The sequence below is a fragment of the Oncorhynchus clarkii genome, chromosome 20 (assembly GCF_045791955.1).
Source record: "Oncorhynchus clarkii lewisi isolate Uvic-CL-2024 chromosome 20, UVic_Ocla_1.0, whole genome shotgun sequence".
Lineage (NCBI taxonomy): Eukaryota > Metazoa > Chordata > Actinopteri > Salmoniformes > Salmonidae > Oncorhynchus > Oncorhynchus clarkii.
The window spans coordinates 44,424,875-44,560,458 of NC_092166.1; the positions used below are offsets into that span (position 1 = coordinate 44,424,875).

The 135,584-nt window shown below is 43.3% G+C and overlaps 7 protein-coding genes across 14 annotated transcripts in view; 3 read left to right on the forward strand and 4 right to left on the reverse strand.

Moving 5' to 3' along the window:
• LOC139377446 (rho GTPase-activating protein 44-like) overlaps nucleotides 1-19,310 on the reverse strand; it is a 111,526-nt gene extending 92,216 nt beyond the window's left edge. Inside the window, exon 1 of the mRNA XM_071120477.1 lies at nucleotides 19,247-19,310. Coding sequence (XP_070976578.1) covers nucleotides 19,247-19,299 — 53 coding nt within the window. The 5' untranslated portion in view covers nucleotides 19,300-19,310. The remainder of the gene's footprint in view (nucleotides 1-19,246) is intronic.
• An 8,740-nt stretch (nucleotides 19,311-28,050) lies between these two features.
• Nucleotides 28,051-41,840, forward strand: LOC139376398 (syntaxin-4-like). The gene is made up of 11 exons (XM_071118943.1): nucleotides 28,051-28,280; nucleotides 28,631-28,735; nucleotides 29,099-29,198; nucleotides 33,223-33,297; nucleotides 33,423-33,493; nucleotides 33,589-33,697; nucleotides 33,874-33,947; nucleotides 39,869-40,006; nucleotides 40,289-40,399; nucleotides 40,490-40,576; nucleotides 40,717-41,840. The coding sequence occupies exons 1-10, from the start codon at nucleotides 28,251-28,253 to the stop codon at nucleotides 40,565-40,567; spliced, it is 891 nt and encodes a 296-aa protein (XP_070975044.1). The 5' UTR covers nucleotides 28,051-28,250; the 3' UTR covers nucleotides 40,568-40,576; nucleotides 40,717-41,840.
• Nucleotides 41,841-42,850: 1,010 nt separating this feature from the next.
• LOC139376399 (helicase SRCAP-like) lies at nucleotides 42,851-72,940 on the reverse strand. Of its 2 annotated transcripts, none has more exons than XM_071118945.1 (32): nucleotides 72,725-72,940; nucleotides 70,901-70,975; nucleotides 67,626-70,759; nucleotides 65,247-65,501; nucleotides 64,896-65,081; nucleotides 64,384-64,723; nucleotides 62,282-62,466; nucleotides 62,032-62,110; nucleotides 61,819-61,908; nucleotides 61,447-61,623; nucleotides 61,000-61,211; nucleotides 59,314-59,491; nucleotides 59,070-59,206; nucleotides 58,498-58,667; nucleotides 58,001-58,193; nucleotides 57,651-57,787; nucleotides 57,197-57,383; nucleotides 56,763-57,090; nucleotides 56,306-56,527; nucleotides 55,970-56,134; nucleotides 55,643-55,792; nucleotides 55,007-55,513; nucleotides 54,782-54,924; nucleotides 53,191-53,501; nucleotides 52,767-52,969; nucleotides 50,487-50,656; nucleotides 50,046-50,242; nucleotides 49,803-49,917; nucleotides 49,583-49,708; nucleotides 49,090-49,272; nucleotides 48,907-48,990; nucleotides 42,851-48,773 (listed from the first exon to the last, which is right to left on the reverse strand). In XM_071118945.1, exons 3-32 carry the CDS (start codon nucleotides 70,503-70,505, stop codon nucleotides 44,382-44,384), a joined length of 12,702 nt encoding a protein of 4,233 aa, XP_070975046.1. In that variant the 5' UTR covers nucleotides 70,506-70,759; nucleotides 70,901-70,975; nucleotides 72,725-72,940; the 3' UTR covers nucleotides 42,851-44,381. The 2 variants fall into 2 exon arrangements, with proteins under 2 accessions (XP_070975046.1, XP_070975045.1); XM_071118944.1 differs by having other exon boundaries at nucleotides 55,643-55,804.
• Nucleotides 72,941-73,932: 992 nt separating this feature from the next.
• LOC139376400 (autism susceptibility gene 2 protein homolog) lies at nucleotides 73,933-95,274 on the reverse strand. 6 transcript variants are annotated; one of them, XM_071118950.1, is made up of 17 exons: nucleotides 93,439-95,274; nucleotides 91,715-91,879; nucleotides 81,795-81,830; nucleotides 81,648-81,677; nucleotides 81,488-81,536; nucleotides 80,961-81,321; nucleotides 80,552-80,772; nucleotides 79,995-80,314; nucleotides 79,848-79,889; nucleotides 79,595-79,693; nucleotides 79,425-79,508; nucleotides 79,156-79,194; nucleotides 78,592-78,663; nucleotides 78,200-78,356; nucleotides 77,621-77,704; nucleotides 77,332-77,521; nucleotides 73,933-77,138 (listed from the first exon to the last, which is right to left on the reverse strand). In XM_071118950.1, exons 1-17 carry the CDS (start codon nucleotides 93,745-93,747, stop codon nucleotides 75,569-75,571), a joined length of 3,828 nt encoding a protein of 1,275 aa, XP_070975051.1. In that variant the 5' UTR covers nucleotides 93,748-95,274; the 3' UTR covers nucleotides 73,933-75,568. The 6 variants fall into 6 exon arrangements, with proteins under 6 accessions (XP_070975051.1, XP_070975049.1, XP_070975050.1 ...); XM_071118948.1 differs by having other exon boundaries at nucleotides 79,595-79,681; nucleotides 80,961-81,339; XM_071118949.1 differs by having other exon boundaries at nucleotides 79,425-79,493; nucleotides 80,961-81,339.
• An 11,731-nt stretch (nucleotides 95,275-107,005) lies between these two features.
• On the forward strand, nucleotides 107,006-114,466 carry LOC139376402 (charged multivesicular body protein 2a). Its single transcript, XM_071118955.1, has 6 exons — nucleotides 107,006-107,227; nucleotides 107,759-107,926; nucleotides 108,044-108,223; nucleotides 108,413-108,543; nucleotides 112,491-112,552; nucleotides 112,705-114,466. The coding sequence occupies exons 2-6, from the start codon at nucleotides 107,759-107,761 to the stop codon at nucleotides 112,824-112,826; spliced, it is 663 nt and encodes a 220-aa protein (XP_070975056.1). The 5' UTR covers nucleotides 107,006-107,227; the 3' UTR covers nucleotides 112,827-114,466.
• A 374-nt stretch (nucleotides 114,467-114,840) lies between these two features.
• Nucleotides 114,841-122,509, reverse strand: LOC139376401 (male-specific lethal 1-like 1). 2 transcript variants are annotated; one of them, XM_071118954.1, is made up of 10 exons: nucleotides 122,222-122,509; nucleotides 120,709-121,487; nucleotides 120,411-120,607; nucleotides 119,995-120,323; nucleotides 119,789-119,853; nucleotides 119,576-119,643; nucleotides 119,260-119,384; nucleotides 119,012-119,084; nucleotides 118,514-118,575; nucleotides 114,846-117,343 (listed from the first exon to the last, which is right to left on the reverse strand). In XM_071118954.1, coding segments are annotated over exons 2-10 (1,581 nt in total). In that variant the 5' UTR covers nucleotides 121,369-121,487; nucleotides 122,222-122,509; the 3' UTR covers nucleotides 114,846-117,341. The 2 variants fall into 2 exon arrangements, with proteins under 2 accessions (XP_070975054.1, XP_070975055.1); XM_071118953.1 differs by lacking the exon at nucleotides 118,514-118,575 and having other exon boundaries at nucleotides 114,841-117,343; nucleotides 122,222-122,337.
• Nucleotides 122,510-128,492: 5,983 nt separating this feature from the next.
• Nucleotides 128,493-129,063, forward strand: LOC139375764 (gastric inhibitory polypeptide-like). The gene is made up of 3 exons (XM_071117590.1): nucleotides 128,493-128,578; nucleotides 128,695-128,832; nucleotides 128,961-129,063. Exons 1-3 carry the CDS (start codon nucleotides 128,493-128,495, stop codon nucleotides 129,061-129,063), a joined length of 327 nt encoding a protein of 108 aa, XP_070973691.1.
• Nucleotides 129,064-135,584: the final 6,521 nt, after the last annotated feature.

The window sequence follows — 135,584 nt, forward strand, 5'->3', positions numbered from 1 at the left end:
TCATCCCTAGTGTCATCATTGTAAATACGAATTTGTTCTTAACTGACTTTCCTAGTTAAATAAAGGTCAAATAAAATAAATAAAAAAGTGTTGTGATAGTGTAACTCCCACCAGAGAGCTAAGGCTTCATCCCCCTTAGCCAGCCTTTTGTAGTGGACTCCCCTTCCCAGAATGCCACATTTCACACTGATATCTTTACTCTCTGTCTCTCGCGCTCTCCCTCCAACTTTCTCTGCCTCTCGATCTCTCTCTCTCTCCCTCTCTCTCTACAGGCCACTATCAAGACAGTCATTCCAGCCGCAAGGGAACAGCTCAGTAGCCCTTACCTTTGAGGCACTCTACACTGGGTCACTGACAGGCATCAATTTAACACTCAAGAGTGATGCTGGTCTGAGATAGCCATAAGTAAAAGTTCTAAGGGAAGCCACTTCCAAAATACTGCAACTACCAGACAGTGTTTAGACCTACCTCAGGGTTCTCAGAGATAAAGCAGCAGTGGTGAATATAGAATGTCAACAAAATAGAGACAGGTTGACATATCATGGTTTCGTAATAGCAATCTACTGCCTCTGCATAATTGCTATATTTAAGTAAAGTCATTTTTATTCTGCCGCACATCCACTCACTGTATTACACAACCATTCATGGCTGACCTGGGTCACACTACAGTTCAGCTCCTCAGAGGCTGTGCCAGTTCTAGGCCTATGCCAGTCCTGTGCCTGCTCCAGTCCTCCTCTCTCCTCCATAGACCTACCCAGTACCCCACAGCTCACCCCTGGCCCCTGTCTCACCCAGCGGCTGGCATGGGTGACACCTGAGCCGCAGAGGTTTGACTTGCCATTAAAGTTTAACAGGCAGGTATAGTAGTGTAGGTTACATGGTCGCATTGGCCACACCCTCTGACAGCTGGGTGAGGAGAGGAGGTTTGGCATCCTGATCCCATATGGATCAAGTGCCCTGGGGGAGTTGATAAAGCAAACTCCAGTCAAAGGTAGGAAGAATGGTTTTAGTGGTTATTTAGCAATCTATAATACACACACACACACATACAATACGTACTAAATCTAGACGGACGTAGACATACAGTTAGATATGTACACGCTCCTGCACCCCAATTAGGCTGATTTTTAATTGAACCTTTATTTAACTAGGCAAGTCAGTTAAGAACAAATTCTTATTTACAATGACGGCCTTGGAACAGTGGGTTAACTGCCTTGTTCAGGGGCAGAATGACAGATTTTTACCTTGTCAGCTCGGGGATTCGATGTAGCAACCTTTCGGTTACTGGCCCAAACGCTCTAACCACCTGCCGCCCCTGATAGAAATCCTCATTATTTAGTTGAATGATTTTCAATTTGAGTGTCATTATTTCTATTTAGCCTACACTTTCTCGTTCTGAAACATGAGTGGGACGGGGGTGGCTTCGTGACAATGACCACAAAAGTATCCTCTCACCGATTTGACAGCTCTAATGCAGTTATACCTCCGACACAGCCAAAGAACTGTGTCGGCTATCGCGGGTTAACACTCGGACTGATTCAATCTAGGCCTTACTTTGTTCTTTATACAGGTGACCCAATTGTACTGTGACTCCCCAGAAATGTCTGTAACCCCCACGTATGCAATAGTCTCAAAACAATCCGTCACAGTCACAGTCACAATCAGTCACAGTAACAATGGTCACAATCAGTCACAGTCACAATGGTCACAATCAGTCACAGTCACAATGGTCACAATCAGTCACAGTCACAATGGTCACAATCATTCACAGTCACAATGGTCCCCATTTTCAAAAGCGGAGTGGATGCGGATCCGACATCTCTTCCCAACAGCTAGAGGTCCGAAACTTCTGCGCATTTGCGGGATTCTCTGCTCTACTCATTTGGCTGCCCAGAGAACTAGCTACTCTGGAGAATGGTCCTCGTTTAATAAAGTTAAATCAAAGCTGAATCAATGTCAGGGGCGGTTACCTCCACATCCGTAGCCTCAGCCTTCATAAAAAGCTCTGTAAAAGGAAAAATAAACCAATGACTATCTACCCAGGCAGCCTGCTCCGCTGGACAATTTCCCTGTTTCCGAGAAGATTAGGCTCAGTGAATGTCACTCCACGGGGGGTATAGTGTGTCGGGCAAAGGCCACCATTACAGCGAATGAAAAAACGACCTTGGAGGATGGATATGTGGAGGGAAAGGAGCATGAAAGAAGAAGAATCTTGCCCATTAGAACGTGGGGAATGATTTGGGGAATGATTTGAGAGGAGCATAAAGCTAATGTGAATATAATGAGGAGGGCCTCTCTCTCCCCGACATCAGCCTAATTTATAATTCCATCCATTATTCCTCACTGTTACACTGCTGGATTGGTGAGGGCGGGAGAAGGAGTTTTTTTTTACCATGCAAGCACCATTGCTTTATGATGTTTCTGAACTGCAATGAGATAAGAACAGAGGGAGCAGACACTGTTGATTACTTGTAAAACCTCATCAGTGTAATTGCTTTGTAATTGTACTGTACTGCGTTTCATTTTTTTTTTGTTATAACACAAAGTTGAATAAAGACCCCTCCTTCTATATTCTGTAGCAATGTAATATTACCATAGTAATAACAATGCTTCTGCATTACATTAAGAACATAATGTAAAACGTTACCTTCGACTAATCTAATAACAGAAGAGAGTGAAAACACTCCTAGGAACTAGAGATCCCATTAATGCTTTAGAAATGTTTATGTTCCCATTTGAATGAGGTGATGACGACAGGAGGACCATGATGTGATGTATTTTCTTCTGGACTTCGTCTGACAGCTTTGGCAGCAGTCGAAACTCCAGTATAGCGTATGTGACAACTCTGAGTTAGATGTCAACGTACTGGAAAGAGCATGTGGTCACAGAGTGGGATTCATATTTACTCCCAATCCCAACAGGCAACAATTAGCCTAGCGTCTATTTTTACAACAGGTAATTTCCATGAAAAAGGACCCATGAGCACCAACATGTGAAGTTTATAGGAGCATATAAAATGTGGTGTCAAACGCAAGCTTAGAGTCTATATTTTGTGGAAATGAAGGCATAGATACGTTTTCCTACCCTTTTCCATCCTGGAATAAGCAAAGGTTTTGATTTCTGGTCAAACAGATGGAAAGGGGGTCTTAAAAAACATCTACTAGAAAAAGTATTAAAAGGTAAAGGCCCCTGCCAAATAATATCAACATTTATATTTAGTTTTGCATAAATTACTTGCCTTCTGTAGGTTTAAAAGTCAACTGCCCCTCAGAACCAATTTCTCTGGTTTATAACAGCCTACAGGTAAGTGACATCGATATGAGTCAGAAACATTAATTTGAGTGTCAAAATTGCCTACAAAGTGTAAATAGCATAACTTTGGTTATAAAACCAGTCTCGTCCAAAACTGAGTTTTGTTAGTGAGTTCATATGGATTACTTACATGCCCATGTTTGCCAATGATGCCAAATTGACAACACGCCCCCAGCTGCCATGTGGACATTTGTTGCCAAGTCTGCATATGGGTGCAACGCACACACATTTCGCTCGGCAAATAGGAGTGAAAATGGGCATCCATAAAGTTGGTGAAAACTTCCAATGCAATTCAACAATATGACCAGGAATGGTACATCCAACACGTACAACATTATTTGATCATGCTAGCGAGGCTAGCTATGATACCACTGATGAGGTGGAAAGTTAAGTTCCTCGGCGTACACATCACTGACAAACTGAAATGGTCACACACAGAGACAGGATGGTGAAGGTGCAACAACGCCTCTTCAACCTCAGGAGGCTGAAGAAATTTGTCTTGTCACCTAAAACCGTTTACAGATGCACAATTGAGAGCATCCTGTCAGGCTGTATCACCGCCTTGTACTGCAACTGCACCGCCCCACAACCGCAGGGCTCTCCAGAGGGTGGTGCGGTCTACATAACGCATCACAGGGCAAACTACCTGCCCTCCAGGACACCTACAGCACCCAATATCACAGGAAGGCCAAAAAGATCATCAAGGACAATAACCACCCGAGCCACTGCCTGTACATCCCACTACCATCCAGAAGGCGAGGTAAGTACAGGGGCATCAAAGCTGGGACAGAGAGACTGAAAAACAGCTACTATCTCAAGGCCATCAGACAGTTAAACAGCCATCACTGGCACAGAGAGGCTGCTGCCTACATACAGACTTGAAATCATTGATTGGCCACTTTAATAAATGGAACACTAGTCACTTTAATAATGGCACTTTAATAATGTTTACATATCTTGCATTACTCATCTCATTTGTATATACTGTATTCTATACTATCTATTGCATCTTAGTCTATGCCACTCTGTCATTGCTCATCCATATATTTATATTTATTCCATTCCATATTCCATTAGGTATTTGTTGTGGAATTGTTAGATATTACTTGTTAGATATTGCTGCACTGTCGGAACTAGAAGCACAAACATTTCGCTACACTTGTAATAACATCTACTAACCATGTGTATGTTACCAATACAATTTGATTTGATTTGATGAAAGGGGAATGATACTGTAGCTAGTGAAAGACATCTAGCTAACGTGTAATGTGATGTAGCGTGTCAGAGAAAGATGTGCATATCGCACTTTAGCTAGCTAGCTACCAATAGGCTAACTGCAACCTATGGCATTTAGGTTCAATACAGAGCAGGCACTTAATTGGATACTAGCTTGTTAGATAATCATAGGATGTAGCCAGCTTGGAGATGCATTATTTTAGTATGAATAATCATTATTTTAATATGTTGGTAACCTGCTGTATAAAAGTTATAATGCCCTTGAAACCGGTGTTTGGATGATATTGGTACATCGTCTCGGGCCTAACAACACCCATGCCAATATATCCTCCAAACACCGGCTTTGAGCGTATTATCACTTAATTATATTTTATTTCATTCACAGGTAGCCTGTGATGTGTACAAAATCTGGTGGATTTGTTGTTCAGCAGGGTTGTGGGAACCCCATATCAGGAGCTGTTACAGGAGGCTGAGGCAGTGGCCAGACTCCAGTCCCGCTTCAGATTAATGGAGGGCACTTGAATCAGGTTGGTCACATTTGATCTGGTCGATGGTAAAAAATACTATCTGTCCTGGAATTCAACAAACCACTACTTTTGCTAATTTATGAGAAATAAAAAACTGAAATACCACATTTACATAAGCATTCAGACCCTTTACTCAGTACTTTGTTGAAGCACCTTTGGCCGCGATTATCACCTCAAGTCTTCCTGGGTATGATTCTAAAAGCTTGGCACATCTATATTTAGGGAGTTTCTCCCATTCTTCTCTGCAGATCCTCTCAAGCTCTGTCAGGTTCGATGGGGAGCGTTGCTGCACAGCTATTTTCAGGTCTCTCCAAAGATTTTAGATCAGGTTTAAGTCAGGGCTCTGGCTGGGCCACTCAAGGACATTCGGAGACCTCTCCCGAAGCCACTCCTGCAATGTCTTGGATGTGTGCTTAGGGTCGTTGTCCAGTTGGAAGGTGAATCTTCGCCCCAGTCTGAGGTCCTGAGAGCTCTGGAGCAGGTTTTCATCAAGGATCTCTCTGTACTTTGCTCCATTCATCTTTGCCTCAATCCTGACTAATCCTCCCAGTCCCTGCCGCTGAAAAACATCCCCACAGCATGATTCTGCAAACACCAAGCTTTACCGTAGGGATGGTGCCAGGTTTCCTGCAGATGTGACGCTTGGCATTCATGCCAAAGAGTTCAATCTTGGTTTCATCAGACCAGAGAATCTTGTTTCTCATGGTCTGAGAGTCTTTAAGTGTTTTTTGGCAAACTCCAAGTGGGCTGTCATGTGCCTTTTACTGAGGAGTGGCTTCAGTCTGGCCACTCTACCATAAAGGCCCAATTGTTGGATTGCTACAGAGATGGTTGTCCTTCTGGAAGGTTCTCCCATCTCCACAGAGGAACTCTAGAGCTCTGTCAGAGTGACCGTCAGGTTATTGGTCACCTCCCTGACTAAGGCCCTTCTCCTCCGATAGCTCAGCTTGGCCGGGTGGCCAGCTCTAGGAAGAGTCTTGGTGGTTCCAAGCTTCTTCCATTTAAGAATGATGGAGGCCATTGTGTTCTTGTGGACCTTTAATGCTGCAGAAATGTTTTATTATCCTTCCACATATCTGTGCTTCGACACAGTCCTGTCTCGGAGCTCTACGGACAATTCCTTCGACCTCATGGCTTGGTTTTTGTTCTGACATGCATTGTTAACTGTGGGACCTTAAATAGACAGGTGTGTGCCTTTCCAAATCATGTCCAACCAATCAAGTTGTAGAAACATGTCAAGGATGATCCATGGGAACAGGATGCACCTGAGCTCAATTTCGAGTCTCATAGCAAATGGTCTTAATACGTATCTAAATAAGGTATTTCTGTTTTGAATCTTTATACATGTGCAAACATTTCTAAAAACCTGTTTTCGCTTAGTCATTATGGGGTGTTGTGTGTAGATTGCTGAGTATTTCTTCTTTTAAAATGTTTTTTATTTTAGAATAAGGCTGTAAAAGTCAAGGGGTCTGAATACCTTCCAAAGGCACTGTATATGTGTGTTTTGTATGTTGTAAGGAGGTGCACCCTTCCTTCCACTGTGCCAATAGATTACTGCTGGGGCCGAGTGAGTAATGCCAACCAGTCAGTGCCATGCTGGCATGTGTCCCTTGTGAATTAGCTGCGAATCAGGATCTCTGATTAGCTATGTTCAACCGTGCATTTACTATTGGCTTCCATGACTGTATGGTGACAGTCTTTCTCTCTCTCCCTCCCTCTGTGATATAGGAGCTGGGTCGGATATAGGAGTATTCGTCAAAACAGGTCAAGGAACTCCTGTCTTATTTGCACATCGTTATATAAGCAGAACACTGCTATGTGTTATGTGAAGTTCGGTTCATTCTACATGGAACTGTTACACTTGAAAGTGATCGAAGCACTTTGTTATTTTACATAAGCTCGGCAATTGGTGCATCACTGTTATCGTCACTTTTTTTATATTACTCTGTAGGCTAGTGACCGATGCAAAGCTACTTCCTGGAGGAAGCTTTGACTCGGTCAGTAGACTAGAGAGTGGTGTGAGAAGAGTGCCATCCTCCTGCATCTCACATCTGCCTGTAGTTATTGAACTCTGCCTGCTGGGCAATCTAACAGAGGACATAAGGAGAGAGGAGACAAGGCAACACTAGCCAGTTATAGAATATTGTGTTGTAGGACAGCTGACCCGACTCAAGACCGGGCATTCAACTTGGGAGTTGATACTGTTTCCACGGTAACATGCATTTACATAGCATGATGAAACGTTGAAACTAAGTTGCAAGCTGCTTTCGTAGCAAGGTGTTTAAAACGAGTGTCTTCAGCTGTGCCACCATGTTCAGTACGTTTCCCATGTTTGTTCTTTTGTATCTGTTCCATATTAAACTCACCTTCTGCACCTGCTTTCTGACTATACGTTACAACGTCTTCTCGTACATGTTGACGAAATACTAATGTTTCAGTGTCCGGGAATTTTACAGTGCATTCAGAAAGTATTCAGACACCGTCACTTTTTTCCACATTTTGTTACGTTACAGCCTTAAAATTGATTCAATAAATGTTTTTCCTCATCAATCAACACACAATAACCCATAATGACATTGGGAAAACAGTTTTTTTTTAAATAGCTTATTTACACAAGTATTCATACTCAAAATTGAGTTTAGGTGCTTGATTGGAGTCCACCTGTGGTAAACTTAATTGATGGGACATGATTTGAAAAGGCACACACCTGTCTATACAAGATCCCACAGTTGACAGTGCATGTCAGAGCAAAAACCAAGCCATGAGGTCGAAGGAATTGTCCGTAGAGTTCCGAGACAGGATTATGTCAAGGCACAGATATGGGGAAGGATAATATAACATTTCTGCAGCATTGAAGGTCCACAAGAAGACCGTGGCCTCCATCATTCTTAAATGGAAGAAGTTTGGAACCACCAAGACTCTTCCTAGAGCTGGCCGCCCGGCCAAACTGAGAAATCAGACGAGAAGGGTCATTCATCTGTGAATTCGATGGTCACTCTGACAGAGCTCCAGAGTTCCTCTGTGGAGATGGGAGAGCCTTCCAGAAGGACAACCATCTCTGCAGCAATGCACCAATCAGGCCTTTGCGGTAGAGTGGCCAGACGGAAGCCACACCTCAGTAATAGGCACATCACAGTCCGCTTGGAGTTCTCTAGTCTGATGAAACCAAGATGGAACTCTTTGGCCTGAATGCCGAATGTCACGTCTGGAGGAAACCAGGCACCACTCTATCTCCTGGCCAATACCATCCCTACGGTGAAGCATGGTGGTGGCAGCTTCATGCTGTGGGGATGTTTTTCAGAGGCAGGGACTGGGGGACTAGTCAGGATCAAGGGAAAGATGAATGGAGAAAAGTACACTAGAGATCCTTGATGAAAACCTGTTCCAGAGCACTCAGGACCTCAGACTGGGGCGAAGGTTCACCTTCCAACTGGACAATGACCCAAAGCACACATCCAAGACAATACAGGAGTAGCTTCGGGACAAGTCTCTGAATGTCCTTAAGTGGCCCAGCCAGTGCCCAGACTTAAACCTGATCGAAAATATCTGGAGAGAGCTGAAAATAGCTGTGCAGTGTCGCTCCCCATCCTACCTGACAGAGCTTGAGAGGATCTGCAGAGAATAATGAGAGAAAGTCACTAAATACAGGTGTGCCAAGCTTGTAGCGTCATACCCAAGAAGATTTGAGGCTTTAATCGCTGCCAAAGTGGCTTCAACAAAGTACTGAGTAAAGGGTCTGAATGCTTATGTAAATGTGATATTTCCGTTTATTGTTTTTATAAATGTGCACACATTTCTAAAAAACTGTTTTTGCTTTGTCATTATGGGGTATTGTGTGTAGATTGATCAGGAAAAAATCTATTTAATACATTTTAGAATAAGGCTGTAACATAACAAAATGTGTAAAAAATCAAGGGGTCTGAATACTTTCCGAATGCACTGTAAAACCCACTGACTCTGAAACATTAGTATTTCGTCAACATGTATGAAAAGATGTTGTGTGTAGAGTAAGTTTTATGTTTACTTAAGAGTGTGTCCAGAGATAAAGTCATGCAAGTTGGGATTTCAATCAGTTTTTGTAGAGTTCTATGCTGACCTTTTTTTTAAATGACAAGGAACAAGTGTGCGCCTACGTTGAAAAATGTAGGCCCGTACAAAGAAATTTTAGGGCACAATTAAAAATATTTGAGATATTAAAGCTATAATCCCTACTTTTTCTAGGCACACTGCGGGTAAAATTGTCAAGTCTTGTTTTGTAATGTTGAAATCCCAGAGTTTGGCAGTGGAGAGAAGCGGGCATGCAGGAAAGGTGTGGAGGGTTGGGAGGCCACTCACTGGCACTGCCAGAGTAAGGAATCCCTGACTCAGCTTCACTCAATCACCCAGGTTGCCCTGGTGATGGAAGGATGTCATAGAATTTACCATGCCCATATAATGCCCATTGGCCATCTCTCTGACTTACTCCACATCATTGGTTCCTTTCCCTCCCTGCCCCCACCCTCTTCCAGCTCCTATGACAGATCACTCTTTGAGGATTTGCTGCATCATTATGACAAGCTCTATCTTTCTTTGGTCTTTCATGGAGAAAAACATGGCATCTAATCAAAGTATGAGCCAAAATGACATAAAGGGCAGCCATTTTGAGGCTATCATTGCTGTCTGTCATCGTTGATAAACACAGGCCAAACAGCTAGGAGAAACACACTGTTCCAGACCATTGGCTTCCTCCAGTCCACCTCCCATCCTCTGATTTAGAAGATGCTGTCATCGGGAAGAGCAAAGAATGGTCGGGTGTGGCGTCTGCATGGTCCTAAGGGGCTCCGACTCATATCCCTCAGCAGCGCCTGCATGTCTCCCAGCGTCCCACTACAGTGGTTGCAGCAACGCTCAGCTGCAGACAGCAACGTCTCTGACCGAGAGCCTCTACAGTTTACAGAGAGAACAGGGCTGATGACGTCCCACAGGAACACACTCAGAAGCTCTTACAATCGAACTGTCTCATTTTTTTGACTGAGACTACCGTCTAAAATTGCCCTATGCCATTTCAGTAGTATAGCTACCTGAATTTTCCCTGACCACGTGACCTGACCAAGAACAACTCATGGCGCTAACCCTATCTACAGGATCTCATTATGGACCACTTGTAAGTTGCAAGTCCTGTTTGATCATGATCAGGGGAGCACACAGAAAACAAGTTCATTCCATCTCTCTGAGAGGCACATTTCTGAACCATATCTCGAGAGGCAATACCATCCTCCTATCTTCTCTTCCTTAATTTCTGTCACTTTCACGGCATGCATGTAACAGCTCTGAAAGGTTGTGGCCTGTTTTCTGTGAAGCAATCAGGATCCACAAAAAGGGTCGACTGCAGGGGAAAAGGACTGCTGTCAGAGTTATATGTAAAAATGGAGAGAATGAGGAAGAGAGAGGAACGTGAAGAGAGAGGCAATTCCATGGTAACAGAATGACACTGAGACTTAAAAAATCTATCATCTTCAAATGTATGCCAAACAAAAACCATTGATTGCAAAGTTAACAAACTCTATGCACAAGGACAACTTTCAACAATTTCCACAGAAAATTGTACAAAAACGCATTTACACTGAAAAAAATATAAACGCGACATGCACCTTTCATTTTCTCATAATTACAGTGGAGCCCAGAGATGGGGCCCGTCTCTAATTGCTTGTAGGAATCTATTACTGCCCTATCGCCATGATTAACGAGGATGTACACATACACACTCATCGTGTGTGAAGAAGGTGATGACAGTACCTTCAACACTTCACACTATAAAAGGTAATGTCACCTCTGTCACCTCCCATTAACTGGTCCACTACTGAACCCCCTGTAGCAATACACCACTCACTGCATCTTGTTTGACCTCAGAACTTGTTTGACCTCAGAACATTAGCAACCCCCTGCTAATGGCTAGGCTTTAGCTCAGAGTGTTAACACAATAGTGTGCAAACAACCTGGGTTTAAACCCAGTCTGTCATACCTAAAAGATTGAATTTGGCATGCACAAAAACATTTTGTCATTGCATTAGGCATCTGAGACACCACAGAATACTGATTACGTTCCAAGTAAAGGGCTATCAATTTATAAGCCCTGAAAATGACATACACTGCACTGCAGAATTAAGTCAAGTATTCGCACAATGTCTGACAAATGGGGTTCATTAACTTTTAACGGAATGGTCCAGCAGTCGGGGAGGAGGAAAAACAGATGAACGTAATTTATGTTCACCCCTTTATGGAGTAATTTGTCCTAACCTGAAAACATGTAGAAAGACACTCTCATTAAGACCCAGCAGTTGGGTGGCGGTGGTCTTCAAACCAAGACCAGGTTAATGGTATTGAGGGTTGACAGGGTCAAGAAAACAATGCCTCTCATATGTGTACAAGGACACAGTAGTGCTTGCCACATGGGGACATCCATGCAGTGGTTAAAGAAGTCCGGGATTGACAGCGAATCCCTGGTGGATTCTATACCCTGACGGACATGCCTGCCTGCGTTTACATGCCTGCCCTTGTATCAGCATAGAGTAAACGCTGAAACAAAGCTAAGAAAACACTCAAACTACGAGACGAACCCCAATCGTTGCCCCTGGTGAGACATTAACTGGTTAGATAGCACATGCACAGAGCATTGTCACAGACACATAGGCTTACTGCAGCAGTCACCAACCTTTTCAAGCCAAAGATCACATCCCAAGTCCAAACGTAAAACCAAGATCTACCACTTGCAAATAATGATGACAAAACAAGGCCACAATGTAGTTCCACTTTGACATTCTTTATTTTCTTACCTGTCAGTCACATGCAACGTTTTCATTTAATTGCACAAATAGTATAATCAGAAATGCAACTATCATTCAACATTTTATAACAGTCATATTACATGTTTCAATATTTCCACAGGTCTATTACTCATTCACCATTCATATGGTGAATGACAAAATGACAATACTCAAGTAAGTGCAACTAGCATTCAAAATATTATGACAACAGTCACATCATTCAATTGTTCAAAAATATGTTCACACAAATCACAGCCCTACCACCATTCATTACCTCAATAATCAGTCAATTACAGGCCCAAGCCAATCATGTACAGTACTGTTTCACTTTCCCTTTTGAACAACATACAACACAGATCATATCCTTTTGTAAACAATATAGCCTACAAACAGATTTCAAACTGCCAATACTCACTCACTCTGATGGCTGTGGATGATATCACCTCCCCACACACACGCATTCAATGTGATGGCTGTGATTGCACACTATCAGCAGGTGCTCTATAGTCTGTCTCATAGTTTGACACAGCAAGTCTAACACTGTCTGTAAGATGTCTATTAGTTAGACAAGACCTGATTTTTTGACTTGATTCTTTTCATCTGTGAAAAGGCCATCTCACAGAGATATGTTGATCCAAAGTAGGCCTTCGCCTTAAGTGCGCAGGATGAGCTGTCGGTTTGGTAGAAAGCGACTGCTGTGCTTTCAATACAGACTTGAGCTCGTCAACTTTCTTTGAGCGAAGTGTGCTCTTTAGCGGGTAGTTTTTTTTATTTTACTTGGAGTGAATGGTGTTCGTGGTGCCGCTCCACGTTACCCCTTTTTGCGAGGGCTACAGCCTGGTGAAAAATCAGGCAAATCCTTTTGTCCTTAACTACGGTGAACAGAAAATCGTGTTCCCATTCTTCATGACATGATAAATGTTTTGCTTTTTCCGTTGTGCCTCCGCCATCGTTTCGTTAGATTGCGTATCGTTAGCTTGATAGCTCGTGAGCGTTACAAGTGCCTGAGCTAATCAGGGACATAATTTGTCAGACGTTAAAACCTAGAAACGGTATTTGATTGGCCAGATAGACCCCTGCCCCGCCCCTCCACCCCCATCACTTCACACATGGAGCATTTCATTTGAAATTAAATTTATAAATAATAATTAATACATTTAAACATTTAGACGTTTATGATTTTTTTTCTATGATTTTGAAAACTCCTCGCGATCGACTTTGAATGCTTCCAAGATTGACTTGTCGAGCGATCAAAAGGGCTGGTGACTCCTGGCTTACTGTAAGTACAGCAGCTAGAGAAATAAACTCTGGATCTGTCTTCAATGAGACTTCAGGTATCCTTGGGATTCCACATGCAATGTTTGGCAGCCATGTCCCATCATTCTCTTCCCTGTCTTATGGGACACTGGCACTGCCTGCTACCTCAGGGTATGTAATGTCACCTATCCTCACACAAGGCCTTGAACAGGGTTTACCATCCCCAGCATGGCACTCAAACCTTCACAGCCAAGGTCCAAAGAAAAGCCATACACGCTGCCCTAAGTTACAAGCATAGTTTGTTGTTTGCCATTGAACAAACCCGTTCATCAATCAAATAATGGTTCCAGGCACGGTTATACATCATTCCAACTTCGTTTTGAAATGGATAACAGTAAAAGCACAAGATGGATACCCCAAAATAATGAAGACATTAGTGGCGTGCCTGCTTTTTTCCCTGAGAATAACATGCAATTTACGCCAATGTCTTCAATCATCAGCAATAACAGGGCAGAATGACAGTCAGTCAGTAATGGTAAGGCCAGAAATGCAATGTATGAAGGCAAATAATGCCCCTTGGGTCTGATAGTCGAAACAAATCATAAAGTAAAAAAAAAAAAGACAATTTCTCACTGTTGCTGAGGATTAGGAACCCATTTTCTGACATCCTTATTTCCTGGAAAACAGGGAATGGGGATAACATAACAGTTTCCCCCATTTCCTTTTGCTCTTTTATCAGTGCCCACATTCTTTCACTTCCGCTGCTGACCCAGCAGCATGGCCGAAAGTTCCAAAACACAAATCTCTTTTTCACGTTTTTGAGATGAAAACATCCTTTCCTAAAGAGATCCCGGCACTTCCCGCTAACATAAGTTTCCCCCAATCAAGACCTGACCTCTCACAGAAAGTCCAATCAACACAAAAACTGTGAATGAGAAGATTTTTTAAAAACAGCCAGAGGAATTAAAGCAGTTGTCTTTGTGACTTGCCTGTTGCCTTCCTCACCACAGCCCAGACAGTCACACATTTTCACACAGACACATTTTTATACAACACCATTACACAGGACCACGCTAAAATAGTACAACATATAATTGAAAAAGCCTTTGCGGTAATGCATCTTCTTCCCCATAGCTTATTGGGTGAGCCAGCGTAAGCCAGGCGGCTGCCAAGGTCACAGAGACATCCCCATTTACATGGATGCCCAGCAGTCAGGAGCCCTGCTGGTGCCTCCACCCTCTAATTGTGACTAATTGCTCCTACAGTTCTGCTTCTTAGGGTACAGGTTATAACTCAGTACTGGGGTGTTACGCCTCAGTGGGCTAGTGCTCCATGCATCAGCTTCAGCTCTCAAAGTATACATGTACACACGCACACTTGTGCATTCATGGACACACACACACACACACACACACACACACACACACACACACACACAGCTGGATGGGATGACATGTTGATGAGGTCACTAGAGTGTGGTGATATTAACACACCACACCTGGCCACACCCACAGGGCAGAGGAACATGCATGTTTTGACTCTCTTACAAAGATACTAAATGAGATCGCATTACTTCAATCAACAAGTGTGCCTTGTTAAAAGTTCATTTGTGGAATTTCTTTCCTTCTTAATGCATTTGAGCCAATCAGTTGTGTTGTGTTAAGGTAGGGGTGGTATACAGAAGATAGCCCTATTTGGTAAAAAAGCCAAGTCCATATTATGGCAAGAACAGCTCACATAAGCAAAGAGAAATGACAGTCCATCATTACTTTAAGACATGAAGGTCAGTCAATCTGGAAAATGTCCATAACTTTGTAAGTTTCTTCAAGTGCTGTCGCAAAAACCATCAAGAGCTATGATGAAACTGGCTCTCATGAGGATCGCCACAGGAAAGGAAGACCCAGAGTTACCTCTGCGGCAGAAATTGCATCCCAAATAAATGCTTCAGAGTTCAAGTAACAGACACATCTCAACATCAACTGTTCAGAGGAGACAGCGTGAATAATGCCTTCATGCCTTGCTGCAAATAAACCACTACTAAAGGACACCAATAAGAAGAAGAAACTTGCTTGGGCCAAGAAACACGAGCAATAGACATTAGGCCGGTGGAAATCTGTCCTTTGGTCTGGAGTCCAAATTTGAGATTTTTGGTTCCAACTGCCTTGTCTTTGTGAGACACAGAGTAGATGAACGGATGATCTCTGCATGTGTAGTTCCCACCGCAAAGCATGGAGGAGGTGTGATGGTGCTTTGCTGGTGACACTGTCTGTTATTTATTTAGAATTGAAGGCCACTTAACCAGCATGGCTAGCACAGCATTATGCTGCGATATGTCATCCCATCTGGTTTGTGCTTAGTGGCACTAACAATTGTTTTTCAACACCTCCAGGCTGTGTAAGGGCTGCATCAGATGACCTGGCCTCCACAATCACCCAACCTCAACCCAATTGAGATGGTTTGGGATGAGTTGGACCGTAAAGTGAAGGAAACGCAGCCAACAAGTGCTCAGCATATGTGGGAACTCCTTCAAGACTGTTGGAAAAGCATTCCAGGTGAAGCTGGTTGAGAGAATGCCAAGAGTGTGCAAAGCTGTCATCAAGGCAAAGGGTGGCTACTTTGAAGGATCTAAAATATAATATATTAGTCGGTTACTACATGATTCCATATGTGTTATTTAATCGTTTTGATGTCTTCACTATTATTCTACAATGTAGAAAATAGTCAAAATAAAGAAAAACGATTGGATGAGTAGGTGTGTCCAAACTTCTGACTGGTACTGTAGATTCAGATTGCATTCAATGGTCACAAAGGAATCCTTCCAAGGCTTTTTAATAGTGACTCATCCTTTCTAAATGCCCAGATGATAGTAGTCGGAGAATATGGTCTAAGACTCCTCCTTCGTTCCAGTACTACAACCAGGTAGTCTAGCAGTTAAGCACGTTGGACCAGTAACCAAAACGTTGCGGGTTCAAATCCTATAGCCGGCAAGGTGGAAAAGTCTGCTGTTCTGCCCTTGAGCAGGACAGTTAACCCCCAACAACTATCATGTTTTAAGGTATGACCCAAGTGCAGGCAGTGTTGAAGAAACAAATGTTTATTCATTAAGTAGGGGCAGGCAAACGATAGGTCAAGGCAGGCAGGGGTCAATAATCCAGAGGGGGTGAAAGGCACCAGAACACCATGCGGGCTCAGGGTCAGGTCAGGCAGGAAAGGTCAGAACCGGGACTATATCAAAGACAGGAGCAAGGTAAACCGTTGGTAGGTTTGAATGAACAAAACTAACTCGCACAGACAGACAGAAAACACAGGTATAAGTACACAGGGGATAATGGGGAAGATGGGCGACACCTGGAGGGGGGTAGAGACAAGCACAAAGACAGGTGAAACAGATAAGGGCATGACAACAACAACTACTCCCCGGGTGCCGATGATGTGTATCAAGCCAGCCCCCCACACAGAAGATGCATTTCGGTTGAATGCATTCAGTTGTGCAACTGACTAGGTATCCCTTTTCCCTTAAACTGCTTCCATCACAGTTTCCTATTCCCTCTGCCTGCGAAGTCCACTCTGTTGAGAGGTTATACCTTTTGCATTGATCAGCGTCTGTATCAGTGTCTGACTAACTGACTCAGCGAAGCCTTAAAGAGCAAGTCAGCAAGCAGGCTATGCTATAAGGATGTTATGACATAGAATATCCTGTAGGTGTGCCAGCGTCATCCGTTAACATTATCTCAGACTCAGGCAAGAAAAACAAAGTGGTTGTAACATACTTTTACCACCGCAGGGCTGTATTAGAGTCAACACTGACAATGCGGAAGTCATTAACCTGAGAACGAAAACGAGTTAATCTGGTTGTGGTGCATACATCATTGTCTTTGATCTGACTAGCAGGTCCTGTTTGCCAATTTTGATTACCTGAAGAATAAAGAGTCGAGTCGAAACAAACACAACATTGATTGTGCATTGGGTTATGCATCAGTGACAGAGAAAAGCTCCTCAGTCATGCGACAAAGACACAATGTTGACATGACTTTTATACTAAACAAAAATATAAAACACGACATGCAACAATTTCTAAGATTTTACTGAGTTACAGTTCAAAAATGAAATCCGTCAATTGAAATAAGTTCATTAGGCCCTAATCTATGGATTTCACATGACTGGATAGATTTCACATCTGTTGAGCACAGATACCTTAAAAAAAGAAGGTAGGGGCATGGATCAGAAAACCAGCCAGTATCTGGTGCGACCACCATCTGCCTCATGCAGAGTGACACATCTCCTTCTCATAGAGTTGACCAGGCTGTTGATTTTGGCCTGTTGTCCCACTTCTCTTCAATGGCTGTGCAAAGTTCCTGGATATTGGCAGGAACTGGAACACGCTGTCAAACACGTCAATCCAGAGCACCCCAAACATGCTCAATGAGTGATATTTCTGGTGAGTATGCAGACCATGAAAGAACTGGGACATTTTCAGATTCCAGGAATTGTGTACAGATCCTTGCAACATGGGGCCGTGTATTATCATGCTGAAACATGAGGTAATGGCGGCGGATGAATGGCACGGCAATGGGCCTCAGGATCTCGTCTCTGTATTTCTGTGCATTTAAATTGCCATCGATAAAATGCTATTGTGTTCATTGATGGTAGCTTATACCTGCCAATACCCCAATCCCTCCGCCAACATTGGGGCGCTCCGTTCACAACGTTGACATCAGCAAACCACTAGCCCACACAACGCTATTCACATGGTTGTGAGGCCGTTTGGACGTAGTGCCAAATTCTCTAAAACAACGATTGAGGCGGATTATGGTGTAGAAATGACCATTCAATTATCTGATAAGAGCTTTGGTGGACATTCCTGCAGTCAGCATGCAAATTGCACGCTCCCTCAAAACTTGAAACATCTGTGGCATTGTGTTGTGTGACAAAACTGCACATTTTAGAGTGGCCTTTATTGGCCCTGGCACAAGGTGCACCTGTGTAATGATTATGCTGTTTAATCAGCTTCTTGATATTCCACACTTGTGGAGGTGGATGGATTATCTTGGCAAAGGAGAAATGCTCACTAACAGGGATGTAAACAAATGTGTGCACAAAATATTAGAGAAATAAGCTTTTTGTGTGCATGTAAAATTTCTGGCATCTTTTATTTCAGATCATGAAACATGGGACCTGCACCTTACATGTTGTGTTTATATTTTTGGTTAGTGTAGTTACCGTATAAGGTATGGGTGGGTCCCATTCTCTCTTGCTGTATCCCTGTCTGTCACAACCCAATTTGGCCTCACTAATACCACTACCCCAGAGACATAAAAACCACTAGTGCTCTTGGCTCTGCTGTTACCGTAGTAACAGAGACACACAGATCTTGGATTTCATTTCACTGAATAGGGGGCACATTCTTGCCCCACAAATATTCAAATTAGGAGAAAACACCAGTTCAGACTATCTGATATTGCAGGCCTTCTGTCAAGACATAGTAGACAGAACAGGCAAATGGCATGCAACCCGTGTCTACATTCTAAGGTGAGCCTTGTGTTTTCAAATTCTATGCAATTTCGACATGTATTTTCTATTGTTGGATAGCACTCTTGAATGTAGTGAATAAATGTGGTTAATAGGAATTGTTGTACAACATAGTTTCAACATCAATGACTCTTCCTTTGATTAGCGAATAGGCTATATGAGATTTTGTTTGGACTTTACCTTTAAATTGCATACGCATTATGCTATTCCATTACAGTAAAGCATTGAATAATTTGCTTTGGCGATGTCCAGGTGTCCAACATCAGTTGGGAATAGTACCCAAGCAGAGAATGCCTCGCATTCGCGTCGTGTCACATTCGCACACTCCCCGATTGTGCGTGCGAACCATGGTCAACCGCGCTACCACTGTTACATCAATTAAGGCCTTATAAAGAAAACTTCTAAAACCAGCAGTGGTGCATACAGATGTCATCTGCAACATGAACATGCAAACTTCACGTAAGATTCAATCATTTTCGACATAGAAGCCGGATGGAGCATATATAGGCAGCCTTTTCTGCCTCATCGAAGTACGTCCAAGATTGCACAACTAAATTGGTCTCTTAATAAATGTGCCCTTACCTGCCCACTGTTTGGTTGGCGAGCTGTCGCATTCTATTGAATTGCTTCTTCATCTTCTATTTTTCTGCGTTAACACCGATGGATAGAGCGACTCCACATTTCTCATTGACAAAACAGTCCGGTTCTCCAACGAGAATTACAAGACAGCCCACCTTTTAACAATCCTTTTTTATCATAGCCTATAAGGAACGCATCGCAAATCAAGAGTAATAGGGAAGACAATTTCAACGCATTTTATGGTCCCTGTCACGCAGTCCACTGCTCAGAGATGCTGTACCAATTTCTCCGGGCAGAGTGACAGCTCACGACACGACGCTGCGCAGTAGCGCAGTATGGGGAATGTAGTTCCACCGACCAAACGTTGAGCCTACAAAGAGACCATCATGAATTCTACACGATACAGTGTTTAAAACAAAGTGTATACACTTTTTTTCAACCTGACAAAATATCTAGCTAACACCCTTGTTCAGTTTAAAAGCAATTCCATTGCTCTATAGGTAGGTTACATTGAAAAACAAGAATTGAGTGGGCATTCACTGTTCGTATGGGCCAAGGTCTACTTGCAGACCCCAAGTACCAAAATATACTTTTTGCATTTCAGTATAGACAATTTAATCTACTTACAATATCAGGTGAAATATGCATCTAATACAACATGTCAGATAATGTCTAAGGAACGTGGTTTGATACCTGGTAGGTCACACACAGACCCTGGCACATGTCCCTAAAATGTCCTTATGTTGAACAATTTGGTTTGTTGATAGTACAATAAAGCAGTCAGATAGTATAACTAGTTTAGGTAGGCCTAGTCTGCAGAAAAAAACATATTCTGTGGTTTACTAAGGAAAACAGCATCATCTTGTGGCTATTAAAGCAGAGTACCACACATATTCTTTACTCATTGGTATAATTTGTGCTTAGCATTGGCTGCAAAAGTCTGTGATAGCTTTTTACAGCAACACATACACTTTCTGTTCTCAAGGAAAAATATCCAAAGGAATATGCTGTCATCAAAGACAGAAATTACTTTGGGTGCTATGCAGTTATTTATTATTAGGCTACCATATCTGGGAACTTCCCAAGTATATGCATTGTAATGCAAAACATTACTACACTGAGAACATGCGTTTAAAGTGATAATACTGTGACTTGTCAAACAACACATAATTTATTTATTAAATTAATGAGAATATAATACCTATACAAGCCATGTTGTGTTTTCTTAGCCTAGAAATCTTGATGTTGGTTTTGATTTAATCTGATCTGATGGGTGCATGCGTGCTTAGTCCCCTCCAGTACTCCCTGTTCACCCACGACTGCGTGGCCACGCATGACTCCAACAGCATCATTAAGTTTGCCTACGACACGTCGGTGGTAAGCCTGTTCACAGACGACGATGAGACAGCCTATAGGGAGGAGGTCAGAGACCTGGCAGTGTGGTGTCAGGACAACAACCTCTCCCTCAACGTGAGCAAGACAAAGGAGCTGATCGTGGACTACAGGAAAAGAAGGGCCGAACATGCCTCCATTTACATCAACGAGACTGTAGTCGAGCGGGTCAAGAGTTTCAGATCTAATTGATTTATTAAAGCCCTTTTTTTTATATCAGTAGATGTCACAAAGTGCTTATACAGAAACTCAGACTAAAACCCCAAAGAGAAAGCAAAGCAGATGAAGAAGCACGGAGGCTAGGAAAAACTACCTAGAAAGACAGGAACCTAGGAAGAAACCTAGAGAGGAACCAGGCTCTGAAGGGTGGCCAGTCCTCTTCTGGCTGTGCCGGGGGGAAATTATAAGAGTACATGGCCATTAAGACCAGATTGTTCTTCAAGTTCCTTGGTGTCCACATCACTAGGGACCTATCATGGTCCAAACACACCAACACAGTCGTAAAGAGGGCATGACAACAACGCCTATTCCCCCCCAGGAGGCCGAAAAGATTTAGCATGGGACCTTAGATCCTCAAAAAGTTCTACAGCTACGCCATCGAGAGCATCACCACTTGGTATGGCAACTGCTCGTCATCCGACTGCAAGGCGCTACAGAGGGTAGTGCGTACGGCCCAGTACATCACTGGGTCCGAGCTTCCTACAATCCAGGACTTCTATACGAGGCAGCGTCAGAGGTACGCATTAAAAATTCTCAAAGACTCCAGCCACCCAAGCCATAGACTGTTCTCTCTGCTACCGCACGGCAAGCACTACCGGAGCGCCAAGTCTGGGACCAAAAGGCTCCATAACAGCTTCTACCCTAAAGCCATAAGACTGCTGAACAGTTAATCAAATGGCTACCAAGACTATTTGCATTGACCCCCTTATTTATGTTTGTATTTATCTCTTGCACAAGCTCAATGTACATTCACTGGATTCTAACGACACACACATACAGTGGGGCAAAAAAGTATTTAGTCAGCCACCAATTGTGCAAGTTCTCCCATTTAAAAATATGAGAGAGGCCTGTAATTTTCATCATAGGTACACTTCAACTATGACAAACAAAATTAGAAAAAAATATAGAAAATCACATTGTAGGATTTTTTATGAATTTATTTGCAAATTATGGTGGAAAATAAGTATTTGGTCACCTACAAACAAGCAAGATTTCTGGCTCTCACAGACCTGTAACTTCTTCTTTAAGAGGCTCCTCTGTCCTCCACTCGTTACCTGTATTAATGGCACCTGTTTGAACTTGTTATCAGTATAAAAGACACCTGTCCACAACCTCAAAACAGTCACAATCCAAACTCCACTATGGCCAAGACCAAAGAGCTGTCAAAGGACACCAGAAAAATATATAGACCTGCACATGGTTGAGAAGACTGAATCTGCAATAGGTAAGCAGCTTGGTTTGAAGAAATCAACTGTGGGAGCAATTATTAGGAAATGGAAGACATACAAGACCACTAATAATCTCCCTCAATCTGGGGCTCCACGCAAAATCTCACCTCGTGGAGTCAAAATGATCACAAGAACGGTGAGCAAAAATCCCAGAACCACACAGGGGGACCTAGTGAATGACCTGCAGAAAGCTGGGACCAAAGTAACAAAGCCTACCATCAGTAACACACTACGTCGCCAGGGACTCAAATCCTGCAGTGCCAGACGTGTCCCCCTGCTTAAGCCAGTGCATGTCCAGGCCCGTCTGAAGTTTGCTAGAGAGCATTTGGATGATCCAGAAGAAGATTGGGAGAATGTCATATGGTCAGATGAAACCAAAATATATATAAATATTTTGGTAAAAACTCAACTCGTCGTGTTTGGAGGACAAATAATGCTGAGTTGCATCCAGAGAACACCATACCTACTGTGAAGCATGGGGGTGGAAACATCATGCTTTGGGGCTGTTTTTCTGCAAAGGGACCAGGACGACTGATCCGTGTAAAGGAAAGAATGAATGGGGCCATGTATCGTGAGATTTTGAGTGAAAACCTCCTTCCATCAGCAAGGGCATTGAAGATGAAACGTGGCTGGGTCTTTCAGCATGACAATGATCCTAAACACACCGCCCGGGCAACGAAGGAGTGGCTTCGTAAGAAGCACTTCAAGGTCCTGGAGTGGCCTAGCCAGTCTCCAGATCTCAACCCCATAGAAAATCTATGGAGGGAGTTGAAAGTCTGTGTTGCCCAGCAACAGCCCCAGAACATCACTGCTCTAGAGGAGATCTGCATGGAGGAATGGGCCAAAATACCAGCAACAGTGTGTGAAAACCTTGTGAATACTTACAGAAAATGTTTGACCTCTGTCATTGCCAACAAAGGGTATATAACAAAGTATTGAGATAAACTTTTTTTATTGACCAAATACTTATTTTCCACCATAATTTGCAAATAAATTCATAGAAAATCCTACAATGTGATTTTCTGGATTTTTTTTCTCATTTTATCTGTCATAGTTAAAGTGTACCTATGATGAAAATGACAGGCCTCTCTCATCTTTTTAAGTGGGAGAACTTGCACAATTGGTGGCTGACTAAATACTTTTTTGCCCCACTGTACATACTACGCACACACACATGCATATTACCCCCCCCCTCCCCACCCCACACACACATTCCTTCACACTCTTCACATATGCTGCTACTCTCTGTTCACTATCTGTCTATAGTCACTTTACCCCTACCTCCATGTACATATTACCTTGATTATCTTGACTAACCCGTACCCCTGCACATTGACTCAGTACCGGTACCCATTATACAGTTGAAGTCGGAAGCTAACATACACCTTAGGCAAATACATTTAAACTCAGTTTTTCACAATTCCTGACATTTAATCCTAATAAAAAATGATCTGTCTTAGGTCAGTTAGGATCACCACTTTATTTTAAGAATGTGAAATGTCAGAATAATAGTAGAGAGAATGATTTATTTCAGCTTTTATTTCTTTCATCACATTCCCAGTGGGTCAGAAGTTTACATACACTCAATTAGTATTTGGTAGCATTGCCTTTCAATTGTTTAACTTGGGTCAAACGTTTCAGGTAGCCTTCCACAAGTTTCCCACAATAATTTGGGTGAATTTTGTCCCATTACTCCTGACAGAGCTGGTGTAACTGAGTCACGTTTGTAGGCCTCCTTGCTCACACACGCTTTTTCAGTTCTGCCCACAAATTTTCTATAGGATTGAGGTCAGGGCTTTGTGATGGCCACTCCAAAACTTTGACTTTGTTGTCCTTAAGCCATTTTGCCACAACTTTGGAAGTATGCTTGGGGTCATTGTCCATTTGGAAGACCCATTTGCCACCAAGCTTTAACTTCCTGACTGATGCCTTGAGATGTTGCTTCAATATATCCACATAATTTTCTTTTCTCATGATGACATCTATTTTGTGAAGTGCACCAGTCCCTCCTGCAGCAAAGCACCCCCACAACATGATGCTGCCACCCACGTGCTTCACGGTTGGGATGGTGTTCTTCGGCTTGCAAGCCTCCCCCTTTTTCCTCCAAACATAACAATGGTCATTATGGACAAACAGTTCTATTTTTGTTTTATCAGACCAGAGGACATTTCTCCAAAAAGCACAATCTTTGTCCCCATGTGCACTTGCAAACAGTAGTCTGGCTTTTTCATGGCAGTTTTGGAGCAGTGGCTTCTTCCTTGCTGAGCAGCCTTTCAGGTTATGTTGATATAGGACTCGTTTTACTGTGGATATAGATATTTTTGTACCTGTGTCCTCCAGCTTCTTCACAAGGTCCTTTGCCGTTGTTCTGGGATTGATTTGCACTTTTCACACCAAAGTATGTTCATCTCTAGGAGACAGAACGCGTCTCCTTCCTGAGCGGTATGATGGCTGCGTGGTCCAATGGTGTTTATACCTGCGTACTATTGTTTGTACAGATGAAAGTGGTACCTTCAGGCGTTTGGAAATTGCTCTCAAGGATGAACCAGAATTGTGGAGTTCTTTTGGCTGATTTCTTTTGATTTTCCCATGATGTCAAGCAAAGAGGCACGGAGTTTGAAGGTAGGCCTTGAAATACATCCACATGTACACCTCCAATTGACTCAAATTAAGTCAATTAGCCTATCAGAAGCTTCTAAAGCTATGACATCCTTTTCTGGAATTTCCCAAGCTGTTTAAAGGCACAGTCAACTTAGTGTATGTAAACTTCTGACACACTGGAATTGTGATACAGTGAATTATAAATGAAATAATCTGTCTGTCAACAATTGTTGGAAAAATGACTTGTGTCATGTACAAAGTAGATGTCCTAACCGACTTGTCAAAACTATAGTTTGTTAACAAGAAATTTGTGGAGTGGTTAAAAAACAAGTTTTAATGACTCCAAACTAAGTGTATGTAAACTTCCGACTTCAACTGTATATAGCCTCCTTATTGTTATTTTATTGTGCTGCTATTTTACCTTTAGTTTATTTAGCTTACTTTGTTTTACACATTAAGGTTGTGTTCAGCACGTGACAAATTACATTTGATTTGACTTGGATGATCAGTGTCTTGTATCTATCCTTGCATTGAAAATGTTTTCCCTTCTGCTAGGCTCAGAGCTTTTATATAGTACAACTTCCGATCCCCTCCGTTTGTGGATCTGGAGTCCTCTTCATAGATTTACCAGGCTCAAATAAATACAGTTTAGCACAAAGGCATTTCACTTGCTGTAAAGTCCGGAATGTGTTCCGAAGGACAGATTCCAGGTGAAGCCATTTTGAAAGATTGAAGATTGAAATTAATTTTGGGCTGCATGTTAGTCATGTTACAAAAAGTAGGTAATGGACTTTCAGATTTTGTTGTGGGGTACAACAATTAACCCATTTAATCACACATTTTAATAAGCCTTTGAAATAATCTATCAATATTCTTTTTTACATTTTCATGGAAAAGTAGGTGAAAAAGTGTGTTTTATGGACGGTCACAATTGTGATAATGTGATGTATACTGAACTAACATATTTCTCCTATGCAGTCATGAAAATTCTTATATATCCCAGCCCAGTTATTAACACATTTAAAACTCTGTCACTAGCAGTCCCCAGCATTGCTACTAGAATGCCCCATCACATTCTAGTGTGACTATTTTACATATCAAAAACCCCTATACAACACCGATATGAATACTGGGAGCAAAGACAAAAAAAAAATATCTACGTATTTCAACATTGTTACTTTATTGTAACGTATTGAAACATCAATATTGTAACTTTATTGTAACATTTGAACTTGTACTTTAGTGCAATATTCATTGTAACATTGTAATTGTGACATTTTAGTGCAACATTCACTAACAACTGTATAGCAGTCGTGTCATTCATTCACATTGAACATAAAGGTAACATTTAGGATCGAGGTAGCCTGTAGAACATGCATTCAAGTAGAAGCCTACAAAAAAATATAGATATATATTATACACATACATACATACATTATAGAGATAGGCTTCAGAACCAAGTGCACGATTAGTTTGTGCATCACTATTTTGAACTTCGATCAGTCAGACCTACTGTCATACAGTATGTCTTCAATCAATTGATCCTCTTTTCCAAAAACATTTCAGTCATTTTGATTGTCTTCTTCCATTTGTCGACTTTTCTTTTCTTCCTAGAAGTCTGTTGAACTGCTTCTCCTCACCCTTTATTGAGGGCTTTTTCAGCCCTTTTTCATTCGCTCTCCTTTTCTACTGTCTGTGGTATATCTTGAAGCACTCAATGTGCAGTGGCGCTTTGCATTTCTCACATGCATAGGTAGTGCATTTGTCACAATGACAACATCTATGGAACCGGTGCATCATGATGATTGGCCAGTGGGAAGCTTTGTCATATCTTGCCTGATCTTCAACAGTAGTAGCAGTAGAGATCTCCTCCCGTGGCTCAGTGGTTACGTGCCAAACTTTTGCATAAGAGACTGTGCCACTATCCATGAGAGGGTTGATGGTCCCTCCCATAACATCTCTGTAAAATAAATGGCTGTTTACAAGTGCACTGTTGAGAGACCATGAAAAGATGGGCCACCGCCACTTCTTAGACCTTATATATGTAGACCTTTAATATGGTATCTTGAAATCTGTAGGTTGTGAAGTTCAACACCACCCATTTTCTCATTTTATCAGTTGATGCATTTTGGTTGTGGGACTTTGTCAAAAGGCACATTGCTCCTTGTTCCTCTCTTGACAGAGGTCTCACTGTATTTATCCTCTATGTTTGTTGCCACTGTGACAATATTATTGTCTTTCTAACGGACCAGCAACTTGTCTCCTTTGGTCAGAACCTCAGAGGTTCCCCGAGGTAACTTCATGAAGTCCTTCTGGGGCTTGAATTGGACATCAAACAGACGATTTTGCCTCATCATTCCAGAGCTCCCATATCCTCTTTTTATCATTTCATCGAGGAGTGCAAGCGAAGTGAAGAGGTTGTTATGAAGGAACTTGCAACCTTGAGGCACCTGAGATTGCTCTGCAACACCAAGAACGACACTGGGTCCATGACCCAACCCAGTCTCAGGGAGAAGGGTGTGGGGTGGTGAGGGGTAGGTCATAATCACTGATAACGTTGTTCCTGTCATGATCAGTTTGCATAGGTTCAGCATATACATTCAACAGCCTGGCTGGCAAATTACCTGTCTCCCCCTTATAGTCCATATCTGACCCATCGCTATCACAATCTCTGAGGGATAAGTGCAATGTTGCACGCCTTGTCTGAGCAACATATCTAGAACTTGACTCAAAGTAAAACTAAAAGAAAGAACAGAGCAGAAAGTTAGGTAGAACAAGAACTATATATGTGTATATGTATGTGCACTGTGTTATCCTGCCTGTCACTATTGTTGCCGTTAACATGTTTACTCATTCTATGACCACACTGAACAAAGTTGAGTAATTGCAAATTAATATATGAATAGTAGACACCTTAAAGATGATGTGTACCAAAAATATTTGTCCTATCTTTATGTTAACATACATAACTTAACCTTTTTGGGGGGAGCTTTGATGCAGCCATCATCGTCTCATGGTGCAACCAGGAAGTAAACAGCTCTGGTCATGTGAAAATTTACAAAATGTACAAACATGTGGCACTGCACATATTTCATTGAGACCCTTTATTATTTTAATATTCGCTAGAAATGCATCAATATATCATTCAGTAAACGTTTTAGAGGCTTATAACTGGGAACGTTTTTTTTTGTCACTATTGTGATTGATGGGATTAAATAGGTTAAAATTAAGCGCAAATGAATTATAAATATGATCGTGTTTACAGCAGAGGGCAACATTACGCAGTGGCTAGTTCGAAAGTATAAAAAAGCCCACGCATGCGCCGTCAATTACCTATATTAAACTACAGTACGATAGGTGGCGTGTGTTCTAATGGTAACTATTTTTCTCTGAAATACTAGCTGAAGAGGAAGTAGCAGCAAATGTTTTATATCTGTGGTAGCAGTTTACTTGTTGAATGACAAACTTGTGTGTTTTATTGCTCATGTGATTAAACAAATATTTACCTTGATATAGGATATCGTAATAGTATCTTCGTTAATACATTGCATTTGGACTGAGAGGAAATGCGGGACCGAACTAAGGAACTTGGCAATGTGAGTGTAAAAAGAAAAACAGGCTAGCTAACTTATACTAACCAATATCAATGAATATAGACGTTTATGCATGGTCAAATGCAGAATTTGTAGCTATTTCATAGGGTATTCTTTCTGTTAGTGCTAGCTACATTGATTTAAATTGGGGAACCTAGCTAGTTTTTTGTACTCCTCGGATATCTAGCTAAGTTAGCATAATTAAGATAGTCTAGAACCAAGGATGGGCCAGTGGCTAAAAGTGTATTGAAAGTTCAATGCCGCACTCAATATGTGTTGCATGTTGGATTTACCTGTTAATGACGTGATGAATGTGTCCATTCTTTCCCTATTCTCTCTCCCTCACACACCAGACCGCAGAGGCGTCAGACGAGGATGAAGAGGGCAGGGCCCTTATGGTCAAACCGGGGATTTCTACAGTGAAGGAAGAGAAGGAGAATGATGCTTTTTTCAAGAAGGTGAAATCATGCAAATTGATTCAGGTGTTGAGACATCTGTTTGCATTTTTATGGTGACTTGATGTCAGTTTCAATGTTATGCTACTCTGCAGTACTTTTATCTTGGCTTGTGGATGCCAAGCACAGGAACAGTTTGTTGTGCCAACATAAACTATCATTCTAATGTGATCTGGCCGAAATAATGCCAAGTCAAAATCAGTAGCTTTTCTGTATGCCCAATGTACATGTTATGCGAACACAGTCATCTCGTCAGTGACACACAGGGTGATGCGGAATTTGTCTCCTGGTCTTAGTGCCCCAAAAAAACTAGTTCACAGTTTAGCTTCTATTAAATTTACCAGCCTGTTTATCCCTTCTCATCAGGTCCTAGAGATTCGAGGGGTAATGGAGATGCTTAAAAAGGTGGTCTCTGACCTTGAGAACAAACAGAGGACAGTGTTGGGTGTGGCACTGCCAGAGGACGGTCAGTAGAGCAACACTAACACACAAATATATACATAATATGCTGTATGTAAATATATGGCATGGTGGTAATATATGTAGGAGTTATTATATGATATGCATAGAATATTGCATTTCCACGGTAACAGAATGAGGGTGGGTATGATTTGTGGAACGGTCCAACAGGAATCTGTTCTCAAAACTTTGTAAATAACAAGGTTGCCAACGCATACAAAGTTGTATAGCGGCAGAATAAGATACCGGGTAGGGAGTGGGCAATTTCATTAAGTTTGTCACTCAACACGTTTATTCCGAAAAATGTCTGTCTGCACTCTGTTAGCCTATGGACAAACATTAAGAATAATCTATGTGGTGGGTTGATGCCTATTCGGCAGCTAATTAGCTAGGTGAATTGATCATTCTACTTTGTATGTGTTGTTTGTTGGCAACCTTGTACTTTACAACGTTTTTGGAACAGATTCCTGTTGGAACGTTCCACAAATTATACCCACCCACAGAATGACACTGAGACTCAGATTTTTTTACTTTAAATGTATACCAAACAAAAAACATTGATTGTAAAGTTAAACAAACCATACAACTCAATGCACAAGGACTACTTTGAACAATTTCCACTGGGAATTTAACAAAAACACATTTACTCAAAAAACAGTGCAGATGTTAAGTTTGGTAACAGGTAAATCTGTGATGGAAACAGGAAGTTTTGGTGCAATTTTATAAATGGCAACAGGTTATTTTGTCCGTTCGACAAATGGATCTTTTTATATTGGTAAAATGAATTATGCGAGAAATGGCAGAAACACCATTTTATGCGCAAATATTGATATAATAACCATCCTATTGGAGTCACGAGATGACATGGTGCATGGTTCACCCACTATGACCTGGGAAAGCATGCAATTTATTAGGCTACAGGTGAAATAAATGATGAAATTCACAGTGGTGAAAGTGCACTGTGATTAGCTTGATGCTCTTTTCCAATAGATTTCAAGGGTCTTATTCTGGTGACATGGTGATTTGATGCTTGACTGCCGTTTTGACAAAAATAATCTCATGTAGACTAACCTACCCGCACTGTATCTGCGAGCTGGCTAGAGCGCACGCAGCAAGACCGGAGTAGGCACATTTGCTTTTTGTGACATAACTATCGGTAGAATTGAAAATGTGATGGAAACACATTGAACTTTAGATTTTTATTCGGTACATGAAAACTTAATTGAAAATTGACATTTTGTGTGCGCTATGTCATCACATACAGATTTGTATCCGCAACAAGTCAGTTTGGTGGAAACGCACCATTGGTGGGGAAATGCGCATATTTTATTTATGCTGATTTTAGAAAATTCGCATGACAATCTGTCGCCAATTGGATAGAAATTGGATAGAAGGGAAAAAAAAGTTTGGTCCAAATCAGATGTTAGGCACTACTGTATTTATTTAATATTATGTGAATCCTATAAATTAAAATAGCCAATTTGGGTGCTATCAATTAGCTTAAATTAGCTCAGAGTTTAAATTATATTTCAATAAAATATTGTTGCAGGAATGCTAATCTTATCTGTTTTCTAACTACAGAAATGATATCGGAACAATCTGAGATGGTGGGTGTCATGGCTTGATGATATGACATGGAACAACCCTACCGAATGGCGCAGCGATCTAAGGCACTGCATTTCAGCGCTAGAGATGTCACTACAGACCCTGGTTCGATCCCAGGCTGTATCACAACTGGCCGTGATTGGGAGTCCCATAGGGTGGCGCACAATTGACCCAGCGTCGTCCAGGTTAGGGGAGGGTTAGGCCGGGGTAGTCCGTCATTGTAAAATAAGAAATTGTTCGTAACTGATTTGCCTAGTTAAATAAAATACTATGAATTCTCACTGTAGCTAATTCAGTTGCAGTCATTGTTACATATTTTTTTGGGGTCGATCTGGTAACAGAATGCCACGTTTTTAATAGCTTAATAAATCATAAACCAAATTCTTATCAGTTAAAACATTTTATACAACAGGTGGTTTGAATTTCCCATTGTTAGTCTATCCTGCCCATGATATACTAAACAACATTCATAAAAAGTGCCATCATTTGTCATTACCTAGCATCACACTACTATTACTTTTACAGATCCAGTGTCTCATCGGCTCAGTCATGCAATTTAGAAACTTGATCTCCACTGTAAAAAGCATCAAGACATTATCTCTGACATTTGCAACATTGTTGCAATACAGACAGGCAGATTTTCAGCATAATTTGTATGGATACACAAAAAAATTTAAAGAAATGAACAAGTAAAACGAAACGCAGTTAGTTTGCAGTCTTTCCAGCCGACATGCTGACCAGACTGGACACGTCGCGTGCGTGAGCGTCCCAAAATACATTTTGAAATCTGTTATTCAATTATTTCACCCACACTGCTCGCCCGCGCCAACAAGCGTCTGCGTTGCCAAGGGCTAAAATAGAAGTCCTTTCTATTTCTGACGCAGATCACGCTGAAAGTCATGCCTCTCCCATCTCCTCATTGGTTTATAGAAGCAGGTACCCGTGGGTGATTGAAAGACAAACTGTTTTGCCGGTAGTCGTGGTAGTACTATGAACGTTTAGATGCGATCACTATATAAGTTCAACGATGAAAAAGCCTGGAAGGAGGAGAGATGACTAGAAACGATTCGGTTGGCCGTTTTATGTGTGGATTAATTTGTCGGAGTAGAGGACCTTGTTGTTCAGGTAGAATAACAACTCAATGTTTATCCCAGGACAAATTAGCTAGCAACAGCAAGCTAGCTAAATAGGACAAATTAGCTAGCAAGTGCAAGCTAACTAGCTAAATTGCCATACATGTTTAATGCTTTTTGATATTTTTTTTATGCTTTTTTGATATTTTAACCTGCGTGTCGTGATTGCGTTTGGTGTAGGGGGACAAAATACATTTATGCACGGTAGCGCGTGATGGCGCTCGCGCGCTGCTGGTTTGGGTTCCTTTGTTAGCTGTATTGGCTAGCTAGCAACGGTAAGAGCCTCCACAGCAACCATTTTTGTTTGCCATAGTTCCATAACTTTGGAGGTTGCTATCAACCAGCACTTGGGTAGATTCGCGTTACATGGCAGTCAATACAAATCAAACTAACGACCAGAGAATGCCGCTAATTGCACTTTACAAGCAGTGTTAGTGAATGTAACCTCACGTTTTGTTGGAAAATGTATGGTTTGGGAAAGAATCTTGTTTGTTCATGCTGCTAAACTGTTGTATAACAGCAGAAATACACCTGAGTGGCTTTGCCTCCTGATAAAAAAATGTCATAACACATGGCCTCATGTATTACTGCTTATAACTAATTGGTAGGTGTACCTTTTTTACTTCTGTGAACTTTAATTTAATTAGAAAATATATCAGTGATCGATGGGTTTTTTGGTAACGGAAAGACAAGACAGTAGGCAATATTTCTTAAACCTACAGAAGGCAGATCAGTTTGCAAAACTAAATATAAATGTTGATATTAGTTGGTAGGGGACTTCAACATTATTGTGCTTTGATGTATTTCTAATACCTTCTAAGAGTTTTTCTGATAGATAGATGTAAGACCCCTTTTCCATCTGTTTGACCAGAAATCAAAGCCTTTGCTTATTCAGCATTTTTAGGATGGGAAAATGGTTGAAATATGTAGAAAGCATTAACTTCTCAGAAATATAGACTCTTAGCTTTCATTTTACACCAAATTTGATCTGCCGCTATGAGCTTCAAATGCTATTGCTCATGGAGCTTTTTACATGGAAATACCCTTATGTAATGTGAGCTGTCGCGAAATTGATCACTGAACCTCCATGTCTTGTCAGAAGGGACACATTGTACTAAAAAGTGTCTCTGTTTGAAGGGCATTTTTCCTTTTTGGTGATAAAGCAGTTATTGCTAAGCGTACTATTAGGTACCATTTAAGGTACCATTATCAGCCCTACAGGCTGAGGGATTTGTTACTCTGCATGTTGACAGTAAATAAAAGGTGAGGTCGTAACGTTTCTTTGTTGTTCAGGTATGAAAAGGGAACTCCAAACCCTTCGGGAAGAGATCAAAACAATGGCAATGCAGATACAGAAGAAACTGAACAGTGAGTATTCTAAACTGAAATTATATGGTGAGATATTGACTAATGACACAGGTGATTCGGTGGCCCCAGTGGATATACCTGAATACAGAAATATCCAACCGATTGTTATTTATTTATTTTTACAGCCATTGAACCCAAAAAAGGGGATGATGATGGGAAATACGTTCCCATAAACCTAAGGATGCAGAGAGCACAAGTGAGGCTTCTATATAATTAATAAAGTCTTGATTGTAAATCCAATATACTGTAGGCTGACATTAATTTAACACTTCCATCTCTCTCTTTCTCTAGCATGGTGTCTTGTCTCGAGAGTTTGTGGAGTTGATGGACCACTGTAACACCATCCAGGCTTCCTACAGAGATCGCAACGTGGAGAGGATACAAAGGCAGCTCAGAATAAGTAAGGCTGAATGTCATCTGTTACTGTTATCATACTGCTGATCAGAAAGTGATTTCAACACCATGGATTTTTATCTTTTGAATTCAAGACTACAATGTAGAAGTTCATCTACAAAGGTGATTTCATGTGCAAATGAAATATACCCAAAAGCATCAACTGTTGTTATATCCCTCCAGCGGGCACCAATGTTACAGATGAGGAGTTGGACGGTATGCTTGAAAGTGGACAGACTGATGTTTTCACACAGAATGTGAGTATGACTGACTGACTGACTTAAATGAACCACAATTCATGATTCACTATGAAACCACCTGCTGGCAATCCCACAACATTATTCTCTTCCTTTTTTTGTTGGGTAATTTTCTGTTAACTATGACTTTTCAGGCTCTGTGTTTTTCTGATATAGCAGAATGACCAAAAAACATAGAAATGACATTGTCTAGTTAAGCTCTTTAGTGTTTGGGACAAAGACAAATGCATATACAGTGCCTTCAGAAAGTATTCAACCCCCTTTGTGTTTTTCCACATGTTACAGCTTGAATTTAAAATTGATTGAATTGAGATTTTGTATCACTGATATACACACAATTCCCCATAATGCCAGTGGAATTTTATTATTAGAAATGTTTACAAATTATTTATTTTTTTAAACTGAAACGTCTTAAGTCAATAAGTATTCAGCCCCTTTTTTTATGGCAAGCTTAAATAATTTGTGAAAATGTGCTTAACAAGTCACATAATAAGTTGCATGGACTTTTGAATGACTTGCCCATCTCTGTACCCTACACATACAATTATCTGTAAGGTCACTCAGACACTGAATAACCCTTTGAGAATGGTGAAGTTATTAATTACGCTTTGGATAGTGATGAGAAGTTTGGCTGTTTTTACTGACTCAGATATTTTAAACTTGTTCAGTCAAAAGGACAAATCTTTAGACTGATTATGTTAATTTGAGTCAGTAATGCCCAGAGCATGCAGAACCCACTACTGGCAAACAATGGAACTGAAAACTCAAGAGTCTTACAACCGTCTCGTTCACCATGGGGAGCTTATTGGAGCTGTCATTTGTGACAGACTTGTAAACGTGTGCTTTAAACAATGTAGCCTGCATTTGTTTGATTGCTAGGTAAAACAAATAAGATGCATTGATAAGTTTGTAACGAGGTCTAGTTGTGGCTGTAACCGGATGAGATTGTGAACGACTCTTGGCAGAATGCATTGCTTGACCGCCGTCCGTGATGGAGATGAGCACAATGTCGTTCGCAAGCTGCAGCCCCCCCTCCCAAACTATTCATTCTGGAGGTCGAGGTTGTTGAGAAAAGGCTATGTATGTTTTGGTTCTACAAAGCTGTGTCCATCGTAATATTCAATAATCAATTAATTGCGATCATTCTTGCACCATGTGATCAGTTATCAGTTCTAAACATGTATTTTTCTTCCCTATGCTCCTGATCTATTCTGCCCTACCAAGTGTTAGGGCCTGACAAACTAACGGACAAGTCAAAGCCCAAACCAAGTTTATTCATCCACTGAGTGAAACAGCTGAAAAGACAGACATGTTTACACAAGCACATACAGTACCAGTCAAAGTTTGGACACACCTACTCATTCAAGGGTTTTTATTTTTACTATTTTCTACATTGTATAATAATAGGGAAGACATCAAAACTATAAAATAACACATGGAATCATGTAGTAACCAAAAAAGTGTTAAATGAATCTAAATATATTTTAGATTCTTCAAAGTAGCCACCCTTTGCCTTGATGACAGCTTTGCACACACTTGGCATTCTCTCAACCAGCTTCATGAGGAATTCATGAGGAATGCATTCTTGAAGGAGTTCCCACAGCACTTGTTGGCTGCTTTTCCTTCACTCTGCGCTCCAACTCATCCCAAAACATCTCAATTGGGTTAAGGTCGGGTGATTGTGGAGGCCAGCTCATCTGATGCAGCACTCTATCACTCTTTGGTCAAATAGCCCTTACACAGCCTGGAGGTGGGTTTTGGGTCATTGTCCTGTTGAATAACAAATGATAGTCCCACGTGCAAACCGGATGGGATGGTGTATTGCTGCAGAATGCTGTGATAACCATGCTGGTTAAGTGTGCCTTGAATTCTAAATAAATCACAGATAGTGTCACCAGCAAAGCACCATCACACCTCCTCCTTCATGGTGAGAACCACACATGCAGAGATCATCTGTTCACCTACTCTGCGTCTCACAAAGACACGGCAGTTGGAACCAAAAATCTCAAAAGAACAGATTTCCACCGGTCTGATGTCCATTGCTCGTGTTTCTTCTTATTGGTGTCCTTTTTGTAGTGGTTTCTTTGCAGCAATTCAACCATGAAAGCCTGATTTCACTCAGTGTCCTCTGAAAAGTTGAGATGTGTCTGTTACTTTAACTCCGTGAAGCATTTATTTGGGCTGCAATTTCTGAGGCTGGTAACTCTAATGAACTTATCCTCTGCAGCAGATGTAACTCTGGGTCATCCTTTCCTGTGGCGGTCCTCATGAGAACCAGTTTCATCATAGCGCTTGATGGTTTTTGCGACTGCACTTGAAGAAACTTGAAAAGTTCTTGAAATTTTCCGGATTGACTGACCTTCAGGTCTTAAAGTACTGATGGACTGTCATTTCTCTTTGCTTATTTGAGCTGTTCTTGCCATAATATGGGCTGGGTCTTTTACCAAATAGGGCTATCTTCTGTATACCACCCCTACCTTAACACAACTGATTGGCGCAAACACATTAAGGAAAAAAATTCCACAAATGAACTTTTAACAAGACACACTTGTTAATTGAAATGCATTCCAGGTGACTACCTCATGAAGCTGGTTGAGAGGATGACAGCTTTGCACACTCTTGGCATTAGGGCAAAGGGTGGCTAAGAATCTCAAATGTAAAATATATTTTCATTTAACACTTTTTTTGGTTACTACATGATTCCATAAGTGTTATTTAATAGTTTTGATGTCTTCACTATTATTCTACAATGTAGAAAATAGTCAAAATAAATAAAAACCCTTGAGTGAGTAGCTGTGTCCAAACTTTTGACTGGTACTGTATATTTATACCCTCCTTCTAGGCTGAGTCTCTTCCTTGCACATTTAGACAGCCAATACATTTTTGTTGCTCGGCAGGAACTCAAGTGACGACTGTTCGTTCTCACTTCATCTGACCTGACCTCGTCCAGAATTCCTCCCTAACTCACTCACGTCTGTCCTACTTTATCTGTGACTGAAACCAGACCGTTGCCCTTCTCTATAGGATACATGAGATTTAACAATAACATGTTCTGACAGAATGTAATCTTTCTGCACTACCCTTTCTCACTCAGTAGATTTCCATACATTCAGTTATATGGTAACATGAATAAGGATATTTCAAGTTAGAAGTTAGAATCCAACACAAGTAAAAGAGCAGTAACTGCTCATAGAGTGGAACTCAGAAAAATGGCTTTATAGTTTAATTGTCCAGCCAAATGAGTTGTAGTCAGATCATTAGATGTGGTTCTGTTGTCTTAACATGAGGACATTTTTATTCATATTGACCTCTGACCCTAGATGGCAGTTACTGCCTTCTTGCTTTGTATACCCACTGGAATACACTGGTTTCCATTTTTTTTTTTTTTTTTTTTTGCACAAACTATATATTTATTTGTATGCGGCTGTTCGTTTCATACAGTTTTTTTTTGCTGATACAAGTATTAATCAATAATACAAAGGTAAACCATAGAAGCTGCAGCCCAAAGCTCAGTAAAGTTTTTCCAGTTACTGCTTTTTGTCCCTTGTTTCACTGCCACTTTTTCCAGTTACTGCTTTTTGTCCCTTGTTTCACTGCCACTTTTTCCAGTTACTGCTTTTTGTCCCTGGTTTCACTGCCACTTTTTCCAGTTACTGCTTTTTGTCCCTGGTTTCACTGCCACTTTTTCCAGTTACTGCTTTTTGTCCCTTGTTTCACTGCCACTTTTTCCAGTTACTGCTTTTTGTCCCTTGTTTCACTGCCACTTTTTCCAGTTACTGCTTTTTGTCCCTGGTTTCACTGCCACTTTTTCCAGTTACTGCTTTTTGTCCCTTGTTTCACTGCCACTTTTTCCAGTTACTGCTTTTTGTCCCTGGTTTCACTGCCACTTTTTCCAGTTACTGCTTTTTGTCCCTGGTTTCACTGCCACTTTTTCCAGTTACTGCTTTTTGTCCCTGGTTTCACTGCCACTTTTTCCAGTTACTGCTTTTTGTCCCTGGTTTCACTGTCACTTTTTCCAGTTACTGCTTTTTGTCCCTGGTTTCACTGCCACTTTTTCCAGTTACTGCTTTTTGTCCCTGGTTTCATTGCCACTTTTTCCAGTTACTGCTTTTTGTCCCTGGTTTCACTGCCACTTTTTCCAGTTACTGCTTTTTGTACCTGGTTTCACTGCTTTTTGTCCCTGGTTTCACTGCTACTTTTTCCAGTTACTGCAGAAATGAGCCCCATTTTCTCAACACAGTGGAGGCAGGATATTTGTCCACCTGATAAAGCATGTATCAAAAATGTCTAACTAATTTTTGACAATGTGTAGTTACTGCTCTTTTGCTTGGTAGGGAAGTATTTACCGGCGTGCTTATGACAGACAGTTGGTGGTCGGCGCATGTCTCTGGAGCTGCTGAGCCGGAGGAGCGTGTATTAATCCTGCTGTTGGACTCGTTGCGGCCAGCAATAGTAAGTTAGGTCAAACATCCAACTAAAATGAACAAATCACTCAGAAAAACGAATCATGACTTGAGTCAGTGAAGAGTAGGTCAAAAAGAACAAATCGTTAGCGAACTGCACATCACTAATTGTGTATTAATACACCCAGACACTACAAATATACAGGCATACTTCCTAACTTAGTTGCTAGAGAGGAAGGAAACCGCTTAGGGATTTCACCATGAGGCCAACAGTGATTTTTCTTTTTTTTAGGAGAACTTGAGTATGGATCAACAACATTGTATTTACTCTACAATATTAACCTAAATGACAGTGAAAAGAAGGAATCCTGTACAGAATACAAATATTCTAAAACATGAATTATGTTTGCAATAAAGAACTTAAGTAATATTGCAAAAAATGTGTCAAAGAAACAAAACAAAGCTTTTGTCTTTTATACATTTGCTAGGGGCAAATCCAACACAACACGGTCTACCACTATTCATATTTTCATGCATGGTGGTGGCTGCATGATGTTAGAGGTGTAATTGTCATCAATAAGGACTAGTTTTTCAGGATAAAAATAAAATGAATAGAGCTAAGCACAGGCAAAATCCTAGTGGACAACCTGATTGTCTACTTTCCAACAGAGACTGGGGGACAAATACACCTTTCAGCAGGACAATAACCTAAAACAGAAGGCCAACTATACATACACTGGACTCGAGTTGCTTACCAAGACTGCATTCAATGTTCCTGAGTGGCCTAGTTAAAGTTTTAACTTAAATTGGCTTGAAAATATATGGCAAGACTTGAAAATGGCTGTCTGGCAATGATCAACAACCAACTTGACAGAGCTTAAAAATTAAAAACTTTTTTTTTTTACGGCTAATATTGTACGGTCCAGGTGTGCAAAGCATTTAGAGACGAACACAAAAAGACACAGCTGTAATTGCTGCCAAAGGTGATTCTAACACTCAGGGGTTGAATATTCATCTACTCAAGATATATTGTTTCATTACTTTTTAAAATTAATTCTTCTTCCACTGAACAGAGTTTTGTGTAAATCTTTGACAAAAAAAATGACCGATCAATCCAACTTCGTAACAACACAATGTGGAAAAAGTCAAGGGGGTTGAATACTTTCTGAAGGCACTTGGGAGTAAAATTACATTTTGTTTTAAGACACTCTTGTTTGCTTGCATTGGACTACAGGTTTGGATTTGGTAAGCACTCATTGCAATGCCTGTGTCTGGGGACATTCTTAGAAATCTGTATAGTCACCATAGTTGTGAAAGAGAACCCCATAGATGGAACCCTTTGGCCACCCTTGCTTTAGAGTGTGACTATAGCTGTTTCAGTTCAAGCGTAGTTGATGTTCTCTTGACTAGATGTGTTAAGTTTTATGAGCAGTTAAATAGACACTTGTCATCATTTCTCAGACATTTTGTCAGGCTCTAAAGAACGTGATTGTAACATTTACTCTCTCCTTCCTGTAGATCCTGATCGACGCTAAAGCCACTAAGCAGGCACTGAATGAGATTGAGTCCCGGCATGACGAGATCCTTAAACTGGAAAGGAGCATTAAGGACCTGCATGACATGTTCCGGTACCTGGCCATGGAGGTGGAGGCTCAGGTAAGACTGTCACACCCCAGGAGGACAAACTGGAGCCCTGTTACCTTTCTTACCCAAGTGTGCACTTGTTAACTCCCTGTCAAAGTTTTAAAAGCTTTGGATTGGTGCAAGCATGGGCAGAATCCATTTTTCAAATTCTATTTCCCACACCAGTACAAGTGCACACACTTTGGGGAGGAAGGAAAAATGGGCTTTGGAGACTTGTTACTGAGAAAGTTGGTTGGCAAAATACCTTTTAGTGAAGCGTTTGCTGAATTGGCAAACTGTTGTTCTGTTATGCAGGGGGAGATGGTCAACCGCATTGAAGCCAACATCATCAATTCAACTAACTATGTGGAAAAGGCAGTGGCAGACACTGCGAAGGCTGCCACCTACCAAAACAAAGCACGCAAGGTAGGAATTAATGTTCAGGTTGTGCCAATTATTGGACAGGTTAGCTAATGAACATTGATACTACCTTTCTGTTGCTCTCTTCCTCTACAGAAGAAGATATGGATTGCATTATGCTGTGCCATTCTCCTCCTCATTTTAGCAATCTCATTGGCTATCAGCTTCTCCTGAGATCCTAATGTGAGTTCTCTTGTAGTTAGCAAAAATGGCCCTATTTCAACATTAATTTACTAAAAAATACAAAACTATGAACCATTTATTGATTAGGTCAATGTATTCAATCAACTTATTTTGTACTTTTTTGAAATTCTTCCTTGCAGTGTCATCTTCCTCTAACCCACTTCTGCCCTGGGACCTTGAAGAGAAGTCCTGTCTTATTGATATCACTGACCTCTTAACTATCGATACCCTGGCACAGACCGGGAGGCACACATGCACAAACAGCCATTGTCTCTCATGCTCATACGTTAACTGCCCCACTTTCAGCAAAAGGCAATGCTGAAGTTTTTTTGGGCTCTCTGTGGTGCCCTTTTCTTCAATGGCACCCTAAATGAAAGTGTGGACAACTCCGTTACTTACTCAACTTGTTGGACCCATACGTGTCCCCAAGGAAGAATGCAGTATTTGAACCGACACTGACAAGGTGCTGATCGGATTTGCTCAGGAAAACTAAAGCGCTAAAGTGATTCTTATTGTATTAGTACAAAGCGGGGAAAAAACAACATTTTAAGCACTTATGGCTACTTGTTTTTAAATGCAGATCTAGAATAATATAATTGTATATTGCCAATTTATTATTTGGTGAGTAATTAAGACGTGCCGTTATCAAATTTGAAAGGTATCTGAAATGAGTTCCATATGACTCTTTTATAAAGAATTGGCACTTGAAATGTCTCTCCCATTAGGAGAATGTGGTCTAAGCATGTCCTATTCACTTCAGTATTTATTTATCATTTTAATATTATGGAAGCTGCTATGTTTAGTCTTGCCACAGTAATAGGAACCCTTATAGTTATGGTGCCTTTTTCCCCCTAATTAACATTTTCTTGTGTTTGCTCTGTCTGAGATCATGGAGTATAGTAGCGCACTACCTTATTTTAAAGAAGGGATGGAATGGAATCTGTTCTGTAATTAGTCAATGCGCTTCTGCTTCAAGAACTCTAACCATTTTATATCAGATTTGTTTTTCAAACCGTAAAGAGATCAGCAATGGTACTTTACCCTAGCCTTAATTCTCTGTGCTGACTAGCTCCTCCCTATGAAGTGACGAGGAGCTAAATACTTATTTGGCGAAGGGAGAAACGAGATGAGTGAGGAGAGCAGTGAAGTACATTGTTACTGTATATTATGTGGCTGTTGAATTTTGTATCAAACGTTCAGCAATTTTAATTTTAAAAAATGAAATGGGTTTAACTGTTGCCCAGATTAAAGTTAGCAGAGTATGGTTTGTCTCTGTGCCTTTTTTTCTGCTACTGCTGCATATTCTCTGAGGGAAACATCGTAGGAGGGACATCTTGCGCATTTAAAATGTAACATTTTCTAGTACTGTATATGTTCTCAATAGCCATCAGATTGATGTACTAAAGACATGGCTACATAAGCAAATCCCTGACGGGCAAAGATTTATGGTACACTGAACAAAAATATAAACTCAACATATAAAGTGTTGGTCCCATGTGCTAAAATAAAAAATCCCAGAAATGTTCCATAAGCACAAAAAGCTTCTCAAATTGTGCACAATTTGTTTACATCCCTCCTTTGCCAAGATAATTCATCCACCTGACAGGTGTGCATTTCAAGAAGCTAATTAAACAGCATGTTCAATTTAAGGTGCACCTTGTGCCGAGGCCACTAAAATGTACAGTTTTGTCACAACACGATGTCTCAAGTTGAGGGAGCGTGCAATTGGCATGCTGACTGCAGGAATGTCCACCAGATAAGTACATTTCCCTACCCTAAACTGCCTCTGTTTTAGATAATTTGGCAGTACGTCCAACTGGCCTCACAACCACAGACCAGCCCAGGACCTCCACATCCGGCTTCTTCACCTGCAGGATCGTGTGTGGGTACTTCTGTCTGTAATAAAGCCCCTGTGGGGAAAAAACTCATTCTGATTGGCTGGGCCTGGCTGCCAAGTGAGTATGCCTTTGCCCTCCGAGGCACAGCCATGATGTGAAATCCATAAATTAGGGCCTAATGAATTTATTTCAATTGACTGATTTCCTTATGTAACTCAGAAAAATCTTTGCAGGTTGCGTTTATATTTTTGTTCAGTATACATTTGCCCCACATGCCAACCAGCAATATTAATCTTACAACAAATCCTGCATGACACCTAATGAGATGTATAATACAAACACATTTCCACTTTAGTCATTTAGCAGATGCTGTTTTCCATTAATTAGTCAGTTGATTCAACTAAGGTAGGTAGTAAGACATCCAAACACCCAATACATTTTTGGTCTTTTTATTCAACTCATTGTCTATTAATCTTTCAAGTAAAACGATGTGGAATTACAAGGGAACAGAGGAATGTAACAAATGAAAGACATCAAGATAACAAAATAAGACCATTATCATATTCCACCCACCCATTCACTCAAAACAGCACCCTGCCCAAAAATAGCTTTTCCAAATGCAAGTCCTCAAAGTAAATTGACAATATATAGAGCCACCTGGAACTGTACCAGTGTTTTATTCACATGTTTTGTCCAAGTACTTACATGAAAGAGGTGCAATGAAGAAATGACAATAGTAAAAAATGATATAGAATTTGATAGCACTGATGCATAGGGTGCTTTACTTGTGATTTACAGAAGGTGGATTTTTTAAATATTTTTTTTGTACTAATGACGACACCCCAACGTCAGGTACTTGACAAGGCAAACTGGGATCTCCGTCCACCTGCTCGGCCTAATAGGCACTCACTTTTATTCACAAGGATTCAATCCCCTTTTAGATCAACTTCATGACGTTGACCATAATGTCTGACTGACTTTGGAAAGGTGAGGAGAATTAAATCAAAGTTCTGCTCCTGTTTCTGCATTGCCAGTAAGCAAAATAAGTACTATCTTCAAGATGCAGAAGCTCAAGAAAGACAGACATATTTAGAGCTTGAAAGATGCATTGTGTGAGGTACCAGGAACATAGTAGTATATTGATGTAAAAAAAATACTACACAACGATGCACTCAAATTATGCTGAGGACAACATGTCTGATGTGCAAATAAAAAAAATGCAGGCTGGATTTAAAAAGGTGGGCAGAAAATCACAAGATAGGGAGGCCCAAGCAAAGACCAACTCCAGCATAGTGCAGCAAAGATCACATTTACAGATCTGCTCTCTTCCCATTTCCCTGGAAGAAACCATAAAATATCCGTCACTTATCAACTGACTGGAAACAGAACAGTTGACAATATGTCCAGAACCCAACTGTCTAAAACCTTCATCTTACGATACAACTGTCACTCACAAGCTTATTTTGAATCAATAACCCTGGCAGCGAATAAACTGTACATAGGGCACAATTTAAACCTCTCTCGGACACATACATCTCTTAGTATTCCAGTCTTTTTAAATGTTTTACAGTACATAGTGTGAACTAACAATTTACTCACTCGCAACAAAGTCCCCGCAGTCAAGTCACTGTCTGCATGAAGTGACACCTTCAGGACTAGCAACACCTCACCTCTGGAATAGCACTACGATGGTGCCACCTTTCTCTTTGCACACAGTCTGGCATCCCTGAGCCTTTCCCCCAGTTGATGATGGCTGAACTGGAGAGGAGACCAGCTTTAATGTGGGTTGGGGGGGGGGAGAGGGGCCCAAGAGGGAGAGAGGTCACTGACCTGCACAACACTCATTGTTCTGCTCTGGTCTGTCAGTGTAGACAAAGCAGCAACTTTAGAGATCATTTCTCCTCTGTTACAACCTACCCTCTATTTTTCCAGTCAGAATCCCTCACTCCTCATCTCTAGTCCTCTCATCATGTCTTGTTGTGTTGGGCGGAGGAGGAGCGGGTGTTAGCGGCTGGTGTGCGGGCCTGAGCCGCTGCCATAGCCGCCACGCTGCGCAGCACCCTGTCCGGGGTGCCCTCTCCCGAGCCGGCGTTCCCTTCCTGGGAAAGCCTCTCCCGCTTCTGGGCGTGCCTCTCCTTTCTTTCCTTCCGGGTCTCCCTCCCACGGCCCTCTCCTTCCTTCCTGTGGCTGCGCCTCCTGCCCCTCTCGTTGCTGCGTTCACGTTCACTGCCGGAGGAGGGTGCTCGTGAGTGGTTGCGCCTGGGCCCGGTGCTCTGGGAGCTGAGGCTACTGCTGCTGCTCTGGCTCCTGCTGCTGCCTCCACCACCATCGCTACTCATGCTGCTGCATGCACTGTGGCCCCTGGACGAGCGCGTCTCCCGCTCACCCTCCTCCTTTCCCTCGGAGGGCTTCTTCTTTTCCTTCTCCTCCTTTATGCTCCCCCTCTTGCTGTTCGTCTCCAAGGCCGGGACGAGGGGACCAGGGCACTGGCGGGTGGAGCGTGCAGCGGTGCGGCTTGACTGGGTTGGGGTTGTCTTGCTGCTTCCTACTTTGTTGTTGCAGTTGGTTGGCGGAGTGGCTGGTGCACTTTTAGATTTGGACTTCTGGTTCTTGTCAGAGGAAGCAGGAGAAGTGGCATTCTGCCCACTGGTCTTAGCCGCAGGGTCTTTCCTGCTGCCAGGGGTGTCGATCCTGCCTCGCATGGCAAGGAGTTTGGCTGCAGCGTTCAGGGCTGAACACCTCTTCCCTAGGACCTCTGGCTGGCTAGAGGGCACACTGTTGGACTGGGGTTTTCTTTCTGGGGTGGGCTGAGGAACAGAAGATTTCCGGGTGACTCTCACAGAGGATGTCTGGCTGCCAGACTCATCAGTACCGGTGTTGTTGGACACATTCCTGCCCACACGTTCAGAGCTCCTGGCGGGTCTTCCATCCCCCTCGGTCTCCTGTCGGCTCTGGGCTGAGCGGGTGAGGAGGCGCTCCTTCCTGGTTTCAGAGGTGTCAGAGTCTGAAGACGAGGACCTGGACTGCTTCCTCTGAGTAGCATTGGTGAAATCTTTCTCGGCCTTTCCCTCCCCCTTCTCTGGGTTAGAGGAAACCTCCCCTCGCATCTTCTTGGCAGGTGCCCTCTTCTCTGCACCCTTCTTGTGTTGGGCTGACCGTGTGGGAGTGGATGTGGAACACACCGAGGAAGGAGAGGAGGAGCGGACAGACTCTTGACTGCTCTGGCGACTGAGAGGCCTCTTCTTGCTGGTGGCTCTGTCGTCGCCGACGCTCTCCTCTACCTTCTGTTTATCAGTTTCTTCTGGCCGAGGAGCCACTGGGGCCTCTGGGACAGTGTCTTTGGCTTCAGAATTCTCCACTTTCCTCTTTTTCGGTTGAGAGTCATTAATCTCCTCTTCTCCATCCTCTTCTACCTCCATGTCTGTTATCTTCTCGGAGTCTCTGTTATGGGCAGTCTCCACTGGAGCAGGATCCAAAGCCTGGTTCTCAGTGACAGCCACAGCAGTGGAGATGCTGGACGTAACAGGAATTTGGGCTCGGGGGGGTACTTGTGTTGAACTTGGAGTGGATATCTGGGTGTGGATTTTGGTGGTGATGGTGGTGGGTACTTGGGAAGGGGTGGGGTTTGGTGTTGTGGTAGTGGCTGCAGTAACAGTGATGACAGTTCTGGTTGTGGTTGCTGTGGGGATGGTGTTGAGAATTGGAACAGAGGTTGTGGTGATCATGGTAGGGACTGGTGTGTGGGTTGGTTTGACGGTTGTGGTAGGATCTGGTGTAGCAGTTGATGTAATGGTTGATGTGGGGGTGATTTTGGTAGAAGTTGTTATGGAGGTTGTGGCAGGAGCTGCTGTAACGGTGGTGACAATTCTGGTTGGGGCTGCTGTGGGGATAGTGTTGGGAATTGGAACAGAGGTTGTGTTGATCGTGCAAGGGGTTGGTTTGACATTTGTGACCATTGTGGTAGGGTCTGGTGTAGCAGTTGATGTGATGGTTGGCGTAGGGCCTGGTGTGGGGGTTGTGGTGGTGATTTTGGTAGAAGTTGGTATGGAGGTTGTGGCAGGAGCTGCTGCGGCGGCTGTGGTTGGGGCTGGTGTAACGGTGGTGACAATTCTGGGTGGGGCTGGTGTGGAAATTGTGGTTTGATTTGCAATTGAGGTTGTGGTGGGTTTACTAAGTGTTGGTAGATTAGTTGTGACAACTGTGGAAGGGACCGGAGTAAGGGTCGGTGTCACATGTGTGAATGTTGGTGTGGGGGTGCTGGTTGGAGTAGAGGCTGATGTGGCAATTTTGGGGATTTGGGCTAGAGCTGGAGTAGGGATAGTGATTTGGGCAAGGGGAGGAGTGGAAATCTTGTTGGGGGTAGGGATGAAGATTTGTGTGGTAGTTGTTGTGGAGATTGATGGAGAAGTGGAGACTGGCGGTGAAGTGGTGACTCTAGGTCTTGAAGTGAGGAATTGGGCCAGTGTTGAAGTGAGGACTGCGGTTGGAATTCGGATGGGACCAGAGGTTGACCTTGAGGCATGACCAAAGGTCAATCTCGATGTGGATACTGTGTGTGAGCTTGGGGTGGAAACTGTGGGTGAGCTTGAGGCAGGAACAGAGGTTGAGTTTGAGGTGGAGACAGAGATTGGAATTGAAGTGGGAACTTGAGTTCGGCTTGGCGCAGGAATAGCAGTTATGGTAAGAACTTGAGCTGGGCTTGTCGTAGGGAACTCAGTCTTAGTGTCTGCTTTTAATGTTGCGGTGGAGTCCTCAGCTTTGGTAGACGGAGAGGCTTGGCTGGTGCAGACAGCAGAGGTGGCCACAGTTTGAGGCTTAGTGGGGACAGACTGGGCTAGTGGCTCTGTGTCTGCAGAAGCAGTGTCAGACAGGGAACTAGCTTGGCTGGTGGTGCTGGCAGTGGGGGCGTTTGAGTTCTGTCCTGCACTCACTGCATTTTTGCACCCAAAGTTTTTGCGGGGACGACCTCTCTTGCGTTTTGCGGAGAAGGGGGGGCTCCCCTCCTCACTTGGTAAGTTAGGGTGGGGAGGGGATAGATGCTCTGGCTGGGGTTCCACCACCCTGAGGGGAGTCTTGGGGGGTCGGCCCCTCTTTCGTTTCAACGGTGGGGTCGAGTTAGCAACATTAGTGCCAGAGGACGCGGTGCCTTCATTTCCTGGCTGAGTGGCCATTTTCCTGTGGTAGTTCCCTCCTCTCCCTCGGCCCAGACCCTGCTCTCCTAACTGGGCCGCCACGCGAGACTCACTCTCAAGCCGCCGCCGCACCGGCAGGTTCCTCAGCACCGGCATGTCAGGGGAGTGGTGGAGTGGGGAGTAAGGAGGGTAGTTTCTGGCAGGATGGGTGTGTCTTAAAGGGTCCTCTGGGAGCTTGGTGATCTTTGAGGAGTATTTTGAGGCCGTCTCTTTCTCTCTCTCTTTGGGGGACTGGTTGGTTTTGTCAGGGGCCTGGGATGTAGCGTCTCCGCTTGGCACGTCTGAGCCTCGGCCCGACTCTGCGTGCTCCGTCTCCTCTGATGAGCCTCCTCCCGTTCCGCTGCCTCTCCTCCTCTTCCTGGGCTCCTTGTCCTCCACCACTGTCACCAGGCGACCAGGGAGCTTCCGCAGGACCTTGGCCGACGGGGAATGTTCCGGGAGGCCTAGCAGGACCTCCCCGTCGGCTGACTGGCGCTTGCGTGGCGACCGGGAGAGAGAGCACACTAAGGGGGGAGACAGGGACTTCTGGTCCCTGCTGTCATAATCCCTGGCCTGGGCAGAGTATGACTGGTGGTCCACCGGACACATGGAATCCGAGGAGACACACACTCCCTGCTCCCTCCTGGGTGACTCAGTGTCCGACTCCCCTGGTTGTGTCAGTGGTTTCCCAGCTGGAGGACTGGTGGCAGTGGAAGGCACTGAACTGGAGTGGGACTGGGTCCGGAGAAGTGGCGCTGCCGCCCCGGATATGAGACTGGAGTCTCTAGGAGAGGCCGTGGTTGTAGCTGCAGGTTTGGCAGATTCCTGGAGCCTTGATGAGGTGGTGTGGACCCTTGGGTGCTCTGTGTGAGCCGGGGTGGTGGTGTCTTTGGTCCCCCCTCGTCCTCTCAGAGCAGAGCGGAGTCCTTCAGGCACTTCTCTGGGGATGGAAGTTGGGGTGTCAGGCTCTGGGGAGGCCGTGGTCCCTCGGAGCCTGCCGCTGGTCCTGGTGGAGGGGGCGCCTTTCTCTTTGTGTTTGCGTGGGCGGCGGCCCGACCCGGGAGTGGAGGGCTCCTCTACTGGCTGTGATGAGAAGTCCTCGTCGTCATTGTCTGAGGAGCCTGCTTGCAGCTTCAGGCCCTCCTCCTTTGCCTGGTCCAGCCCCTTCCTGGCAGCCTCCACCTGCTCCTGTAAACACAGAGCAGAGAGATTGGCAGCCGCTAGTGATTTTTATTTTAACTCGGGTCTGTAATAGGGTGAACCAATTAAACATGGACACATGTCAAGCTCTCTTAAATGCACTGAGAAATAGCAATCTTACCTCGGCTTGCTTTAATTCCTCCTTGCACACATCCTCCAGTGAATCCTCTAGGAAGTTCATAGCATAGCGTTCTATAGGAGTTAGCTGAGACGCGGGGGGAAAAAGACAGGCGGTCAGATTTGCTCCACATCGTCAAATAACAGATGGGATAGGCCAAAAACAGGGATATTGAGCAACAATCACCTGCTCCACAAGAGCCGCTATCTCCTGCTCGGCCTTGGAGAGCTCCTCCTCTTCTGGGTCCCTCCCTTCACCAGCCTCGTCCAATGGGATGGCCTCGTTGAACTCTGCCAGTTCAGCTACCTGCTCTGCTTTGGCTTGGGAGGCGGCCACTATGTCCTCCTCATCCTCGGCACGACACAGGGCCTGTGGCAGAGAGAGAAAATTAGTTTATGGGAACAGTGCCACCTGGAGTAAGATTGATGTTTGCTGACTTAAATAACACAATCATTTGACCTCTAATAATCAAGTTTATTCATTGTATTTTCAAAGCTTGTTCGTATGGAGTCCGTGCTGATCCAAATACTCAGGTGCTAGTCTCTGGGTCTCTTCCAGACTCCTGCTGCTGTATGTTGTGGTATAAACAGGCGTCTATGGTCTGAGAGACACCTGCTCTGAACACACCAGTAAACCTCCTATACATCCGGTTATTGCCAGTGTGTTGGTTGTGACTGACCTGCTCTAGGATGGTGGTGCTCTGTTTGTTGACAGTCTCCTCTTCCTCAGGCTGGGGCACAGAGAGCTCCACGATCATCTCCTTCTTCTCCCCCTCCGTCACATCAAATAGTTCCCTGATGGTTTGCTGAGAGGAGAGAGAGGAGCGTAGTTCGTTTTTGAACTGCCCTCAAGTCGGAGCAAATGGACGACGTCAAAGACTAGTGTCAGTGGAGACGTACCTGTCTGAAGAAAGCAGTGGTGAAGTTGCCTCCTTCGATCGCCATGTCTCCCAGCATCCTCTTCTGGTTGGCCTTCTTCAGGATGTTCTCCTCCACCGTGCGCTCACTGATCAGCCTGGAAGGGGGTGGGGGGGAGAATAGTCACACCAGACGTTCAACACATTGTCATACCTTCGGAGTCGAAGTACGCGGACAGCTCATGCTGTTTCTGGAGACTTTCAGGGCAGGGTTTCAACTGGGCACCTGTAGATGTGGACGTCACGGGTCTGTCCGATGCGGTGGCAGCGGTCCTGGGCCTGGGCGTCCATGGTGGGGTTCCAGTCACTGTCGTAGAACACCACCGTGTCGGCGCCCGTGAGGTTCACCCCCACGCCGCCGCTACGCGTGGACAGGATGAAGCAGAAGATGCGGCGGTCAGCGTTGAAGCGATCCATCAGGGACTGAGAGGGAGAGAAAGATGTATGATGGACACAGGAGAAAACAAATGTTTTTGGTTTTCAACCGACAGTCAGCATTCGTTAGCAGTTTCAGCACAGTGTTGAACTCCGGGTCAATTCCATTCAACTCAAGAAACCGAATAGCCGGAAAATTCCTTCGGGAATGGAATTGACTCCTACTGACTGAGTTGCTGAAGACCAACACAACAACAGAATCCCAGAGCTCAGGAGTCATAGCGCCACTCACCTGTCTCTGCTCGACACGGGTGCTGCCGTCCAGGCGAAGGTAGATGTGCCCATGGTAGCCAAGGAACTGCTCCAGCACGTCCAGCATGCGGGTCATCTGGGTGAAAATGAGCACGCGGTGCTGGCCCTCCTTCAGCCGTCGCAGCAGAGTGTGGAGCGTCTGCAGCTTACCTGCACACACACACCACAGTGTTATTGTCCAAAGGCTGTATTGAGTTAAAAGCACTTTTCCCCCCCTCAGACAAATGCCTCAATGTCTTCAACTGAAAGACACGCTGCTCTGGAGAACTGAACCCAGAGACACAGAACCCGAGCCTGACCCAGTGAACCCAGAGAGACTGTGTCCCGTTCCGACTAACAACACTTCTAGTTAACACAGTGGCTTTTCGTGTCATGGTGTGTGCAAACACACAGCCAAACTGATGGGAGGTGTCTGAGTTCAAATTCCTCAAAAAATGCCAAGCTAAAACAAGACAAGTTTCCTAAAAGACTCTTGGATTGACCACTGCATGGTCAATCCAATGTCTGCAATGGCCAGACCGCATTGCTGCAATGCGGCCCCCGCAGAAGTCAGAGCATTCATTTATCTTGCGATCTTTCAGCAAGCTTTCATACGCATCCAATAAATTGGTCTGCACCGCACCACTCGTAGTTATTCAGTTCTAACAACTTCTAAATGTTATGCAGCAAAAAGTCAAACATACTGAACAAAAATATAAAAAGCAACAATTTCAAAGATTTTAACGGAGTTACAGTTCATTAAGGAAAATCAGTCATTAGGCCCAAATCTATGGATTTTACATGACTGGGCAGGGGTGCAGCCATGGGTGGGCCTGGGAGGGCATAGGCCATAGGCCCCCCCTCAGACAATCCCACAGGTGAAAAAGACAGATGTGGAGGTCCTGGGCTGGCGTGGTTACAGCTCTGGTGGATATTCCTGCAGTCAGCGTGCCAATTGCACGCTTCTCAAAAACATTAGACATCTGTGGCAATGTGTTGTGTGACAAACATGCACATTTTAAAGTGGACTTTTATTGTCCCCAGCACAAGGTGCACCTGTGTAATGACCATGCCGTTTAATTAGCTTCTTGATATGCCACACCTGCCAGGTGGATGGATTATCTTGGCAAAGGAGAAAAGCTCACTCACAGGGGTATAAACACATTTGTGCACAAAATTGAGAAATAAGATTTTTGTGCGTGTGGAACATTTCTGGGATTTTTTATCTTCTTTTCAGCTCATGAAACATGGGACCAAAACGTCACAGTTATGTTTTCCAGTGTATATCCAAATCGGACTTTAGTAACCACATTGTGGGCTTGTTACTATACATCAAAATCACCATGACGGACCTAAGAAATATCAACTTTGTTAGATCAGATTTGTTGAATGTGCGCCAATCCAGCGTCTTTCTACCCCACGGTCTGCATTCCATCGACCTTTTTACCACATCTATCCCCATTATCTCCCAATCTCTTTCCAGAAGTTCAAACTCATTTTCCTGTCTTGGAAATCCTTACACGAGGTATCATAAAGACATTTTTATTTGTGAACTTGTTCTGATAGCCTTTCGTCAAAGTTCTCCATGTTTGTTGTCAAGAAAGTGAGTTTGTGTTTACATAGGATGTACCGGCCCCAACTATTGTTCTAAGCTGACATATGGAATTGTTTTAAGATGGACCATTTAGCCATTTGATTTAGAATTTTAAGACCCCTTTAGGTATCCACAAAAAAATAGAAAACAATTATTTAATAAAACACATTCTTAAATGTCAAAAAAAGACAGTAAAAAAATGTCATAAGGAATTAGGTTTTGAAATGTCTGTCCGATATCTAGAAAATATGAGATAGCTCAGAAAATATATAAATATTATTTTGTTACACATTTTGAACCACTTTAGGGTAGGAACAAAACTACCTCCACACTGCCATTGATTTTTTTAAACCTGTAACGGTTACTTTTAGACAAGTCTCGTGACAATTGTGGGGGGTCATAGATCATAACGGAGAACACCATCGAGTTCCACAGTGGGATCACATTAGTTTGTAAACCAAACGGTTCGGATGCGTCCAAACAAGTTGGCACATCAACGGCACTGACTTCAGACGAGTTCCCTTGCGTTTGAGACCACCATAGTGTTCGTGAGAGTCTCCCCTTTCCATAGTGTTCATTTTATATTCATTTATATTTTTTAGATTTACGCACTGGTGTGTCAATCGACTCTAGGGTGTTAAGTCCTATAGAACAAACGAGTGTGATGTCTGAGGAGTGGGGCCTCACCGCAGTCGTACTGGATCAGCCTCAGGTCAGGGAAGTGGGTCCTCATGTTGCACTGGATGCGGTGCAGACTTCGTGTGAGCGGGGCCACCTGGGAGGAGAGCAGCGAGGTGAACATGGCCTGCTTGTGGCTCAGAGATGGAGGGGGGTGGCAGCTGTGCATGGTGATGGTCGGAGCCTCCACCGGTGGGATCACAAATGTAAACCTGGAGGAGTAGGAAAAAAAAAAATAAAAATATCAGGTAGGCATCACAAGAAAGATAAACAGAAAGTGTTTGAAAACAGACACACCGGATTTAACTACTGAAGGGCTTGGTGATTCGTTTTTTAAAAACTTTTTTTTAAACAGGTGTTGGTGAAGGGCTAGAACAAAAATCTAGACTGTCTCGTGATTCCAGACAGTGGAAAGTAGCAGTCAGTTTGTTACCTTTCTATCACATCTTTGAGCAGCTGCAGCCTGTCCTCAGTGGTGTGGATGGCCTCCCTCAGGGCGCGGCTTTGGTCCCAGTAGTCCACGGTGCTGTGGGACTGGGCGAACAAGCAGGCGGTGTGGCCCGAGCGGCCCCACTGACCCAGGGCCCTGGGGGCCGGAGCAGGGCAGGAGCCCGGGAGGAAGGTGAGGAAGTCCAGCACCTCATGGCCGTACACAGGCTTGGCGCTGCAGTGCAGGTCATTGATCCGGATGATTTGGGCCAGGCGGCTGTCTCGCTGCTTCTTGCGGCTGTCTGCCAGCCATGACTGACAGGGAGGAAAGGAACAGTTTGTTAGTTGATAAGACAGAAACAATTAAAGAGGAGCTCCAAAGGACTGAAAACAACCTTGTTCTTTTTTTTAACCTCCCGTTTTGGACTCAACGCGTCAATGTATGGCTCATACATGAATAATAAACCATCTGCAGTTCTCTCCCAGCGGCAAAAGGCACAGAATCAATATATTTTTACTTGGCATAATTTAGTGCATGAGAGACACGCTCGTTCATGTAGTGAGTGAGCGCACTGAAATGAGTGGGATTGCCTTGTTACATGCACTTAACATTAGTTATTTTGATCACAGCAAAAACACTTCAATCACATCCATGCATCATTCTCTTTCAATAGGCTACATTTATCTGGAAACCAAGCAGAAAATGATGTCTGGCTACATTACCATCAATAGCGCACAACTACATTAGAAGACAATTGTCAAACTAATCAGAAACACCATGTGTCTCCTAAATGCTGCCGCCTGTATATTTTGTTTGAATTTTGGAATATATTGCGGGAATCACAGGCACAAACACAACTCTCGAGAAATGTATACTGCAAATTTCACCTACTTCAAAAAATAAATAAAGTACCTTTCTGTTTTACAACCATCCATCCAAATCAAATAATTCCATGCCATCTGTCCTTATAAACATGAAGACAGGTATTCATTACATGATATGTAACAATCCAACACTGCAGTTGATTTTCAGCAATCATAATTTATCACGTACGCAAATGCAATATATAAATTATTACACAACTTTCAAGGAGTAGGACATTTGATGCAAACATAAGTAAGCTATAACTTTTCCATAAGTATACAATTACATCCTCACAATTGCTTTCTTGCCATACTAGTCTGTACAACAAGGAATTAGCCACAACCAAACTTTGAGGGACATTGGGCGAGTTAGTTTTACATGGCCCAGTGCCAGCACCAGGCCATGCAAAACTAACTCGCCCAATGTTGATTGGCAGGTGGAATGATGTCCAATGAGGTTGCAAGGTTAAAGTGGGAGGCGGGATCAGATCGGCACAGCATTGTCAAAAAAAAATATACAAAAAAGTTATGAAGTCTCTTTAAAGGAACATGACAGGAGTCAGGTTAAGAATTATGCTGTGGACTGATGACTGACATAACCCAAGAAGGTACTACTGTGGGATATGCTAGAAAATATGACAACCTCATTACTACCTACATGGTGATTTAAACAAGTAGCAAGGGGGGGAAAAAAGATAAGTAAAAGAAAAAAGCGGATGTAGTGGAAGTACCATGTAGAAGGGGGAGCGAGGATGTGGGCGAGGTTGTGCCCGAGGTCGAGGGGGGACAAATCCACCAACATGGGACCCTGATTTAGGAACGGCTGATTTAGTGTCGCTGCTCTCCTCACGTGTTGACAAAGAATTCAGACGAGCTAGAGAGGAGAAGTGACTTGTTCAGTACAGGGATTGTAAATACAGAAACGGTTTTCAAATGACTTGCATTCATCAACTCACCTTTCTGTTCTGTGCTGGTTTCTGCTGGCCCCTTTACTACCTTCAGCACTGGGCAAGGGGGCTCAGGCTGACTGGGGGCTGGGGTAGGGTTCTGAAGGGGGGCAGGAGTAGGGGTTTGAGGAGGGGCTGGGATAGGGATTCGAGAAGGGGCTGGGGTAGGGTTCTGAAGGGGGGCAGGAGTAGGGGTTCGAGGAGGGGCTGGGATAGGGATTCGAGGAGGGGCAGGGATACGAGGAGGGGCTGGGGTAGAGGTTCTAATTGTGACCGACGTAGGGGTTCTAGGGGGGGCCAGGGTGTATTGAGCAGTGGCGGGTCCGGGGTGGCAATGTGCAAGGGGGGATCTCAGAGCAATGTTGGTATTGGCATGGTGGTGTATGGAGGGTGATGCCTGGGGGGCTACGCGTGGAGAAGGGGGCACTGCCAGGGTGGGTACACCTCCTCCTTCCTTACTTGACTGGCGTACCACGATCTTCACGATCCCAGAGCTGGTCACCATGGAGGAGGGCACTGGAGAGAAAAGACGAGTAAGAACATGACCATCCATGAACCGCTTAAAAAACAAGTCCAGGGTAAAAGACGGCTAACCAGAGAAGATCAGATCAGTGACCGTAGTCTTGAAGGGGGACGCTGCTGTACCTTGAGAAGCGTTGAGAGGCAGCTGGATTTCCGAGGGTGCGGGAGAGGGGGTGGCAGCATGGGTGTTGGCTGAACTGAACACTGCTACCTGGGCTGGCTGGCTGATGAGGTGGTGCTGCCCTCCGCTGGTCACCAGATGCATGAAGTTACCTGCGGAGCCCACTGTAAGAACCCATTTAGACACTCCTGTCAGCGCAGTATAGGATAGATACTGTACCACTAAATTTAATAGAACACCAAGATGGCTGCCTATATCAACACATTCTAGAGTTTTATGACATGGGCCATTCATATGATACTTTAGTTACTGTTAGGATCTGAGTGGACCTTGTACTGGGCGTGGAGGGGCCACAGGGACCTGGTGGAGCTGGGTTCCAGACAGGGTGAGCTTGTTGCCCTGCAGCTGGAAGGTAACAGGCTTACTGCCCTGGCACGACGACACAGGACGCCCAGCCAACGAGGCCAGGTGGGCGATACTCACTACCTCCCCAGCTGAGATGGAGAAAGAGAGAGTCATTAAAGAAATGCTGACACGGGTCATTTCACCAGTAGGAATAAAAACATTTTTTTAAAAGGTAATCCAGTGCATTTTCAGTTTGTTCTTATGCACGGTTCACACACATTGGTTGCCCGATAGTGTTTGAGAGAATGGCAGGTACTCACAGGGAAGTCGGGCCTGCATGTCTGGGCTGAGCAGAACCCGTTGGGTCATGACGTTGCTGGAAGTAGGGGTGGAATGGCTGGCGGGGTTGCAGGAGGTGGTGGGCGAGCGCACAGCCAAGACTGGCATTGGAGAGCCAGACCTCATGACAGTTCCCACCGCACAGGGGCCGCTGGGGTGCACAGGCGGGCGTGAAGGGGCAGTGGGTGCCACTGAATACACCGCTGAGGGTTCATGGAAACAAGGGAAGAGAAGACAGGATCACTTTAGATCTGGGTTGTGTAGAATACAATAGTTTGTCTGGCTGTGTAGAAGTTTCCACAAGAAACGTTGAACGGAATAAATGTTAAAATCGGACCGTAAGGAAAAAAACACTTGGATAGTGTTGATCTTTTCAATGTCAAATCAGCAACTATTCATGTATTATTTACTTCTAAATCCATGATATTTAGTACTAACCTTGTTGGACTAGAGGTGAAGGGGTGAGGGTTGGGGTCACATCCTGGATGAGACGGGGCCTTGGGGCCTGAGCAGCAGGGGTGACCGGGCAGGTGAGCCGAGGGTTGTTCACCACCAGCACTGTGCAACCATCAGCCTTAGGTAAGGGCTGGAACATCCTGTTGACCTTCATACGGACAGGTTTGGGGCGGGGAGGAGGGTCGGGGGACTCCATGACCTCCTGGATCAGCTGGCGGCTAACCTTCCGTCGGGGCAGAAACACGTCGGCCTTGTACCTGGACACGCTTCCCTCTAGACCCACCAGGTCAAACAAAGACAGGTCACCGCGCTGAGGGACAGAGGAGTGGAGGGGTTCGGTTATGGAGGTTTAGATACATATAAAATGCATTTTATATGCATCTAAAATGTTTATATGTGCATACACACACACTAACCTTGAATGGGGAGATCTCCAGGGCTCTCTGAACCAGGGAGGCCGTGTGGAAGACGATGGGCTTGGTGATGAAGGGGGAGTGGATGGGCCGCGGGTCAAACAGGTTGGGGTGGTTACACACTTTACGGAGCTGCATCAAGATGTTGATCACAGACATGAAGTGACCGCTGGCCAGCGTTTCCCGGGTGCTAAGAGAGAGAGCGATAGAAAGGGAGAGAAATACAGTGAGATGACGAAAAAGAAAAGGGGAATTCCTATACAATGCTAACTTGTAGATGATCTAAGCAACAGTAGCTGTTTAAAGTACAACATCATAGATGTAAAAACATTCTGGGAAATGTTAGAAATAGGACTGCACAGTTCATTAGCTAATTACTGGCAGATTTTCAAACCAATGAGCCCTCCTGCAATGCATTAATTTGCTTCCAGTAACACCCTTGTCTATAGATACTTACGAGGCCTGTGCCATGAAGTCATCGTAGAGGAAGCGCTGTCTCTTGGACAGACGGCAGCGCACCACATGCTCATATTTTTTAGGCATCTGCTTCTCCACATCCACCTTGAGTCTCCTCAACAGAAACGGCCTGAGCACCTGGAAGGGAAAAACAAAAAGTGGTGATATGGGTTAGGGAACAGAATATATTTCAAAACATCTCAAATGAGCACAAACATCTAAAACAGTTCATGGTGATAAATAGTACATTCTTATTTAACAGATAATCTGGACCCTCCTAAATATTCAGACCAATCCACCCCCCCTTGACCACCTGCGTGTTCCTCCATCTACGGCAGCCTGAGTTCTTACCTTATGTAACCTCTTGACCAGGCCCTCATTGTACTCCTGGCTGCCCTCGATCATGCCGGTGAGTGGGTTGGAGAACCACTCCTTAAACTCCCGGTGAGACTGGAAGACGTGGGGCATGAGGAAGTGCATCAGGGACCACAGCTCCATCAGGCTGTTCTGCAGCGGGGTTCCCGTCAAGAGCAGGCGCCTCTGACTGGGGCCAGGAAAAAAAAACATAGAAGACGTTATAATGACCAGAGGTTGCGACTAAAGATTTCTGTATTCTACTGGACGAAGAACTTTTAGCTTTTGTTGTCATAATTTTGACTGATATTAGTAAAGGAAGAATGCAGAGAAATAGAAGCACTTGTCTGAAGGTTTTTAGAAAACGCTATAAGAATCCTTTGTGCTATTATTATTATTTATTCATTCATTCATAAATTAGGATTATGATGTTCAATGGCAACAGTTATACTGGCCATCTATAACCATCTCCTCCCTCCTCCCTTAGTGCGGACCTGTTGAAATTGAGCAGGCTCTGCCAGCGCTGGGACTTGAAGTTCTTGATGTTCTGGGCCTCATCCAGGATGAGGTAGCGCCAGGACTTGCGACGGAAGGCCTGGTGGTCCTGCAGCACCAGCTTGTAGGAGGTGATGCACACATGGAAGGCGTTGGGCTTGGTCCAACCCTGAAAAAAAGAGGACGTTTTTATTAGATTATCGAAAGGATCTGGCACTTGAATTGATCCACTTCAAGTGGGCCAGGGCTTTTATCCACTTCAGTATGCAAGGCTGACTTTTTGTTCAGTTGGAATGAGACACGGAGCACCAGAAAGGAGATGAGGCAGCGCCAGTGAAGATTATTTTGGAACTCGCAAGGGAAAAGGATAAGAGGTTGCCAAAGAAATACCTGGAGGCAGGAGCTTAAGGCAGACAATTAGAAAAATCGGCAAAGGGTGAAACAAGATGGAAAGGACTGCCCAGAACAGAGTGCGCTGGAGAGGGGTCATCGTGAGGAATGATAGGCCCGAGTTAGTAAGTGCCAGTGACGATTTGTATCCATTTACGAGGGGATTTGGTGATTGTTTTACCTGTCTCTTGAGTTTCCTCTCCTTCTGACTGCCGTAATAAGTGAGGATTTTGAATCCAGGACACCAGCGCTTCAGCTCCATCTCCCAATTCAGCATCACACTGGTTGGCACGATAATAAGATGGGGCCCCCAGTTACCTGAACAACCAACTTGATTTAGTATCCGATATATAGGTTGTGTACATCTCTTCTATTGTCTTGGTAAAACGTTGAAATGTTAGTGTATGAATGACTCAATGTCTTACCCTTCTCACAGGCAAGGTGAGCTAGCAAGGCGATCGTCTGGATGGTCTTCCCCAGGCCCATCTCGTCAGCCAGGATGCCGTTGAGCTTCTTCTCGTACATGGTGACCAGCCAGTCCAGGCCGATGTGCTGATACTCACGCAGCTGGCCCACCAGCAAGAACGGAATGGGAGTCTTAACCTATTGACGAAGAACAAACAATAAAGCAAAAACAGGTTTTTAGAAATGTTAGCAAAAGTATATTTAAAAAAAAAACTTTAATATCCCATTAAGTATTCAGATCCTTTACTCAGTACTTGGGTTTGACTCTACATTCTTCTCTGCAGATCCTCTCAAAGCTCTGTCAGGTTGGATGGGGAGCATATCTGCACAGCCTATTTTCAGGTCTCTCCAGAGATGTTAGATCGGGTTCAAGTCCGGGCTCTGGCTTGGCCACTCAAGGATATTCAGAGACTTGTCCCGAAGCCACTCTTATGTTGTCTTGGCTATATGCTTAGGGTCGTTGTCCTGTTGGAAGGTGAACCTTCACCCCAGTCTGAGGTCCTGAGCACTCTGGAGCAGGTTTTCATCAAGGATCACTCTGTACTTCGCTCCGTTCATATTTCCCCTCGATCCTGACTAGTCTCCCAGTCCCTCCCGCTGAAAAACATCCTCACAGCATGATGCTGCCACACACCATGCTTCACCGTAGGAATGGTGCCAGCTTTCCTCCAGACATGATGCTTGGCATTCAGGCCAAAGAGTTTAATCTTGGTTTCATCTGACCAGAGAATCTTGTTTCTCATGGTCTGAGAGTCCTTTAGGTGCCTTTTGGCAAACTCCAAGCAGGCTGTCATGTGCCTTTTACTGTGGAGTGGCTTCCGTCTGGCCACTCTACCATAAAGGCCTGATTAGTGGAGTGCTGCAGAGATGGTTGTCCTTCTGGAGGGTTCTCCCATCTCCACAGAGGAACTCTGGAGCTCTGTCAGAGAGACCATAGACCACCTCCCTGACCAAGGCCCTTCTCCCCTGATTGCTCAGATTGGCTGGGCAGCCAGCTCTAGGAAGAGTCTTGGTGGTTTCAAGCGTCTTCCATTTAAGAATGATGGAGGCCACTGTGCCCTTTGGGGACCGTCAATGCTGCATAAATGTTTTGGGACCCATCCCCAGATCTGTGCCTCGACCCAATCCTGTCTCAGAGCTCTACAGACAATTCCTTCGACCTCATGGCTTGGTTTTTGCTCTGACACGCACTGTCATCTGTGGGACCTTACATAGACAGGTGTGTGCCTTTCCAAGTCATGTCCAATCAATTGAATTTACCAATCATGTTGTAGAAACATCTCAAGGATGATCAATAGAAACAGGATGCACCTGAGCTCAATTTTGAGTGTCATAGAAAATGATCTGAATACTTATACAAATAAGGTATTTATGTTTAGAATATTTTATCAATGTGCACATTTTTTAAAAATATGGAACCAACTCCATATTAACATCCATGATTTTGGAATGAGATGTTCGACAAGCAGGTGTCCACATACTTTTGGTAATGTAGTGTATTTTGCTATTGGAGGACAGGCTTATTGTAATGGCTAGAACGGAATGAATGGAACAATATTAACCTTTCCCTTAAGTCAACTACAAACTAATAGCAAAGGATCCTTGTTCGATCATCTGGCCAGTGTTGTAGGGCATGGGTTACCCACCTTGGTTGTGGCTAGGGTGTAGCCTTTGGGTTGCAGGCTCTCTGCAGTAGCAGCAATGTGGCTGATCTCCTTCTTGGGCCGCGGGCCGGTTGGGAGAGGGGGACTGTGGTCACCCTCCTTCAGCAGGATTTCCATCCCCTCGTCGCACTCATCTTCATCACTGTCCTCTTCATCATTGTCAATTACCTCTTCCTCACCACTGTCCTCTTTATCTGGTGAGTGATTAGGTGAAAAGAGGGGTAATGCAGTGAGCATGGTATAAAATCAGGACAAATGCACTAGCCTGACAGTCAAATCCATAAGGTAGAAGGCCCTGGGAAAAGTTGGTTTTTGGTTTGTAGGTTCATCTACAGTATCAATTCAATCTGAAAGCTCAGTGTGAAGCTTTGTAGAGTTTTCACTAGGTTAGAGAGCAAAGATGTTCTGTTTTGTTACAGTGGGCAGTACCTGAGGTGGTGATGTTGCTTTCCACGTCACTTTTGTCTTCCTCGCTCTCCTCTTGCTCGTCTACAGAATTTTCAGACTCATCGGAGCTGGCAGGAGAGGCGGATGCCGAGGGCTCCTCGAAATCAGACGCATACGCTCCTTTGTACTTCTCCAGCAGCTCCTCCACAGTCATGTCACCTGGGAGGGGAATTGGAAGAAAATGAAGTTTAGAATGGTCTTGAATAATGGACGTCATGGCAACAGATAGGAGTAGAAAAGTGACTTGTGGAGCTTGTAATGACAATAGCTTAAAAACAACTAGACAGCACATTGGACTCAACATCTGTGCAGCAGATACAGCTGTTATACTATTTTAGTAGTGTGGGAGGTTACCTTCTTTGGCCAAGTCATCCAGCTCGCCCGCGTGATCTGCTTCCCCCTCCACCACCTCTTGGGCTGCGATGGTGTCCTCCTCATCTTCAGCTGAGCACCACAGACAGGGACAAATAATTACACAATACTCACAACCAAGTCAATATATTGACAAGTGAGCTACTTTACATGCATATAACATTCACTGCAATTGGATAACAAGGCCTCACTTACCATCCTCTTCGTTGGCTGTGAACTCTGCGTCTTCGTCCACTGTTGTGGACGAATTGTCTGAGCACTCTTCTTCCGAGTCCTGTGGAAGGAACAAAGTCAGTCTCCACCAAATAACAAAATTTACAACATTTTAAAGTATGAACAATTAGGTTAATGTGCACCAGCTTATACAAAGGAAGGGCATGGGAATGCAGTACGCATGTGTTTGAGTGAGGGGCTCTGTCCAGTCTCCTTTGTCAATGGTACCCACCTGTGAAAGGGGCCATTTGAGGGTGCTGAGCAGCTCTGCCAGGGACATGGTCCCCTCCTGTCTTAGCAGCTCAATCTCCCTCCTCTGGGTCTCAGGGTCATTGCCATCCTGTTCCTCCTCCACTTCGATGGTCTCCTCATCATCCTCCTCCTCCTCACCACCACACGGAGGCTCAAAGTCTCTGTCTGCAGACGGAACGAAGGAAGAGAGGAACGTTAAACCTGGTCTCCAATTGGCCAGTCTGTTAAGGCACCTGGGCTAGAAACTGTGCAGGACACTGCATCATGCTTATTTGAACAGCATTGAACAGTCTCCAATCTCTGGCAAAGCTTCGCTTCCATTATGCTAACTACTAAGTCACATCTGATGACTGGAATGTCACTGCACTTCAGAGATGCAACAATTGCATCGTTTCTAGTCCGAAATTGAAGGCAGGAGATGACGGTCCTTTTGCCTTGGGCAATTCAACCATAACGGAATTACGCTGAGAATCAGTTTTGCACTTTAACCCATAAGAGTCTAAGCCCGGTCTAAACCGGGGTGGGTTCTACTGAGCTACAGTGCTGTGAAAAAGTATTTGCCACTTTTAGAATTGGCTCTACTTTTGCATATTTTTTTTATACGGAATGTTATCAGATCTTCAACCAAAACCTAATATTAGATAAAGTGCAACCAGAGTGAACAAATAACACAACAATTACATACGTATTTAATAAACTATGTTATGCAACACCATATGCCTGTGTGAAAAAGTAATTGCCCCCTTATACTCAATAACTGGTAGTGACACCTTTAGCTGCAATGACTCCAACCAAACGCTTTCTGTAGTTGTTGATCAGCCTCATGTCGCTGTGGAGGAATTTTGGCCCACTCTTCCATGCAGAATTGCTTTCACTTAGCGACATTTGGGAGTTTTCGAGCATGATCTACTCGTTTCAAGTACTGCCAAAACAACTCAATTGGGATTAGGACTGGACCAAAACTTCAAATTTGTTGCTTTTTAACGTTGACTTGATTGTGTATTTTGGATCATTGTCTGACAGAGCTTGAGAGGATCTGCAGAGAAGAATGGGAGAAACTCCCCAAATACAGGTGTGCCAAGCTTGTAGCGTCATACCCAAGAAGACTCAAGGCTGTAATTGCTGTTAAAGGAGCTTCAACAAAGTACTGAGTAAAGGGTTTGAAGGTCTGTTTTTTTATACTTTTGCAAAAATGTCTAAAAGCCTGTTTTTGCTTTGTAATTATGTGGTATTGTGTGTAGATGGATCAATTTTAGAATAAGGCTGAGACGTAACAAAAAAACATGGACAATTCAAGGGGTCTGAATACTTTCTGAATGCACTGTACGTGTTCATGAGTCTCCTCTTTCTACAGTGGGGTCATATTAGTGTGTAACTGTTCGGACGCTACAGACAGAAGTTGGCAGATCGGCTGTACCGACTTCAGACGAGGCCCAAGACTCTTGTGGGGGTCGTAGAGCAAAACGGAGGCAACCGTCATGTGCGGTGGATTGAGACGCACCCAATGCAAAACAAATATATCTCTAGCTTAAAATTGACAGATTTTTTTTTTTTTTAAATGGAGATTTTTTTTTTTTAATGCTAACTAGATTTCCGCGGTGGCGGGGGTCACTGGACTGGCGTCACTGAGTCTGACAGTTGCTAATGGAGACTAAACAGAGGCACACTGAAGAGTACTAGTGTACACCTTAGCAACTGAATCTTACAGAAGACGCTTTGGGTAAAACAGTGCTTTTCACAAAGTCTCAAAGCAACACATCCATCACCAACGTGGCATTTTGCACCAGGATGCACAATACACAGTACATCAGCTGAAGTAAGAGCAGTGGCTACAACAACCTCCGTATGTTGTAAATTATTCATGGTTCTCTAGTTATACCAGTGGAGGCTGAAGAGGGGAGGACGGCTCATAATAATGTCCGGAATTGAGTTAGTTGAATGGTATCAAACACATGGTTTTCATGCGTTTGATACCATTCCATTCCAGCCATTATTTTGAGCCATCCTCCCCTCGGCAGCCTCCACTGGTATAACTAGCAATCTGGATACTCAAGAAACAATTAGCAAAGAAACAGTTCTCACCATCTTCATCCACAACAAGTGGAAGACATTTTTTGGGTGGTGAGGGTGCAGGTTCACTGTTCCCAGCCGGTGCCGTTTCCAGGGCCTGACTGAGGAGGTCAGAGTATTTCTCTGTCTGGCCCACGATGAAGTCCAGCTGGAGGTCCAGAGCCTTCTTCCTCTTCTCCTCTAACCGGGACTGCTGTTTGTACTGCACCACCTTCTCAACACTGCTCCAGAAGGCCCGGACCTCCTTGGCTATGTTGGAGGCGACTCGTCTGATTTTGGCGTGCTCGTCCCTCTTGGCCTTCTCCTCCTTCTGCCGCAGCTCCTCGTGATGTCGCATCACCATCCGCACCACCTGGAGAAACATGCATATCTAATTGAGTTATTTTGAACTTGTTGGACCTAACCTGAAATCATGGCAGTGGTTAAGCAAACAATAGGTAATACCAATCTCTCTGCAATATGGATGCCACTTCTGAGAGATGCCAAGCGGTGTAAAATAAAAGTGATATAAGAGGGTTTCTTACCTTCCTGGCGACCCCTCTCTTCCACCTCCTCTCCTGGGCAAAGTCGGCCGAGAGCCACTGCATCTCCTCACACAGGTAGTCCCAGTGAACCTTGGGCCGGACCGGCTCCGTCAGGCGGGTCAGTCGCTTCATAGACCAAAAACCTTCCCTCTTCAACGCTACGGTCCTGCCCTCTATCTCCGCCTCCTACAACACATAGTTCATTCACATCCGGAATTATAGAAATAAAGCAACTCAGATTGTTCCAGTCTAGACAGTTTATTAAGTGAAAAACTATTCACAGTTGACAATTTGGAACAAAGGTCAGAAGGATGAGCAGGAGACCTGGTCCAAATCAGAACACTGACTCACGTGTTTGGCTAGTTCAGCCATGTCTGCGTGACGCTCCATGCGGGGTCGATGGGGAGTGACAGGGTCCGATGGGGAGGAGCCTCCTGGGCCAATAGAGGGCGGAGAGAGGAACCTGCCCTGGGCACCTCGGAGAATGAGGGGAGTAGTGCTGGGAGTCCAGTCAATGAAGGATGATAGGCCGGGAGAGCGGGATGAAGTGGATGAGGAGGCGGGTGACAAACTTTGCGTGACCCTGTCTGCTATCCACTGGCGTACCTGGAAACGGAGGGAAAGGCAGCGAGAAGGAAATGAGGACTTTTGAGCAGGACCATAACAAGATTGCCTCTGTTCCAGTAGGAACAAACATGCATAGATATCACAGCTAAATCTGTCTCAAACATGCTGTATATCAAGCTATCAACAATTATCTTTGATACCGTAGGCTATACCTCAAGAAATCACATGCTGCATTGAAAACAAAACAAAAAAAAGTTTACTATTCTGTAGCCTACACCCATACAAACTTTGCAGTGTTCACAACCTGCTATCTCATGTAATCATTCAGTGATCAGCGAGCATCCTGCAAGTGTGATCTATCGGAGCGTCTGACACCCACCGCTTACCTTTGAGAAAAGGGCCTTTGTCTGGCCTGCTCTGTCTCTGCTCATGCTGGAAAACATACATGGCTTAAAACGTGGCCAACTTAATCACTAAAGCAGAACACTGCATATGAAAGATCACTGCATGAAACAAATGGAGAAACAATCTTGAGAACTGAGAGTGAAATGCTATAATTGGAAAACAGTGAAAACATGCTGAAAGCGTTTTCCTGGCATCCGCCAAACCCAGATTTGTCTGTCGGACTGCCAGATGGTGAAGCATGATTCATCACTCCAGAAAATTTCCACTGCTCCATAGCCCAATGGTGGCGAACTTTACACCACTCCAGCTTACGCTTGGCATTGCACATGGTGATCTTAGGCTTGTGTGCGGCTGCTCGGCCATGGAAACCCATTTCATGAAGCTCCCGACAAACAGTTAGTGTGTGACGTTGCTTCCAGAGCAACCGAGGACAGAATTTCAGCACTCAGCGGCCCGTTCTGTCAACTTGTATGGCCTACCACTTAGCAGCTCAGCCGGTTACTCCTAGACATTTCCACTCCACAATAAAATAACTTACAGTTGACCGGGGCAGCTCAAGTAGGGCAGCATTTGACGAACTGACTTGATGGAAAGGTGGGATCCTATGACAGTGCCACATTGAAAGTCATTGAGTTCTTCAGTAAGGCCAATGTTTGTCTATGGATTGCATGGCAGTGTGCTTAATATTATGGTGTGGCTGAAATAGCCGGATCCACTAATTTGAAGGGCCGTCCACATACTTTTGTATATATAGTGGATATTGCAGCACCGACACAGCCAGCTACATTTTTCTACATTTAATTAACCATAGCCATCAAGCTCCAAAGTCTTCAAAACTGAAAAGGGAGTTTATGTTCTCTCTGCTACTGCACAGCAAGCAGTACCGGTTCTAGGTCCAAAAGGCTCCTTAACAGCTTCTACCCACAAGCCATAACACTGCTGAAAAGTACTTCAAATGGCTACCTGGACTATTTGCATTGACCATTCTTTCTTCTTTTTTTTTACGTTGCTGCTACTCGCTGCTTATTATCTATGCAAAGTCACTTTAACCCTACCTACATTTAAAGTACCAGTCAAAAGTTAGGACAAACCTTTTGGAACGCCGAAAGTGTGCAAAGCTGTCATCAAGGCAACGGGTGGCTACTTTGAAGAATCTAAAATATTTTGATTTGTTTAACACTTTTTTGGGTTACTACATGATTCCATGTGTGTTATTTCTTAGTTATGATAAACAAGTTCAAATAAAGCAAAAACCATGAATGAGTAGGTGTGTCTAAACTTTTGGCCGATACATATTACCTCGACTAACCTGTACCCCGCACATTGACCCGGTACCGGTACCCCCTGTATGTAGCCTCGTTATTGTTATTTTATGTGTTGGTTTATGTATTTATTTTACTTAAAACTGCATTGCTGGTTAAGGACTTGTAAGTAAGCATTTCATGGTAATACCTGTTGTATTCGGCACGTGACATATAAAATCTAAATTTGATTTATCTATCTCCATTTCAGTTTTTGCTGAATTGAATATTACAGAATTGCATTTAAACACATTATGCCTTCATTATAAGCATAATAAACAACTATTCACACAGTAGCAAAATGTTTATTGTATGCTGCTTAAGAAAACTGTCAGAGCAAACATAAGCCCACCTTTCCTGCTAAAAGAATGGTCTCTGTTGATACATATAATCGCTGATTTGGCAGCACATCTGAAGAAAACTGCTAAGCTACACAGAAAGCCATTTTGGGGCATACCTTGCTCACTGCTGGGCTGGGGTTGACCATGCTCCTGCGGCTAGCCTGGGCCTCCACTGCCAGGTCAGCCTCCTCATCACTGCTCTCCTCCGTGGGGCTGCTGAGCCCTGGGCCCTTCACACCGGCTAGCCGTGGCCGGATGACAGGCGGTGGTCCGGACTGGCTCCCATCACTGGAGGAACTGGAGAGTTTACTCCTCGTCACATTGCCTGATGTTGAGGGCAACTTGGGGGCAGAGAGGGGCTTGGAAGACGCATTGATGATATTCGGAGGGTTTAGGGTTTGAGACACAGTCACTGCTTTGCCCGTGGATGTTTTGATTGGAGTTAAGGCCTCTTTGTCAGATTTGCATGGTGTGGGAGTAGATGGAGGGGTCATACGGGACTGGGTTGGCGTGTTTGTAGCGGGAATAGCAGGAGGTGCTGCTGTGGGTTCTCTCTTGACAGAGGACTCTGTCTGGTCTCTATGACTGCTTACAAGCATAGGCACAGCGACTGACACAGCTTTTGGAAGGCACTCTAATACAGGTGCTGTGTCTGAGCCACAGCTGAAGCTGCTAGTGCTAGCCTGCATCAGGCTGCTGCTCTGCTGCCTAGATACCCCCAACAATAAGGAGGGAGGATGTTTGAGGAGACGGGTGTCCCCACGCTTTAGTACGAGGAGTTTTGGGTCGATGATGCCAGAAGAGAGTGTCGACCGGGAAGCCTCTGGGTTGGCCTCGGTTGCTGTCACATTAACGGTACGATAAACATCCTGCTGGGTCTCCACTGGGGTTTCTGTCAGTGTTGGACAGGGCTGTGGATATTTGGTCCCTTCATGAGAAGAAACACAGGACTTGGGTTCTGTAGTATTTTGTAAGGTGGCTACAGGCACCTTTTTTAGAGGAGAATTCTGCTTTCTACCCTCTGGCAAGTGTATGGTAATTGGGGACGAGAGGACCTCAATACTGTGTTGACTGTTTGACTGTACAACAACACCCTCTGTTAATTCATCCATTGGGGAGACAAGAGAAGATGTACTGGCCATTGCTCTCACTTCCGTTTCCCCTGGCAGCGTTTGTGTGTCACTCAGACATGTGGCTGGGGAAATGCTCACCCCTCTATTGTGTGAGACAGCTGTGCTGGTCTCCAGACAAGGTAATGCAGCTTGTGTAAAGGTGTTCATCTGTCCATCTGGAGTATCTGGGACAGTTTGGACTACACAAACCTCACTTGAATCTTCCAACACAGTATTGTCAATTTCAGTAGTTGTGTTTTCGGGCTCAAAATTCTGCCCTTCATCAGTCATCTCTACATCTTGTGTGGAGAGACTAGGGGTAAAGTCATTTCGATGCTGGATAATGACTTGATCATTGTCATTACTCGCTTGAGGGTGAGATAGCAGGCATATTTCTCGTCCCTCACTGGCTGTACAATTCTCAGAGTGTTCCATGAGTGGGGTGAATAAGTTTACTTCGTAGCTTGGGGAGAGGGACGGTCTCTCTCCAACAACTTCTATCGCAATCTCCTCCTCCACAAAGCTATAAATCTCAAATTCTCCTGCAGCCAGTGGGTCCATTTCGATATCCAAATGGGTCCCTTCAATAAACGACTTTGGTTCTCTGTCAGAATATTCAGAGGTTAATTCAATAACAGCAGTATCACCACTGACAAGATGTTCTTCCAGGAGGACACACTGATCCACCTGCACCTCCTCAGGCAACTCCAGGCTGGTCTCTCCTCCATGAAACACAGCTCCTTGAGCATCAGCTGACAGCACGAGCTCAGAGACCAGTGGAGTCTCCATCCTGGTTTTGTGGTCAGGATTAGACATCTGAACTTCAATAGATTGTTCTGTCTGCATTAAGTCTATTTCTGTACTGGGGAGGTGGTGGATAGGAGGGGTTGCTGCTGTTGTCTCCTGTAGAAAAGAGCTTTGTGACTGGATTGTAAAGTTGGGTGAGTGCTTCGCCATTTCAGTCTCCTTTACCCTGTTAGTCTCAATCCGTTCTTCTGTTGGGAGAGGGGGATTTGTCTGGATATCGCTCTCACTCTCCTGTCTGTCAGTTGTGTAGTCTGGGGTGGAATTACCACTGCCAGGGGGCGTGTAGGGGACAAGACCAGAGTATGTTTCTCTTGACTGTGGGGTCCCGGATATGTCAGTTGGTGGGTCTGGGAGTAGCTTTTGTGAACTCCCAAGTGTGACGTGTCTACTCTCAGACGGTTCTGTAGATCTCTCAGATTCTTGTGGTCCCTGATCCACCGCATTAGCTCCCTGTATCTCTTCTTGGCCGTAATTCGAGTTCTGCGTGATTTTAGGTTCTGTGGAGAGGTCTGTTTGTTTCTTCTTACTGTTGTCAGTGATGAGCACTGGGGGGATAGGCTGCTCAGAATTTTGCAGAATGCCTGCTTGCTCTTTGACTTCAGACAGAGGTATGTGGCTGGCCTGATTTGCCTGATTCGACAGGGTTGTTTGAGACTGCTCCATCCCTCGGTCTTCGTTGTGGTCTGGGACTGTATCTTTATTTGGGATGAGGGGAAGTGGGGACACTGTTGAGCAGGATTTAGAGGGAAGGTTTCTAGCTGGGTGTTCTCTGCCAAGTTCCTCGATTCCAGTCTCTTGTTTATATTCCAATTTCTCTGGGAGAGGCTGGCCCTTTTCTGTCCCACTGATGACCACCAGTCCACCTGCAACTCTCTGATGCAAAGCCTGGCCTGGTCCAGCAGCACTCGTCTGTCTGTCTGTGTGGCTGCTGTTATCAGTTTGTGACACATAATGCGAATATTGGCTTGTTCCGTCGGTCTGTGTGTCAGAGAGCCTGTCTGAATGGGACTTTGTAGAGAGACTAGGGTCCTTGGGGTGCAACGGGCCCAATCTTCCTCCACCACCACTATCTGACATTGGCCCTCTTTCAAGGCTGTCCTTAGTGTTGTCGTTGGGGTGAGTCTCTGTGGGTGTGTTATTTTCACTGACGCGTCCGTGTCTTTCAGGGTGTGACGTGGTCGTGTTATCCAGTGGTGGGAGAGGCGCAGCGGCCACATTTTGCGCAGCCTGGGGGTTGTCACCCAGCACATCCACAGCCGGAGGGGTGCGCTGCTGCACCTCCTCCTCCCCAGAGCTTCCTCCCTCTGTGCTGCTCCGGCTACACACTGCACCTGGAAGCAGTGAGAGGATGTAGTTCAGTTGACGGATAGAAGTACAGTACATGCATTTATAGACGAATATTTCAATAAGTATCCAGCAAAGAACAATTTGTCTAACTAGTCAATGTCTCTGGTTAAGGAAGAACTTATCACCTGTCTGTGGTGTGGGACACAGCGCTTCCGTGCTTTCCACTTCCAGGATGCTGATTAAGGTCCCGTCCACATATTCTGAATAAAAAGACAATCGGTAAGTAAAATGATCAATGCCACTGTTCTCTGGACTATAATACAATTTTAAATTCCATAGAATCATAGAACCACAAAGTATTGTTCTACTCTGGTCCATGTGTGCAACTGGCTAGGCACCCCCTTTCCCCTTTATCTGAAGAGTTCCAAAACTGCACAATGCTGGCCAAAGAATGAGGGTGGCAACATTGTTATACTGTACACTATTCATGAATCAAACATTGTATTATATGGGCAGGTGAGGTGTTTGAGGCATAGTTCACAACCTTTTCCAACAGACTTTTGCATATGCGTTTCGATTTAGCGACTACTTGCTAGCAAATGCAATATATGCTTTCCTTGGAATCAAATATTTAATACAATCTCTAGAATGACTTAATAAAAAAATAAAACAACTTTGTTAGGTTTATACAATTGTAGCCCCTGACCTTTTCCCTGATGTGGCATTATCAAACATATTGCTACACGCACAAATTGACGCAAGGGCCTCCAGCCATTCAAATCAACAGTATTACACTGTTGCAAATGAAATTGATTGTAGTTTATAATAATCTGGGCATGGCATGTGCAGCGGGGACATGTAGGTGTTCCTGAAGCAACGTGACACTCGTACGCTCAATGTTTTCGTGCGCTCTTTTGGTGGTATCGTTTCAATAACTGTTGATTTAGCTAGTTAGGTACTATTGTTGTTAGTTGGCTAACTACATGGCTAGCATGTTTACTAGTTGACTAGCTACCTATACAGCTTGCCTTTATATCTAGATGAGCGTTGTTGGCCCAAATACTCCCAATACTTTAAACTAGGCGCGCACGCGCCCCATCCGAAGTTATGTAATGGTCTGGGTCTTTATAAATGCATTTCTGATTCGCTTGAAGCGAAAAAGGGGTTTTAAAAAGTCGAATTAAAACCCGCTTCCCAACAATTACCTGTGACGTCATTGCACGGGGTCAAATAACCACAACTACTAAACATTGAAATCATACATTTAGCTATATAGTCAGTCAATATAAATGATTTACCACGTTAAAATACTAACAAAATAAATTATTCCTGCAATGTTTCTCGCTAAAATGTAGCAGTGATTACGAGGGGGATAAAAGGGGGGTTCGAGTGATCCCACACAGTCACACTTAGTTATGAATTAAAAGATGTCCTCCAGTTGTTTTTTTTTTTTTTTACTTTTCCTGTTGAGAAGTGATATCCCAAGTAGACAGTGTAAATCCATTTTATTCTGATTCCAATATGGCCAACGTGATTACACTCAAACACCTTCGCCTGAATATAAGTTACCATTGTTAATTTTGTATCTTCTTATTCTGTGGAGAGCTAACGTTAGCGGCAGCCTTGTTAGTACAGATAGTTTTAGCTAAATCTTTTCGCGCCGCAGCTAAATTGGCTTGCATTAGGCAAATTCCATGCCACAGCCACTGTTTGGCCATGATGCTAAGAAGTACATGTTCTGGCTGCAGGTGAAGTCTAACGTTACAGGGAAGGTAAACAAGCCAAATAATTAGCAACTTTGTAATTGCGCCGTCATTGACACCTGTTTTTGAATCTGTGTTGTAGTGGAGTATGCAGACAAGGAAAACGTTCGTAACCCTCAATTTTATAAATATATTTGTCAGAATTAACTGGATGTTGTGTCCCGCCGCGAACAAGCCCCCCTGGTGCCCCCTACTACTTCCTCCATGCCCCCCTTCTAGTGGCCGCCATCTTAAGTTCCCACCTACCTGAAATTTCCGACCAGTTTTCTTTTACAAAATTCTTGTTGATGGAGTCGTCATCCGGATAAAATCGTACTCAATCCGTGATGATAGTATTCTAAACTGTCTCTCGGTACCCAACGAGGTAGGAGTAGGTCCGTGGGAAGAAGTTATAATACGGACTGAAAGAGAGCGGGTTCTAGTGGTTGCGGGGAGGAGACTTTTAGACGCAGCGAAATGGTGGAGAACCACTGCTGACAAAGTGCAGAAGAAAGTATTATCTCGCGAGAAGTTGAACGGCGCGCCGCTGCAATTTTTGGGATTGGTAAAACGGTGCATTTATTGCTTTAGTTGAAATTATAGCAAATCCCATGATAATTTGGGGGAAATGTTTTATGTTGCCATTATCTGGTTAGATTTTATTTTTATTCAATTCAATGTATTCCACTAGGATTTAATTAATTTACCTGGTTATTGCAAATGTTTCTCTTTCCATAGAAAAGCTTACAATTCTTACTCCGGCACCTATTTGTGGTGTATTTGTGGTTTCTACTTAACCCAAGTGGACTCAATATGCAAAAAAAACAACCTTTCAATAGCACACTAAATCCAAATATCATGCTATTACTAGATAATAGATAAAGCGTTAATTGTGAAACAGGTGTCAATGAGTACTACACCATTGTCATATCAGTATCTCTGACAGGGCAAATTAATTACCATTACTTGTTCAGTGGTCACAGAACAGTTTAGCTATTGTAAAAGGGTCATTGTACAGAGGGATCAGGATGTTGCAATTGAACTAGGTGGTTGCCCACCATTCACTACTTAAGGTGTTAATGCTGGGATGGAACAAAGTCCTGCTCTCCATGGTCAGAGTTGGAGATCCACACTGTATGCTCTCTCCAAATAAACATTGTCTGGAAAGCATGAAGAATAACAATATGACCACGTCTAAGTATATGTGGTCAGGGGGCAGCATGTGGTTAGAGCGTTGGGCCAGTAACCGAAAGGTTGCTAGTTTGAATCCCCGAGCTGACAAGGTAAAAATCTGCCATTCTGACCCTGAACAAGGCAGTTAACCCACTGTTCCTAAGCCATCACTGTAAATAAGAATTTGTTCTTAACTGACTTGCCTCGTTAAATAAAATAAGTGGCTGAACTCTTTTAGGCACCAAAACAAACAAGACCCACACAATCAAGTAACCAACAATTCATTTAATAATTCATCTTTGTGGTCTCTAGAAGGGGTTTGAAAGGTATAAAATGGTCTTAAAATAATCGACCCAAATGTATTTTCCTCCTCTCAGTCCAGTCATGTGTAGTACGCACAAGTCTACGGATTCTTTTCTCAGTCGTCCAGTAGATGTCCCATTCTTCCACGTACATAATTTATCTGCTCATGGAACATCCCTGTGAAAATGACTTGCCGGCAGGCGTTCAGAGTCCAAAATGTGATGCGACAAACACAAAGCTCCCTCTCAGTGTATTCAAAGATCTGATCCATGAAGAGGCCAGAGGTTTTTATGGTTGTGTCTTACTCACGTTCACAAGCATTTCCTTTCTCAGTCATACAAAACTTTTACTGCCTGATCTGGAACAACTTTAATTTGTTACTAACAGGGGAGTGCATTCGTGATACCTGAAAACAATGACAAATAACATAAAAAACTGTGAATATATTTATTATCATTATAGAAGATAATTAATGTTAACAATAATAATAATTACAAAGGCAATTTCACTAGACTACTGGTCCTGCTCATAATGTCGAGTCAGAAATGTGAATGAGAAAGTTTCAGTTTTAGACATTGTCCACCATGGCCGCATAGTTCATAACATCATTCTTTTAAATACAAGAGCTGGAACAGAGGTTCATAGAGCACAGAGGAGTGGTGAAGTTGAGGGTAGCGGGGTCATTTTTTGTGAGGAGCGGAGAACCGAAGTACAGAAGCCTATGGTTCTTTATCGATTTAGAATCTTTAGAAGTTTCATCGGTAATCTACAGTCTTTTCACAATAAAAGAGGACACAAAAAAAATAAAACGATAGAAATATACTACTAGAGCCAGGACGATACCAGTGTCACGATACTCGTTAGTATCGTGGCAAGAAAACAAAACACGAAGCGGATTAAACTTTAGACAAATAGCCCTAAATGTTGGAAACAAACATTGTTGTTATCCAGAGTCAAAAAATTATCTCCAAGCTATAGCACACAATATTTTACACATGGCAGGTTTTTAACAGACCAAAGAGTTGTCTGCTGTGTGTTTTAATTTTTGCCATGGAAAAATATTTTGCCCCTTGGTATCGTCCCAGCACTATGTACTACCATAATTCTTCAGCTCTCATCCAGAAAACAGCCCAACATGTTTGATTTATGCAAAGGGATTTATAGATCTCATTACTTAGAATGAGAGGGTGAACATGTACAAAATATGCACATCTCTCTAGGAGTTAATCTTACCCAACCTGAAAAAGCCTGCTTCAAACCTGATCATATTCAATTGGAAAAGCCTCCGCCTCTTCATACAGCTATCATTTTATAGATTTCTCAAATGGAAAAAAAAGAACCTTAAAATAACACACCAGGATGCACATAAACCATGTACCTTAAAAGTGCACTGATAGAACCATTGTGGATAAATGTACTGAGTCACCCTGACAAATCTCCGTATCCCTTCCCTTCACCGCCTTCGACCCAATCAACCAGCAACACCATTTGGGGGAGCTGAGACCGTGATTGGTCTAGAGCCTGAGTAAGCTGTGTGTGTTGTAGTTCCTAAAAGGTGTTCCATCTTACAGGAAACAGTGAGAGCAGCACAGTAATCCTGACATTTCCCTACTACTCCTACGGTGTGTTCCTGTACTATCTGGACTCGCCTTCTTTATGAGAGCTGTACAGTGCCAAGTCCCCCGGCCCACCCAGTCTACGGGTCGGGGTGGAAGACCTGCTTGTCACAGATGGAATGAGTGGAGGGGGGGCGCCTACAGACAGTGCCCCCACCAGGCCAGCAGGGGTCTTGGCAAGGATTCCATTGGGCACGTGGTGAGTGTGGAGAGGCCCCAGGCGGGAGTAGAGGCTGGGGTGGTGGGGCGAAGAGTTGGAGGCTCCAGGCTGATGGAGATGTGAGTGGGAGAGCATCCCGGCGTGCAGCTGTTCCAGGTGGGCTGCGTGAGAACCAGGTGGGTGGTGGGAGCCCGAGAGGTGCGGGTGAGCGTGCATCCCGAAGTAGCGTGCCCTTTCAAAGTCTTCCCTTAGGATCTGGGCGCGCTGCTGCTCATCCATGAGGCCGCCACCTGGGGGCCCCAGCTGAGGAGGGCGGTCAAAGTGGTGGGCCATCAGGCCAAACTCCTGGCGGACCGAGGAGGTAGAGGTAGGAGGGTGGTGGTGAGGGTTGTTGGCAGCCACAGCTGCTGCCAAGGCTGCCGCCCTCTCGGCCTCCAGGAAGCGCTGGGCGTGCTGGGCCTGGAGCAGCCGGGCCAGGTGGGGGTCAGAGCGCAGCGCCAGGTGGGGGTCCGAACGCAGGGCCATGGCCTCTCGGCGTTGCTGCTGCTGCTGGGCAGCCAGCTCCCTCCATGGGTCCCATTGGAAGCTGTGGGGGTGCTGGCCGTGCCCCTGGGGTGGGCCATGGGGGTGGGTGGAGAACCTCTCCCCCCCTGGACCCACTACTATCCCCCCACCCCCTTGTGTGCTCCCCAGGTAGGCCTCAATGGCGGCCTGCGCTCGAGAGCGCTCCAGGAGGGAGAGATGATGGTGAGGGTTGTGCGGGGTCGGAGGAGGTAGGGGCACCCCGGACGTGGAAGTCAGAGAGAGAGAAGAGGGGGTGGCGGAGCGGTGGTGAGAGCGGCTGTTGGGCCTGTCATAGTTGGGGGGCAGAGGCGGCGGCAAGGAGATTGGCACGAGCTCTGGTTCCTCCTTCCTTTCCTCCTTGACCTTGACTGGGGGAGGCTTGGGCACCGGGGTGTTGGTTCGGTCAGGCTTCTTACCCTGGGACAGAGAGGTGACCGTGGCTGAGGAACAGGATGAGGCAGGGGGGCCTCCCTCTCTCTGTGATGAGTGAGAGGGTTCGCTGTGTAGGCTGTGCAGCGCTGCGGGCTGCTGACGGGGGTACAGATCCAAGGGGGAAGGGGCGCCGAGTCCAGAGGGCGGTGGAGTCGTCAGCACAGAGGAAGAGGAGGAGCGAGGTCTGTCTCTGTCTGTTGCAGCTGCTGAGGATGAAGGGCCTAGAGGAGGTGGCCTGGAGGAGACCGAGAGGAGCAGTCTTTTGTCTCCATCTCTGCGTGTCAGATCCTCAGTGAGACTGCTGGGGCCTCCCAGAGGGCCCCCGTGCCCGTTGATGTGGGAGACAGGGGTGCTGCCGTGGTGCTGCTGGAGAGTGAGGGCCGGGGCCACTGGAGACATCCGCACAGGTTGACGACCATATAGCATATTGTCTCTGAAAAAAAAATAGAGGATGGTTGGGGAGAGGTATGCAAATTCAGCATTCAAATCAAATCCAGTATTGAAATTGTTAAGAGTAACATGAACAGAATCAGACAGAAAAATATTATAGAAAGATAAGTCAAGAGTGCAAACAGCAAATTTAGGAACTAAGTCGATAAACTAGAGTCGAGGCTGTTGTGTCTCACCTGTCTTTCTCATCTTTGATGTGAATAATGTCCTTCCCTGTGTCACGCTCGTCCCTCTTCTCAGCCCCCTTGGCCCAACTGGGGCCAGCCAAGGGGGGAGGCCCACCGTGCAGTCGGTTCCAGGGGTCATGAGGGTTGGGTAAGCCCCCGACGGCAGGAGGCTCCTTGTGGCCAAACACCGAGCTGTTAGCTGGAGACAGAATAAAGTTAGTCATTTTAGTGGAGAGTAAGGACAAAGGAGTAAAGACAAACTATGCATCTTTTTTGAGGAAGAGAAATGGTGACTCACCCAGCGTAGGGCTGCCAAGTCCCCCAAAGGCACCAGAGCCCAGGGCTCCGAGAGGGGTGAACGGAGGTGAGCGGCCGTACGGATCTGCAACACAAGTATATAAACATCTGGACTGATGCGCGGACACAAGCCTTACAGCATAAGACCTCTGGCAATATTCACTACTAGTGTTCAGACCCACTGGGGCCTATTAGAGTCACATGCTGAAGAGTTAGTATGCTTTAAATGTAATATCTTGGCTAATAAGGTGTTTTAGTGACCTGTGAGTAGGCAAATCAGTTCCTTGAGTGGGTGAATCAAAATGAGAAGTGTTTACTGAGGGTGCAAGTGGTACAGATGCGCCCTTTGAAACAGTTGTTTACCCAAGAGCGCAGTTGGAGTGAGGAAAGAGGTGGAGCGTTGATGGGGGGGACAAAATTAGACTAAAAATGATAAATAATTGACTAACTATTTGCAATGTCAAGGAATCTTTCCTCTGTGCCTGAGGTTTTGAAAAAGCCCATAGTTCTATCCTTATGGTGAATACAATTGCAGCACGTTTTCTTCAAACATATCTTGCTACACAAAACAAGCACCCACCAGTGGCTGTAAAGAGGCTGGCAGGTCGGTTAAGGTCGTGGGCAGAGGGGAGGCCACCACCACCAAGGGGCCCTAGTGTACCCAGGCCCCCGGAGCCCGGAAGACGAGCCAACATCTCGTTACGGAAGTCCAGCTTGTGCGGATCAGCCTGCATCAGCTGAGAGAGGACAGTGGTCAGTCAATGCAATGACCATAGCTTTTTCAATAAACATGGACAACTTGACCAGTATCTATTATTTTTGGGGGATGAGTTGATCACATCCGATAATGTTTGAGATGCTTCAGTGGTCAAATTAAAATGAGAAATACTTTCTACTTATTTGATAAAAATCACAATTGATAGGATCAGATTGAATTGTAGTAAAAAAATTAATTAAAAAAAAAAGTCCCACCTTCACTTTCTTCTGATGTCTCAGAATCATCCACGCCACACGTACATGCATAGCACACCACTTCCCTGGTTTCTGTGTAGACAAAAACACATTATTGACTCGGTGACCCTGTTTTGCTTGCAGTAAGACACAAGGCCTTTGCACACAGATGCGATGGTGTTAATGTCTGCCATATGAAATGTTCATCTGGCACGGCATCAACATGAGAATTGTGTGTGTGTGTGTGTGTGTGTGTGTGGGGGGGGGGGGTACAATTTAGTAAGGCAAGCGTCAGTAATAAACAATATATTATGGGTCAGTTTATTTTTCCTGGACGAATAAAACCTTTTTTTATTTTTTTTACTTCTGATTCTGAGATGAGTAATGATGGAAAGTTGCAGGGAGTTTCACAGTAGGTGTGCCAAAAGTTGGAAGAAATCAGACACGGTATGCAAGGGCATTTAGTCAAATAGTTTTAAAATGTAGCAGTCATGACAAAGTGAATAAGAAAAAAAGCTGTACAGTATCATAATACTTTCAAAAATGAAGTATTCAAGTGATGATGAAGCATCTGGCTTTGCTTACATTACTGACTTTCAACGATGTCCCAAATGGATCAGTTAGCTAAACAAAAGAAAGAATAGTAAACCATGTTTGTTAAGATTCTCCACTCTTTTTACTATTTGTTATTCACACTTTCCTGCACTGACTACTAGGCCCAAGTCTTTGCACATAATGCCTTTAGAGGCATGTGCATTGTCCATCGATCCCAGCTCAATCCTAGACTACAAGCTTCAGTTGTAACCATAGGCATCATATATTCCAAAATGGCCATTTTATACTGTGCATCTTACCCTGGGGTCTTTGGGCTGCAGGTGGTGAGGCACAACCCCCAGTCGAGCTGTCATCTCAGGACTTGTTCCCTGGGGGACAAGGGGCTGCATCAAAACACAGCAAACAGTTTGTCATCCAGACACGACATGACATATCATCCACTGACTTGTGTAGCTAAAGCACCACTCACCTTAGGCTGGAAGGCTCCTTGCAGAGAGCTGAAGGGCCCATTGGGAGGAAGCACGGGCTGGATGCCTGGCACTGGGGGAGGAGGGTACTGTGGGAAGAACTAAATCAGCCACACACACACACACACAAGCAGAGCCTGGTTAAAACTACACTCCCCAGACCCCATTCTGCCTAAGTCCTACCACATTAATCTCAACAACCACCACAGCAACGTATAACCAAACCAATTCTGGAGCATGTAAACGTAAACTCACAGTGTTTCTGTAGAGTCCCTCCATCTTGCCATATTTCTCAAACTAAAACACAAAAAGCCAATTAATGACAAATTCACAACACTGGCATTTCAAAGCAGAAGCTGCTCTGTGAAACCCAATTTAACAGGGTAGAATGTAATCGCTTACCAGGTGCTGAGGCGGTGGTGCGGAGGGAGTGGGGTGCAGGAAGGGGGTGAAGTGTTGGTGCGTATGTGTATGCTGGTGCTGGTGGTTGTGCTGGTGGAACTGGAAGGCCAGGGGCTGAATTCCGGGCTGGGCCTGGGAGGAGCGGCCTGAGGAGCCCGAGCTGGGGCTGGCCCCCGATGGACCACCGGGAGTAGAGAGGCCTGGCCCGCCACCGTTGAGCTCAGCCCCAGGTACGCTGCGGCGGCCCTCGCGATCCTGCGAGGCCAGGAAGTGAGAGTTCAGGCCCTGGCGCAGCAGGTCCTGGCGCAGCAGGTCCTGGTCTGCAGTAGTGGGACAGATGGAGAGGAATGGAGAATATATTTTAAATAGGTGGATATGGTGCCCAAATAACTAATTTTACAACACTGACAGTAGGCTGTCCAAGAACCCAAATTAAGCCAGTAGTAGACCTGATTGGTAAATAAAAAACACACAGATTTGCAATTATGGCTGAACATCTGACTAAGGCTGTGAAAAAAGGTGAATAGCAATACACATTGGTGCCAAATGTACAGTACCTGCTCCTGAGTGGGAAGTGAGGAGAGGAGGTGGAGGAGGAAGCCCAGGGGAGGGGGTGAACATGGCACCAGAGCCAGCACGTGAAGGGGGGCGCAGACATGCTAATGACCCTGGACCTCTAATTAGGGACATCGACATACTGGAAGAGGGAGTTGGGGGTCGTATAGACAACGAGGAAGAAGCAGCAGAAGAGGATGGGGGCTTGACTGATGTACCGTTCCTAAGGAGAGAGAAAAGTTGACTAGAAAATATACATTTTCTTAAGTCAGCAGTCTTGATTTTAAATGTTTTCCTTTATTTAACCAGGCAAGTCAAAAAGAGTTGTCAGTTGTTTTATAAAAGTGGAAGAAGTAGTATTGGTTCTGCAGTAGTAATGCTGACTATTAGGCAGATCTGGCAGTGACTGACCTGTTGTTGATGCCCATGCTGTAGATGGATGGGTGTCGCCCGGGGAAGGTGAGGAAGGACTTGTGTTTGGAGTGTGGCGGGCTGGGTTTGTGGTGGGCGTTGTGGCGAAGGCCATCGCTGCTGCCGTTGAGCTGTCCGGGCCGTGCGACCATGGCCGGGGAGAGGGACGGCAGGCAGGAGAAGGAGGGTGAGGTAGACAGGGGCTCAGGGTAAGGCGGCTCCAGACTCCTCTCCTGGCTGCGCTCCAGGCCAGAGACACGCGGGGTGACCGCCAGCCGGGAGAGGCCACAGCGGCCTGGCAGCGGAAGTGTAGGGCAGCCTTTGCCCATAGAGGCCATGCTCACAGGGATAGGTTCCAAAACTACAGGGTGATAAAGAACTGCACTTAAACAAAAACATGAAAAAAGAAAGGACACCACATATTATGAAATAAGTGCATACTGGGATAAAAAAAGAAACACCAAATGACGAGAGCATATTTATAAAGCAAAGGCATACAGATAGGGAAGAAGAGAACTGCATTTTACCTTTCCTTGTGCTGACAATGAATATTGGCCCCATGTCACTGTCGGAGGCCTAGGGGATGAGATGAGGAAAACAAATAAATCTAACCCCAATAATAAGCAGGAAAAACACTGCTCTTCCAACAATCATAATTGTATTCAGTTTGATGCAAACAGTACCCACCTTATCTGCTGACTCGCTCTCTGTGTCACACTAAAATAACATAAAAAGCAACATTTAGGTGTGCCACAACATTCATAAACTACAATTATAGGAGGCAGCTGTGGTCATCTTATGTATTGTAATTGATAGAAGTATAAAGAAACTTACGATGTAGCCAGTCTCCAAGAAGAGGATGCCCCCACCCTAAAACAATTATAACAGTTAATATGTAAGACTGATGGTATTCACCTTCAACACACAGTGCCTTGCAAAAGTATTGGAGGCCGCATTTATTGTAGCCGGGGACTTTAATAAAAGGAAATCCGAGGAAAATGCAACCGAAACTAATCAATGCATCTCCTATGCTACATGTGGAACACGGACCATGGATCATTGCTACTCTCCCAATCAGAATCTATGCTTTAAGATTGATCACATGGACTGGGAAATGTTCCTGGTGGACTCTGAGAACAGTATCAACGTATACACTCACTTTGTGACTAGGTTCGTCAGGAAGTGCATAGAGGATTAGAACTTATCCAAACCAAAAAACCCATTTGCGCAAAACTGAAAGCACAAACCACCGCATTTAACCATGGCAAGGTGATTGGGAACATGGACGTGTATAAACAGACCAGTTACGACCTCCGTAAAGCAATTGGAGGCAAAACGACAGTACAGGGACGAAGTGGAGTCACAATTCAACATCTCAGACATGAGACTACAGCCAATCACAAATTATAAAGGGAAAGTCGTGCCTTGCTCCAGGATTTACTGAAGACCTTCGCCTGTTTCGAACAAAACATTGCGCCGCCGACACGGGCTCCAGGCGATCACGAGGACTGTGTAATCTTGTTCTTCGTGGCCAACGTGAGTAAGTCATTTAAGCGTGTTAACCCTCGCAAGGCTACCAGCCAAGACGGCATCCCAAGTCGCGTTCTCAGAGCATGTGCAGACCAGCTGGCTGGAGTGTTTACGGACATACTCAATCTCTCCATATCCCAGTCTGTTGTCCCACACTTGCTTCAAGATGTCCACCCTTGCTTTCCTGGGTACAGGAACAAAGGTAATTTAACTAAATTACTATTGCCCCAAAGCACAAACTTCTGTCATCATGAAGTGCTTTGAGAGGCTAGTTAAGGACCACATCACCTCCAACTTGACATTCTAGACCCACTACAATTCACATATCGCACCAACAGATCCACAGACAACGCCAGTGCACTGCCCTATCCCACCTGGACAAGATAAATACCTATGTAAGAATGCTGTTCATTGACTACAGCGGACTTAAATACCAGTGCCCTCCAAGCTCATCACTAAGCTCAGGGCCCTGGGTCTGTACCCCTCCCTGTGCAACTGGGTCTTGGAAGCTTCAATCTCCAGGCCATCGACTGTTAAACAGTCACCCCACTAGCCAGCCTCCACCCAGTACCCTTCTCTGAACCTTAGAGACTGCTTCCCTATGTACATAGTAGGGATGCACAATATGAAAAATAATATGAAAAAGAAAATGTGGTTTACAGATAGGAATCAAAAGATATTAGCGAAAAATGCCAACATCGGTATCGGCCCGATGTCTAGTTTAACGCTGATACGCAAAACCAATGTCAAAGCAGACGTGCATACCTATATAACGTAGGTACACAACGTAATGACGCCACGTAAAATGTTACGCTACACGTGCAACACAGCATTCCTAACCTAGCCCACCATGTTTGCTGTGTGGATCAAGCAGTCAACAAGTTGAGCAGTCATTTGAAAGAGTAAGAACAATTTAGCGAGACAAATCAAAAGGCAAAATCCATTGACGCCAAGATAATGGGATTCATTGCCCTTGACAATCAACCGTTCTCTGTTGTGGGTGATGTTGGCTTGCGCAACTGGTCGAGCACCAGTACACACTACCAAGTGCGCTATTTTTCAGATGTTGCCCTACCGGAATTAGAGTAACAGTGTCACTGCTATTACCTTCACAACATACTACAAAACGCCGTTTGGGTCAAAAAAGATACATCAAATAACACTTTTTGACAATAACACTATTTGAAGCGTTAAATACACTTTTAATTTGATACGTCAAATAACAGTTCTATTATAGAATGTTTTGCGTTCTGAATTTGCACGTGCAAGGCAAGCGCCACCACTACTATCAGTAGCACTGTCAAAGCTGTACAAAAAAAGTCTGCAAAAACCGGCCACGAACGATGTGTTTACAATACCGCGTTGGTAATAAAGCATTATTTGTTTGACCACAACTTCTGGGGTAGCTAGCTAGCTTTAGCTTAGCACCAATATAACCAGCCTGAACACAATGACCAGTAGAAACTGCAGTCATTTTCATTATTCTTAGCAATGATTTAAGAATCCTTGTGAGTAAGGATTAGCTTAGTAGTATTAACTTGTTGTTCACCTATTGAAATTGAACTTCAGTTCGTGAAAATAAATAAAATAAATCGCTAGCCAGCTACTTAACCCGGTTGCCCAAAGCTAACGTTATAAGCCGTCAGCTAGCTTCATCTGGCTAGTGAGGCTCGACCGGACTGGGTTATGAAGCTAGCCACAATAACGATTAGGCATAATAGTGGAATTTGCCATTTGACTTCAAAATAAAAGTACCTATTTGAAAGTGATGCAGAAGATTACAATAGGTGGAATCAATGCCATATTTCGACTAGATAATGTTAAACAAGGTTGGAATGTGAAGCATTGATATGGGGTATCAGTCAACTCGGTGACACCCACAGAACACAACCGTGAAGAGTTTACGAAAATATTAGCATTGTAGCCCTTATCAGGGGACTGTGGATCTCCTCCCCAGGCAGCCTATTGTGTGTATTGACATTCATATTGCACTGTACAGCTTTACCTAAGGATTGGGGATTAATTAAATGGGGTATCAGTCTACTCAATACTAGAGGTCGAACGATTCTTCATGGCTGATTAATTAGGGCCGATTTCAAGTTCTCATAATCGGTAATCGGCCTTTTTGGATGCCAATTATGGGCGATTACATTGTAGAGGTCGACCGATTAGGATTTTTCAACGCCGATACCGATTTTGGAGAACCAAAAAAAGACGATACCGATTTATCGGCCAATTTTTTATTTTATTTTTTGTAATAATGACAATTGCAACAATACTGAATGAACACTTATTTTTACTTTATAATACATCAATATACATCAATAAATAATACATCAATAAAATCAATTTAGCCTCAAATAAATAATGAAACATGTTCAATTTGGTTTAAATAATGAAAAAACAAAGTGTTGGAGAAGTAAAAGTGCAATATGTGCCATGTAAGAAAGCTAACGTTTCAGTTCCTTGCTCAGAACATGAGAACATATGCAAGCTGGTGGTTCCTTTTAACATGAGTCTTCAATATTCCCAGGTAAGAAGTTTTAGGTTGTAGTTATTATAGGAATATTTCTCTCTATACCATTTGTATTTCATTAACCTTTGACTATTGGATGTTCTTATAGGCACTATAGTATTACCAGTGTAACAGTATAGCTTCAGTCCCTCTCCTTGCTCCTGGGCTCGAACCAGGAACACAATGACAACAGCCACCCTCAAAGCAGCGTTACCCATGCAGAGCAAGGGAAATAACAACTCCAAGTCTCAGAGCGAGTGACGTTTGAAACGCTATTAGCGCGCACCCCGCTAACTAGCTAGCCATTTCACATCGGTTACACAAGCCTAATCTCGGGAGTTGATAGTCTTGAAGTCATAAACAACGCAATGCCTGACGCACAACGAAGAGCTGCTGGCAAAACGCACAAAAGTACTGTTTGAATGAATGCTTACGAGCCTGCTGCTGCCTACCACCGCTCAGTCAGACTGCTCTATCAAATCATAGACTTAGTTATAATGTAATAACACACAGAAATACGAGCCTAAGGTCATTAATATGGTCAAATCCAGAAACTATCATCTCGAAAACAAGACGTTTATTATTTCAGTGAAATACGGAACCGTTCCGTATTTTATGTAAGGGGTGGCATCCATTAGTCTAAATATTCCTGTTACATTGCACAACCTTCAATGTTATGTCATAATTATGGCAAATTCTGGCAAATTAGGCAGCCCAAACTGTTGCGTATACACTGACTCTGCGTGCAATGAACGCAAGAGAAGTGACAATTTCACCTGGTTAATATTGCCTGCTAACCTGGATTTCTTTTAGCTAAATATGTAGGTTGAAAAATATATACTTCTATGTATTGATTTTAAGAAAGGCATTGATGTTCATGGTTAGGTACACATTGGAGCAACGATACGCACCGCATCGATTATATGAAACGCAGGATACGCTAGATAAACTAGTAATATCATCAACCATGTGTAGTTAACTAGTGATTATGATTGTTTTTTATAAGATAAGTTTAATGCTAGCTAGCAACTTACCTTGGCTTACTGCATACGCGTAACAGGCAGTCTCCTCATGGAGTGCAATGAGAGGCAGGTGGTTAGAGCGTTGGACTAGTTAACTAAGGTTGCAAGATTGAATCCCCCGAGCTGACAAGGTGAAAATCTGTCGTTCCGACCCTGAATGTGGCAGTTAACCCACCGTTCCTAGGGCGCCATTGAAAATAAGAATGTGTTCTTAACCGACTTGCCTAGTTAAAAAAATAAATAAAAAAGGTGTAAAAATGGCCAAACCGGTTTCCAAAAATACCCATTTCCGATTATGAAAACTTGAAATAGGCCCTAATTAATCGTCTATTCCGATTAAACGGTCGACCTCTATTACATTGCAATCCACGAGGAGACTGCGTGGCAGGATGATCACCTGTTACGCGAATGCAGCATCAAAAGGACCTGTGGCTACAAGGAGCCAAGGTAAGTTACTAGCAAGTATTAAACTTATCTTAGAAAAACAATCACATAGTTGACACATGGTTGATGATATTACTAAGTTAACTAGCTTGTCCTGCATTGCATATAATAAATGCTAATTTATCATCAAATCACAGCCTACTTCAACTTTGCCAAACGGGTGATGATTTAACAAAAGTGGATTCGTGAAAAAAAGCACCATTGTCGCACAAATGTAGCTAACCATAAACAATGCCTTTCTTAAAATCAATACACAAAAGTATATATATTTTTTAAACCTGCATATTTAGTTAAGAAATGCATGTTAGCAGGCAATATTCACTAGAGAAAGTCACTTATCTTACATTCAGTGCAAGCAGAGTCAGGTATAAGCAGCAGTTTGGGCAGCCTGGATCATTGAGAACTTAATTTCTTCCTAACAAAGACCGTAATTAATTTGCCACCCGTTCGATAAAATACGGAACAGTTCGGTATTTCACTGAAAAAATATACATTTTGTTTTCTAAATGATAAGTGTCCGGATTTTACCATATAAATTACCAAAAGGCTCATATTTCTGTGTGTATTATATTATAATTAAGTCTATGGTTTGATATTTGATAGAGCAGTCTGACTGGGCAGTGGTAGGTGGCAGCAGGCTTGTAAGCATTCATTCACACAGCACTTTAGGGTATTTGCCAGCAGCTCTTAATGCTTAAAGCACAGTGATGTTTATGACTTCAAGCCTATCAACTCCCAACATTAGGCTGGCAATACTAAAGTGCCTATATGAACATCTAAATAGTCAAAGGTATATGAAATACAAATGGCATAGAGAGAAATAGTCATCGCGTCATCATGCCTATATTAACTACAACCTAAAACTTCTTACCTGGGAATATTGAAGACTCATGTTATTAAAAGGAACCACCAGATTTCATATGTTCTCATGTTCTGAGCAAGGAACTTAAACGTTAGCTTTTATTACATGGCACATATGTCACTTTTACTTTCGCCTCCAACACTGTTTTTGCATTATTTAAACCAAATTGAACATGTTTTATTAATTATTTGAGACCAAATTGATTTTTATTTCTGTATTATATTAAGTTAAAATACAAGTGTTCATTCAGTATTGTTGTTATTGTCATTATTACATGTAAAAATTGTCTAATTAATCAGTATCTGCTTTTTTGGTATTCCAATAATCGGTATCTGTGTTGAAAAATCATAAAAATCAGTCAACCTCTACTCAATACCCAAGATATTTTTTCCCAACGTCCTCCTCAGAGTTATCAGACTCCAAAACATGCACGCAGTATTGTTTTTCTTCAGGAATAGTGTTCCATACACATAGGTTGACAATACATGTGGTTCAATTCACAGTTGTTTCAGAGTCCCGCAATAAGAGCTACGATGCTAATGTTCTCTGGGTGTCACTGAGTAGACTGATACCCCATGTCATTGATCCACAATCCATAGGTAAGGCTGTACAGTGAAATAAGTATGGCCCCAAAGCCATTCTACAGCATAATACATCTAGTGTGATTTCAACAGATGTCAAAATAACAAATGATTGTCTTTTGTTGATTTTATATAACACTCCAACCTCGTTTAGCATGGTCTATTCAATTATGGCACAATTCTACTATTTGTATTCATTTGCATCACTGTCAATGACATACTTTTTTAATTTTGAAGGCTAACCGCAAAGTCCACTATTGTGGCTAATCTTTATTGTGGCTAGCTTCACATAGATGGGTCCGACCACCATTAATCAAATAAGAACTGTCTTAAACTGGGTTATTTTAGATGACACCTAGCTTTATAGTTTGCTAGTTAACTAACTATAGCTACTGAAAAAGATTGTCGTTTTGCTATGTTTTTGGGGAAGAACATTGTTTGCATCCATGAGCTAGCTAGCTTTTTTATGACCAAGCACTGTAGGTGCGCGAGACAACTTTACCAGTATCATAGCGTACATATCGATGACGTATTGTGACATGAAATACGAGTGATAGTGTAATAACTACGTAAAAAATGTATGAACGCGTTAAATTATTATGTGACGTGCAATCATATTCAGGTCCTGATTGGTCGACAAACTTATTTGACACGTCAAATAGTGTTATTTGACGTGCATCTTTTTTGACATGCAAAGACCCAAACATCGTTCCATAGAAATCCTGGTTGAGAATGAAATGACTGAACAAATTAACAAACAATGAAACAGCACAGCAAGTAAGTGAAAGAAATAGGTTTTGATTATATTTTACTGGTAATGGGGGCATAAGTAAATGCCAACAAAATAACTTTGATGTGTGTAACCTTTATTTAACTAGGCAAGTCCGTTAATAAGAACAAACTCTTATTGACAATGACGGCCTACTCCAGACAAACACGGGCGAGGCTGGGCCAATTGTGCGCCGCCCTATGGGACTCCAAATCACGGCCGGATGTGATACAGCCTTGATTCGAACCAAGGACCGTAGTGATGCCTCTTGCATTGAGATGTGTGTTTTAACTCCACTGCTCAAAAAAATAAAGGGAACACTTAAACAACACAATGTAACTCCAAGTCAATCACACTTCTGTGAAATCAAACTGTCCACTTAGGAAGCAACACTGATTGACAATACATTTCACATGCTGTTGTGCAAATGGAATAGACAACAGGTGGAAATTATAGGCAATTAGCAAGACACCCCCAATAAAGGGTGGTGACCACAGACCACTTCTCAGTTCCTATGCTTCCTGGCTGATGTTTTGGTCACTTTTGAATGCTGGCTGTTCTTTCACTCTAGTGGTAGCATGAGACGGAGTCTACAACCCACACAAGTGGATCAGGTAGTGCAGCTCATCCAGGATGGCACATCAATGTGAGCTGTGGCAAGAAGGTTTGCTGTGTCTGTCAGCGTAGTGTCCAGAGCATGTATGCGCTACCAGGAGACAGGCCAGTACATCAGTAGACGTGGAGGAGGCAGTAGGAGGGCAACAACCCAGCAGCAGGACCGCTACCTCCGCCTTTATGCAAGGAGGAGCAGGAGGAGCACTGCCAGAGCCCTGCAAAATGACCTCCAGCAGGCCACAAATGTACATGCGTCTGCTCAAACGGTCAGAAACTCCATGAGGGTGGTATGAGGGCCCGATGTCCACAGGTGGGGGTTGTGCTTACAGCCTAACACCGTGCAGGACGTTTGGCATTTGCCAGAGAACACCAAGATTGGCAAATTCGCCACTGGCGCCCTGTGCTCTTCACAGATGAAAGCAGGTTCACACTGAGCACATGCGACAGAAGTGACAGTCTGGAGACGCCGTGGAGAACGTTCTGCTGCCTGCAACATCCTCCAGCATGTTGGGTGGGTCAGTCATGGTGTGGGGTGGCATTTCTTTGGGGGGGGCCGCACAGCCCTCCATGTGCTTGCCAGAGGTAGCCTGACTGCCATTAGGTACCGAGATGAGATCCTCAGACCCCTTGTGAGACCATATGCTGGTGCGGTTGGCCCTGGGTTCCTCCTAATGCAAGACAATGCTAGACCTCGTGTGGCTGGAGTGTGTCAGCAGTTCCTGCAAGAGGAAGGCATTGATGCTATGGACTGGCCCGCCCGTTCCGCAGACCTGAATCCAATTGATCACATCTGGGACATCATGTCTCGCTCCATCCACCAACGCCACGTTGCACCAGACTGTCCAGGAGTTGGTGGATGCTTTAGTCCAGGTCTGGGTGGAGATCCCTCAGGAGACCATCCGCCACCTCATCAGGAGCATGCCCAGGCGTTGTAGGGAGGCCACACACACTACTGAGCCTCATTTTGACTTGTTTTAAGGACATTACATCAAAGTTGGATCAGCCTGTAGTGTGGTTTTCCACTTTAATTTTGAGTGTGACTCCAAATCCAGACCTCCATGGGTTGATCAATTTGATTTACATTGATAATTTGTGTGATTGTTGTCAGCACATTCAACTATGTAAAGAAAAAAGTAATAAGAATATTTCATTCATTCAGATCTAGGATGTGTTATTTTAGTGTTCCCTTTATTTTTTTGAGCAGTGTATTTAACTGTACTAGAATGCTTAAAAGGCACCTCAAATTTTAAATATCGTTATCGTTTTTTTTGGGAAGGAAAATATTGGTTATCGGTCAAAAAAGTCAAGTCCTCCCGGGTGGCGCAGTGGTTAAGACTCGGGAGAGACGAAGGTTGAAAGTCATGCGTCCTCCGATACACAACCCAACCAAGCCGCACTGCTTCTTAACACAGCGCGCATCCAACCCAGAAGTCAGCCGCACCAATGTGTCGGAGGAAACACCGTGCCACCAGAGACTCTGGGTTCGCGCCCAGGCTCTGTCGTAACCGGCTGCGACCGGAAGGTCCGTAGGGTGACGCACAATTGGCCTAGCGTCGTCCGGGTTAGGGAGGGCTTGGCCGGTAGGGATATCCTTGTCTCATCGCGCACCAGCGACTCCTGCGGCGGGCCGGACGCTGTGCGCGCTAACCAAGGTTGCTTGGTGCACGGTGTTTCCTCCGACACATTGATGCGGCTGGCTTCCGGGTTGGATGTGCGCTGTGTTAAGAAGCATTGCGGCTTGGTTGGGTTGTGTATCGGAGGACGCATGACTTTCAACCTTCGTCTCTCCCGAGCCCGTACGGGAGTTGTAGCGATGAGACAAGATAGTAGCTACTTAACAATTGGATACCACGAAATTGGGGAGAAAAAGGGGCCAAATTCAAACAAAACAAAAAAAAGTAATATCAGTGCATCACTAATTTCAGTACGAAAATAGTTGACAAAACCCTTGAATTTCCAAATTATACTTGCTGTGTAGGCTAAAGGTCACTAGGTTGGGATGCACACCACATGAAAATCTGGTTTCAAAGAGCAGTACTCTAGATATAGCTTACCCAGCGACATGGTATTTAGCAACTTGAAATTATCCTCATGTCTGTCTGACCTCGAGTTAATAAATCACCATCGATTCATCACAAGCTCAGCCATCAGGGTGCTAAAAAGATGTCACTAGTAAGTTTTACTCTTCGACAACAGGTGTGTGTAGCCAGCTAATGCTCTTACTAGGCCTCTAGGCCATTACAAGTTGATGACTTCAGTCTGAATATTTGAGCTCGGACAGCTAGTTCCCACAAACAAGACCAACAGGATCCAGACCAGACATGCAAATGCTGCCTTTAAATAAGCTACTTTCAAACCCAAATGTGACATGACAACTACATATAACACCTGTGTATCTCATGCGGTGCACCTTTACCTCAATCTTTCTCCTCTTCCAACAGCTGTGTGAGAAGCTAGGTGGGGCCCCTTCCTCGGGCTCTGAGAGGGGCCTTTTACCATTCTCCTCCAGGCCCCTCTTCCTCTTGCTCCCCCTTCCCATGAGCATGGCGGCACGCTGGGTAGGCTTCATGGAGCAGTCCATCTGGAGAGAAGATGCATCCCAGTGTTAACTTGAGTGTAGGGGGCAGTAATTTTGACGTTTGGATTAAAAACGTACCCAAATGAAACTGCCTATTTCTCAGGCCCAGAGTCTAGAATATGCATATAATTAGATCAGATTAGGATAGAAAGCACTCTAAAGTTTCCAAAACTGTCAAAATATTGTCTGTGAGTATAACAGAACTGATATTGCAGGCGAAAACCTGAGGAAAATCCAACTAGGAAGTGCTGTTTTTCCTGAAAGCTCTCTGTTCCATTGCACGCCTTCTCTCCATTTAAAGGGATATCAACCAGATTCCTTTTCCTATGGCTTCCACATGGTGTGAACAGTCTTTAGACAGTTTCAGGCTTTTATTCAGAAAAATGAGCGCGTCAGTGGATGGCTGAGTGCCAGCAGCGTTTTGCATGCGCCAACAGAGTGGAGCAGACATTTTCTCTCTCTGTCCTTTGAAGAAACTATCGTCCGGTTGAAACAGTATTGATTATATATTGTAAAAACAACCTGAGGAATGATTATAAAAAACTTTTGACATGTTTCTACGAACACTAGTTGGAATTGTCGTCTGCCCCGTCGTGACTGCTCGAGCCTGTGGATTTCTGAACATAACGCGCCAACCAAATGGAGGTATTTTGGATATAAAAATCATCTTTATGGAACAAAAGGAACATTTATTGTGTAACTGGGAGTCTCGTGAGTGCAAACATAAAAGATCAAAGGTAAGCGATTCATTTTATTTTTTTTAAGCTGTTTGTAATGTTTTGTCTGCTGAGAGAGATGCCATTACATAAACGCTTGGATAGCTTTCGGCGAAAAGCTTTTTTGAAATCTGACACGCCAGGTGGATTAACAACAAGCTAAGCTGTGTTTTGCTATATTGCACTTGTGATTTCATGAAAATATATTTTTAGTCATTTAATTTGAATTTGGCGCTCTGCAATTCAGCGGATGTTGACGAAAATTATCCGCTAACGGGATGGGTGCGCCAAGAAGTTAAGCAAGCAGTACAAAACAATTATGTTCACTGAAACAATGACAATGTGTTGATTGGCTCCCTATTATTTCCCACACAGGTTTTCGCTGCCCATGTTCTGCCTTGACAACCACCAAGGATATTCCTACCACTGAAATTGGCCAAAAAAAAAAAAAGAGGAAGCCTTGACTGAGAAATGTTTCGGGGGAAATGAATAGCAGTCAGTGATGCCTGAACTGGTAAGGGAACCTACAGATGACTCAGATTGGTCAATAAGTTCCTGTTACAATGACATTGCATGTTTTAGAAACTACACTTTGAAGGATCAGTCGACATATGGGTCAGTGCATGGATACTGGATTGGTGCCATTGAACGCCTCAGAGCATGCTAGATCACATTCTAATCCTGAAATTCTGAAGTCCATCATATCTAAGTATTGTGGTAGGGTAGGATTGTGCTCACATAAGAGCATGCTAGATCACATTCTAATCCTGAAATTCTGAAGTCCATCATATCTAAGTATTGTGGTAGGGTAGGATTGTGCTCACATAAGGAAATACACAGACTTACCTCCAGGGCCTCAAAGCTGTTGAAGCTGGCAATTGAGAAGCCATCGATGATGTCCTCCTCACAGTACACCGACTTGCGCTTCCTCCGTCGAGGAGGCCTGTGTCTGGGGCCGGCAAACCCGGGTCGACATTCTCTACCTCCAGGACCGAGTACAGATCCTGGCCCGCAAAGCTCCTTTTCCGAGCCCGATGAGGGCGATGTGGCCCGCTGCTCAGCAAGGTCTACTCTTCTCCTGCGCCGCTCTCTGTCTCGTTGAGAACGGGAGCGTCGGCTCTGTCTGAACCCACTGCTTTGACTCGGACCTTCCATGTCAAAACAAACAGCACCAGTCCCAGTCTGACCTAAGGCACTTTTAAAAATCCGTCCCAGTCGAAGGCACTTTCCTTAGCCAAAAGTTAAACACCACCACAAAGGCCCACACCGGAGCCCCTGTTTAAAATGGCGTTAAAAGTAACGTTAGTCTATTTAACTAGTGTCTTTTGCGGACAGAATGGCATCTGTGCCTTTCTCTCGGCTAAATTTGACTGTCATGTCAATTCACGAAGATTAAATCTTTATTTCCAGAATTGGTGGTATTAGCTAGTGTGCTCAGCAGAAGTATATCCAAGTTAAGATGTCAATACATGGCTAATTCGCAGTCTCAAAGAGGCTAGCTGGCAAACCAACAACCAAATATGCGTATGTAAATAAAAAGGACTAACGCTAGTTAGCTGTCCAACTTAACTTGCTAGTTGTTATTAACTAAAAACGCCTATTTTATACGAATGTTACATTTACTGAGGTATTGCTACAATGTAAATACACACCCATCTCGTTTTAATTACAATTTCGGCACGAGCTGACAAATTAGCTAACCTAGTTAACTAGCCAAATCGCACATTAGCCAATGATAACTAGCTAACGAACGATAACATTAGCTACCTGCCACGGCCAAATCACCAGAGCAAGATCATTTGCTGCCAATTTAAAGCATCTATATAGCTAGCTCATTTAGTGCATCCACAAGTATTCCAAGCATTTTAGTTAAACAGTTTGATTAACTGTTTCTGTAGCCAACTTTAGCCATACATAAGAATTATGTTCACTTGGTAGTTGCTACCTAGCTAACGTTAAATGTATTCAAGTGCTTTATTATGCTAGTATTAGCTAGCTAGTTAAATAATTGTCTAGCCAGTTTATTGCTAACGCAATGTAGCTAATTATCACGGAGTAGACAACGTTATAGTAAATAAAAACATTATTTAAAATACCTTCCAAAGTATTGATTAGCACAAAATCCACAACTAGCTGTTACCCTGGAGCTGACAGTAAAAGCGAACATTTTCTCCAGCCTGACGATGGGCCCAATACGAATGGTTGAATTATCAAAGAAAGACGTAGCTAGCTAGCCGTAGTTGGGTAGCGAGCTAATTTAGATACCTAGCTAATCCAAACTGTACCTTTTTTTTTATACACTAAATCTGACGTTATACTGTGACTGTTTAGTCACCCACTATTCGTGTGTTATCGATGTCTCTCCCTACACTCATTTGTTTTTGCTCCACAACCATTAAAAACTAAATTATTCAAGGCCCTACTGAAGCCGCGGTCTTGAGTTCCATCAAGGAGGGTATCGACCAAGCCCCTGGCAGGACAACTCCTTCAGCGGCCCACAGTGTAATCCACTTGTGTCCGGGGAAGTTGAATTATTTGCCGATATTTCCGGTTAAACCAAATATCGTAACCAGTCTTCAAGTACAAACAAAATAGAACGATTCTCTAACGACCTTTCATTTGGAAACAAATATGAAATTTAAAGATCTGTGAGACAACCCTTGTCAATGTGCGCCTCAGCGAGTCCTCGCCTATCAGGGTCAGGGTTGCCAGGTCAAGCTAAAATCTCTAGACCAATGACCACTTAAAACCTACGCAAAAGGCCTGGAAACTAGCCTTTAAAAAAATTCACAGTAAGAGAGTTGCTGCCATATTTATACAATTTGTTTTCTCCGATAACGTTATCGAGCCAATTAAGGAATATCATAGTAACTTGTAGAAGCAAAATTCGAGTTTCCTCAAAATAATAATTATTGCAAGCTATGACATGAAGTTAACAAATAATTTGAATATGTGGCAACATAAAAGATAATTCGCCCTAATTGAACTTGTCAGATCATTTGCACACGGGGTAAATAAATCCCCCTTGCGCATGTCCATAACTACAGATAAATCCGACAGGAGAGTTTGAGTTTTGAAAGTTGGACAGAGGATCTCGAAATATCTGAGCAAGAAAAACTTTAATGAACATAAAAAACGAATGTAATGCTATTTTCTGGCAATTGTGCTGTTATTATGTGCTAACTGTTAAGACTACAAATGGCCCATTTGCGAGATTGATTTATCATTTCAATGGACATTGGCTTCAGACACAAATCTGGGTTTATGATTGTAATTCAATTTTGCTATGGTTTGCTTAGAGACAGGTAGCCAATAGCCCCTGATAGGCCTAGATCTAATTTCAGATGGTCTACAGTAGCCTAGACAAGATGTGGACAAGATGTGAACTGAACGATTTAGCAGCTTCCTTAGTTCAAATTAACAGACGAATTTATTCAACATGAATAGCGAGGCGATTAAGAGGTAAGAAGTGTTTGTGTTTCCCAATAGCCTGCTGGTATAGGCTGAGGATGGAGTCATAATTTCAATCACTGAATTCAATATTAATAACATGTATATGAACTGAATATGCTTGTCAACAACAGCCAGTGTTTATTTTTTTGAATTTGTTTTACCTGTAGCCTAATCGGACACCTATTACCTTCAATCTAATTGCGTTCTAACAACTGATCGGCAATTGCGATAGAGCATTTCCAATATAATTAACTAAAGATGTCCATTAATAATTGCATAATAACGCAAGCCTACAACAATATTAAACTGAAGTTATAGGCTCTTAATTAAATTGGTTTGCCAGCTCCACATAGGCTACACAAGTGGCATAAATTGATGTGCAATGACTCCAGTGATATCGTAATTTAAACATATTTATTGTATCAAATGGTAGCCCACAATGGCATATGCATTAATAGGCTACTGGGTGGCCAACAGAGGCAAATGAATAATTCTTCACATTTAGCCTAACGTCAGTTTCATTGAGGACTATTCCCCATAAGAAGAACCTCGCGAGGGAGTTCCATAACTACCATTTCAAATTTCCACTCGGCGGCCCCATAGACTCAATAACTAAGCATGCATAAAGCACTTCCCTTGGTACTGTTCTTTAAGCAGTCCACATTAGAATACAGTTTAAACCACCTCTATAGGGGGTGATATGTGCTAGAATTAAGCCTCCGCAACCGCCTACCATTGAATGTCTGACTGACATGACACAAACACCTTACTAATGTCTGCTTGACGCCTGCGTGTTAATAAACCTAGGCAGCAGTTCCACCGTGTGGCTAACATCTGTGTGACGCCTGCATGTTAATGAAAGTCATAAGGTTTATAGTTTATATTTATATTGATTAAATCTCAACCATAAATGTTAGAAATGTACAGTTTTTTGAGTGCAAGCCAACATTCCGATGTAGCCACCCTGAGGTATAGTGTAGCCTACGGATTGTGTATTTCATGTTATCGCTAATGGCCTAGAAAATATTATGTCCAATCTATAGGTAATCTGTCTTTCCCTCAACAACTCATGGGATGGTATGTTATCTTATCTTGCTGTATACAGATCTAAATATTGTTAGCCAATCACAGATGGTGTTGTTACCAGTTCCCAGTATCAGACAACCAATAAGAGTTGTGTCCGTGGCTTTCAGTCGAATAGAGGAGTTCATAGGCTTTCCCAGGTGGTCTGTGCAAACCAGGTTCCTTGGGAGGTTCCTACCTCAATCAATTATACGTGTAAAATGGTTAAGTTTAGTGTTAGTTAAGGGTGAAAGTTTAGGGTTCAGGTTAGGGACGTCCCAAGGAATCCGGATAGCAGTGACTGTTCATAAGGTGAGAGACGGGCACAGTATTTGACAGCTCAGCGGTGACACAGATTTTTTTTTTTTTATTACAAGCGGCAGATGCGATTTTCAAGAGTGTCTGCCCCAGATAGTTTCCTTAGAGACAATGAGAAGAATTACCAAGATGTCTTTGATCCGATTGAGGAGTAAGTAGGCTATATTTAAGTTTTGATATGGTTAGGAAATATTAAGGCCTACTGTGTTGATAAGGCAAATTTGCTTTATTTGAAAATAATACATTTTCGCTGATAAGGAGTTGAAAGCACGTAGACAATATTATTTACTGTGTCGAGTGGGCTATTGTAAAATAATAACATCATTTGATGTGTTTGTATTATTTATTTCATGGAAAATATATACATGTGGTGCAATAGGATATAAATATTTTACATTGTAATACAATACCCCTACATGCCATTGTACTATAGGATATATACATATTTTACATTGTAATACACTACCCCTACATGCCATTGTACTATAGGACATACACATATTTTACACTGTTACAATTATGTAACTGAATGTGATAGTATTATTTATCTTATTGATGAATGAAATTGGATGGGTATGCTACTTCATTCATTGATTATGGTATTGTAAAAGGTAGATACAGGATTAGCCTATAGTCTACAATAATAATGTAATTGAATGTGCTATAGTATAACGTATTTCATTGATGAATGAAATTGTAAATGGGGACGGTAGGCCACTTCATTCAGTGAATATCTCTGGGAGTATGTTAATGAAGGTTTTTGAGCTGTATTATGGCAATGTCTAACTCATTTCTATATCTTTATTTTGGTCCAGAAACCAATCATCGTCACTGCAGCTGTTCTACAACCACCCAAACTGCTCTCCCTCCACAAGCAAACACATCCTCTTCTCCTGTTCAACTAATTTGCCGCCACACTGAAAAGGACTGTACATACAGTGGGGCAAAAAAGTATTTAGTCAGCCACCAATTGTGCAAGTTCTCCCACTTAAAAATATGAGAGAGGCCTGTAATTTTCATCATATGTACACTTCATCTATGACAGACAAAATGAGAAAAATAAATCACATTGTAGGATTTTTAATGAATTTATTTGCAAATTATGGTGGAAAATAAGTATTTGGTCACCTACAAACATGCAAGATTTCTGGCTCTCACAGACCTGTAACTTCTTCTTTAAGAGGCTCCTCTGTCCTCCACTCGTTACCTGTATTAATGGCACCTGTTTGAACTTGTTATCAGTATAAAAGACACCTGTCCACAACCTCAAACAGTCACACTCCAAACTCCACTATGGCCAAGACCAAAGAGCAGTCAAAGGACACCATAAACAAAATTGTAGACCTGCACCAGGCTTGGAAGACAATCATCTGCAATAGGTAAGCAGCTTGGTTTGAAGAAATCAACTGTGGGAGCAATTATTAGGAAATGGAAGACATACAAGACCACTGATAATCTCCCTCGATCTGGGGCTCCACGCAAGATCTCACCCTGTGGGGTCAAAATGATCACATGTCCCCCTGCTTAAGCCAGTACATGTCCAGGCCCGTCTGAAGTTTGCTAGAGAGCATTTGGATGATCCAGAAGAAGATTGGGAGAATGTCATATGGTCAGATGAAACCAAAATATAACTTTTTGGTAAAAACTCAACTCGTCGTGTTTGGAGGACAAAGAATGCTCAAAGAACACCATACCTACTGTGAAGCATGGGGGTGGAAACATCATGCTTTGGGGCTGTTTTTCTGCAAAGGGACCAGGACGACTGATCCATGTAAAGGAAAGAATGAATGGGGCCATGTATCGTGAGATTTTGAGTGAAAACCTCCTTCCATCAGCAAGGGCATTGAAGATGAAACATGGCTGGGTCTTTCAGCATGACAATGATCCCAAACACACTGCCCGGGCAATGCTTCGTAAGAAGCATTTCAAGGTCCTGGAGTGGCCTAGCCAGTCTCCAGATCTCAACCCCATAGAAAATCTTTGGAGGGAGTTGAAAGTCCGTGTTGCCCAGCAACAGCCCCAAAACATCACTGCTCTAGAGGAGATCTGCATGGAGGAATGGGCCAAAATACCAGCAACAGTGTGTGAAAATCTTGTGAAGACTTACAGAAAACATTGCCAACAAAGGGTATATAACAAAGTATTGAGATAAACTTTTGTCATTGACCAAATACTTATTTTCCACCATAATTGGCAAATAAATTCATAAAAAATCCTACAAATGTGATTTTCTGGATTTTTTCCCCTCATTTTGTCTGTCATAGTTGAAGTGTACCTATGATGAACATTACAGGCCTCTCTCATCTTTTTAAGTGGGAGAACTTGCACAATTGGTGGCTGACTAAATACTTTTTTGCCCCACTGTACATACTCCTGAAACATGATCCATCGAATGCCTCAGCTGCATGCCTAAAATGTGAGAAATGTAAACAAGATGCTACAGTTGTGTGTGTGTGGATGGAGTTCCAAGAAAAGACATGAGAAGATAGCAAATTAGATAATGAGAGAATACCAGGCAGATGTTTGAGTACAGAATGAAATAGTGTAAACTTAACAGGCTAAACTTGTTGAGTACACTCTGAGAAAGGGGTTCCAACAGGGTTCTTGCTGTCAGCAATGGAGAACCCTTTTTGGTTCCAGGTAGAAGTATTTTTGGTTCCATGTAGAACCCTCTGTGGAACCTTTGGCACAAAAGGGTTTCTACCTGGAACAAAAAGGGTTGTGCTATGCGGACAGCGGAATAATATTTATAGGTTGTAGATAACACCTTTTTTTCTGAGTGTAGGCCTATATTGCAGTTGTGGTTCTGTGGTTTTCTGTAAAAAATAAATGCAACAGTCCCTGTGCGTGCCTCTGGAGGATTCAGCAAGATAGTGAATCATTGCATCACCTACTCAGTATGACTATAATGAACATATCTAACTTGCACTGTTATGCAATTATTAAGACTTACGATATATGTGTATAGTGTAAATAACTACCAGTAGACCTAAATTATAAACATTTAGTCAATCAAATAATTACTGTGTAAAACGAGGAATATAATTACTCTATTTAACTAATAGGATTAAATAATTGACACTTGTAATAATGGAGCTGTGAGTTGGGAAGCATGTGCAGGTGAAACATTTAATAAAACAAAACCAGTAACGAGACAATTCCATAAGGCTACATGCCGGTACACAAGAACAATACCAACTGGTGAGAAAACATAAGGGAGTGACACATAAAGGGGAGGAAATTATGAAGGTAAAATGTATTCAGTTCTGTCCTTGAGCTGTTCTTGTCTAATGATGTTTTGTATTATGTCATTCTGTATTATGTTTTGTGTGGACCCCATGAAGAGTAGCTGCTGCTTTCGCAATAGCTAATGGAGATCCTAATAAAATACCAATGAAGTCCAGGTGTAAATCATAATGATTAACAGGTGCATGTCATTTATTTCACCTTTATTTAACCAGGTAGGCCCGTTGAGAACAAGTTCTCAATTTCAACTGTGACCTGGCCAAGATAAAGCAAAGCAGTGTGACGAAAACAACAGAGTTACACATAAGCAAATGTACAGTCAATAACACAATAGAAAAATCTATGTACAGTGTGTGCAAATGTAGAAGAGTAGGGAGGCAAGGCCATAAATAGGCCATATAGGTGAAATAATTACAATTTAGCATTAACACGAGTGATTGATGTGCAAGTAGAGATACTGGGGTGCAAAAGAGCAAGATAAGTAACAATATGGGGATGAGGTAATTGGGTGTGCTATTTACAGATTGGCTGTTGTCATGTATTTGGCTATGCCGGATTAAGTGATATGACATGCTATTCTATAAAATCCTTTCTCTGTAATTAATATTACCTGATTGAGCTAATCATGTAAATGTAATTAACTAGAAAGTCCTGGCACCACAAAATATTATTTATAGAGCTGTTATCTTCCGAATAAACTCTTAAAGACCTAGTAATATTTTACATCAATAGCAGTCAATATTAAACGTCACCTTAATTCAGTCTCATCTGAAAATTGTAAATTCTTGGTTATCTGCACGAACCCTGGCTAACAAGTTGAATCAGCAATACAAAATTGGGTTTAATTATTTATTTACTAAATACCTAACTAATCACACAGAATTACATATACACTGAATGAATCATACCTTGATTACAAATTACGTCAAAGGAAAACGTCCCTAGCGGACGGAACAGATATGACAGCTGGTTACACAAAAGAAAATGCTGGGTTTGAGTGAAAGACTTGAGGAACAAAGGGAGAAACCATGCTATCGTAAATACAGTATCTTATGCATTCTAAAATTACCGCCCATTTGGAAAAGGAAAATGCAATCAATATTTACTCTGAGCTGCGCTTCGGTAGGTTGGTGGTAGATGGAAGGCCGTGTTGCCCAACACATTCCTTTGAAGAATGTCTCTGCTGGTAAATTGATCCGTTGTAGTAACGTCGTTGTGTGGTAGACGGGATACTCTGTCTGTTCTTTCCTAGCCCACGCTGAGGTTGGCTTCGTTCTGTAGTTGTCTGAACCATTCTGACATTGGATCGTCATCCTAATGTACCCGAAACAGTTGACATGTTAGTCCTTTTAACGTATGGACCGTCGTCCTCACATCCTCGGAACAGGAGGTTACATTTTCGTCAAGGGCTTTATATAGTGGAGGGAGAAGGGTGTGTTTTCATTGTTTCATAACCCATGTCTCTAACCATATGAAAACCCAAATCTCTCATTTAGAAGCTAAAATTACATTTAATCTTTTCACCAATAATTTTATATTCAAACATTTAAATTGCCCAACCATACCATGTGAATCTGATAACTATAATGTGTAGACTTTCCACTGAGTTTGTCATCCTATCATTGATGAGAATGTCTCAGATGACAACCGAACTGACATCATATTCATTAAGTACCAACGCATACAGTGGGGAGAACAAGTATTCGATAACCTGCAAAATCGGCAGTGTTTCCTACTTACTAAGCATGTAGAGGTCTGTAATTTTTATCATAGGTACACTTCAACTGTGAGAGACGGAATCTAAAACAAAAATCCAGAAAATTACATTGTATGATTTTTAAGTAATTAATTAGCATTTTATTGCATGACATAAGTATTTGATCACCTACCAACCAGTAAGAATTCCGGCTCTCACAGACCTGTTCGTTTTTCTTTAAGAATTCCTCCTGTTCTCCACTCATTACCTGTATTAACTCGTTACCTGTATAAAAGACACCTGTCCACACAAACAGACTCCAACCTGTCCACAATGGCCAAGACCAGAGAGCTGTGTAAGGACATCAGGGAAAAAATTGTAGACCTGCACAAGGCTGGGATGGGCTACAGGACAATAGGCAAGCAGCTTGGTGAGAAGGCAATAACTGTTAGCGCAATTATTAGAAAATGGAAGAAGTTCAAGATGATAGTCAATCACCCTCGGTCTGGGGCTCCATGCAAGATCTCACCTCGTGGGGCATCAATGATCATGAGGAAGGTCAGGGATCAGCCCAGAAATACACAGCGGGACCTGGTCAATGACCTGAAGAGCACTGGGAGCACAGTCTCACCATTAGTAACACACTACAGCGTCATGGATTAAAATCCTGCAGCGCACGCAAGGTCCCCCTGCTCAAGCCAGCGCATGTCCAGGCCCGTCTGAAGTTTGCCAATGACCATCTGGATGATCCAGAGGAGGAATGGGAGAAGGTCATGTGGTCTGATGAGACAAAAATAGCTTTTAATCTAAACCTTACCCACAGGCCAGCATCATGACACTGTGTACAGGTACAGTGATTGGTAAGCTGCTCGGACAGCTGATGCTTAAAGTTAGGAGAGGGAGATATAAGACTCCAGCTTCATTGATTTTTGCAATTCATTCCAGTCATTGGCAGCAGAGAACTGGAAGGACAGGCGGCCAAAGAAAGTGTTGGCTTTGGGGCTGACGAGTGAAATATACCTGTTGGAGCGCGTGCTACGGGTGGGTGTTGCTGTGGTGACCAGTGAGCTGAGATAAGGTGGGGCTTTACCTAGCATAGACTTATAGATGACCTGGAGCCAGTGGGTTTGGCAATGAACATGTAGTGAGGGCCAGCCAACAAGAGCATACAAGTCACAGTGGTGGGTAGTATATGGGGCTTTGGTGACAAAACGGACGGCACTGCGATAGATTACATCCAGTTTGCTGAGTAGTGTGTTGGAGGCTATTTTGAAAATGACATCACCGAAGTCAAGGATCGGTAGGATAGTCAGTTTTACGAGGGTATGTTCGGCAGCAATCGTGAAGGAGGCTTTGTTGCGAACTAGGAAGCCGATTCTAGATTAAAGTTTGGATTGGAGATGCTTAATGCGAGTCTGGAAGGAGAGTTTACAGTCTAACCAGACACCTAGGTATTTGTAGTTGTCCACATATTCTTAGTCAGAACCGCCCAGAGTAGTGATGCTAGTCGGGCGGGAGGGTGCGGGCAGCAATCGGTTGAAGAGTATGCACTTAGATTTACTAGCGTTTAAAACCTCTAGTGACACCCCATGTTACGGTGCGTGAATGAGGACCCAAAAGCGAATCAACTTAAACAGAGCTTCTTTAATTACCAAACATAGGTAGGCTCAGATGGACCGGCAGATTCCGACAGGACAGGACAAGGTTACAGCAAACATGACGACAGTCTGGTTCAGGCATGAATGACACAAACAAACAAACAAGAATCCGACAAGGACAGGAGCAGAAACAGAGAGAGATATTGGGACCTAATCAGAGGGAAAAAGGGAACAGGTGGGGAACGGGGTGAATGGGTAGTTAGAGGAGACAAGGGACAGCTGGGGGAAAGCGGGGGAGAAAAGGTAACCTAACACGACCAGCAGAGGGAGACAGGGTGAAGGGAAAGGACAGAGACAAGACAACATGACAGTACATGACACCCCATCCCGTTGATCGGGAGCGTTTGTCATCATCTGACACTAATTAGCATAACGCATCGGACATAAATATTACTAGAAAATATTCCTATTCATGAAAATCACAAGTGAAATATATTGAGACACAGCTTAGCCTTTTGTTAATCACCCTGTCATCTCAGATTTTCAAAATATGCTTTACAGCCAAAGCTAGACAAGCATTTGTGTAAGTTTATCAATAGCCTAGCATAGCATTTTGTCCAGCTAGCAGCAGGTAACTTGGTCACGGAAATCAGAAAAGCAATCAAATTAAATTGTTTACCTTTGATGAGTTTCGGATGTTTTCACTCAGGAGACTCCCAGTTAGATAGCAAATGTTCCTTTTTCCAAAAATATTATTTTTGTAAGCGAAATAGCTCCGTTTGTTCTTCACATTTGACTGAGAAATCGCCCGGAAATTGCAGTCACGAAAATGGCAAAAAATATTCAAAATTAGCTCCATAATATCGACAGAAACATGGCAAATGTTGTTTATAATCAATCCTCAAGGTGATTGTAGCCGCCTACGGGTATTCTTCAACATAAATGCGTAAAACTACGTCACAATGCTGTAGACACCTTCGGGAATACGGAGAAAGAGTAATCTGGTTGATAGCCCATTCACTGCTCAATAGGGACACATTGGAACGCAGCTCTTTCAAAACATGAGTCACTTCTGGATTGGATTTTTCTCCGGCTTTCGCCTGCAAAATCAGTTCTGTTATACTCACAGACAATATTTTTACAGTTTTGGAAACGTTAGAAAGTTTTCTACCCCAAGCTGTCAATTATATGCATGTTCTAGCATCTTGTCCTGACAAAATATCCCGTTTACTACGGGAACGTTATTTTTCCAAAAATGAAAATACTGCCCCCTAGTCACAAAAGGTTGCGTTTGAGCCAATTCAGTTGTGTTGTGTTAAGGTAGGGTTGGTATACAGAAGATAGCCCTATTTGGTATAAGACCAAGTACATATTTTGTCAAGAACAGCTCAAATAAGCAAAGAGAGAGGATAAGTTCATTAGAGTTACCAGCCTCAGAAATCGGCAATTAACTGCACCTCAGATTGCAGCCCAAATAAATGATTCACAGGGTTCAAGTAACAGACACATGTCAACATCAACTGTTCAAATTTGAGATTTTTGGTTCCAATCTCCATGCCATTGTGAAACACAGAGTAGGTGAACGAATGATCTCTACATGTTTGGTTCCCACCGTGAAGCATGGAGGAGGAGATGTGATGATGTGGGGTGCTTTGCTGGTGACACTGTCTGTGATTTATTTAGTATTCAAGGCACACTTAACCAGCATGGCTACCACAGCATTCTGCAGCGATACGCCATCCAATATGGTTTGTGCATAGTGGGACTATCATTTGTTTTTCAACAGGACAATGACCCAAAACACACCTCCAGGCTGTGTAAGAGTTATTTGATGAAGGAGAGTGATGGAGTGCTGCATCAGATGACCTGGCCTCCAAAATCACCCGACTTCAACCCAACTGAGATGGTTTGGGATGAGTTGGACTGCAGAGTGAAGGAAAAGCAGCCAACAAGTGCTCAGCATTTGTGGGATCTCCTTCAAGACTGTTGGAAAAGCATTCCAGGTGAAGCTAGTTGAGAGGGTGCCAAGCTGTCATCAAGGCAAAGGGTGGCTACTTTGAAGAATCTCAAATATAAAATATACTTTTATGGTTACTATATGATTCCATATGTGTTATATCATAGTTTTGATGTCTTCACTATTATTCTACAATGTATAAAAATAGTACAAATAAAGAGAAACCCTTGAATGAGTAGGTGTGTTCAAACTTTTGACTGGCACTGTAGATGATGAGTACCTTCGTCAGAAATTCCCAGGAATGGTCAGTGCATCACGCCTGACCCGTATGTATGGTAGATGTAAGGAAGAAGAAAAGCCTGTCGATATTATTGTTGTTTGAGGAGACTCTGCCTGAGTATGTGAAGCATGGATATATGAGGTATGCGGGGAGAGCATGTCCAAACCATTATAGTGTAGAAATTGTAAAGGAAATGATCACGTGTCACATGTTTGCAGACGGGAGAAGTATATTGTTGCAACTGTGGTGGGGATCATATTCTGGACATCCTTGAGTGACCTGTTAGAGTGAAGGAGTTCGAGGTGTCAAGGATCTGGGCTGTGCAGCGGATCACCTATGTGGAGGAGGTGAAGAGAGTCGAAGGGGCAAGAGGCAACAGTGTTGAAGATATGGTGGTGGATACATTGCAACCAGTTGCTAGTGTTTTAAGTCAATCGGGTGATCTGGATACACTCATTATGAAGAAGGTGGATTTTGTGGCATTTAGAGCCATAGTGATTAATTGTGTCTAAGAAGTCCAATAAGCTGGATATCATTATAGCTGCAGCTGATACGTTTTGGGGGCTCCAAGACTTTACAGCAGAAGCACTACAATGACTTTTGTCGCTAGGAAATGTCCCGCCCTCACAGGAGGCTTCTGAGCCTGTGTTGGGACCTGATTAGAATTATATCTTTTTTTTTACAGAAAAGCAGGTTGATTTTGTTTAGTTCACTTATTTTTGTTTGGTAGTTTGCGTAATATTTTATTTATTTATTTTTACCTAAAATGTTTTCCTTTTTTGGGATACTTATTATCCACCAGCACAGTAAGTGGCGGAATGCACATTGAATTGTTGCGAACGCCATTATGCCATAGAAGAAGAATCAAATCAAGAAGAAGAAGGAGAAGAAGTAGGAGAATGATTAGGAGTAGGACGGAAGTGAAGCTAACTTTCTGCGGAAGTCCATAAAAGAAAACAAATCCATCTATCTGTGCAAATAGGGAGTCTGTTTCCGATTTAAAACCGGTGAAGACCTCTCAAACGGTAGCTATTTTCCATAACAGTAGTCATTATCGCGACTTAAACAGCCCCGCCACGAAATACTTCATACACTGTAACATAAAATGGAATAATAACTAGCTTGTTACTATGACTCAACTTCGTAGTTATCTACCTAGCAGCTAATGTTAGCTACTAACGTTAAACTAACAAGGAAGCAAGCATACCTAGCTAGCTAGCGAATAGTTTAAAGGTCTACATAATCAAGCCCATTTAGCTATGCATAGTAGGCCTCTTTATTGAATTCTGGGAATTTGATAAATCACGTAAACGATGCTTGTTAAAAAGTCCAGCTAGCTACAGTAAATGGATCAGATAAGGAGTTATCCTACACTAATTCATGTTTATAATGTAGCCATCTTACAAATGAAACGTACAGAAAATTAGTGCCTGTTTAGTGGGAAAACGGACACATTGTAAATTCTAAGTAATAATGACTGACAAGAAAGAGGTGGATTTGGATGATATGTGTAGCCTAATTATTTCCTGATTTTCTTTCCCAATTTTGTACATTAGATGGAGTTCCTGTTTGGGAAGAGGAAGACCCCAGAGGAGATGCTGAGGCAGAACCAGAGGGCACTGAATCGAGCCATGAGAGATCTGGACAGAGAGCGACAAAGACTGGAGCAGCAGGAGAAGAAAATAATAGCTGACATTAAGAAAATGGCCAAACAAGGACAAATGGTGAGAGAATGAGGACAAATATACGGGGCTGTTTAAAAGGGAAAAAGACTTCACGCCTTTATGTAAATTGTCATGCATAATTTTCAATTGTTTCACACTTATCCACACACCATTCAGGATGCTGTCAAGATCATGGCGAAGGACTTGGTTCGCACAAGGCACTATGTGAAGAAATTTATTATGATGAGGGCAAATATCCAGGCAGTCAGTCTGAAAATCCAGACTCTCAAGTCAAACAACAGCATGGCACAGGCAATGAAAGGAGTCACCAAAGCCATGGCTACCATGAACAGACAGGTGTGTATATTTTCATTGTTTCATGATTCCTGTTAAAAACACGATTCAATTCATGAATCGAGAGAACTTGCCAGTAGAACTGTAACACACTTAAAAAGCCTCAAACTTTTGTAGTCATTTTTGTTACCGGTTGAATTGTGCCCATACATTCCATTGGCTCACAACATAACGTCCACTTCCCCTACACAGATGAAGTTGCCACAGATTCAGAAGATCATGATGGAGTTTGAACGACAGAGTGAGATCATGGACATGAAAGAGGAGATGATGAATGATGCCATAGATGATGCCATGGGTGATGAGGATGATGAAGAAGAGAGGTAGGGGGTTCATGACAGAGAAATTACAGCCAAATCCTTTAAAGGATAGGTACACTTTAAATGTCATGTCATAGAAGTGTCCAGACCTTTTTTTTGCGATTTCACTTGGTTTTGAGAAACTTATCCCACCGGTGATAGACTTCCTAATTGTTACGGTTTTCTTCCGTCGAAGGAGAGGCGGACCAAAATGCAGCGTGGTTATTTGTAAACATCTTTAATAAAGATGAAAAACGAACAATACAAAACAAATAAACGCAACGTGAAAACCTAAACAGCCTTATCTGGTGCAAACAAACACAGACAGGAACAATCACCCACCAAACACTCAAAGAATATGGCTGCCTAAATATGGTTCCCAATCAGAGACAACGATAAACACCTACCTCTGATTGAGAACCACTCCAGGCAACCATAGACTTTTCTAGACAACCCTACTAACCACAATCCCATTACCTACAACAAACCCCTAGACAAAACACACCACATAAAATAACCCATGTCACACCCTGGCCTGACCAAAATAATAAAGAAAACACAAAATACTTAGACCAGGGCGTGACAGAACCCCCACCCCCAAGGTGCGGACTCCCGGCCGCACACCTAAACCCATAGGGGAGGGTCCGGGTGGGCGTCCGTCCACGGTGGCGGCTCCGGCGCGGGACGTGGACCCCACTTCAACAAAGTCTTAGTCCGCTTAATACGAGTCCTTAGATATGCGACCCTCGCCGCCGACCTTGGCCTAGTAACCCTCACCAAGGGCCCCACTGGACTGAGGGGCAGCTCGGGACTGAGGGGCAGCTCGGGACTGAGGGGAAGCTCAGGCAGATCCTGGCTGGCTGGCGGTTCCGGCAGATCCTGGCTGGCTGGCGGTTCCGGCAGATCCTGGCTGGCTGGCGGTTCCGGCAGATCCTGGCTGGCTGGCGGTTCCGGCAGATCCTGGCTGACTGGCGGCTCTGGCAGATCCTGGCTGACTGGCGGATCCTGGCTGAATGGCGGATCCTGGCTGAATGGCGGATACTGGCAGCTCTGGCTGCTCCATGCAGACTGGCGGCTCTGGCTGCTCCATGCAGACTGGCGGCTCTGGCTGCTCCATGCAGACTGGCGGCTCTGGCTGCTCCATGCAGACTGGCGGCTCTGGCTGCTCCATGCAGACTGGGAGACTCCGACAGCGCTGGACAGGCGGGAGACTCCGGCAGCGCTGGAGAGGAGGAAGGCTCTGGCAGCGCTGGACAGGCGAAAGGCTCTGGCAGCGCTGGACAGGCGAAGCGCACTGAAGGCCTGGTGCGTGGTGCTGGCACTGGTGGTACTGGGCCGACGACACGCACAGGAAGCCTGGTGCGGGGAGGTGGTACTGGATAGACCGGACCGTGCAGGCGCACTGGAGCTCTTGAGCACCGAGCCTGCCCAACCTTACCTGGTTGAATACTCCCGGTCGCCCTGCCAGTGCGGCGAGGTGGAATAGCCCGCACTGGGCTATGCAGGCGAACCGGGGACACCGTGCGCAAGGCTGGTGCCATGTAAGCCGGCCCAAGGAGACCAGATGCGTAGAGCCGGCTTCATGACACTTGGCTCGATGCTTACTCTAGCCCGGCCGATACGCGGAGCTGGTATGTACCGCACCGGGCTATGCACCCGCACTGGAGACACCGTGCGCTCCACAGCATAACACGGTGCCTGCCCGGTCTCTCTAGCCCCCCGGTAAGCACAGGAAGTTGGCGCAGGTCTCCTACCTGGCGTCGACATACTCCCTGTGTGCCTCCCCCAAGAAATGTTTGGGGCTGACTCTCGGGCTTCCATCCACGTCGCCGTGTTTGTCTCACCAACTCCATTCTCCTATAACCTTCCTCTCACTGCTCCAGCGAATCCCAGGCGGGCTCCGGCACTCTCCCTGGGTCGACCGCCCACCCACCTGTCTATTTCCTCCCAAGTCGTATATTCCATACTTCGCTGCTCCTGCTGCCGCTGCCTGTCACCACGCCGTTTGGTCCTGTTGTGGTGCATGATTCTGTTACGGTTTTCTTCCGTCGAAGGAGAGGAGGACCAAAATGCAGCATGGTTATTTCAATACATCTTTAATCAAAGATAAACATGAACAATACAAAAACAATAAACGTAACGTGAAAACCTAAACAGCCTTATCTGGTGCAAACAAACACAGAGACAGGAACAATCACCCACAAAACACTCAAAGAATATGGTTGCCTAAATATGGTTCCCAATCAGAGACAACGATAAACACCTGCCTCTGATTGAGAACCACTCCAGGCAGCCATAGACTATTCTAGACAACCCCACTAACCACAATCCCATGACCTACAAAAACCCCAAGACAAAACACACCACATAAATAACCCATGTCACACCCTGGCCTGAACAAAATAATAAAGAAAACACAAAATACTAAGACCAGGGCGTGACACTAATGCTCATTCTGCAGAGGCACAGATAAAACATGTGCATTCCAGCCGGTGTCTATTCCACAAATTACCACAGGTTAAATCTAGTGACGTTAAAATGCCTATTTACTCTGTTCCATTCGACTGCGCAATCCACTGTCTCGTCAGCCCAGGCAGGGAAGTTATAAACTTGATCTCCACCATAAAAAACATCTAGACATTCTCACATTTCTTTTATACTAACATTTAGTTTTCAACATCGGAGATTTGTATAAACCTTGGTGTCTGTCTCCGACATTTGCAACATTGTTTCAATATTCAAATTCGATCTCCAACTGTTCCATAGTAATGAACGTGTCAGGAGTCGGGTCGAGAGAGAGAGGCGGGAAGTTTCTCAGCCAATCGAAATCATGAATTAGCTTTGAATTTGAATTTAAAAAAGGTAACACGAAATTAAGTGCAGCTAGTTTGCAGTCTTTCCAGCTTCAGTTTAAAGTGATCGTGTTAGCTGTGATGTTGGCTAGCTCCTCTAAACAACAATGTCCTGACGAGAGAGCACATTTTCTATGCCAGGCAAAATCGTGCCTCATTAGCTCAGTGTTATGGATGTATCCAAATAAATGTAACTAGAAAACAGCTTAATAAACTTAAACAAATGCAGCTGCTGTTGTTATTCTGTCTGCACTGTTTGACGTGACTGTAAGTTAGCCGTAGTTGGCTAGCAAGCAAGTCATAACGTTGCCAGCCAGTATGGCAATGGAACATTTAGGATGAACGACTGGGTCACGTCCATAGATACAGATCAAAAAGACTGAATGACTGGGTCTCTGGCAACCGAACCAATAAAACGAACGACCAGCCGGCTTGGGTAGCAACCCTAGATTTGTTTCGGGACTATATCTTGTGGAAGGATGAAATAGTATGAATACATTCATCAAAATAAAGTTTGATTTGAATATGTTGGTAATCTGTTGTATAAAAGTGATAATGCCTGAGAAGCCGGTGTTTGGAGGATATATTGGCACGGTTAACAACACCCGTGCCAATATATCCTCCAAACACTGGCTACTCGGGCATTATCACTTAATTAGAAACGGCAACACTATCAGTATAGTGATGTAAGTCTTTAGATGTTGTACACATGACATTGTGTCATTCCAAACTTTTTTTTTTATTCCATTTTGAACTCGTGATACTTTTCCGTGTGCGCATGCGCCGGCTACATGAAGAAGTTATCATTCTAGTCCAACAAAATGGAAAATAACTATACTGAGAGAATTGTAATTTCTAAAAGGATGTATTTGGATGTTTTTGAGCCTTTGTTAATATTTTATCTGTGCATGAAGAAGTCTATTGCGGGTGGGGTAAGTTTCTTAAGACCAAGTGAAATCCAAAATACAGATTTGGTTAAAAAAATATATAAAAATGAAAACCTTCAATATGAATACATCGTTATTTGTTAATGTTATTTTAAATTGTACAATTTATATTTTTGGCATACTTATGTTAGCTGATAAATGTATGGAAACACTAACTCTGTTTTATTTTCAGTGATGCTGTTGTGTCCCAAGTGTTGGATGAGCTGGGTCTCAATCTCTCTGACGAACTCTCAAGTAAGGAATAAAGTGAAGTTATTGTGCTTGCAGTTAGTAAGATTTAAAACTGCATTCACTTCTCTAATATGCTGTAGTAGTGATACAGCTGGTAATCTCTTCATCACGGTTCCTATTGATTTATTTAAATCATTTCCTTCCTGTTCATTTAGATCTGCCATCCACGGGAGGTAGCCTCTCAGTGGCAGGTGGGAAGAAATCTGAACCCCAGCCAGCTCTGGCAGATGCAGATGCTGACCTGGAGGAGAGACTGAATAACCTCAGGAGAGACTGACACAACAGCACTTTGGCTGCCTGGTGTTAATACAGCTAGATGTACTCAGCAACTTAGATTTCTGTATCTATACTGAACAAAAACATAAACGCAACGTGTAAAGTGTTGGTCCCATGTTTCATGAGCTGAAATAAAAGATCCAGGACATTTTCCATACGCACAAAAAGCTTATTTCTCAATTTTGTGCACAAATTTGTTTACATCCCTGTTAGTGTTCCTCCGTTGCGAAGATAATCTATCCACCTGACAGGTGTGGCATATCAAGAAGCTTATTAAACCAGCATGATCATTACTTAGGTGCACCTTGTGCTAGGGACAATAAAAAGCCACTTTAAAATGTGCAATTTTGTCACACAATACAATGCCACAGATGTCTCAAGATTTGAGGTAGCATACAATTGGCATGCTGACTGCAGGAATGTCCACCACAGCTGTTGCCAGAGAATTGAATGTTAATTTCTCTACCCTAAGCTGCCTACAATGTTGTTTTAGAGAATTTGGCAGTACGTCCAAACGGCCTCACAACTGCAAACCGTGTATGGTGTTGTGTGGGTGAGTGGTTTGCTGACGTCAACGTTGTGAACAGTCCCCCGTGGTGGGGTTATGGGGCAGGCATAAGCTACGGGCAACAAACGCAGTTGCATTTTATCGATGGCAATTTGAATGCACAAAAATACCGTGACGAGTTCAAGGCCCATTTTTTAAGGTATCTGTGACCAACAGATGCATATCTGTAATCCCAGTCATGTGAAATCCATAGATTAGGGTCTAATGAATTTATTTCAATTGACTTATTTCCTCATATTAACTGCAAATCAGTCAAATCAATGAAATTGTTGCATGTTGCTTTTATATTTTTGTTCAATATAGATTTCCTTGTGGAAGAGTGGTGGATGAACACTGGAGGATTTCAGTGAGTCCATGTTATTACGGTATATGGCTTTTTGTTTGCAGGTATTGTTATCTTTTATCAATGACTGATCAGAATCATTATCCATACACAATTGTTCAACAAAAAAAAAGTAACATTCTCTTTTAAAGGGAATATTTTAATGAATTGAGTTTGAATACACCCAAAGGCATGTTATTTTTGCTTCATGGGTAAATTGAACATTATTTAAAGGAACCCAAAGTTAGTGAATTTAGACTATTCTAATAAAGTCAACCTTTTGTATATTTGATGTACAAGCATCACTACATTTGTACATTCTTACCTTTCATAGGTGTGCCCAAGAGCATTCACTACACATTGTCAGATATTAACATGATTTCGTAATGGTTTTACGGTTTGTAGTTTCTTGCTTGCTTTTGATTTACTTTGTATAATTATATTTGTGGGAGTTTGTATAACCTAGGTTTAGAATTATTAATGGGACTGCGGAATGGATTAAAAAAAACTCAAGTGTGGTAAAATGTATGTACAATTTGGTTAATTTTCCTCCATGTCAAATGTCCAAAAAAGGGGCACTTACTCAATGGTGCCTGATAGAGCTGAAATAGCCTTTTATCCATAAAAGTGTAGTCATCATGAGTTCCTGATAACATAATATTTATTGAAAGATTGATTGAGGGTGTGGTTTATATTTGTAAGAAATGTCCTACTTTGCCTTTTATTCAATAAACATTTTTCACATTTGACAGATGCTGGAGCTAATCGTCTTCCCTCAATACCTAGAAATGTGCTAACATTAATTTACATACCCTGCCCGACCCATGTGACGACACAGGGAGCTGGTGTCAGCCAGACTACCCCCCCTTGACCAACAAGATCAATCTCATTATAGCAGTGGTAATTATACACTAAGCTCCCATGGTGTAACCTGCTTGCCTCTACATTCTCATTGCTTATATGCCAATGTTGTTCAAACTCTGGTATCCCAATCGTATAATTCAAGGGGTTTTCTAAAAAAAATTGTGTTTGCATTCCATTTCACTGACGGATATGGCTCCATTATTAATTACCATTATCAATCAATTTCAGAGCTTGTTAATCTACAAATCAATAACTGAAGACTAGGCTTAACTGTTAATGTTTTTTGTTTTATTCCAAAACAAACTTGTCAATTATTGTCAACATACAATCATTATCATAGAACAATAATATTGAATGTACTCAACACGTTTAAATAAAAAAAAATAAAACAGCCATGTTTTTCATATTTACAACATTTGTTTCTGAAGACTAATTTCACATAATTTGAAAACCACTCTGTATTTTGTGGTCTGTAGCGTTGGAGGCCATTATGCCAAAAGTAAAATATTTAAGCGATAACGCATCACCAGGAGCTACAGGTAACTACCAAAATAATGGAAATGAGGGATACAAAGTACTGTATATTGAAAGCAGGTGCTCCCACCCACACAGGTGTAGTTCCTGAGTTAATTAAGCAATTAACATCCCATCATGCTTAGGGTCATGTATACAAATTCTGGGCAGGCCATTATTTTAGCTACCATGGCTAAATCCCCATAGGATGACAATGCCCCATCCACAGGGCACAAGTGGTCACTGAATGCTTTGATGAGCATGAAAATGATGTAAGCCATATGCTATGGCCGTTGAAGTCCTCAGATGTAAACCCAATTGAACACTTATGGGATATTCTGTTGCGGCGCCTGAGACCGCATTTCCCACCACCATCAACAAAACACCAAATGAGGGAATTTATCGTGGAAGAATGCCATCTCATCCCTCCAATAGAGCTCCAGACAGTTGGGCTGCATTTGCACATGCAGTCCAATTGTAATATTTTTTCACTAGCTGGTCTTTTGACCAATCAGATCAGCCCTGAAAAATAGCTGATGCGAAAATACTTTTATGTGATTGGTCAAAAGACCAACTAGAATAAAAAGATCACAATTAAGCTGTCTGTGTAAACGCAGCCATATAGAATCTATGCCACGGTGCAATGAAGCTGTTCTGGCTTGTGGTGGCAAAAGGCCCTATTAAGACACTATATGTTGGTGTTTCCTTTATTTTGGAAGTTACCAAGATTTTTAAATATAGCTCGAATTTAAGAAGGAAAATACCTAGCATTAAGTTTGAGTGCTCTAGCTGATTAGGCTAAACTCTAATGCCAACAAAACCCATGTTTTCTAAACTTCACCATAGGACTGATGTCTATATCTCAGTTATCTACTGCAATTAAGCGTATTTCTGATGTACTGGAAAAATACATTAAAATGTAAAACTCAAGCAAATGTATCACATGTTAGAGAATGGGCCGGAGACAAGGCAGTTGTCTGAACAAAGCAGTGCTTTTTGAATAAAGCAGCCAAATTGTCATGCTTTTGAAATTCAAACAGATGTTATTTCTCTTCTCTGAATTACACTAAGCGGAAAGGATGTCGTTTCATTTACAGCGCTACCGTGTTAACAGTTGATATCGTTTGGACCAAATTTGTCATGCAGACTCGCATAATAAAATTATGAAAACAAAACAAAGAAGCATACTGTAGAAGATCAAAGGTTCTCAAATTAATTTAAAAGCCAATGTTATCTACCAAGAAGCAGTCAAACAAACTTGCTTTCATGAAGCAAAGTATGGACAATGCAGAATATCAATAATTTTAGCATCAAAGGAGGACTTTCAAAAATCTAATATTTACTGCATTTGTAATTAAAAAAAACATACATGCCGAGAAAGGATCAAACACCTTATATCCACACTTTAGTGCACAATGATAACACCTTTCGCTTGAAGCGGTGTCCACATAAGGAAATATTATTACAGTAAATACACAAACAGGAAAAATTGTTTGCAGTTTCAATCAAAGCAAAACCCAGAGCATGTAAACGCCAATGGTGCTTCCAGCGCACAGGGTTAGTTGTATATTGTACAATTCAAGCACTGCCATTCAGTCAAATCAGAAAACGCCACTTTTCTTCTTACCCTTTAGATCACAGTCCCCAAGTTACTAAGTCAGGTGGCAACTATGTAATAATGTAGTAATGATCAAAAGCTACACATTTTAGTGATGATGCAGTAATTAAGGATGACTAGGTACATTACACCAAATTCCAAAACATTAGAACATGTGCTCCCCAATTATGCTTCACAGAACGCGCTTATTACTAAATTGCTACAGTAGAGACATACTAAGTAACTATTGTGGTTTACCTTATAATCCCTTAGCTGTTAGTAGGGGGACTGTTATCTGAGGGGGGTACAGCTTTTCTTTCATTTTGAGTAGCATGGGCAACAAATGTACCATAGCTAACAAATTTGGTAGCCATTTTCCCAATGTACAACAGCTCCTTCTCTAAGACAGCTGGCAAGTGACAACACGGAGGACAATGGTTTACTTTTCCACAGACTATTGAGAGTAGTGCATGCTACGCCAGTGACAGCCTAATCCCACACAAGAAAAGAGAACCTTTCTGGGGAGAGAAGAGGGCTCTCTCTTTTGCTTAACACACGCAGATACCACCTCACTTCCGACAGGTACGGTGTGGCGTGTGTTTTTTGGGCACCTCGATGCGGCAGCGGCTTCGCTGCCAAGGCAGGTCAAAGTTCCTACAGAGGAAGACAATTCAGAAATACAAATGTTGACTGGAGGAAGCAGGGAAAGGTTACTGGGAAAATCCGACCCCCATAACCTAAAAAGCATTTCACATTTGGTTATCATTCAATTGGCACAGCATGTGTTAAATAAAGAGAGTCTCAATTGTTTTCAGACTCATTGTATAGAACATTGTCTCAATTTGCACACATGCAGACATGTTAAGAATAATGACTGTTGGAATGGATAAATGTATAAAAAAAAGTGTTTAGGAAAATTGTATTGTATTTTTTTTCTCCATTTTCTTTAAAGGACTTGCAAAACTACCGGTATATAAATATCCTCTGGCAATAGCAGTGGTATAAAATTCTTTAAAAGTACTACTTAAGTCGTTTTTTGGGGGGGTATTACATTACTTTACTATTTATGTTTTGGACAACTTTAACTTCACTACATTCCTAAATAAAAGTATGTACCTTTTTTCTCCATACATTTTCCCTGACACCCAAAAGTACTCATTACATTTTGAATTCTTAGCAGGACAATAAAATGGTCTAATTCACACACTTATCAAAAGAAAATCCCTGGTCATCCCTACAGCTGGTGGACTCACTAAACACATGCTTCATTTGCAATTGATGTCTGAGTGTTGGAGTGTGCCCCTGGCTGTATGTAAACAAAACTAAATTAAAAACAAGAAAATTATGCCATCTGGTTTGCTTAATATAAGGAGTTTGAAATAATTTATACTTTTACTTTTGATACTTAAGTATTTTTGATCAATTCCATTTACTTTTGATACTTAAGTATATTTAAAAGCAAATAATTGTAGACTTTTACTCAAGTAGTATTTTACTTGGTAACATTAACTTTTACTTGAGTGATTTTCTGTTAAGGTCTCTTTACTTTTACTCAAGTATGACAATTGGGTACTTTTTCCAACACTGGTCAATAGGTAACTTACTTGAATTACAATGTCTTCATAATATCATATCATTTTTGAATTGACACCAGTTTGCATTCCTATTGCCCTCTTTTGTAAATCATTAGGCCTACGCCCCCTTCTTTGAGAACAGAGGAAGGAATAGGCATCAAAATGCTTGCCTATGAGTGCTTGGGGTGTAAAATATTCACAGTTTGCTTAAAACTTTAAAGACATACTTGGGGGAAGAATAAATACTTGCATTTTGATGAAAGGTCTTTCTGTGAAACTCGCCCTGCCCCGCCACCTGCACCATGGTACCATCTTGAAAAATAAATTACGCATAGTACTGGATGAACTCAAGCTAGTGGACATAGGGGATAAATTAGGTATGTAAATCACTAACTCAACTATACAAAGAAATGTCCAGTGACAAGCCTAACAAAAAAGCCTGCTTATATAGTCCTACAAGTGAACCTAAAGGAAAATGTCAAAACCTGAATAAAAGATCAAATAGACAAACAAATAACATCTCTGCATACGAATGGTATATCACACAAACTATCTCCTTTGAATGAAAGATACACAAAAAATTCATAGATGTGTTTGTTTGGACCACGTGCTTGAAAAAGGGTGCCATGATGTGTGATAGGGTTGTTCCCTGCATGTTGGACTGAACCTACAATGAGCGTTGTAGTTGAAAAAGACTGACAGGACTACTGGTGGATGAAATCAAAAATACAACAACAAAAAAACTTACTGTTGAGTAAGCTTCGGCAATGGCCGGCCAAAGGCCACCACAGGCAGGAAAGGGGTGATGATTATGGACTCGACTGGAGAAAAGAAAGAAAAGGGAGCCCCAAAATCAAGACTGTGTCTGCATGCAATGAAAACATTGCTCGTAAAACTTCAGTAAGTAAATGACAGTATTAAAGGCGTAGCAACTTTATGGTTCTGTAAAAAACAACGGTTCCATGTTTAGAAAGCAGATGAAGTGACCAGTCATACCATCCTCAGTGTCCGGGTAAAATGAGGAGACCTCTGGCTCACTCTCCTGGATCCCCTTCTTCTTGTTCATGCGCTGCTGGAGGCGCTGAAACATGCGCTGCTCACGGATACGCTGAATGTCCCATCTACAAAAAACAGGATTCAGTGATAAAGAGAGATAATGAGAGAGCAAGGAATGGATGAAAACGTTAGTGGTTCAATATAGTAAATTGAGATTGCATTACACACACAAAAAAGGAGCCGTAGTGAGGGAGGTTAGAGACTGACCATGATGAGGCATTGAGAGTAACTTGGAAGTCAGAAAACCCATTTGTACCTTTTTCTTCTCTTCTCATCCAACTCCAGCTTTGCATGGCGCTTCAAAAAGACACTGTCGTCCAACATCTTGGTAAAACAACACAAACACATGGTTGATGTGGTTAAGGACCATTTGCAGGGTTAAATGCTGAGTTGAATATTGTGTGGTATTACAGGCTTGATTTCTGACTCTCAGTTTAAATTGTAAAGCCTGTGTGCTCTCCTCTCTCACCTCTGGGATGTCACTGGCAGCCTCCTCATCCAAGGGCTCCATACTGTTTTCCTTCCAGGATGGAACTGGAAAACAGAACAGTGTAAAAAAAGACAGGACTAATAGCAATACTATTTGGATTTCTACATTATTATTCATTGCGAGGCAATATTACACAGCTTAACACTTGGAACGGAACAACTGGCATGTGTGGTGGGACTACTCACTGGCTACAACCTCCTCTTTCTTCGGGGATGGGGATGGCTCATGTTGGGGGGAGGGGGGCGGCTGATGCCAGCGACACAGGTACATCTCAGTAGTAGACATGAAAGGGAGCTCCTCCATCTGATCGGTGCGCTCCGGGTCCTCTTTGCTCGGGTACAGAGTATCCCTCTCCACCGGTGACCGACCAAACCCCATCTTCTCTGGGGTCTCTTTACTGCGCAGCTCCCTCTGATATGGTGAGCCAGCTCCACACTCTGACTTAGGGGAGGTGAACTTAGAGCCTTTCCCTCCTCGTGACTTCTGGATTTTTGAGTCCAGGAAGCAAAATTTCCTGCATGAGCAGAGCAGATGTATTAGTGAGTAGAAGATAGTTTGACTGAGGATAAGTGTATGCAGAGTAGTATTTGGGGTCTGTTACCTCTTGAGGCCTTTGCCGCCTCGACTGAAGGGGATTGTCCTGGGGGTGGGAGTCTGTGGGCTGTCACACACTTCTAGATCCCACAGGTCCTCTTTATCTGGGGTCCAGGGCTCTAGTGGCTGAAATAGGCGCTTATCACGTGGGTCCTTCCTCGTCAGCTGCAAGCGACGCTCCATGCGCTCAATACGCGCCAGCAACTATGTATGCAGACATGTTTCTTTAAATGATTTGGTTCTAAACAAATGACAGCGTTACTGTCATCTACAAACAATTAGACACTTTAATATACTGTGCATACCGTCTCCTTGTCTGCTTTCAGCTCATCTATCTCCTTGTCCTTGGACTGCAGCTGTTGTTGCTGTTGTTCAATCAAGTCCAGCTGAAGGAGGAGAATCTGCCGGAGGCAGGTGGCCTGTGTGTGGGGGTTAGCAGGGTTTTTTCTGATGTTCCTCCACTTGCCCTCTGTGCTGAACTCAATGGATGCAGTGTTGACAACTCCTCCAGGGGAGGCCCCTCTGGTGCTCTCATCAGTACCAGCATCCTTGGAGTTATTGTTTGAAACCAACTCTTTATTATCCATACCATCACTCAGAAAGTGTTTACCTTTCATTGGGATTCCCTCACCCCCCATTTGTCTGACAGAGGATGACGGCACCCCTGTGCTTTCCCAATTTTCGCCTTGAACTAGTGCCCCTCCTGCTTTATTTTGTGCAGCCACCACTGGGGCCCGAATTATGTATTTCTGGTCTATGATCTTAGTTTTGCTGAGGTTCTCCCCTCCAGTGTTGTGGATGTCCCCGTGTACGTCATGGACATCTATGACAAAGTCACAGGTTTCTCTCTTGATTGTTATGGAGTTCACAACATTTGCATTTCCAACTTGTGATTTGTCAAAGTCAATTCTCTCAGTGTCCAGCTTAAATCCTGCATTAGCAAACAAAGTGGATCTCATAGTCATGGCGAATACAACTCACGTGTTATTGAACTAGCATTACAGAATAACTGCTTATTCTGCAAAGCAGTCAAGTGTCATTGATGCCTATTTCCTGTTTCATTGAGCCTGGTTCAGTCTTCCTCCTGTAATAGAAATAAGTTATAATCAGTATTGCAACCAACATTCATTGACTGCTATCGGGTCTAAATCAAATGTGCTGTCTAGCAAGCTAGCTAGGAACAGTGTTGCTCAATGACTGGCAACCTCACTAGTTACTACAACTGACTGACACATTAAATACTGCACTGCGCCTGACTGCTGGGCACCCTTTCACCAGCTAACTATCTAAAACGATACAACATTTCAGCTAGCAAGCTAACTGTACAGGACAAACAAGTTAGCTAGCTAGTTAACGAACACTGAGTCTCCCAGCATCTAGTTAGCGTCTAACGTTTGTAGCTAACGTTAGGTAGCTAGCTAACTAGCTTGTTACGTAGGGTATATTATTTAAAAATTGGGTAACAAATATGGCTTGCACACCCTCATGGTCTTGCCGAAGGGTTTGGTAGCTAGCCATTTTTACTGAAAAATACAAGGGTGAACGTGGGTAGCAGTTGGCTAGAGTGGTTCGTGCTTCTAGCAAGTGTTAGCTAGCACTTCGATATTTCCTCCATTTTAGTCCATCACGCATTGCCATTGATGAAAATCATAACGAACAGTATTTCACTGCACTGCCACTGACTCGCTGCATGCGAAAGGGACTTGGAGGAAGTACGTAACAACCTACTGAAAATAAGTTATAATAAGTTAGCATATAGTTTCACCGAGCATGGTATTTTGTGTTATCCCTCATTTTCGTAATATTTCTCAAACTCACCTAGTATGTTCATGTTCCACTCTTGCATACTTGTTTAAAGCGCCCAAGATGGCGCATGCGTAGTTACGGCAAATGGTCATGTTTTCGTGTTTTGGGAAGAATAAAGTTGAAGAAAAGCATCCGTAGATGACATCGATGAGCTGGAAATAGGTTTTGCCCACAGCGTTTTTACTTCCCTCTGTAAATATATTATAGTTTATTGACCTTTGTCAAAGAGGGTCCATATCACAGGAGGCTGCTGAGGGGAGGACGGCTCATAGTAATGGCTGGAACAGAGCAAATGGAATTGAATCAAACACGTGGAAACCGTGTATAATTCCACTGAGCCCGTCCTCCCCAATACACTGAACAAAATAATATAACAGCAACATGCAACAATTTCCAAGATTTTGTGGAGTTACAGTTCACATAAGGAAACCAGTCAATTGAAATGTATTAATTAGGCCCTAATCTATGGATTTCACATGACGGGGCAGGGGCGCAGCCATGATGGGCCTGGGAGGGCATAGACCCAGCCAATCAGAATGAGTTTTACCCACACAAATGGTTTATTACAGATAGAAATTCTCCTCAGCACCCTCTCAGACAATCCCGCAGGTGAATAAACCATAAACTGGATGTGGAGGTCCTGGGTTGGCGTGGTTACACGTGGTGTGCAGTTGTGAGGCCAGTTGGATGTACTGCCAAATTCTCTAAAACTACGTTGGAGGTGGCTTATGATAGAGAAATTAACATTAAATTATTTGGTAACAGCTCTGGTGGATATTCCTGCAGTCAGCATGCCAATTGCTTGCTCCCTCAAAACTTGACACATGTGTGGCATTGTGTTGTGTGACAAAACTGCACATTTTAGAGTGGCCTTTTATTGTCCCCAGTACACGCATATGTGTAATGATAGGCCACACCTGTCAGGTAGATGGATTATTTTGGCAAAGGATAAATTCTCATGTAAACAAATGTGTGCACAAATTTGAGAGAAATAAGCTTTTTGTGCCTATTGAACATTTCTGGGATCTTTCATTACAGCTCATAAAATATGGGACCAACACTTTACATGTTGCATTTATGTTTTTGTTCAGTATATATAGATAGACCTATGTTTTGAAACTTATTTGCCTCTGTAACTGTAGCAAACATGTTCTTACATGTCAGGTGGGTCAGGTGATTCTCTTCAATTACCAATTTCTCACACCTGTGCTTCTTAATCTTGTACTCATAAACATTTCCATGTTTTTTAAAAACTTTTAATAGTGGAGAAGATGAAGGCTCAGTTGACATTTGGCCTGCAAAAAGCAGCTTGTGTTCCGTCTGATGCAATTGTATACATGTATGTTTATGCTTCACAATGAAACCTATTTAAAATGATATTCAGAGGGCAAGGTAGAGATTAATGGGGAATGTTTTGTATTTTTGTGTTCTCTGTGATACATATTGTGAGACGCAGGTGGGCTCAACCTTGTCACACCTTTAGCAACAATATTAGACTTAAAAAATAAGCATCCAGCGATCATACACTGTTTACCAGGGGGCAGGGCTACCGAGGTAAAGGCTCATCTGAAGAGGGTGCTGGCTAAGGCTAAAACTGGCGAGCATAGAGTGTACAGGGATATTGTTATCCACGCTGGCACCAACAATGTTAGGATGAAACAACCAGAGGTCACCAAGCGCAACATAGCTTCAGCGTGTAAATTAGCTAGAAAGATGTGTCGGCATTGAGTAATTGTCTCTGGCCCCCTCCCAGTTAGGGGGAGTGATGAGCTCTACAGCAAAGTCTCACAACTCAATCGCTGGTTGAAAACTGTTTTCTACCCCACCCAAAAGATAGAATTTGTAGATAATTGGCCCTCTTTCGGGGACTCACTCACAAACAGGACCAAGCCTGGCCTGCTGAGGAGTGACAGACACCATCCTAGCTGGAGGGGCGCTCTCATCTTATCTATCAACATAGACAGGGCTCTAAATCCTCTAGCTCCACAATGAGATAGGGTGCAGGCCAGGCAGCAGGCTGTTTGCCAGCCTGCCAGCTTAGTGGAGTCTGCCGCTAGCACAGTCAGTGTAGTCAGCTCAGCTTTCCCCATTGAGATCGTGACTGTTCCTAGATCTAGGTTAGGAAAAACAAAATATGGCGGTGTTCGCCTTGACAATCTCACTGGAATAAAGACCTCATCCATTCCTGTCATTATTGAAAGAGATTGTGATATCTCACATCTCAAAATAGGGCTACTTAATGTTAGATCCCTCACTTCCAAGGCAATCATAGTCAATGAACTAATCACTGATCATAATCTTGATGTGATTGGCCTGACTGAAACAACCCTGATAAATGTACTGTGTTAAATATGACCTCTCTTCCTGGTTACACTGGTGACCATATCCCCTGCGCATCCTGCAAAGGTGGAGGTGTTGCTAACATTTCCGACAGCAAATTTTAATTTACTAAAAAATAAATGACTGCGTTTAGTCATGAAATCTATGCAGCCTACTCAATCACGATTTATAGCTACTGTTTTACAGGCCTCCTGGGCCACATACAGTATTCCTCACTGAGTTCCCTGAATTCCTATCGGACCTTGTGTCATGGCAGATAATATTCACATGGCAAAGTCCACAGACCCACACCAAAAGGCTTTCGGAGCCATCATCGACTAAGTGGGCTTTGTCCAACATGTCTCCAGACCTGCTCATTGTCACAGTCATACCCTGGATCAAGCTTTGTCCCCTGGAAAAAATATTGTGGATTAAAAAAAAATCCTCATAATCCTGGACTATCAGACCACCATTTTATTCAATTTGCAATCGCAACAAATAATCTGCTCAGACCCCAACCAAGGATCATCAAAAGCTGTGCTATAAATTCTTGGACAACAAAAAGATTCCTAGATGCCCTTCCAAACTCCCTCCACCTACCCAAAGACGTCAGAGTACAAAAACATTGGTTAACCACCTAATTTAGGATCTACATTTAACCTAGAGTAATACCCTAGATGCAGTCGCACCCCTAAAAAGGAAAAATATTTGTCACAAGAAATTTGCTCCATGGTATACACAAAATACCCGAGCCCTGAAGCAAGCTTCCAGAAAATTGGAATGTAAATGGCGCTCCAACAAACTGGAAGTCTTCTGACTAGCTTGGAAAGACAGTACTGTGCAATATCGAAGAGCCCTCACTGCTGCTCGATCATCCATTTTTCCAACCTCATTGAGGAGAATAAGAAAAATCCAAAATGTATCTTTGTTACTGACGCAAAGCTAACTAAAAAGCAGCATTCCCCAAGAGAGGATGGCTTTCATTTCAGCAGTGACAAAAATATCCAAGGCTCAGTTGTCCTGAGCCTGCACAGGATTGCCAGGACCTAGGATCAATGGAGCCACTCAAGTTTTTTTTATCCTGGTCATGGCCTCTAAACCTTCAAGCTGCATACTGGACCCTATCCTAACTGAACTACTGAAAGAGCTACTTCCTGTGCTTGCCCCTGCAATGTTGAACATAATAAATGGCTCCCTATCCTCCGGATATGTACCAAACTCACTAAAAGTGGCAGTAATTAAGCCTCTTGAAAAAGCTAATTATCGACCTATATCGAATCTCCCATTCCTCTCCAAAATGTTTGAAAAGGCTGTTGCGCCGCAACTCACTGCCTTTCCGAAGACAAATAATGTATACGAAACACTTCAGTCTGGTTTTAGACCCCATCATAGCACTGAGACTGCACTTGTGAAAGTGGTAAATTACCTTTTAATGGCGTCAGACCAAGGCTCTGCATCTGTCCTCATGCTCCTACACCTTAGTGCTGCTTTTGACACCATCGATCGCCTCATTCTTTTGGAGAGATTGGAAACACAGTTAATCTTGATGGTTGTACAGTCATCTCAAATAAAACTGTGAAGGACCTCAAGCGTTACTCTGGACCCTGATCTCTCTTTTGACAAACATATCAAGAATATTTCAAAGACAGTTTTTTTCCATCTTTGTAACATAAAAAAAATCAGAAACTTTTTGTCAAAAAATGATGCAGAAAAGCTAATCCATGCTTTTGTCACTTCTAGATTAGACTACTGCAGTGCTCTACTCTCCAGATACCCAGATAAAGCACTAAATAAACTTCAGTTAGAGCTAAATACGGCTGCTAGAATCTTGACTTGAACCCCAAAATTTGATCATATTAGTGCTAGCCTCTCTACACTGGCTTCCTGTTAAGGCTAATGCTGATTTCAAGGTTTTACTGCTGATCTACAAAGCATTACATGGGCTTGCTCCTACCTATCTCTCCGATTTGGTCCTGCTGTACATACCTACACGTACGCTATGGTCACAAGACACAGGCCTTCTTATTGTCCCTAAAATGTCTAAGCAAACAGCTGGAGGCAGGGCTTTCTCCTATAGAACTGACTATCCACGTGAGAGACGCAGACTCGGTCTCGGCCATTAAGTCTTTACTGAAGACTCATCTCTTCTATTACGGGGGCTGAGTCACTAGCTTACTGGTGATCTTCCATGCCTTGAGTGGGTTGAATCACTGACGTGATCTTCCTGTAAGGTTTTGCGCCCCCTCGGGCTCGTGCTGTGGAGGAGATCTTCCTGGGATATACTCATCCTTGTCTCATGGTAGTAAGTTGATATCCTGTGTGGGGGCTGTGCTTTGGCAAAGTGGGTGGGGTTATATCCTGCCTGGTTGGCCCTTTCCGGGGGTATCGTTGGATGGGGCCACAGTGTCCACCGACCCTCCCCCTGTCTCAGCCTCCAGTATCTATGCTGCAATAGTCTATGTGCTGGGGGGCTAGGGTCAGTCTGTTTTATCTGGTGTAATTTTCCTGTCTTATTTCGTGTCCTGTGGGAATTTAAGTATGCTCCCTCTAATTCTCTCTTTCTCCCTCGTTTCCTCCCTTGCCTTAGGACCTGAGCCCTAGGACCATGCCTCAGGACTATATGGCCTGGCTGTCCCCAGTCCACCTGGTTGTGCTGCTGCTCCAGTTTCAACTGTTCTACCTGCGGCTATGGAATCCTGACCTGTTCACCGGACGTGCTACGTTGTCCCGGACCTGCTGTTTTTGACTCTCTCTCTCGCTCGCTCTGCCACACCTGCTGTCTCGACCTTTGAATGTTTGGCTGTGAAAAGCCAACTGACATTTACTCCTGAGGTACTAACCTGTTGCACCCTCTACAACCACTGTGATTATTATTTGACCCTGCTGGTCATCTATGAACTTTCAAACATATTGAAGAACAATCTGGCCTTAATAGCAATGTACTCTTATAATCTCCACCCGGCACAGCCAGAAGTGGACTGGCCACCCCTCAGAGCCTGGTTCCTCTCTAGTTTTCATCCTAGGTTCCTGCCTTTCTAGGACGTTTTTCCTAGCCACCATGCTTCTACATGTTTGGGGGTTTTAGGCTGGGTTTCTGTATAGCACTTTGTGACATCTGCTGATGCAAGACGGGCTTTATAAATACATTTGATTGGTTGATTGATTGATTGATAGCATGTTAACCATCCCAACACCATCTGTTATATTTAAGACAAATCATGTTTTTCCATCTCAAGGACCATTTTAGATTTAAATATAGCTGCATGCAACTCAAAATGTGTTACATCATTGAAAACATTGACCTTTTACTTAACTTCCATATCTTGTAGTTTGAGCATTAAGCTGTTCACTTCTCAATTGTTTCCCATCTAGCCCCATTCAGATTAGCCTAATAGCCCAGAAAAGTTTACACTGGTCATATTAAGGGTAGTTACCTCTCATCTAGAGAGCAATTTTAAGCACCCTATTATTTTACTCAGCAGAGAAAAACCGACTTAATAGTTCTGAATGTATTAGAAAGCTTGCTTATCGGAAGTGTATGTGTATATTATTGTCATTAATTGCCCTAATGTAGTGGAACCTAGGTGTTATTCTGGTCACGACACAAATCACCTCTGAGAAACTGTATAAAAGGACAAATGTCTTGTAGCAACTCACAAAAAGCTTGCATTTCTCAGTGAAGAATCTCCATTCTCAAGGTAAGATACTTTCCAAAATATACTCTCCTGTTCAAACGATCAATTTCTACTTTATACCTAAATGCTTGTGTCTAGCTTACTGTATGTGTAATACATGTTTACCTTAATAGATAGCAGTTATTTAGAAGTTAATCAACAACAAAAAAACATATATTCTGCATTGTAAGTGTGATACATTTTCCCCAATTCCAGATGTGTTTTTTTCTCTTCCTGACTTTCTATGCCCCTCTTCTATTCTTTCCTCTACCTTGTTTAGTTTTGTCACCATGACGGTAGCATTGTTCGTACTGGTGCTCCTCTGCATGGCTGGAATGCTGCATGCTGAGGCCTCGGACCAGTCTGGAGAGAACAGGTAAGATTCCCATCCTACATTTGAGATGTCTGCTCATTTGATGTTGATGTGGTGTCCCCTGCATTATCTAATATCTCCATTCCTCTCTCATGTTTGTGTTTATGTCTGGTTGTCAGTCTCACAGAAAATGGACAGGGTTTGGGGAGAAGATATGCTGAGTCAACCATTGCCAGTGACATTAGCAAAATCATGGACTCAATGGTTCAGAAGAATTTTGTCAACTTCCTGCTCAACCAGAAGGAGAAAAAGAGCATGTAAGTCAAATTGATCATAGAGTTTGAAATTACTATAATTGCTACAGTTCAGAACTTGATAAATTTAAGAAACTGAGAGCAAATTCAGTCACTAACAACAACTATAATAGAATCAAAAACTGTCACAGGTCTAATGTCATTCCGGAGGAAGATCCAGGTGCTTGCTTGTACAACAATCTCCTGAAAAAGCTTGCACTGTGCATCCGCAGCAAGGGACACAGATCCATGTGAGTTCATTCTGTGAAGATATTAACTTCAATATGAACTTCAATATGAATTGTTGCCAAATGATTTATTGTGTCATCTTATTATAAGATTTTCCAATTTGTTTCCTTACTACAGGACCCAGTGATGTTTTAAAGAATATCAGCAAATGACCAACATAGGCGAGAGAATGATGCAAAGAGAAACCTGAAGTCAACCACAACATTGTGACAATTTCGAAAAAAATTGCTGCTTTCTATTTTGTTGTGAATCCAGAATGTCTTACCTTTTTCATAAATAATTGCTAAGGTGAAATTAAATTATTGAACTATTAAACAAAGACTGGCCTCACTTGGTAGTAATTTCATCTCGCATTTAGCATGAGAAACATTTCACAAAAGTAACAAATGAAATGGCAAAAAATCTTACACAGTAATATTTTCACAAATGTCAAACATTTCCACAAATGTTACACCTTAAAAAAAGGGTCCTACTGGTCCTATTGAAAGAATAACATGGTCCTTTGCATTTCTTGAGAAGAAGAAGCTTCATAGACCACTAAATAGGCAACAACTAGAACAGAGTTTGCTACATGGCTTTATTATAGTCATTTTTGTCCAACCGGGGGGTTTGGACAAAACTGGGCCCCCCCTCATTAGCCTCTTGCCGAGGCAGTAAGTGACAGTATTCAACTCTAGATGAATGGTGAGCCAACCTTTTCGGTTTGAAGAGAAGACATGGGTAAATAAATGGAGGTAGGACGAAATAAGATGGAAGAAAGTGGAACATATTATTCATAAATATGGAGTGGGGGATTGCACAAGCCTTCTGGAAGATTTGGTGAAGGAAAGTGAACGTGAAGATAGTGAGGGTGAATTAATTGTGGTGGCAGGTGCGGTGATGACTGCCGGGAAGGAGCTCAGTGTGGAGAGATAAGCGGTGTAGTGAGGAAGGTTGGCGCCAAGTGGAAAAAAGGGGATAATCTCCGGAGCAGGGAGCCGTTGAAAGGAGTGATAGCGGGGTGGCGTTAAGTGTTGAGGATCAGTTGAAATTCAAGATTCCCGGTGTCTGTGACGCCCGCCGTACAGTGGGGCAAAAAAGTATTTAGTCAGCCACCAATTGTGCAAGTTCTCCCACTTACAAAGATGAGAGAGGCCTGTACATTTCATCATAGGTACACTTAAACTATGACAGACGAAATGAGAAAAGAAAATCCAGAAAATCACATTGTAGGATTTTTAATGAATTTATTTGCAAATTATGGTGGAAAATAAGTATTTGGTCACCTACAAACATGCAAGATTTCTGGCTCTCACAGACCTGTAACTTATTCTTTAAGAGGCTCCTCTGTCCTCCACTCGTTATCTGTATTAATGGCACCTGTTTGAACTTGTTATCAGTATAAAATACACCTGTCCACAACCTCAAACAGTCACACTCCAAACTCCACTATGGCCAAGACCAAAGAGCTGTCAAAGGACACCAGAAACAAAATTGTAGACCTGCACCAGGCTGGGAAGACTGAATCTGCAATAGGTAAGCAGCTTGGTTTGAAGAAATCAACTGTGGGAGCAATTATTAGGAAATGGAAGACATACAAGACCACTGATAATCTCCCTCGATCTGGGGCTCTACGCAAGAAGTTCTTGATCACAAGAACGGTGAGCAAAACGGTGAGCAAAAATCCTAGAACCACAGGACCAAAGTAACAAAGCCTACCATCAGTAAAACACTACGCCGCCAGGGACTCAAATCCTGCAGTGCCAGACGTGTCCCCCTGCTTAAGCCAGTACATGTCCAGGCCCGTCTGAAGTTTGCTAGAGAGCATTTGGATGATCCAGAAGAAGATTGGGAGAATGTCATATGGTCAGATGAAACCAAAATATAACTTTTTGGTAAAAACTCAACTCGTCGTGTTTGGAGGACAAAGAATGCTGAGTTGCATCCAAAGAACAACATACCTACTGTGAAGCATGGGGGTGGAAACATCATGCTTTAGGGCTGTTTTTCTGCAAAGGGACCAAGACGACTGATCTGTGTAAAGGAAAGAATGAATGGGGGCATGTATCGTGAGATTTTGAGTGAAAACCTCCTCCCATCAGCAAGGGCATTGAAGATGAAACGTGGCTGGGTCTTTCAGCATGACAATGATCCCAAACACACCGCCCGGGCAACGAAGGAGTGGCTTCGTAAGAAGCATTTCAAGGTCCTGGAGTGGCCTAGCCAGTCTCCAGATCTCAACCCCATAGAAAATCTTTGGAGGGAGTTGAAAGTCCGTTTTGCCCAGCAACAGCCCCAAAACATCACTGCTCTAGAGGAGATCTGCATGGAGGAATGGGCCAAAATACCAGCAACAGTGTGTGAAAACCTTGTGAAGACTTACAGAAAACGTTTGGCATCTGTCATTGCCAACAAAGGGTATATAACAAAGTATTGAGATAAACTTTTGTTATTGACCAAATACTTATTTTCCACCATAATTTGCAAATAAATTAATTAAAAAAAATGTGAATTTCTGGATTTTTTAAAATAATTTTGTCTGTCATAGTTGAAGTGTACATATGATGAAAATTACAGGCCCCTCTCATCTTTTTAAGTGGGAGAACTTGCACAATTGGTGGCTGACTAAATATTTTTTTGCCCCACTGTATGTTGCGGTTGAGAGCGTGGGGGAAACAGAGAAGACATTGTCTGTCCTGCTGAGTTTTGATGTAGTCTTTGCCCGACAAGGTCAAATTAGGAAATGTAAATTATCCCATGAGAGCTTTTGTTCTGAAAATACTTTTTGGGCATGTTGTAGCAGTGTGTAGGAGGGGGATTCGAGTTGGATTAACACTCCAAACAGCCTACCCGACAGCTCGGTGGTGTCCGCATGGTCCTAAAGCACACCCTTATGGCGTTTAATATCACATTCCAATGATAAAAATGGGGGGGGGGACAGAAATGCAATTTCAGAATGTGTGGGGGGACACTTTTCCCCAGTGAAAGTTGCGCCCCTGGTGTTAGTTGTCGGGGTTCCCATGGGGCTGGAGATTGGAGGTGTCCGGTGAGAGAAAAGAAGGTTGAGGTTGTCAGGGTTAGAGTAGTACAGAAAGTGTCATATGCCGAAGCAGTGAAGAGAGTGGTAGAGGAAGATGGTTACAGGTTGAGAGATACTGAGAGGATTCCTGTGAGTAGGCAGAAACCAAGAGAGCGTGATGGGAAGAGTATGTGCTTCAGTAAGGTGGGCTTTTTAGCATGTATAGCCATGGTTGTCAGTTGTACTGCAGAAATTGATTGGATATCACAGAAAATAGAGGTTGTGGTGGTAGCGGCTGAGAAGTACTTGGGATTGGGAGGATTTACTGCAGAACAGTTGCAGTGGGTGTTGCGTGGTAGTGTTCTGTCCTCCCAGATCCATTGGTCTGGAGTAGGATTGGATAGGGTTAAATAGTGGAATGGGGTGGTGTTTTTTTAATATATATTTTTATAAAGGTCTAACAGTAGGCAGGGAAATTTTTATTTTCCTTTTCCCCAATTTTGTATTACCTTATCAATAATTTTATGCAGGTAGGCCGTGAACGGCCTCACACACCAGTACAGTAGGTAGCGGTGTATCCACCTAAAAGTTGGATGTTATCCACCAACTAAATCCCGAAGAAGAAGAAGAAGAAGCCATGGATGCCCTGGTGACAGTTAGTACAGAGATAGCCAAGGCCCTGACAATAAAAGAGGAGTTTTGTGTATTTTGACATTGAGACAGCTTACGATACCATGTGGAGGGAAGGGTTATTGATCAACTTGAGTGCATTGGGGGACGTCTGTATAACTGGATCATGGACTTGTTCGATAGAGTCATACAGGTGAGGGTGGGGTCAGAATTGTCAATGCGGTTTGAAGTGGACAGTGGTACTCCTCAGCGAAGTGTCGTTACTCCTGTGCTGTTGACCTTGATGATATATTACGTATTTAAGGAGGTGGGACAGGGAATGGATGTGGCATTGTATGCTGATGATGGGGCTGTATGGAAGAGAGGTGGGAATGTGAAATATGTGAGGAGGAAGATGCTAGATACTGTGGGAGTTGTGGACGATTGGTCTCTAACATGGGGGTTTAGGATGTGTGTGGCCAAGTCCTACATTAATGCTGTTTTCTAGGAGGAAGGTTAAATATGTTAGGCTGCAAATGTAGGGTCAGGATATAGGTAGGGTGTCTGGATTTAAGTATTTAGTTATGTGGTTTGATAAGAGGCGAGATATGAGATATGTTGAGTATATTCTAATTAAGTGTAGGAAGGTGCTGAACCGCATGAAAGCAATGGCAGGTTATGGTTGGGGGTTGGATAGACAAACACTGTTGATTATGTACCAGGCATTGATCATGTCATGTTTGGATTATGGGTGCTTTGTATATGGATCGGCAGCCAAAACAGTAGTACAGCGGCTGGTTAGGATACAGTCAAGGGCCCTGAAATTGTTGAGGTTTTGCAGATGGATAGTGGGGAATTGCCACTGAGGATAAAGCGGGACAAACATCATTAGCATACTGGAGAAGGCTGAAAGGGAGTTCAGAAGGACATCCTGTGGTCATGGCAACCTGGGAATGCTGGGAGCAAGGAGGGGATAAGCAGAGGGCATACGGGTGGACAATCGGGCAGAAGGTAGTAGAATATTGACTGGGGGAGAGAGAGATAGGACTGGCAATTGCATTGGGGAATGTTCCTGCTTGGCTGTTTCGAAAACCAAGTGAAGATGTGGACATGATTGAAGGCAGGAAAGAATGGGGTGAAGACGTGAGATGGTGTGTGGAGAGATGTATATATAATTAGCTTTATTTGTTTTTAAGGATATAAACAGACGGTTCAAAGGATCTAGTCAGTGGAAGGGTGGGGGCTGGGATGTATATCCCATGTTTCAATGTTAGAGTATGTAAGTGGTTAACTGATTGTGTCAATGTATGTGGCAGAATTGATGGCCATGATTATAGGTTTGAGGCTAATCTGAAAACAAGGCTCCCTAAATTTTATCAGCATATCGAATGCGCAACCCGGGGTGGCAAAACCCTGGATCATTGTTATTCTAACTACCCCGACGCATATAAAGCCCTCCCCGCCCTCCTTTCGGAAAATCTGACCACGACTCTATTTTATTGCTCCCAGCCTATAGACAGAAACTAAAATAGGAAGCGCCCGTGCTCAGGTCTGTTCAACGCTGGTCTGAACAATCGGATTCCACGCTTCAAGATTGCTTAGATCACGTGCACTGTGATATGTTCATCATAGCGTCAGACAATAACACTGATGAATACGCTGATTCGATGAGTGAGTTCATTAGCAAGTGCATAGGTGATGTTGTACCCACAGCATCTTTTAAAACATTCCCCAACCAGAAACTGTGGATTGATGGCAGCATTCGCGCAAAACTGAAAGCGCGAACCACTGCTTTTAATCAGGGCAAGGTGACCGGAAACATGACCGAATACAAACAATGTAGCTATTCCCTCAGCAAGGCAATCAAACAAGCTAAGCGTCAGTATAGAGACAAAGTAGAGTCGCAATTCAACGGCTCAGACACGAGAGGTATGTGGCAGGGTCTACAGTCACTCACGGACTACAAAAGGAAAACCAGCCCTGTCACGGACCACGATGTCTTGCTCCCAGACAAACTAAACAACTTATTTGCTCGCTTTGAGGACAACACAGTGCCACTGACAAGGCCCGCTACCAAAACCTGCGGGCTCTCCTTCACTGCAGCCAACGTGAGTAAAACATTTAAATGTGTTAACCCTTGCAAGGCTGCCAGCCCAGACGGCATCCCCAGCCGCGTCCTCAGAGCATGCGCTGACCAGCTGGCTGGTGTGTTTACGGACATATTCAATCAATCCTTATCCCAGTCTGCTGTTCCCACATGCTTCAAGAGGGACACCATTGTTCCTGTTCCCAAGAAAGTGAAGGTAACTGAGCTAAATGACTAAATGACTACACAATCTTCGGCAAAATCATTCGCAAGGAGATTCCTGCAAAAATATTATTTGCTTTGAGAGACGAGTCAAGGACCATATCACGTCCACCCTACCTGACACCCTAGACCCACTCCATTTTGCTTACCGCCCCAATAGGTCCACAGACGACGCAATCGCAATCACATTGCACACTGCCCTAACCCATCCGGACAAGAGGAATACCTATGTAAGAATGCTGTTCATCGACTACAGCTCAGCATTTAACACCATAGCATCCTCCAAACTCGTCATTAAGCTCGAGACCCAGGGTCTCGACTCCGGCCTGTGCAACTGGGTCCTGGACTTCCTGACGGGCCACCCCCAGTGCGTTCTCAGCCCTCTCCTGTACTCCCTGTTCACCCATGACTGCGTGGCCATGCACACCTCCAACTCAATCATCAAGTTTGCAGACGACACAACAGTGGTAGGCTTGATTACCAACAACGACGAGACGACCTACAGGGAGGAGGTGAGGGCCCTATCCACATCAACAGGACAGTAGTGGAGAAGGTGGAAAGTTTTAAGTACCTCGGCGTACACATCACGGACAAACTGAAATGGTCCACCCA

Coding starts and splice junctions, on each gene's coding strand:
- LOC139376398 (XM_071118943.1), top strand. CDS start 28,251: ATGCGGGACCGAACTAAGGAACTTGGCAAT. Junction 29,199..33,222: donor TGTGGCACTGCCAGAGGACG/GTCAGTAGAGCA, acceptor TTTGTTGTTCAG/GTATGAAAAGGGAACTCCAA. Junction 33,298..33,422: donor GATACAGAAGAAACTGAACA/GTGAGTATTCTA, acceptor TTATTTTTACAG/CCATTGAACCCAAAAAAGGG.
- LOC139376399 (XM_071118944.1), bottom strand. CDS start 70,505: ATGTCAGATAGTGGTGGTGGAGGAAGATTGGGCCCGTTGCACCCCAAG. Junction 56,528..56,762: donor TTCACCTCTAGTCCAACAAG/GTTAGTACTAAA, acceptor ATGAACCCTCAG/CGGTGTATTCAGTGGCACCC. Junction 50,243..50,486: donor CCCGTGTCGAGCAGAGACAG/GTGAGTGGCGCT, acceptor TCTCCCTCTCAG/TCCCTGATGGATCGCTTCAA.
- LOC139376400 (XM_071118947.1), bottom strand. CDS start 93,747: ATGGAAGGTCCGAGTCAAAGCAGTGGGTTCAGACAGAGCCGACGCTCC. Junction 78,357..78,591: donor GACATCAGAAGAAAGTGAAG/GTGGGACTTTTT, acceptor GTCCTCTCTCAG/CTGATGCAGGCTGATCCGCA. Junction 77,522..77,620: donor ACTTGGCAGCCCTACGCTGG/GTGAGTCACCAT, acceptor TTCTGTCTCCAG/CTAACAGCTCGGTGTTTGGC.
- LOC139376402 (XM_071118955.1), top strand. CDS start 107,759: ATGGAGTTCCTGTTTGGGAAGAGGAAGACCCCAGAGGAGATGCTGAGG. Junction 108,224..108,412: donor TGGCTACCATGAACAGACAG/GTGTGTATATTT, acceptor TCCCCTACACAG/ATGAAGTTGCCACAGATTCA. Junction 108,544..112,490: donor GAGGATGATGAAGAAGAGAG/GTAGGGGGTTCA, acceptor TTTTATTTTCAG/TGATGCTGTTGTGTCCCAAG.
- LOC139376401 (XM_071118953.1), bottom strand. CDS start 121,368: ATGACTATGAGATCCACTTTGTTTGCTAATGCAGGATTTAAGCTGGAC. Junction 119,644..119,788: donor CTGCCAGTGACATCCCAGAG/GTGAGAGAGGAG, acceptor TGTTTTACCAAG/ATGTTGGACGACAGTGTCTT. Junction 119,385..119,575: donor GATGAGAAGAGAAGAAAAAG/GTACAAATGGGT, acceptor TGTTTTTTGTAG/ATGGGACATTCAGCGTATCC.
- LOC139375764 (XM_071117590.1), top strand. CDS start 128,493: ATGACGGTAGCATTGTTCGTACTGGTGCTCCTCTGCATGGCTGGAATG. Junction 128,579..128,694: donor GACCAGTCTGGAGAGAACAG/GTAAGATTCCCA, acceptor TCTGGTTGTCAG/TCTCACAGAAAATGGACAGG. Junction 128,833..128,960: donor CAGAAGGAGAAAAAGAGCAT/GTAAGTCAAATT, acceptor AAACTGTCACAG/GTCTAATGTCATTCCGGAGG.